The sequence below is a fragment of the Leopardus geoffroyi genome, chromosome D3 (genome assembly GCF_018350155.1).
Source record: "Leopardus geoffroyi isolate Oge1 chromosome D3, O.geoffroyi_Oge1_pat1.0, whole genome shotgun sequence".
NCBI lineage: Eukaryota > Metazoa > Chordata > Mammalia > Carnivora > Felidae > Leopardus > Leopardus geoffroyi.
In genome coordinates this window covers 41,160,622-41,304,800 of record NC_059339.1, presented here as the reverse complement: position 1 = coordinate 41,304,800, position 144,179 = coordinate 41,160,622, and the positions used below count along the sequence as shown (strand labels likewise).

At 36.9% G+C, this 144,179-nt stretch overlaps 2 protein-coding genes across 4 annotated transcripts; one reads left to right on the top strand and one right to left on the bottom strand.

Annotated features, from left to right (window-relative positions):
* Window positions 1–29,224: 29,224 nt before the first annotated feature.
* On the bottom strand, window positions 29,225–81,429 carry METTL4 (methyltransferase 4, N6-adenosine). 2 transcript variants are annotated; one of them, XM_045459744.1, is made up of 9 exons: window positions 81,345–81,429; window positions 79,169–79,926; window positions 77,289–77,351; window positions 57,863–58,232; window positions 55,357–55,426; window positions 39,748–39,922; window positions 36,881–36,987; window positions 36,396–36,487; window positions 29,225–30,817 (listed from the first exon to the last, which is right to left on the bottom strand). In XM_045459744.1, the coding sequence occupies exons 2-9, from the start codon at window positions 79,505–79,507 to the stop codon at window positions 30,672–30,674; spliced, it is 1,362 nt and encodes a 453-aa protein (XP_045315700.1). In that variant the 5' UTR covers window positions 79,508–79,926; window positions 81,345–81,429; the 3' UTR covers window positions 29,225–30,671. The 2 variants fall into 2 exon arrangements, with proteins under 2 accessions (XP_045315700.1, XP_045315701.1); XM_045459745.1 differs by having other exon boundaries at window positions 81,066–81,420.
* A 20-nt stretch (window positions 81,430–81,449) lies between these two features.
* NDC80 (NDC80 kinetochore complex component) lies at window positions 81,450–143,643 on the top strand. Of its 2 annotated transcripts, XM_045459742.1 has the most exons (17): window positions 81,450–81,603; window positions 83,136–83,245; window positions 84,424–84,501; window positions 86,640–86,763; window positions 86,842–87,014; window positions 87,704–87,806; window positions 97,218–97,307; window positions 100,344–100,437; window positions 101,652–101,758; window positions 102,510–102,654; window positions 105,261–105,466; window positions 111,134–111,286; window positions 113,598–113,687; window positions 127,323–127,415; window positions 128,651–128,781; window positions 131,041–131,143; window positions 143,210–143,643. In XM_045459742.1, exons 2-17 carry the CDS (start codon window positions 83,145–83,147, stop codon window positions 143,345–143,347), a joined length of 1,929 nt encoding a protein of 642 aa, XP_045315698.1. In that variant the 5' UTR covers window positions 81,450–81,603; window positions 83,136–83,144; the 3' UTR covers window positions 143,348–143,643. The 2 variants fall into 2 exon arrangements, with proteins under 2 accessions (XP_045315698.1, XP_045315699.1); XM_045459743.1 differs by lacking the exon at window positions 87,704–87,806 and having other exon boundaries at window positions 81,476–81,603; window positions 86,842–87,018.
* The last annotated feature ends 536 nt before the right edge of the window (window positions 143,644–144,179 follow it).

Below are 144,179 nucleotides of genomic sequence, written 5' to 3'. Positions count from 1 at the left end.
TGGATGGGGCACCTGGGTGGCTCAGTTGGTTAAGCGTCCGACTTAGGCTCGGGTCATGATCTCACAGTTCGTGAGTTCGAGCCCACATCAGGTTCTGTGGTGACAGCTTGGAGCCTGGAGCCTGCTTCAGATTCTGTGTCTCCCTCTCTCTCTGCCCCTCCCCCACTCATGTTCTCTCTTTCTCTCTCTCTCTCTCTCAAAAATAAATAAACATTTAAAAAAATTTTTTTAAAGTCTGGTGCTGGATGATTAGTGAATAAATATACTAAAGTCAGTACTCCAGACAAAGGTAGAACAAAAACAGTGCTCAGGATGATGAGCCATGTGATATTTCTAATCAACATACAGGCAAGGCAAGTTAGTCAATAACCCCAACTAGAAGGGTGTAAGGGGTAGTGTAACCAGTTGGCATAAGCCCCAAGGAGGTACAACATGAAAAGAGGAACACAAATTTTGAAGTGGACAAAATGGATGCTGATCTCCCCTCACCTCTATCCAGATCTGTGGTTTGGAATACCAAGGAGGAGCACAATGACTTGGCCAGGATGCTAAGGGGGTGGGGACTTTAGAGGGAAACCAGGTCTATAGTGCAGATTTCTTTCTTTTTGGCCCTCCAGTATCCGAATCTTAGGACAGAGGCAGTGCCCTGGCCCCTGCAAAGAGGGCACTCCCACGTAGCCTAGGTTCAGCTAACTCCATGTCCCATGTTCCACCTTAAGGCAGTCATGTAAGGCATGTAAACGGGCAGCCAACTTGAGAAATTCCTCATGGCACAAGCAGCAGCTTTAATGACAAGCAGGATATGAGGCATATTGTAAACATTAAATACTCCAACATATGATATCCCCCAAGCAACAACAGGGTAGGAAAAGACTCCCAATACTCACTTTATCTTTAAAGGCACCATTTTCTGTCATGTCAATGTATTCTTTGGTCTGCTCTAATCTGGCAATTTGGGCAGCATAACAGAGGTAGGGGGGTTGTAGGCCAGGGAGAAATAGACAGGTATGTCAATTTGAAAAACAGCAGCTGGTAATAATTACAAACATAAAACCTCTTGGTATTATTTTAACTCTAAAATATTAATTTCCACATGTACCACATGTATTTTATTATTGAACTAGAGAACATGGGTGGCTGAGAGTCCGTGGTAGCATGATGTAGACTGGAGCCAGTGGCAGCCCCCTAAACAAATTGACCCAATACTGCACTTGGGCTGTGATTCCAGCAGCAGCTGCCCCAGCTTCCCTTGGTTCTTGCCCATTTTCTGAGTCTGGTTCTCAAGCCTTCCAAGTACTGGGCATCTTTGCAATAAATTCCTTTTCTATTTAAGTTAGCCAAGGGTGGTTTCTGTCATTTGCAACCAAGAATTCTTCACAGCTACAAGGGACAAAGGTTTTTATAGGCAAAATGAAGGGTGTCATATGCTAGAGTCCCCAGCTCTGTTAAGACCCCTAAATTGTAGTATTAGGAGTTTCAGAGTTTCTAAACATAAAAGCAAAAGTTCAAAGGAGAAAAGTGATGTGACAAACAAAAATTGAAGTGTTTCTATATCAAAATATACCATAACTAAAATTAAAAGGCAAACCAGAAGAGTATTTAAGAAAATGGCAAGGTATCCTAAGGGCTTTCCAAAATTAGTAATATATCCTATCTCTGGTCCAGACTGTGTGTTGGTTCTTTGGATCCTCCTGAGAAAGAAATTATATAAAAGATAAAACTTGTCAAAAGATTTCACTCTCTTTTTCTTATTAAATGCAGGGCCCAGTAGAACTACCTGTACAACTCCTACCTCTGCCTGAAGGTGAGAGTCTACAACCAAGTAAACCATTCCTGGGTTTGAGAGATGAGACTCACTTGGCAATGAGTGTTTTGGTGACAGAGGGATGGTCCTTGAACTTAACAGAGTTAAGCCTCCATGGGTGTAACAACAGTCTTATCAAGGCAGGGCAGAGAGTAGACGCAGGGTCGGAAGAGAGTATTGTTCCCATCACATTGTTTCTCACTCAAGCAGGAAGTTATGATTCGAACTACATTGCGAGTTATAATTTTCCTTTACCTTACATGGGCTACCTATGGAAACATGTAAGGCAAACAACCATGATTGCTAAATGAAAGGGTTTCTAGCAGGTAAGTAGACCTTCCACGTTTTCTTGTATTGATTACATAGCCCATGTCTGGGAAAGGCACTGTCAAAGAAACAACACAAAACAATTCAACTGAGTAAATCTGAAGATCTAATTGGCTTTATCAACAGTTCATGAATAGGTAATATCTCACCTACCAAACAGAAGGGAGCTCTGAGGCATTGTACAAAATGGAAGGCTTTTATAAGCAGAAGGAAGGTGGGACATGGAAGGTAAATGAGTAGATTATGCTGATCGGGAAACTCCAGGCTGATTGATTTAAAAATCTGCTCCTGGGACAGGCTGATACTGCCTTTAGGTTAGGTATTAAGTCTTGGTGGGGCTTGGCAAAGTGACTCCATTTGGGGCCTATTGTTTCTTTATAACAGCACGAAGACTGGTTGCCTCACTTACACAAAGCAGCTCATGGTCACAGTCCAGGCATCCCATGTGCTTCCCATAAAAGGAAAAGATAACTTCCTAAGAGTCAAGTCTCATGGAGGAGACTGTCCCAACGTTCTCCCTATCTATATAAAATCACTTTTTTCTCAGCATCTTGGACTCAGCTTCAGCCCCACAGCATTAAACTTACATATGACTGATTATGCAAATTAATGAATTGAACTCCATTGAGCTCCGTTTGTAATTGTGAAACCCTTTGCAATTATGAGCAGCCCTGTTAGTCTGGAGAATTCCAACATACAGGAGGTCCAAAAGGCACAGTGGAAAAAACTGACAGAGGGCAGTGTGGGGGATGGTTTGAAAGGAAGAGGTTGCAGCACGGAACCAGGCTAGAATAGCCATATTGGAAACGACAAGCCTGAATGGGCTGACATTTCAGGGATAGGGAAGATGATACAGCTAGAGGCAAAGTGAGGTTAGCTAGGCATAGTTCTGACTGGAATGCATCACAGGTTACTGTGCTGAGACAGAGTAAAGAATTGAGTGTTGTCTTGTTACTGCAGGACAGGCAGAAATCTCTACAGAGAACTGACCTGCTCTGGGCTCTGAACTGAACACTGGCTGGGGAAAAAAAAAAAAGGTTTATGCCTTGCAAATACAGGCACCAGGGCACTGAGTTGTCAGATGAGGGTGAGGCCCATGTCAGAATGGAAGTAACCAAAATTTTGGCAACCTTTTAAAGAAGCAAAGCAAAATGACAGTAAGGAGATCTCCTCTGTCCTCATACTCAAACTCACAGGATTCCTGTTTGACTTTTACCTTAACACGTAACTTTCCAATCAGTATGCTTCCATTCTATACTCTGTAAATTCTAAGCCCAGGAGGCCAAGAACGGTGTCTGTCTTGTTCCACACCACATCCCTAGCATGTAGCACAGTGCCTGATAAATAGGCGTATCATAAATATTTGTTGAATTAATGCATGCATTAGATTTTTGACCCAAGTGCCACATAATACTCTATCATCATATCTCCCACTTTATCACAATACACTGAAAAATTTAAGAGGAAACTTCTAAAATATTCTTATGTCATTTTTCAGGCCCTTTTTCTTGGGTAGGTACAAAACTATTATGTCATAGATTACGAACTTAGAGCAAACTCTAACAATTGAAATAATAAGTAAGATACTAAGGATATAATGAAAGTAAAAATTGAAAGGAACAATCCAAATGACAGCCCTACCTTAGTTTAAAGCTAGGTTCTCTTTTCTGCTTATTAGGGATCTTTGATAAGAAATACAATTGCTGAGAAGTCTGTTTTGCTTGCTGTTTGCTATGAGCATTGTGAGACCTTTCCTGAATGTAACCTGCTGTGTAGTAGAATGGGTTGTAAACCTTCCTAAATGTAGTCTGATATGTAATGGAATGAGTGATTGTACATAAACTAACCGGCATTTCTCGCTTCTGTAAACCTGCTTGCTTAACACATTCCTCCCCTTCCCCCTTCCCCCTTCCCCTTTTTCTCTCCCGCCACAAGTAAGGGACAAAGCCTTCCCGCCAAAGGACAGACAAAGGATGCCCAATCAGAAAACAACAAATGTCCTTACTTTAAAATCGACTAATCAGGGCCCTCATAATTTGAAACCTCCCCTGTGCTATTTGTCTCTGTCTATAAAAACGCTGTACCAACCCTGATCGAGGCCTCTTGCGTCACCGGCGACGAGTGCGCAGAGGACCAGGTTCGAACCTGCAATAAACGACCCTTGCCGCTTGGCTTTGACTTACGACTCTGGTGGACTTTTGTGGGAGGTTTCGGAACTTCGGGCATTACAAAATAACGTATATCAACACATGAAATCTTCAACATTTCACTGAGGTGGGGATAAGCTCTTGATATTCATTCCATCCCTATGCACATTACATTTCTATCAGGTGAGTGCACATGTTGCTATATTTGGACAGGGGGGTGGTGATTGGGAGGCAGTGGTATATGACTATCAGAACAAGAGCAGCTGTATAACTTTTATTTTTTTTTTTTTAACTTTTTTTATTTTTTTAAAGTAGGCTTCACACCCAGCACAGAGCCCAAGCAGGGCTTGACCACTTAACCAACTAAGCCACCCAGGCACCCACAGCTGTATAACTTTAAGCAGAAATGTCTTGACATTCATAGAATAAAGTTTTCTAAAATATTAATTTCCACAGATATTTCAGCAATAAACTGTGGAACACTGGAAAAAAATTACATAAAAAAACATGAGTGGCGACATAAGAAATTCAGAAACATCCTAACTAAAGTACATTTTGCTTAATAACAATCTTACCTGTATTTGTCTTTTAGTAAATGCTTGTTACTACCTCAGAGAAATGTGGCACAGATTTGTAGCCCTTAAAGATTTCAAAAAATAATTAATTCTAAATGAAAAAAAAAAAAAGACTAATATTCCCCAGGTATTACAAGTTTTACGACTTTAGCAACTTTAAATTTTTCGGGGTGTGCCTGGGTGGCTCAGTCAGTTAAGTGTCCAACTTTAGCTCAGGTCAGGATCTTATATCTCGTGGGTTCAAGCCCCGCATTGGGCTCTGAGCTGACAGCTCAGAGGCTACAGCTTGCTTCGGATTCTGTGTCTCCCTCTCTCTCTCTGCCCCTCCCCACTCGCACTCCATCTCTCTCTCTCTCACTCTCTCTTAAAAATAAATAAACATTAAAAAATAATTAAAAAATTATAAATTATTTGGAAACTATGCATTTATAGTTGAGCTAATATTACAGAACAGTGTGGAGTTATTCAAATCATTAACTTTCTCCAGTCATAAATATGGAAGACAGTGTGGAGTTATTCAAATCATTAACTTTCTCCAGTCATAAATATGGAAGAAAACTATTTTGCTTAGAAAAGATTTTTCCCACATGAAGAAAATATGAGTATCTACTCTCAGTAATCTGCCCACCTATACCTGTCTTACAATCTTTCTGCTCCACTGAATGGCTTTTTTTTTCTTTCAAGAAAGCCATGAATGTTATTGCAAAATTACATCTTCCTCAATATTTGTGTAGCTCTAAATCTTTGGTTAATCCTCTCCTTCTGGAAAACTCTCTCTTCCATTTGATATAAGACAGTAAACAATCACTTAACTTCCCTGGGCCACATAAGTAAAAGAGAAATAATATCTACCCTACACGGTTATTGTGAGGAAAAATTAGACACTGTAGCAATCCTTTGTAAACTGAAAAGTTTTGTAGACCTATTAGTGTCTCTCAATATTTGGCAACTAAAATTTTGGCTCATTCCATCAAAGATCTGTCATCCCTACAAACATCTTCAACTTTAATGCTAATAATCCAATCAAATTCCAAAAAAAATCTATGTTTAATATATTAAACACCTATTCAATGAGTTTTCCCATATTAATTGTGCTAGGAACTAAAGTTCCAAAAAAGGAATAGTCAAGGAGGAAGGAGAAAATCATATGGGCTCAGCTGCCCCAATGTATTTAACAGAAGAGAACAACCTTGAGCCTTGTTGTATACAAGCATAATCAAAATGCTTGACTTTTTTTAACTTAAGGTTTTTTTTTTTCTCATTTTTCTCCCTTTATGTTTGTTCACTTGCTAAATTTCAAGAATGCCTAGAGAGGAAACCTAAATGTTATTTAATTAAAAGCTTTCAGAGCATCGAAGTTGCTATAGAACACTGTGCTCTCAGAGACAACCATCCTTCCCATCAATATGTTTAAAATCATAGTGCAATTAATATCAAACACATTTCTTAGTCTTAACACATGGAAAGGCTGACAGAATCTCTCAAGTCCTGATTCCTTTATTAACTGCCTAACTTCATCAGAAATCATTAACAGCATGTTTCTGGTCCTAAGCCCTAAGGCCTCTCTTATTTGGGTGAGCTTGGACAGATCATGTACAAATACAAAAACTAGTTTGTCAGCCAAGGTTATAGTCAGACTCTCCACGTTTCCTCTATGCCCTACCCTAGTGCCTGCTAGCACTAGACTTCCCAAGAGTGAAAGTGAAAGGGAAGTAGCCCTAAGCCCTTTTTATCAGTTATTCTGGACAGAAGAGAGAACAGTAGAAAGGAAGGGAAAAGGAAGACATCCAAAATACATTACCACTTCCAAAAAAATATCATGTGAAAAAAGTACATTTAACCTCTTTGTACCTCCCTGTCAAACTTTCCCCATTATGCCACATTCAACCCCACACTCCAGCTGTATACACCTGAGGACTCTATTCCAGATCTGAGTTGCTTTCCCCTAGCAGGGAGAGAGGGGCAAGCATGAGTTCCTTAAGCCCACATCGAGACCACAATCAGCCACTATAATACCAATTTAACCACTTCAATCATGTTTTCTTTTATGAAACTCAGTCCTTAATTTACCAAAATGATAAATCCATTCACAAAGGAGGAAATTTAAAAGGTTATTTTTTAAAATTTGCGAGCAAGTGCTATTTGGACCCACCCCTATCTGCTATATCCATTAAGCTCTTGTTTTTAGTTTCACTTTTGGTGAGCTAAGAGAACAGAGACCTCTCCCTATTGAATGCCCTGAGTACCTCTCAAACTCAACTTTAATAAGGTGAGTTGGGTCAAAATACATATAAAGACTGGCTTTTGAAGAATTATTACTTCTGAGATGATATCAATGAAAAGAAAACTTTATTCCACCTTATAGAAACCATACTTTATCAGAGCTAGAAGGAACTCTGGACTCCATCCACTCCAAAGCTTTGCACATTGGGCTCTCTACCATAGTAGAGAAGCTTGGGAGTTACTGAAAGATAAAGGGATGGCTTAATGAATAGGACTTTGCTGCCCAAAACCATCCCACCCCTGTCACCTCTGTCTTATCTGAGGTTTCTGCTCAGTTTGTTTGGCTGTTCCTAAGAAAAAAAATCCCAATGTTAAATATAAATTCAAAAACCAAATGACTCCTTGTTTTCCAGGCAAGGAAATTATCTCCAGAGAGATAATATGCCCAAACTGCTAAATATAAATTCAAAAACCAAATGACTCCTTGTTTTCCAGGCAAGGAAATTATCTCCAGAGAGATAATATGCCCAAACTGTTAAATTATGGCATAGCCAGATGAGGATGCAAGCCTTCCCACTCCATAATATATACTGCCTCCTCTCCAAAAACATCCTAACAGGGTCAATTACACAGGGACAGAGAGAACCTGTGCAAACTTAACATGTTTTTTTCTAACTCAAATTACTTTTTTTTTGCAATTGGAATAAGAAATCAAATTGAAAGTCTAACAAATTAGCCACTAGACCACATGACTTAAATTTTAATTAATTAAAATGAAACAAGATGAAACATTCAGTTACTCAGTCACACTAGCCATATTTCAAGCATTCAAGAGCAATTGTGACTATATTCAATAGCTACAGTGACTACTGTTTGACATCACAGATACAGAACAGTTACATCACTACAGAAAGTACTATTGGAAAGTGATGGTATAGACAGTATCCCAGCACTGTCTAAACAAAACAGCATTTGATTCACATGTCACAATGCCACCAACAGATACTAATCACCTCAATTCAACATTATAGTCCCTTTCAAAGAATAGGGCAAGATACACATTTTACTCCCCACTTTCTTCTATTTAGTTGAAAGCACAAATATGTCACACAGAAACTTTGGAATTTTTCCTGTCACACTTTTTAATACAGCTAAATCATGTTCAAGGAGAAGTACAGAAAAAAAGTATTTTTCAACTGTAACTGTTAATATTTTCCTTCATATAATCTTATGTGAAGCAAATACAAATGGAAATAGCATTGCCAAGATTTTTTTAATAGGGTTAGGTGGGGAATCTAGGAACTCTATATTGATACTTTAAGTTCCTTATTACATTCTCTACAAGAATCAATCCAAGTAAAGTTGATCCAATTTTTCATAATTTAAAAGGAAATTCCTACAGTAAGATACATTTGAAGATTACATACTTTTATGATGATACTCTAAAGGACCATAAAGCATGTGAGAAAATAGTATTATCATTAAAAAGATTTCAGTTTGATGTTGAACCTGGCCCCAAGGTGAGTCAAACTGCTTCAGAAATTCTTTGGCAATGTAGTAAAAGATAAATTAGCTTTTTAGAGTCAAAAGCATTTCAAAATGGAATTCAATGAAAAAGAACTACTCTAAGATAAAAATTATATTAGAGACAGAAAGAAAGGAACCTGGAAAATTTTACAGCAAGCCCTCGTTTCCTGACATTAATCAGTTTTACATAAAGGTGAATTTAAGTTTAGTGCCTTTACTACTCTTGCCAGAACTCTTAACAAAAATCAGACACTTACCAGTCTAACAAAACAAGGAAATAACTATAATTTAACACTTTCTTAAAAACACAGTCAGATTTATGATCTGGTATTACCATATGGAAATGCTCATTGTAGGTAATCCCCTTATTAAAGTGTGTAGGGCAGGGGCACCTAAGTGGCTCAATTGGTTAAGCATCAGACTCTTGGTTTCAGCTTAGGTCATGATCTCATGGTTTCATGAGTTTGAGCTCCTCGTTGGGCTCTGCTCTGACAGTGCAGAGCCTACTTGGGCTTCCCTCTCTCTCCCTCTCTCTCTCTCTCTCTGCCCCTACCCTGCTCACACTGTCTCTGTCTCTCTCAAAATAAATAAATAAACATAAAAATAAAATTTAAAGTGTGTAGGGCATATTTCTATACACTGATTATAAAATCCCTTTATTTACACTATTTCGTTGTTTTATTCATTCAGCAAGCATTTATAATGTACATATTATGTGTGAGGCACTGCAGCTAAGTGTTAGAATATAAAGACACAGCTGTTACAGTTCTTGCTCTCAAGGAGTTATAATTTGGAGAGAGAAATTTGCAAATAAACGGTAATAATAAAAACAAAGCAGTGAGCAATTATTATGTATCAACTCACACTATCTTAAGTGCTATGATAAAAGTATATAAAGGATATACAAGAGAGGGTTCCTAATCCAGACCACAGAGAGACTGGCCTTTAGGAAAAGGGAAGAGGCGAGAGAACTTGGCAGGTTCAAGGGCAAAGGAAAGGTCTTGGAAAGAGACAAGCAGATGCTTATCACTTGGAAAGGACAGGTACCCAGAGGAAGGCTAACAGTCATGGAAGGTATATTGTGATAGTCTGGAGTCCAGTTGCTTTCGTTTGGGACAAACTACAACCCTGGATGGTGTCAAAGGCTTTGTGATGCTTCAAACTGGCAGCCTGGTCTTTGGGCTTGGAGGCTAGCCCACAACCAAGGCCCTAAGTGGAAAGGCAGTCTAAGGACAACAGCAGTTGGCCAATCAGCAGTTTATTATAAATGCTCTAGACCCACAGGTGCTAAACCTCAGGTATGGCTGGAGCTTTCTTGACAGTGGAAGCCAGCCCTCTGTTCTGTAGCAGGCAACAGCTAGGCTGAGATTCATTCCCCAGGTAGGTCCCAAGTATGGTCTTCAGGCGCGGTCAATCTGTTTCTTCCAGCTGTAGATGGCTTGCACTAGTTCTTAACTGTTGTATTTTCAGGAATTTTGCAAGTTCTTAGGGTGGCCAACTATCCTCATTGGCCTAAAACTGTCTCAGTTTTACTCCTATGTCCAGAGAAACTCCTCAGTCTCAGGTACAGCTGGCTGCCATCAGACTGGCAACCTAAAATCAGTCATGGTGGGAATATATCTGTCATGAAAACTGGCAAACATAATAAATCAGTCCCAGGCCTTCCCCTCTCCTCATCCCCACAGGTGGTTTTTAAATATTTCCTAGCATGCCACTAGATTCCTCTCTCTGCTGTAATCATTTATTTATTTTTAAAAAGTATCAAAAAAGGAATTGCTGGGGTGCCTGGGTGGCTCAGTCAGTTAAGCATCCGACTTTGGCTCAGGTCATGATCTCATAGTTCATGGGTTCAAACCCCCCATCAGGCTCCGTGCTGACAGCTCAGAGTCTGGAGATTGCTTTGGATTCTGTGTGTGTCTCTTTCTCTGCCTCTCCCCTGCTCAAGCTCTGTCTTTCTCTCTCTCTCTCTCTCAAAAATTAATAAACATTAAAAAACAATAAAAAAAAAAGAAATTGCCAGGGTGCTTTCTGATATCAGATTATATTGCTATATTTGCTATGTCCACTGACAATGGAAGAGGACAGCACGCTAAGACTAGAAAGGGCCTCTGTCTGCCCCAATGAGGGGTTGCTGAGCAGGCTCTCAGACCTCTCTACTCCCAGCAACAAAGGTTATCTGCTTCAGCAGGAAGACTGAAGGCTTTGACTCCACTTCCTTCCTGCTCATTCGCTACTTCTACCAACTCATTACTTAGTCACCTCACTCACATGTTGAACTGTTAAATCACTTATTTAACTTTATCTCTCAATTCTTTTATTTAATCTACCATGTGCCTCAGTTTCAGCTTTTTATCTAACTTTACCTTTAACTCAGTTTTATTTTTACTTTTGTCCTTATTTCATTTTCTTCACTTTTTTTTATTATTGAAATGCAATTGACATACAATGTTGTATTAGCTTCAGGAGTACAACATTGATTCAACAATTCTAAACATGACTCAATGCTCAACACGATAAGTCTAGTCACCATCTGTCACCATACAACATTATTACAACTTTATTGACTATATTCCCTTTGCTGTGCCTTTCATCTTTGTGACTTATTTATTTTATAACTGGAAGTACAAACTTCTAGCTGTCCTTATTTCATGTTAAAATCATTAATGTTACTGCTGGAGTTTTAACTTGTCTTATCCTAATTCTTTTCTCTTTCCCTTTGCAGTTTTTAGCTTCTTACGCATTTCTTTTATTTCCTTTCTACTATCTTAACCCTTTCCTATTTCTTTATGATGTAGTCTTAACTTATTCCCATGTTTAAATCATCTTTCATTGGCTTATCTATATAGGAAGGAATGTGAACAAGATAATCTGGAGAGCATCCACATTAGATTCCTGGAAGTTTGGAAGCTTTCTTCTCCCTGCCCACATCACCCCTCTACTCACATCTCTCAATTCCTTCAATAACTTTATCTCTGCTCTCAGAAACCCATTCCCTAGCCCAGTACAAGATGGTTCTACAAAGCACCTAAGTCCATTCCCTAACGATGCTAACCACATAGTCGACTTGTTATAAACGTTTCCAGTCAATCCCATTTACAACTACCAAAAACCATAAAATATCTAAGAATAAACTTAACCAAAATGTGAAAGACCTGTACTCTGAAAACTGACAAAAGAAATTCAAGACGATGAAAAGAAATGAAAAGACATTCCATGTTCATGGGTTAGAAGAACAAGTATTGTTAAAATGTCTATAATACACATCTACAGATTTAATGCAGTCACTATCAAAATACCAACAGTATTTTTCACAGAACTAGAACAAACAATCCTAAATTTGTATGGAACAACAGAAGATCTCAAGTAGGCAAGGCAATCTTTAAAAAGAAAAACAAAACTGGAGGTATAACAATGCCAGATTTCAAGTCATATGACAAAGCAGTAATAATTGAGAGAGTATGGTACTGGGATAAAAACAGACAAATAGACCAATGGATTAGAATAGAAAACCCAGAAATAAATCCACAATTATATGGACAATTAAACTTTGACAAAGGAAAGAATATCCAATGGGGAAAAGACAGTCTCTCCAACAAATAGCGTTGGGGAAACTGGACAGTCACATGTAAAAGAATGAAACTAGACCACTTTCTTTCACCATACACAAAAATAAAATTAAAATGGATTAGACTTAAACGTGAGAGGTGAAACCATAAGAATCCTTGAAGAAAGCATAGGCAATAATCTCTCTGACATCAGCTATAGCAACATTTTTCTAGATATTTCTCCTTGAAACAAGACGCACAAAGGCAAAAATAAACTACTGGAACTACATCAAAATAAAAAGCATCTGCACAGCAAAGGAAACAGTAAACAAAACTGAAAGGTGACCTACAGAATGGGATATAAGAAACAAGGGGGTAGTATCCAAAATATATAAAGAAATGATATAACTCAATACCCAAAAAAACAAATAATCCAGTAAAAAATGGGCAGAACATATGAACAGACATTTCTCTAAAGAAGGCATTCAAACAGCCAACAGACACAAGAAAAGATGCTCAACATCATTCATCATCAGGGAAATGTAAAGAAAAACCACAGTGACACATTGTTTCACACATGTCAAAATGGGTAAAATCAAAAACACAAGAAACAAGTGTTGGTAAGGATGTGGAGAAAAAAATGGGAATGCAAACTGATGCAGCCGTTGCGGAAAACTGTATGGAGGTTCCTTAAAAACACTATATGTAGATTCCTTAAAGAATTAAAAATAGAACTGCCCTACAATCCAGCAATCACACTACTAGGTATTTACCCAAAAAATACAAATACATTGACTCAAAGGGATACATACACCCCTATGTTTATAGCAGCATTATTTACAATGACCAAATGATGGAAACAGCCCAAGTGTCCATCAATAGATGAATGGATAAATATGTGGTATATATACAATGGAATATTATTCAGCCATAAAAAAGAATGAAATCTTGCCATTTGCAACAACATGGATGAGTTAATAAGTCAGTAAGAGAAAGACAAACATCATATGATTTCACTCATATGTGTAATTTAAGAAACAAAACAAACAAGCAAATGAAAGAAAAAAAGAGAGAGACAAACCTAGAAACAGACTCTTAACTATAAAGAACAAACGAACGGTTACCAGAGGGGAGGTAGGTGGGGAGATGGGGGAAATAAGAGATGGGGGTTAAAGAGTACACTATCATGATGAAAAAAAAGAAAATGATTTTTAAAAAAGGAAAAAAGTGTTGCCTGTCAAGATTTCAAACTGTCACACTCATCAGTTTCCAAATAAACAATAGATCTGGAGCAAACCAAGATAATCACAGGTCATGAGCCAAGAGAAGATCTCGATAGGAAGGGACTGCTTACTCTTTCCATCCTAATTCTTACCAAGATGTCACATTCTTCTTGGAGGAATTTTTTTTTTTTTTTGAGAGAGAGAGAGAGAATGCACGCAAGCAGGGGAGAGGGGCAGAGGGAGAGAGAGAGATTGCGTGCAAGCAGGGAGAGAGGGGCAGAAGGAGAGAGAGAGAAAGAGCGAGGGAGGGAGAAAGACAGAGAGACAGAGAGAGAGAGAGAAAATCCCAAGCAGGCTCTATGATCAGTGTGAAGCCAGACTGAGGGCTCAATCTCACAACCATGAGATCATGACCTGACACTTAATTGACTGAGACACCCAGGTACCCCTTGGAGGAATTTGTTTTATTTTTTATTTATTTATTTTATTTTTATTTTTTATTTTTTTAAATTTACATCCAAATTAGTTAGCATATAGTACAACAATGATTTCAGGAGTAGATTCCTTAGTGCCCCTTACCCATTTAGCCCATCCCCCCTCCCACAACCCCTCCATTAACCCTCAGTTTGTTCTCCATATTTATGAGCCTCTTCTGTTTTGTCCCCCTCCCTGTTTTTATATTATTTTTGTTTCCCTTCCCTTATGTTCATCTGTTCTGACTCTTAAAGTCTTCATATGAGTGAAGTCATATGATTTTTGTCTTTCTCTGACTAATTTCACTTAGCATAATACCCTCCAGTTCCATCCACATAGTTGCAAATGGCAGGATTTCATTCTTTTTGAGTGCTGAGTAATACTCCATTGTGTGTGTGTGTGTGTGTGTGTGTGTGTGTGTGTGTGTATGTATATATATATATATGTATGTGTGTGTATATATATATATATACACATATATATGTATGTGTGTGTGTATATATATATATACATACACACACACATATATATATATGTGTATATATATATACACACACACATTTTCTTTATCCATTCATCCATCAACGGACATTTGGGCTCTTTCCATATGTTGGCTATTGTTGATAGTGCTGCTATATACATAAGGGTGCATGTGTCCCTTCAAAACAGCACACCTGTATCCCGTGGATAAATGCCTAGTAGTGCAATTGCTGGGTCATAGGGTAGTTCTATTTTTAGTTTTTTGAGGAACCTCCATACTGTTTTCCAGAGAGGCTGCACCAGCTTGCATTCCCATGGAGGAATTTGTTTTAAAAAACTCTTGAGGTCAGGCTCTTCCCCAGCTCTTTTCATCTTGGAGGGATAAAAAGCAATCTATATCAAGGGCTACTCCACAAAGAACATAATTTAAAGCAGCATTTGTGTTTTGCCCCACTGGATGGTTCTTAACCTGAGGCATGGATTCCTGTGCTTAGATGCTCAGGCCCCCCAGGAGAGGTGTCTTTGGAAATGACAGAGTAGCTCCTCTCACTTTCCTGTTCAGGATTCAGTGGATGTGAGGTTCATGACTGGAGTACAGAGGCCAAGAGGCTGTATTACTTTGATATCCTATTAGATAAGGGGAAATTAAATATTGCCTTGGGTACCTCCAATTTAAGGTTTCTCTTTTTCCACATATTGAGAAATTGAAGATAACCTTAAATCAGAATTACAAAATATAATCAAAAATATAAATCTGCCCTTCCTAATACCTGTTTTTCAAGACTTTCAGGTAGCTAAAATAATTCTGTGTTCTCACAATAATAAAAAATAAAAAATACAACTAACAAGCATTATGAAGTATTTCCCTAGGCATTTCTCCTTCAGACCCCCCAATAACACTATAAAGTTGGTTTTTTCTACAAACGAGGTATTCTTACAGGTAGAATTGAGATTTGTATGCCAACCTCCTAACTGCAAGATCCCATGCCACTTTCACTGTGCCACGTGAGGGCCCACTCTCTTTGAAAAATGAAAGACTAACTTGCATCTATTTGCCATCCAGAAACCTATTCATTTTAGCTTCAGGAATAAAGAAGAGCTGAAAACAGAATTTTTAAATGCCAATAAGTATATACTTATCAATAATTACTTTAAGTGTAAATATCCTAAATGCTCCAATCAAAAGACAAAGAGTGACAGAATAAACTAAAACGCATCTGTATGCTGCCTATAAGAATAAAACAAAACTCACCTGTATGCTGCCTATAAGAGACTCACCTCAAACCTAAAGATGCATACAGACTGAAAGTGAAGGGATAGAAAAACATTCACCATGCAAATGCAAGTGAAAAAAAAAAAAGCTGGGGTCACAATACTTATATCTTACAAAACAGACTTTAACACAAAGACCATAACAAGAGACAAAAGCATTACATAGTGATAAGGGAGTCAATCTAACATGAGGATATAACAATTATAAATATCTATAGACCCAACACTGCAGCACCTAAATACATAAGGCAAACATTAATGGACATAAAGGAAGAAACTGATGGTGATACAATAATAGTAGGGGACTTTAACACTCCATGTGCATCAATGGATATATCATCCAGACAGAAAATCAATAAGGAAACAACATCTTTGAATGACGCATTAAACCAGATGATCAAAACATAACAGAACATTTTATCCAAAACAACAGAATAAACATTCTTTTCAAGTGCACATGGAACATTCTCCAAAACAGATCACTTGTTAGGCAAGAAAATGAGCCTCAATAAATTTAAGAAGACTGAAATCATACCATGTATTTTTCCAAAAAAGACATACATGGCCAACAGACACATGAAAAGATGCTCAACATCACTCATCATCAGAGAAATGCAAATCAAAACCACAATGAAATACACACACACACACACACACACACACACACACACACACACACACACACCGTTAGAAAGCTAAAATCAAGAAGACAAGAAACAAGTGTTGGCAAGATGTGGAGAAAAAGGAACCCTTGTACACTGATGGTGGGAATGTAAATTGGTACAGCCACTTTAGAAAATAGTATGGATATTCCTCAAAAAATTAAAAATAGAACTACCATATGATCCAATAATTCCTCTAGTGGGTACAGTAAAACCTTGTTCTGTGAGCGTTCCACAAACAAGGAAACATAAATTTTAACTTGATAAAACAAGCAATGTCTTGCAATACAAGCAGTACGTGACGCCAAACATCACATGATCACAACTGAGGCAATGGTTCTTTCTCTTTGCGAGATTGTGGGTGATCATCTTTCATGCTCAGACGCTCAGTCGCAGGCCGTGGTGTTTGGCAGAAATCAGTGATTTTTCAGAACTTTGGAAGTTGCCCACAACTGGCACTACTGTATTTTTTGTCACTTCAAAGAACTTATGGAAAGTCCTTTGTTTTACCATACAAGAGTAAGGTTAAGAATGCTTTGCTTCATTCTAGGTCAGGCTTCCTACCGATATAGACCCTTTCCTCTGCTGCCTTATTGCCAGTTACATTAAATACAGTATATGACAAGAGTTTATTAATACTCTACTGTAGCCAACATATATTAGTGATAGTGAGTCATCCTACACAATAACCCTCCTCTCTCTGCACCAGCCATGAAGATTTTCAAAAGTGACTGAAGGTTAATTTGTTTATTTTTGTTTATATTCTGTATTTTATTATTTTGTATTATATTACAGTATTTTAATCATTTTTGTATGAATATTTTTGGGTTGTGGAACAAATCATCTGAGTTTCCATTATTTCTTATGGGGAAATTCACTTTGATATACAAGTGCTTTAGATTACAAGCATGTTTCGGGAATAAATTACACTCTCAAACCAAGGTTTTACTGCATTTACCCAGGGAAAATGAAAACACCATTAGAAAAGATATATGCATCTCCATATATTTAATGCAGCATTTTTTGCAACAGCCAAGACGGAAGCAACTAAGTGTGCATCAGTAGATGAATGGATAAGGAAAATGTGATGTATATACACAATGGAATATTACACAACCAAAAAAGGATGAGATCGTGGCACTTGAGACAATTTGGATATTATCTAGAGGGTATTATACTAGGTAAAATAAGTCAGACTGAGAAAGACAAATAGCATATGATTCTACTCATAAATGGAATCTAAAAAAACAAAAACAATGAATAAACAAAGTCAGAATCAGAACTGTAAATACAGAGAACTGATGGTTGCCAGAGGGGAGGGTGTGGGAGGCTAGCAAAACAGGTGAAGGGGAGTAGGAGATACAGGAGGAATATGTTCTAATACACACACAAATGCGCACACACACACACACACACAACACACAATACTACTACTACTGCTACTACTATTACTACTACTACTAATAATAATAATAAAAAAAAGAGGGTAGGAGGAAACTTTGGGAGGTGATGGATATGTTTATGGCCTTGATAGTGATGATGGTTTCACAGATGTATACTTTACCCCCATACTCCTATGTTGTACGCATTAAAGATGAATCAGTTTTTACATGTCAATCACACTTCAATAAATCGTTTAAAAATAAACAAATAAAAGTGTGGGTTTTGGAGTGAAACAGACTGGGGTTCAGGTCCCAGTTTTGCCACTTATTAGCAGTGTGACTTTGACTAAATCATTTGAATTCTCTGAATCTCACTTTACTCATCTGTAGAATTAGGACACCATGGATAGAATAATATGATGTCTGGGATTGTCTTTTTAATAGTCCAGGTGGGAGGAGTGGGCAGGGGTATAAAGTAATCAAAACTGGTCACAGGTTGATAATTGTTGAATTTGAATGATGGGTATATAAAGGTTCATTATATCATTCTCTTATTTTGTGTATGTTCTAAATTTCTATATTATAAAGCTTAGAAAAATTAATTTGAAAATATGAATGCCTCACCAGAAGTCATGGGTAATCAAAAGGAACTGTTGATAATTCATGAAAGAAATACAAATGGCCTAGTATTTTTAAATGTTTTATTTTACTAATAATTTTTTTAAGTTTATTTATTTATTTTGAGAGACAGAGAGAGAGGGGGAGAATCCCAAGCAGGCTCAGCACTATCAGCACAGAGCCCAATGCAGAGCTCAAATTCATGAACCACGAGATTATGACCTGAGCTGAAATCAAAACGCAGATGCTTAACTGACTGAGCCATCCAGGTGACCCTTACTAATAATTTTTTTAAATGCAAATTTTACAAATAAAAAATAGTACCTCTTAAGTGATGCCCCAAACCAACAACAACAACAAAGTTTGTGGACTGATCATATCTGATTTCAAGATGTTTTATAAACTATAGTAATCAAGATAGTGTGGAAGTGGCATAAATAAAGGCATAGCTTAATGGAACAAAACTGGAGTGCCTGAATGGCTCAGTCAGTTCAGCATCAGACTCAATTTCAGCTCAGGTCTCAATTTCAGCTCAGGTCATAACCCCAAGGTCCTGAGATCGAGCCCTAAATGGGGCTCTGCACTGAATGTGGAGCCTGCTTAAGATTCTTTCTCTCTCTCTCTCTGCCCATCCCCTCAAAAATGAAAATAAAAATAAAAACAAAACAAAATGAAACAAAACTAAGAATCTCACAATAGACACATATATCTCTGTCAATTGTTTTGACAGATGCCAAGGCAATTCAGTAGCAGAAAAGAAAGATTTATCAACAATTAGTGCCGTATGAACTGGTTATACATTTGGAAAAAAATAAATGTTGACATTTACCTCACACTATACATAAAAATAACTGTAAACAGATCACAAACCAAATTGTATAAAACTTCTAGAAGAAAAAATAATAGAAAATGTTAATGATCTTGGGTTTAGTTAAGATTTTTTTAAATAGGACACAAAAATCACAAACTAAAAAAAGGGAAAAAAAACACAAACAGAACTTTGTCAATATTTTCTCTTTAAAAGACACTGTTAGGGGCGCCTGGGTGGCGCAGTCGGTTAAGCGTCCGACTTCAGCCAGGTCACGATCTCGCGGTCCGTGAGTTCGAGCCCCGCGTCGGGCTCTGGGCTGATGGCTCAGAGCCTGGAGCCTGTTTCCGATTCTGTGTCTCCCTCTCTCTCTCTGCCCCTCCCCCGTTCTTGCTCTGTCTCTCTCTGTCCCAAAAATAAATAAATGTTGAAAAAAATAAATAAAAAATAAAAGACACTGTTATACAACTTACAAGATATAGATCAATTCCTCAAAAACCACAAATTATCAAAAAACTACCAACACGAAATAGATAATGTGAATAATCCCATAACTATTAGATGAATTTATAATTAAAAGCTCCCTAGGGGCGACTGAGTGGCTTAGTTGATTAAGCGTCCAACTTTGGCTCAGGTCATGATCTCACGGTCTGTGAGTTCAAGCTCCACATTGCACTCTGTGCCGACAGCTCAGAGCCTGGAGCCTGCTTCAGATTCCGTGTCTCCCTCTCTCTCTGCCTCTCCCCTGCTCACACTCTGTCTGTGTCTCTCTCCCAAAAATAAATAAACATTAAAAAAAATATTTAGAAAGAAAATGGAAGGGAAAGAGGGGAGAGGAAAGGAGGGGAGGGAAAGGGAGGAAAAGGAAAGGCAAGGGAAGGCAAGGAAAGGCAAGGGAAGAAAATGGGGAGGGAGAGAGAGACAGAGAGAGAAAGAACTGTCTAGAGGAATTCACACACAAAAAAATTCTACAACTAATAAATGGTCACAGGATACAAAATCAACACACGAAAATTAATCACATTTTATTTAGTAACAAAAACATGCAGAAACTAAAATTTAAAACACAATACCATTTACAATTGTGCCAAAGAAAATGAAACGCTTAGGTGTAAATTTGACCACAGCATGTACAGTGGGGTGGCAGTGTGGTATGGGATTGAGGAAGACAGGTTAGCAGTGATAAACATAAGTAGAACTAAAAGTGAAAAAAAAAAATAAATAAACATGCAAGGATCTGTATGCTGAAAATTACAAAATACTGTTTAAAAAATTCAAAGAAGACCCAAATAAACAGAGAGCTATAGCAGGGTTTTAAAGATTCAATATAGTAAATCCATCAATTTTTCCTAAATTGATATATAGATTTAATTTATCCCTATGAAAATTCCAACAATATTTTGTAACCAGCAACAGGCAGGATAATAGCACCCCAAAGATATACATGTCCTAATTCCTGGATGTAAGAGTTGTGTATCTTGACAATGGTGATAATTACACAAATCTGCATGTGTGATGAAACTGCACAGCCCTATACACACACTGGTCCATGTAAAACTGGTGAAGTTTAAATAAGCTCTGTGGATAGTTCCCATGTCAATTTCCTGACTTTGATATTGTACAACAGTTATTCAAGATGCAAGATGTTACCATTGGGGGAAACTAGATAAAGGGTACACAGGACCTCCCTACATATATTTCTGCAACTTCCTGTGAACCTATAATTAAAAAAAAAAAAAAAAAAAAAAACTTTAAAACAAACAAAAGACGTTGCTGTGAAAATTAAAAGGCAAATCTCAGACTAGGAAAAAACATCTTAAAAACCTATTAAACAGAGAACTTGTATCAAGTATATATAAAGAACACTTACAACTCAATAATATAAAAACAAACAACCAAATAAAAAACAGGCAATGATTTGAACAGATTCTTCACTGGAGATATACAGATAGCAAATAAGTACATGGATAGAGGCTAAAAATCATTTGTCACTAGGAAAATACAAATTAAAGCCACAATGAGCTATTACTTCATGTAATAGCTAAAATCTAAATGACCATAACAAGCATTGACAAGGATGTAAACAGGAATTCTCATTTGCTGCTTGTAGAGAATATAAAATAATACAATCACTTTGGAATACACTATTTCTTAAAAAGTTAAACTTATACCTACCATATGACCCAGACATTCCACCCTGAGGTATATATCCAAAAGAGATGAACACATAGATCTATACCAAAATTCACATACAAATGCTCACAGAGACTTTATTTATAATTTCCCCACACTAAAAACACCACAAAGGCCTACCAAAAAAATTAATGTAGGAAAATTTTAAGAATTTTCTTAATTGAGCCCCAGTAACCCAGTAGAATCCCCTCTTCTTGGACTGTGAGTGGAACCTGTGAATAGGAAATATCACTCCCATGATTATGCTATATAATAAGGGATATTATCCAGCTGGACCAACCTAATCACATAAGTCCTGTAAAAGCAGAGCCTTTTCTCCGGCTGATAGCAGCGATCAGAAGCACAAGAAGGATTTGACACACTGCTGCTGGTTCTGAAAGTGGATGGGAGTGCAGCTTCCGCAAGCTGAGAGCAACCACTGCTATGGCCCAGCAAGGAAACAAGTGACCTGTCCTACAACCACGTGGAACTGAATTCTTCCAACCATCTGAATGAAGTTGGAAGCAGATTCTTCCTGAGAGCCTCCAGATAAGAGTCCAGCTTGACCAACCCCTTGCTTTTAGCCTTGAGACCATAGGCCAAGAATCCAGTCTAGCCCACCTAGAATTCTTACCTACAGATTTGTGAGATTAAAAAAAAAAAAAAAAAAAAAAAAAGATGGTTTTAAATCCCTATGTCTGTGGTAATTTGTTACACGATAACTAAAACAAAAAACAAAAAACAACAAAAAAAAAAAAAACAGTGACACACACTCTGGTACCTAGATATGGGATGCTGTGGTAATACCTAAAATGTGACTTTGAAACTGGGCAGGGGGCATAGACTGGAAGAATTTGGAGGAGCATGACTGAAGTCCTGAACAAACTATGAGTAGAAATGTGGCAGTTAAAGATGATGCTGGTGAGAGCTCAGAAGAAGTAAGGAACATGTCACTGGAAACTAGGGGAGGGAAATCCTTGTTATATAAAGGCATAATATGTAGCCAAATCATATCCTGCAGTTATGTGGAAAGCAGAATTCAAAAGTCATAAACTTGAATATTTAGCTAAGATGTCCAAGCAAAGCGTTGAAGGTGCTTCCTAGTTTCTTCTTGCTGCTTATAGTAAAATTCAAGAGGAGATAAACTGAGGGGAAGCGTCTTAAGGAATCAAGATGCTGATTTAGGAAATTCTTGGCCTTTCCAGGTGGCAAAATATGCTAAAAGTAAGAGAGTGCTTCTGAAATCATGGCATAAAGAAATGGCTGGGTGGGTGACTGTCCAACCCTTTGATGAAACCTTGGAAAGATTAAAAGGCCAGAGTATTCAGGCATACAAAAAATCCTTCAGAGAGATGAAGGGTATTCCTAATAGATCTTCTCAACCAACCAAGAGGACTCAAGGAAGTTTAAGAGGATTGGCCCTCAGTCGTTTCAGGAAAAGGCAAAAAAAGAGAAGGGATTATCTTTTCAAAATCTGTGGATCTGGCTCTTGTCTGATGAGTGAATCCCCTTGAATTCGAAACAAGGTCCACAAGGTTCTTGAGAATTTTAGAGCAGCAGAAATTATACCAGCTTAGGCTGAAAGGGAGAGAGTATAAAATTAAAAGAAAGCTGTCAATTATACTCCAATTATACTGCCAGGAAGCAGGCTGATAAAAGTAGTCAGCTGTAAACACATGCTACCTTTCACAGAAAAGGAAGGATGACACAAAGGATGAAAACCAAAGCCAAGAGAGATGAACCATAGCTCAGAGGGTGGAGCCAAGAGCCCTAAGTGCTGGGAGCCAGGGTTATTGCCAGGCCTTACTAAACTTATATTGAATTCTAATCAAGGAAGTCTGCCTAGAGTTCACCTGGCTAGATTTTCAGACTGATTTGGATTTAAGTAAGGCCATTTTTTTTCCCATATCTTCTTTTTTAACTAGAATAGCTATAACTCTAATGCTTTAACTGTCCCGCTATTGTATGTTGGTTGTGTTAGAAGCAGGTCACTTGTTTCTTGAGTTCCACAGGTCCACAAATGGAGAGGAAATTTTCCCAGAAGCTGTACTTAATGGATTATACCAGAAGCTTCTGTTCTAACCTGATTTAGATTTTTTTAAATGATGAGATTTGGGGCTTTTAAGTTGATGAAATTTAGATGAGATCATGGACTTTGAATTCATGCTATAATGAAATGATACCCTTGCAAACCTTGGGAAGGGCTGAATGTATTTTACATGTGAGACAGACATGGAATTCTGGGGGCCAGAGGCTGGGCCCATGGTAGGCAAAATTCTAAGAAAGACTCCCAAAGAGCTTCACAACTGTAAAGTCTCCTCCCCTTTGAATTTGGTTGGAACCTGTGAATATAATGACTTTAACACTCACAAAAGGGAGATTATTCAAGTGGGTCTAATCTAAGCATAAATGCCCTTTAAAAGCAGAGAATTTTCTCTAGATGACAGCACATGGAGAAGTTAGAGTCGAAGGCTAGTTACTGAAAGTGCTATTGTGACTTTGAAGATAGAGGGAGCCATGGACAAGGACTGAGAGTTGATCCCTAGCTGACAGCTATCAAGGAAACAGAACCGTATTGGGCTATCAACCTGAATGACCTTAAAAATGGATTTTCCCTAAAGCCTCGATAAGAGTTCAGCCCAGCCAACACCTTGTTTTTGGTGTTCTGAGATCCTAGGCAGTGACCCAGGTGAGATTGCCAGAATTCTGACCTACAAAATTGTAAACTAATAATGAGTGTTTTTTTAAGCCATTATGATTGTGTTAATTTGTTAGGGCATCTATGTACAATTCTAGAAAACGCACACAACTCCACGGTACAGAATGCAGATCAGTGATTGCCTAGGGATAAAATGTAGAGGGGTAGTTATGGTAGATGGATTATATAGGACCTTGACAAAATCTTGGGAGATAATGATAACATGTTTATTATCTTGTTTGTGATGGTGGCTTTGCAGGTACACACATAAGTCAAAGCTCATTAAACTATCCATTATAAGTATACACAATTTGTATCAATTATACCTCAATACAGCTATAGAATCATAAAAATAATCCTACAAGAGGCACCTGGGTGGCTCAGTTGGTTGAGCTTCCAACTCTTGATTTCGGCTCAGGTCATAATCTCACAGTTCAGTTCATGAGATAGAGCCCCATGTCAAGCTCTATGCTGACAGTGTGGAGCCTGCTTGGGATTCTCTCTCTCCCTCTCTCTATCCCTCCCACTCATGCTCTCTCTCTCTCTCTCAAAATAAATAAACATTTAAAATATAATCCTGCTAGACAACTCTAGAAAAGATGCCCAAATAACATTCTCATTCAAAAGGTAGAAGATCTAGAGAAGCAGGTAAAAAAGCTTCAGTTAATTTAGCCTCTAGTTCTATTAAATTGATCAAATAAACTGCATGTACTAATATCCTCTGGATTTCTGGAGAAAAAAATTTTAAAGTTTACAATCTAGAAAGAACAGAATGCTTTCTTTGTAACTTCTCTGAACTCACACATTTTAGCTGCCTACTGTCTACTAACATCATCACAGTTACTCCTACAGTTAGAAAATAAACCAAAATTTAATCAAGACTTGTTTCCTATTCTCTGTTTCTCATATTGCTTAGTGATCTCTAAGTGATCTGCTTCTCTAAACTTGTGCATCACTTTCCACCTATTCCATCCTTTAGTCTTTGACTGTATACTGTGGTTTATTATGTTCTAATGGTTTCTTACATGAGTCTTACCTAACTCAAAGATACTTGAGGCCAAGAGTCAGTTTATTCATTCATTAATTATTGGCAGTTCTAGGTATATGCTGGTATGAGAAACATAAATAAAAATTTTTCCTACCTCCCACAATGTATTCAAGAGGATATGAATTCATCTATATGTTTGTTTGTTTGTTTGTTTTCAGTGAGCCACCTAAAGAATAAACCACTTTCTGTTTTCATGATAAATGTGAGAAAAAACCTATCTGGATAATCCATATATGTGGAAAATGACTCTAAGGGCAAGTATAAAAGCCTCCCTTTAGAAAGAAAAAAAAAAGTGGATCATGAAATAAAAGGTGTTGCCAGGAAGGCAGTAAATACAGAGAAATAAGCATATACATTGAATAACTTCTAGGTACCAGGTCCTATGTTAGATACCTTCACATATGTTACTTCACTTCATAATAATCCTACTAGGTCTAGAGATTACCCTTCTTATTCCTCAGAAAACAGGATAGCATAGTTAAATACTTATTCAGACACTCAGAAGATAAATATCAAGACTCAATACATAGATCCAGCTGATCCCACAGCCTAGTCTTTTTTTCTGACTGAGGAAAATCCATGAGCAAAAGTAGAGACTCCTAAATTTAAATAACAACAAACAGTCCAGTTTGACTAATAATCAGGATGTATGAGGGTGATTTTAGGAGAAGAAGCTAAAAATCAAACTGGGTGCCTTATATTTTTTGTTAAAGATAGTGACCAAAAATGATTTTAATACTACAAGTGACCATTCATTTGCCTTAGCTGTCGTCCAAACTTGTCCCATGTTGTGTCACAGTTATCTGATAATCAGGCCAAAGCCTAACTGGAAAAAGTAAATGGTGAATGAAAAAAATTTTTTCCTCATGTTCTCCACCCCTAGAGATAAATTTGTTTTTATACAGTCCCAAGGACTTGGACTGCTACTGAAAAAGTCCAAGAGGTTCTCCTCAAGTTCCCAGAAGCCCCAGAAGATTTAGGTAAACCCCTAGTAATATTTAGAGGGAAAGGTTGATTGTGGAGTTATCATGGTATTCTGACTTGCTTTCAAGCTGGAGGAGACTAGTCAATAGAACCATGAATTTAATTAAAACCATCTACAGAGTTCTGGGTTGGTCCGTACATCCAAACACTGACAACAGGTCACCATGGTACATATAATAATTTGCACCTGTACTTACCTTATTTAATCTCTCCTTTCTAACCACTTGAATAGCTGCCTTCAAATCCAATTCTATATTCTGCAGAAGAGTTTCCTTTAAAATGTGAGCTTAAAATGCCTAACCTGATTGAGGGACACATGAATGCATGGTAAATGTGCTAATGGCTTATGTCAACGGGTTTAACAGCTCGTCTGATTCTGAGTGATTCTGAGTGGAACTCGGGCTATTAGTTCAACCCATGTCACTAAAATCTCTAACAAAAAATACTGTGTTAAAAACTCAAGACTGGTGATATCATATATTGAGAAAGGTTTGTTTGGATCATTATATATAAACCATTCTAAATCGCTTCAGGCCACCCAACAGATCCTCTGATTATTAGCTAATGAGCCTATTATTAAGATCTCAGGTTCATTAGCAAACATGATACAACATAAAGTGCCTTAATTTAGGAATCAGAATTCAAGTCTTAGTTATCGCTTATTAGCCATGTCAGCTAGCCTCTATGAACCTGTTCCTTCATTATAACTACAACTTCATAAAACTGCTTTGAGGGTAAAGTGACATAACTGAAGTACAAGAACTCTGATAACCAGAGAGCTATGCCAACAGCACTGTGGTGCTTCCCAGAGTGTGGTAGGCCAATGGTGCATGATAGGAGTCAAATGAGGTGAACTGGAGAGCATCTTCAGGGAAGGAAAGCCCCTTTAATGTAATTATAATCCTCCTCTGAATCACTATCAAGAAAAAACCAAAAGTCTCACTAAAGCTGAATATATAAAAATTCACTAAAGATATGTCTCTAGGGTACCAAACCTGAAAAGGTATGTTTAGGGTTTCTGATAAAAATGAGTTTGAGTCACAGAATTGGAAGAACTAGAATAGGACAGAGTAAATAGAGCCTATAACAAGGACAGAGCAAAGGGAGCAATTAAAGCCAGGCCCAGACCTAAGTCATGGACTAAACTCTCTGTCCTCTTCCAAGAAAACAACCAGCCCACAGTAATGGTCGCCTCTCGAAAACGTTGACATCCAAGAGAAAAATCCTATTCCCCACTGGTGCCTTTCAGACCATTGGAAGAAAAAGGCCTTATTTACTTGGTCTTTACCTTATCAACTAGAAAATCCCTTTGGTGGCTGTCTCAGTCAGTTCCAGGCTGAATAAACATTTATTCTTCAGGGTTCAGGAGGGTCAAAGCTCAAGATCAGGATGCCAGCATGGTCAGGTTCTTGGTGAGAGCTCTCTTCCTGGTTCTGTCCTCACCTGGCCTCTTCTTGGTGTGTGCATGCAGAGTGAGGTTCCATAAAGCCATTAATCCTATTATGAGGGCCCTACCGTGATGACCTAATCTAACTCTAATTGCTTCCCAAAGGCCACACCCCTAAGTACCATCACTTGAGGGTTAGGGTTTCAGCATATGAATTTTGGAAGGGTACAAACATTCAGTCCACAGCGGTTGCACATAAAAACCAAGTTCCTATAAAGGGTAACAGATCATCTAGCAAAGTGTAAGAGATCTATTTTGAACCAAAATTAACATGACATGAGCCTAAAGTCTCTGAATGTAGAAAAAACATCAGAAAGGCCACCAATTAACCACCTATGGAAGTCATCAAAGAACAATGCAGAGTAACTATGAAGTTCAGAGTCAGCATGGCAGTACACAATCAAGAGCTGAAGCCCAACACTAAATATGGCCTTTGTTTTAATTTGTTTTTAGTTACTTGTTTTTAGGCAGGACCACAATGGGAATGATGGATTTCAAATCTTCCTCATGTAAGAAACCAGGTACAAGCTAGGAAATCTGATCTCAAGAAAAAGATCAAGAAAATATGATGTTCAGACAGAAAAACTCTATGGAGAGTATTCAGGTGAATCTCCTGAATTTGAGTAGAGATTGTGATAGAAAACCTTTTTGACCTGAAACTGAAAAATACGCAAGCAGTTCAAACATTTATTGATCACTTAAAATATTCCAAGTCCAGTTCTAAGTTCCTTACGTGTATCAACTCATTTAATCCTCATAACAACTTAAGAGGTAAGTATTATAGGGGCACCTGGGTGGCTTAGTCGGTTAAGCGTCTGACTTGGCTCAGGTCATGATCTTGAGGTGTGTGAGTTCAAGCCCCACGTCGGGCTCTGTGCTGACAGCTCGGAGCCTGGAGCCTGCTTCGGATTCTGTGTCTCCCTCTCTCTCTGCCCCTCCCCCACTTCTGCTCTGTCTCTCTCTATCAAAAATAAATAAAATTTTTTTAAAGAGAGATAACTATTATTATTGCCCATTTCTATGGATGAAGAGGCTAAGGCATAGAGATTTAACTAACTTTCTCAAAGTCTTAAGCTACTAGCTGAAAAAGTTGGGGTTCAAACCTAAGCAAGTTGGCTTCAGAATGCACTGACTGCTACACTGAACTTATTACCATCTATACAAAAGAGGCCCTTGCCTAAAGTGGCCAAGAAACTGAAAGAAACTAAGTCAAACTTTGACTAGAGGATACAAATAAAGGCTGAGTAATAGGGTCTATCCCTTTGACTGAGCATTTCCAAGCATCCTAAAAGAATTTAAGTCTGTAAAAAAATATGATAGAAAAGAAAATCCTAAGAAGTTTTAAAGGTAATATAAAAATCTCTGAATGAAAATATCTTATTAAATAAATTTGATAATAAAGTTCATTAGGTCAGTTGGCTAAACTCTGGTAATGAAGTCAAAGGTTAATCTTAGTCTGGCTTTTTTGTTCCCACATGGCATGTGACTGTTCCGTTTTCCAGAATCATCCTTTGTTCAAAAAAGAGCCCAACACTTAAACAGGAATTACAAACAAGGCCCAGAGTTTGTACACCTTAGGAGCAGAGGTAAGACAAGAACCACTGTTTCTTAAAAAAACAAAAAAAACAAACTTCTGTGTTTTGAATACCAGACTGAGTGAATAAAAATTCTCTTTTTCTCTCAAGTATCAGGATTTGTGATGCAAAAATAAAAGTCCAAAAACTTGGTGAGGATAAAATGTTTCCACAAACTATATAAAATCTATAAATACTACAAGAAGCTGGAAAGAGTTTCAAATGAGGTTTGGAGAGGTTTGCTTCAAGTTTAATACCTTTTTCCATTTCTGTAACAAGTTAGAGTATCCCTATAAATACAAAGTTAAGCCTATATTACCATATTCACACACTCAAAGAATGAACAAACTTCAAAAATAACACTTCCCTTTGGCAAAATCAGTAAATGAATTAATTTTGTCATATAATCATTTCAATCTAACATTTTACTTAGCAGATAAATATTTATAAAAAAGCTGTAAATTGTATAAATACTTTTGTCAAAATGCTAAGGGAAAGAAGCCAGACACAAAAGATTACATGTTCTATGATTCTGTTTACATGAAATTCTAAAAAAGCAAAACTAATGGTAGAAAACAAATCATTGTTTACCAAGGGCCAGGGGTGGGAGGAAGGGAATGACTGTAATTGGGCACATGAGTTTTGGAGGTGAAGAAAATGTTCTATATTATGACTATGGTGGTAGATAGACAACTGTATATACATTTTCTAAACTCATCGAATGCTATACTAAAAACTGGAGAATTTTATGTGAAATTATATCTCAATTTGAAAAAAGATTATACATAATAAATCAGCATGCCTTTCAAAGAATCATTTCAGTAAAAATATTTTACTTACTAAAGAAATATTTGTGGAAAATCTGTAAATAATATATCTTTTAAATCGTAAGCACTGTTTATTTTCTGACATTTTTATAAGAAATATTTCTTAAATATTCTCCTAGAAAACAAAGCAAAACTAAGAAGCACTTGAAAAGTGACCTTGAATGCAATTTAAAACCCTCTAAAATGTTTCATAAACACAACACAATGATGATTGGTAGGTCTTTCAGTATTTTTTCCAGAACGTAACAGTATACCGAAGGTCATAAGTTTAGGTTGCAAAGGGGCCAAGTAGACAACACAAGTGAGTAGCACGGAGCAAGTGTTAACTATAGTAAACTGCAAAACACAGGTCCCTTCCCAAGTGAGCTGCTACCAGTGGTTCCTACTTGCTGATGCCAGGAAAGAATACAGACCACAGTGCAGCCAGAGCTTCTGATGTTTAAAGAAAAGCAGAAATCTAGACTTTATGTGAAATTCCCTCATTTTTTAGAATGGTGGTTTAAATTTTTTTTACAACACCATAGGGCCAAACAAAACATATCCATGGGCAGAATTATGACCTCTGGTCCACAGTGCATGCTTTCTGAACTTTTTCAATAACAAAGTCTTGTCGTTTTTCTAACTGCTTGCCTTTTTATTTACAGTGAATCTGGAATAATGGGGAATACTAATGCAACTGAAGTAAATTCATCTCAAAATTACATAAAGACTAGTCACTTATGGTCTTTTGCAGAAAAACCAAGTCCTGTTTACATTTCTAAGCATACTGGTTGGTAAGAAAAGGAACAATCAGTTAGAATGAAGGAAGAAGGGGTGGGGAAAAACTGAAGAAAATCACAACTTTAAGACCACAGTCAGCTTCTAGACTCCAGAGCAACAAAATAATCCATGTGTTGAAATTTGAGAACTTCATTGCCCCAACTAGTCCAACCCGGCTGTAAATTTCGAGCAAACAATTCCAAACATTCCCCATCTGGCTTGACATAGTCTTTTAGAACCTCTGTCCAAAAAAGAGAAAAAAAACACAAAAATTATTATTAAGAAAGGAATCAATTTCCTTTTAGCAATTAAAAGCAAAGAAAAGAACAGGGATGTTTCCTTTTAAAAAAGGGGTGGGAGGAGGATAGCTAATTAATTTCAAGGATTTCATCACAGGGCTTTACTATTTATAGTTAGAAATCATTTGAAATGAGCACTCCTGAGATTGGGGATAATACCATCAGAACTTTGAGAAGTCCTAATTTATCAGGTTTCATTTGTAGATGAGAAATAAGGATTTTAACACCCACACAGGTGACTTTTCAATTTTCCAATACTGACACATTTCCTGAGTACTAACTTAATTTTTTAATAAATGTAATCCACACATGAAAAATAAGTGTATAGGAACAATACAAAAACAATTCACTTAAAAAACTGAGATAAAAATATAAGTGTCTGCAAGCATATATACTAGCAAAAGAGCAGTAAATGAAAAATTAGGCATCAATAAAAATATTGAGAACACAAAACTAACAAATATAACAATATCCTCTTAGCTATAACTGGATATAGTACATTCCCTCATTTCCAAATTATAGACCCTTTTTACCTAAAATTTCACCATACTATTTCCACAGATAAGTATTTTTTATTTAATGTATATATGTATTAATAACTACTGAAAACTTTATTTTTGAGAAAAAAAGTACATCATATATATGGTGACTAAATGCTATGATATACAGTGACAGAAAGAATATACCATAGAAGCCTTTTTTTAAAGTACATGTTCATTTGGATGACAATATTTAAATCAATTTAACCTTGATCATGTTCTGGTTAGCTATATTAACATTACAGGAACTGGGTATGAAAATAATAATTGAGGGATGAAAAGTCAACAGAAGAGTATTTTCTAAATATAGTTCTTAACTGCTATACAAGATTGAGCTTAGAAGAAATCTATCAAATTCCCTTTAGGAATGATAAGTATTCCTTAGGAGTACTTGATATAGGTAAAATTTAAAAGAAAATGTATTTAAAGTTACAGAGAGGGAGGGAGGCAAACCATAAGAGACTTAAATAGTGAGAACAAACTGAGAGTTGATGGGGGTGGAGGAGAGGTGAAAGTGGGTGATGGGCATTGAGGAGGGCACTTGGGATGAGCACTGGGTGTTGTATGGAAACCAATTTGACAATAAATTATATTAAAAAATTTTTTAAAGAAAGAAAGAAAGAAAATATATTTAAAAACGTTTCATAATGTTCTCCAGTTGCTCTCACAGCAAAATAACGGTTTATTTGTTTAAAAGCATTGGTCTTATTCACCAAAAATCAAGGAATTTATGAAGTATTAATTGTCTATAACCCAACTGAACTCAAATTTGGGCTTTGATAGTTTTTAGGAGGTGCCAACATGAGACTTCTGGTTCTTTTTTAAGTGTATAATTATAACTAAATGTTATTAAGCCTGAAAGAAAATTTCCCCAGAGTCTTAGAGGACAATAAACCTATATCACATTTCTATTTTTTCCTCATGAATTCAATGCCTTACCAACCTCAATTCACTTTTACTGTCATCTAAGGTTATAGTGAAGGAAAATTTTGTTTGCTTTTCTTATTTGTTCAGTTTTTCAGTTTTTAGGCACAAAGATGTTAGCAACTCTATTTTAGACCCTTAATCTGGAGTCTAAACTGGAGTCAGACAGTCAAAATTGTTTACTATTCTGAGCACTCACTATAATTAGTGCTATGGAATTTAACAAAGGAAACAGTTATCCATGTTTTCTAAGAGTACACAAGCTAGTAGAAAACGATGGCCATGTACTTGGAGTTGACAATACAGTACATAAAACCTAAACCCATTTACTACTTCCTACTTTCCCAAGGTAACACGTTTCTGCATGTGTATTTTTTTTTTCTGGTTGAGAAAACTAGAAAATCAAGGAGCAATGTTTTTAAAATGTTAACCACATTTCAAAACAAAGCAAAAGAAATGAGAGCAAATTAATGAAAATATTTTCTTTTCTAATCTTAAGTATCAATTTAAAAGTAAACTCGAGATCTTAGAAGTTCTAACCACAAGGAAAAATATTTTATAACTATGTGTGGTAATGGATGTTAACTAGACTTGTGATCAGTGACTATTTCTCAATATATACATACACGAGCCCTTGTGTTGTATATCTGAAATTAATATTATATGTCAATTATATCTCTATTTTTAAAAAGTAAATTCCAATGTATAAATTTAAGTATGAATATGATATATACACATACTTAAGATAATTACATCACATCGGACATTAGTAAAACATGCTACTAACCACAGAAGAGGAAATAATCCGTACATAGCCAGTCATTCCTCTTTTGCTCTAGGAGCAAAGGGGCAGGGCCCGGGGGGCGGGGGGGGGGGGCGCGGGGGGAGAAGCAGCTCGAACACCTGTGCACAAAATCTCATCAAACTGTGTTTTACTCTTCAGACAGAAACTGTTAGTGAATAAAGTAGTAAAAGGGAGTAGAGATTCCTCTAAGGTAAAATATGAAAACCAATTTTGATTCAAATACTTTCATAATTTTCCCACCTTAAATCTTTAAATTTAATAAACATTTATAAGGTTATGTGATAAGTTATAGCTATTTATGACTTATATATGTATCTTTTAAATTTTTTTTTATAGTTAGCAGTAGAAATCAATTAAAAATTTTTAAAAATCTTAGTGTTTCTAGAAGTAAAAGAACATTTCACTTTACAAATTTGCACAAAACAGTTTAAGAACCTTTACATGTAAGTTCTAAGCATATATATAGGACATGTAGTATCCCAAATCCCAGAGTTATGATTTCAGAGTAAATTACAGTCAGAAATCTGAAAGTTGTTTTTTGGTGGCTTTAGTTTGTATGGCTCTGTACTTCTGTACATGCACTTGCTAGACATAGTAACATGAATTCAAAAATACAGAATTACAAATACTTCTTGTCTACCACTACCTAACTAAAACATAAGGATTACATATATCAAGTCATGTAGATTTTCCCCCCAAAGAATCTTTCTTTTCAAATGTTCCAAATCCTAAAAATATGTTTGTGCTGCTCTCTACTGGGAATATGGCAGAACTACACTTCATACACAGGCTATAAGACTAATTTTTATTAGCATTAATAAAAGACTAATTTTTACTTACCATTTTAAAACCTTGCTTCTTAAGACTAATATTTAAACATTATTTTATTCTATGTAAAAGGAATTGATGAATATTTTAACTATAATTTTGGAATGAAAGTTTAGGTCTTAGCATTTAGATTTTTAAAAGTAAAAACATAAGCCCTGGGGCGCCTGGCTGGCTCAGTAGGAGGAGCATGCAACTCTTGATCTCAGGGTCATAAGTTCGAGCCCCATTCTGGGTGTAGAGATTACTTAAATAAATAAAAACTAAAAAAAAAAAAAAAAAAAATCCCTAAGAAAAACACTAAATTATTCTTTGATACTTAACTGATAAAATTCAAATGAAAAGAATACAAATTAGATTTCCTCCATCAAATATAACTGGTGCCAACCATTATTTTCTTCTCAAAGAACAGTACACTCTCACTTTTCATTTAAGTCACATATTTAATGCATTAAAGAGTCTACGATAGTACACAGCTTAAAGACAATTACTCATTCAGCATTTCTCTAAGTCAAAGAATGGATCATCAGGTAAACATCTGAATATTTTTCAAATGAAGTAACACTACAACACTACAAGACGCTTCTGTATAAGCAATTTAAGATAAAAGAAATTCTAAGTGTTATCAATATAAATTACCTTGGAAATTTATATTCACTTTCCTATGTATTCTAGCTCTATCCCATATTCTACAAAATAATATGATAGGTTGGGAACCTTATAGTTTTCCTGAGCAGCATCTCGAAAGTTTTTGGTTTTTTAAGTGAGGATCACAAAATCAATACAAAAGATATTCCTAAAGAAAATTTTTAATAGATAACTCATATCAAATTTGGTGTCTCTCATGAACTTACAATTCTATTTTTTTAAACTATCACTTGAAAAATTTAGCACACACTAACCTTCCACTATATGCTACAGAATTTCAAATACATTATAATCAATCCTCACAACTCTGAAAGATTAAATACCATTAGTCTCTCTTTAAATGAGGACTTTCAGGTAGAACATGTTAGAGTAACATATAGTAGCAGAGTCAGGATTCAAACTCATGTTAGTCAATCTCCAAATCCAAACCTTTCCACTATTCCTTGGTGCTTAGTTTCGCTGAATGATGAACATTACACCAATGCATTAAGACTAGTAAGAACCGTAGCCTGCAGCAATTACCTTTCCGGAGGTTCAGAAAAGCAACACTACCTCAACATAAAACTGAGTCTCTACCAAGTATCAAGGGGATTCTAACCATGTCTCTGACTGCTATTCTAAGCACCTGATTTCAGAACAAGCTAGGGACAGAGCCCTCATAGTAAAATAAAGCCACTAGTAGAACTACAGTCCTCATATGCCCCATCAGTCTATCAAGGACAGTGGGGCAGTAACAACCAAGGGGAACCTAAATAAATGGTATTAAGGGGAAAAGCAGAGGTGAAATAAAATGAACCTATGCGGCGCATCAACAGTTCATAATCTTATTCAACAGTCTTTAGATGGAACCAGTCTCTGACCACCTTCTAACTACTTTCCAACCTTCTTACCAGGCACAACCTCTAGGACCAGCCAACACCATTTTTTGTGGTTAGCTCCTTATTGCTGACCAACAATGAGCTCCCAGATTTGTCAGAATTATTCTACTGAGGTGTCAACCACCTGATCAACCTGGATCTGTGGGCCTCCTACACCTACCTCTCAGGGCTTCTATTTTGACTGTGACAATATGACTTTGGAGGGCCTGGGCACTTCTTCCACAAGTTGGCCAAGCATCTCTTGGAAGATGCAAAACCAGTGCAGCAGCTGTGCCATCTGCCAAAGCATGAAGAAACCCTCCCAGGATGAGTGAGGCAAAGCCCTCGTTGCCATGGAAGTTGTCATGGCCCTGAAGAAGAACCTGAACCAGGCCCTTCTAGATATGCATGCTCTGGGCTCTGTGTACACAAATCCCCATCTCTGTAACTTTCCAGAGAGCCACTTCCACATGAGGAGGTAAAATTCATCAAGAAGTTGGGTAACCACCTAACTAACCTCCACAGGCTGGATGGCCGCCAGCTGGGCTGGGCAAGGCCAAGTATCTCTTTGAAAGGCTCACCCTCAAGCACAATTAGGAGCCTCTGGAGCCCAGCAGCCTTTGAGGGACCCCTCCACACCCCCTGATGTCAGAGCTTCTGCCTGCACTTCTCCCTGCAGCCACTAGGCAGCTCTTTAACCATCATGGAGCCCCCTCTCAAGTCATGGACCAAATGAAAACAATAAAGCTTTTGCAGCAAAATAAAAACAAAAAACACTATTCATAAATTCTTCTACAACATTTTAGAGAACTAATAAAAATAAACATCTGATTTAATTTTCAAATGTCTACACCAAATACTAAATTTAATCCTTTTCTCAATTTGACAGAAGTCATAACAATTCTATTTTATAAAGACATACCAGCAAGCGGTGGCTTATGTGAGTGAAGAGTACAGGGCACACTGACAATTAACTTGTGATCTGGAATAGGAAGCACTTTTACATCTGCATTCCTAATTAAAACAAAACAACAATGTAAATTATACTTTAAAGGACAATTTTTCATATATAAGCCACAGTTGCCTTGATTTTTTTTTTACTTTTCAAATACTATCTGAATTTAAAAATAAATTCAAGAATAGAAAAAATAATCAAAATCAACAATTTAAGTATTGAGACATTAGTGATAATTTCCTTTTCTTCAATAATGGCAGTTACACACTATATAAAGCAAAGGATAATATAAAATTTCATGTGCCATACCATTCATACTTTTCTGGTCTGGGCCATTTTCAGATTTTCAAAAATATAAAAATTTAAGGAAAATCAATGATCATTATGCCGTTAATTTTATAAAATGTATAATTGTATACATTTATACAGTTTTGAAAAATCATCTTTCCTACCTTAATGGTACAGCAGTTTTTTCTCGAACTCTCCCCAGTACAAGACCTTCATAAGGCTTTTTGTGTGGAGAATCTAATGGGAACACAAACTCTCCTGAATTGGTGATCTGATAGGAGGAGTCAAAAAAACAAAACAAAATTAAACCATACATCTGTAAATACCCAGGAAAGAGTCTGGCTTTTTATCTATCACTATACAATTTCCACCAAAGAAAAAAAATTATTAAACCTCTAGGCTAGTGTTAATAAAAATATAATGTAAACCACAAATACAAACCGCATTTGTAATTTAAATTTTCTACTAGCAACATTAAAAACGTGAGAAGTTGGGGCGCCTAGGTGGCTCAATCGGTTGTGTCCGGCTTTTGATTTCAGCTCAGGTCATGATCTCATGGTTCATGAGTTCAAGTCCCACTTCAGCTCTGAACTGACAGCGCTGAGCGTGCTTGAGATTCTCTCTCCCTCCCTCTCTCTCTGCCCCTCCCTAGTGCGCACATGCACACACTCTCTCAAAATAAATAAACATTAAAAAAAAAGTTGGAAGCATGTGGTAAAAATAATTTTAATTATATATTTAGCTTAATTTCACATATCCAAAATATTATTTTAATATGTAATCAATTCAAAAAGTTACTGAGGTGTATCACATTTTTTCTTTCATACTGCCTTTGAAATCCAATGTACATTTTACACTTAGCATCAATTCAATTTTGAACAGCCATAATTGACGTGCTGAAGAGCCACATATGGTTAGTGACTATCACATTAGACAGAGCAACTATAAGGGACTAAAATATTTTAAATATCACTTTACACATAAAAATCTACTTTTCATTAAAATTTATTCCTGGAAGCCATGTCATCATTAATTCATTTATTCACTCAAATAACATTTACTGATTACTGATAATATAAATAAGTAGATTACAATAAAGTATATTCCTTCATAGAAAATAGTGTCATAAACATTGTCAGAGCGAGAGTTAGTAATAAAACAACTCAGGGATTGATAAAATAGACAATACTTAGTCTAATCCCTTGGCATTATAAATCCAGAAATTCAATTTTACCATTTCACCTGGAGTTATTATACTCTCAAAGACTCACTTAAGCTAATCAAACTGAAAACACTATTTATAATAACAATATCAATTTATTAACCATTGAAATACATATTTTCACTATCAGAATATTCATATCTATTATCTATGGAACACTTTACTCAACATCAAGATACCTAAAAAGCCAAATCGGTAGTCCTTTTATCACCTCTAGGACCCATAAGAGATAGATCTCTTTCACATAGTGCTGTACAAATACAGACAAGTTCTTATTATTGGATATCTTCTATATTCCATGCAAATTACTCCTTCTGTTATAACAGTACATATAGTTACCTAATAGTGTTTCATATCACTTACTGCATTTTTGTCTTAAATTCTAGGCTTATCATATCATCTCTCAGAGCTGATTACTACTACAAATAAATAATCTTAGCTTTTATGTGCTAACATTTTATTGGTTTTGATTTCAGAAGGTACCTTTTCCCTGACTTTGGCCCCAGTTTCTGACAATAAAAAACCTGTAATAATGTACAAGGTAGAATGGGTTTTATATTCCTGTCAATGTCCACATCAACCAAATCAACCAAAGCTTAGCCCAGGGTACAACATGAAAGCACAGATACAACTATTAATGTTTGTTTTCCAAGTCCATTAAAATAGGTGCAAATAAACAATATACACAGCTTTTAGAAGATATACCAGAAGAGCCTTTAGTGGCTCAGTTGGTCAAGGGTCCCAGCTCTTGATCTTAGCTCAGGTCATGATCTCATGGTTCGTGGGATCAAGCCCCGTGTCAGGCTCTGCACTGATAGCACAGAGCCTGCTTGGGATTCTCTTTCTCCCTCTCTGCCCCTCTCCTACTCATGCTCTCTCTCTCTCTCAAAATAAATAAATAAACTTTAAAAAATAAAAGATATACCAGTAGACTACAAAATACATAGGAAGAACATAAACATAGAACTCTCCTGTCTAAAATGAATATATCAGCTATATAAATACTAAACATTCAATTGACAAGTTGGCTTATCTTTTTAAAATATAGGAGTGCTTTTGCAGGATTCATCTAAGTAGACAATAATCTTTAAAAAGATGTCCAACGGACTCTGAACTGATGCCTTATTTTTCTGTATTTTTTTATTTTTATAGCAAGCAGAGATATTAAAGACCAGTCAACCAATCCAAGAGTTAGAATCATTTCTTTCAAAAATAGGCATAGCAGCACATAGGCACTGAGGACCTATGATAAAATTCAAAGTATGTAAGGTTCTTGGTTCTTTCCACCTCTTCCATACTGAGTTACTTGGGTATTCTCTCTCCCATCCCCAGCAACATAAGAAAAAAGAAAAAGAAAAAAAAAAGAAGGAAAGAAGTTGCAAACGGTGACTGAAATTGTGGATGTGAAAAGAGGAAGAAAATGAAGGGTAAGATTATTTCTATGTTTAGTGCTAAACAGATTTTCCAAAGTTTTTGTTTGTTGTTTTTAAACTACAGACATCAGAGCTTTTTAAAATGTCATCCTGATATCTCCCTGAGTGACTTCCTAAGGCCAGCACGTTGGGACTCTACTATAAAAAGACACAGAACAAATAAGCAAAAAGCCTCCGAGAATAAGAAAATAAAAGTATTTAGTAAAAAAAAAAAAAAAAAAAAAAAGTATCAAAGTAAAAGTTTTAATTAGACCGTGTTAAAGGAGTAGAGCAGTAACATGCTAAGCATTAAAAATTACATGCTACATTTATGTGTAAGTTATGTGACTTACATGGCACGCTACATAATAACAAATAAGTTAATTTCTGAACTTACTTTTACCCAGTGCCATTCAGCGACTACCTCAACAGACCAAGAAGGATAAAGTTCTTCCTTTACAAAACGCAGGTGCTTCTGTCTATTGGTCACCCAAGTAATAACAAGGCAGTTTGGAGCAGCCAGTTTAGGGATAAGTATCTCCTTTATTTGCAGTGGTGATAAATAACTGTACCTACAAATAAACAGAAAAAAAATATTAGCAAAGTTCACTGCAAAAAGGAAAAATAAGCAGAGAAAAGACCCATATAATACTGACTCCACAAACACAGAGCTCTTATAGCAGTTTATTTATATAACTAAATATGAGGCCACAGTGACACCTAGTGGACATACTATTACATGCAAATTGGAATTAACCCATTTTCATTTTTAACAGTGAAAAATTGCCAGGCTATATTTATCATTTTTAACTGTATTACATTTCAGTAATTTCACTAATATGCTTTTCTCCCATTCAAAATTAAACAAACATTATTGCTTGTTTTTCCTAATCCTACAATATACAGGGACCCTATCACAGTGAGTCTTGAAACCACCAACCCTCAATGTATCATCCTGCTTCTTTTTTATTCCCAATCAATTCTACTGGGCTCTCTGAAACCTTCATACTTTCATCTTTTAAATATTCTGTATAGTCTTGCACCTCTGAATCATTAACAGTACAAACTTTGATTTCTCTTGCTAAAACTACTTGCTCTATAATATCCAATTTAAAGAATGTGGCCCTTTCTCTAACACTCAATACACACCAGAAAGAGAGAAGGGTCAATATTCTCCTAGCTCTCTTATTGCTGCTTCTAGGCTATACTCCTCCATCTGCATAAAATCCACTTCTCCTTGAGGGACATGCCATCCCAGCTATGCTAGACTATAATGTTCTATCAAACCCATTTCTTCCACACTCCCCATAATCGATGAAGCCTTAAGCTCTAAGAACCTTCTCCCTTACCAACACAAATCTTGCCATTATCCTGGGCAATTTCAAGACACAATTTATATAATGTGCACACCTTGCCTAATCTTCCCGTAAACAAATACAATTACATTCATCTCAATATTCCATTCCCAGTGACCCCAACCTGGACCTTGGCATCACTCATACTTAATTCCATCTCAAACTAAACATCAATCTCTGGCAGTAAATACCTATCTCTTACCTATTCTTTAACCTTACCAAAGCATCCCATGACCCATCCCTCTACTTTTACTGAGTCTATCATTTCTTCCTGACCACATGCTCCTCTTCTCCACAGACTAGCAATCATCAATCATTTCACTGTCCTCTCATTAGCACCCTAAATTCCCATCCCCTCTTTATCCTTCACCCCACAGCTCCTTCAAACCTCCAATCTTCAAATCAACTTCCACACAATTCACTTCTACTTCTTCATATGGGGAAAATCTGATGGTGAAAAACGCAGAAGTGAAGAATTGGCTCAATTAAACCCATTCTGAGGCTCTCAAAACTACTAAAACTACTCATCAATTCTTTTATTTATTCTTGGTCAACTACAAACCCTCATCTCTTTTCAAATCTCTTGCCCAAATTCACTATTAGCAGATGAAGTTAACTCATATTATCAGTAAAAATAAAAGCCAACAGACTCCTTCAATTTCCTAACCCTCTCTTCTTATATACCTTCACTTATTTCTATACATTTCCTCTTAAATGAAATGGTATGGCTTCACCTATTTAAAGCTTATCAGTCCAGCTGTGTTCTCTTATTCCCATTTTGTACTATCTTATAATGCTAATTATTCTTCTCCTTTGTATTTCAACCTCACTAGTAGTTCCTTACCATCAGCCTCAATATTAAAGAAGAAAAGAAGAGAGAAAGAGGGGAAGGAGGTAGTAGAAGAGAAAAAAGACAAGAAATTCCCTCAATTCAGTCTTCTAATGTCTACAGCTAACCTAAGGACTGGTATGCATTTAGTCTTTCTACTTTCTTTTATGTTATTCCTCAATGGACTATAATAGGCTTCTACTATTATACCTGTTCTAGAAAAAGTAAATGACATCCTAAAGGCCAAATGCAATAAATATTGGAATCCAACTCTCATACACAGCAACTGTATGATATAAGGAAGTGATCAATAAGTATTTTCTTAAACAAATAAGTAAAATAATTCCGATCTCCTGCACCCAAGTTTTCTGCCATCCAGACCAGTGCTCTTCCAGTAGGCTAGCATTTCATATAATCAAAGTGATAATTTAAAAACAACTAAGGGCAGCCTGGGTGGCCCAGTCATTAAGCATCTGACTTTGGCTCAGATCATGATCTCACACACAGTTTGTGAGCTCGAGCCCCGCTTTGGGTGAGCCCCACTTCTCCCTCTCTCTCTCTCTCCCTCTCTCTCTCTCTCTCACTCTCCCTCTACCCCTCCTGGAATTCTTTCTCTCTGCCCCTTGCTCTTTCAAAAAAATTTTTTTAATTAATTTAAAAAATTAAAAGCTTGGGGCTCTTGGGTGGCTCAGTCAGTTGAGCATCCGACTTCGGCTCAGGTCATGGTCTCACAGTTCGTGAGTTCAGGCCCTGCATAGGGCTCTGTGCTAACAAACAGCTCAGAGCCTGAAGCCTCCTTCGGATTCTGTGTGTGTGTGTGTGTCTCTCTCTCCCCCTCCCCTGCTCATGCTCTGCCGCTATATCTCAAAAATAAATAAATGTTAAAAAAAAAATTTTTTTTAATTAAAAACTAAGTTTGCCACAGTGTGAAAAACATCAAGTCAAAAATTTGAAGTCTGATGTTCCCAATAACTACAGATTCTTTGACTGTCTTAATTTTATTTAATTGGGTTTATTTGCCAGGGGTAGTGGAGAATGAAATATTCCATTTATTAGTGTTATTCTCCTAGAAGTTATTCAACAAATTCTAAAATATGCATCTTTATCACCAAGGTAGTATTCTAGGCAAAAAATGTTTAACCTGAATCTAATCATGAAAAAATAATCAGACAAATCCAAATGGTAGGAAATCTACAGAAAAGTGGCATGGGATCTTAAAAAAGAGTCAATAACCTGAAAAAAAAAAAAAAAAAAAAAACGCCAGGAGATGGTTGTGCAGTAAAGGAATAAAACAAAAATAAAGAACAAACATAATGTATGATCCTCGATTAGAGCTTAAATCTGAAAACCAAAAAGAAAAATATAGCCATAAATAATAGTTTGAGAAGAGGTTAAAAAAAAAATATATATATATATATATTAGTATTTAATGTATATTTGATACTACTATATTTGACAATATTAAACTTTATTGGGAGTAATACTGGTATTATAGTTATGTAGGAGAATATACTTGTTTTTAGGAGACACATGCAAAGAATTTGTGGGTGAAAGCATGATGTCTACAACATCAGATAAAAAAGCAGACAGATGGAGAGAGAGAAAATACACACAAATGTGGTACAATATTAATAACTGATGAATCTAGAAGAAAGGTAATTTGACATTCATGTACTATTCTTTCAAATTTTCTCAAAATTTGGAATTTCTAAAATCAAAGTTAAGAGAAAGAAGCAATACAATAAACACTACAAAAAGATCATAAAGACACACCTATAAGCTAAATGGGAGGAAAAAAACAAAAAAATGTCAAAATATGCTGTGTAAAACTATTACAAAATATTATAAAAGGAATAAGTCTATTTTTCTGATTTATAAAAGCTGCCCCCAAAAATGCAGGACTTGTTTACTTTTTTAAAGTTTACTTTTTTAAAGTTTTACTTTTTTAAAACTTCTAAAAAGGATAAGAATAACCTAAAAAACTATCAATTTTCATTAAAGTAAAAAGCAAATGAAATTTAAACTGAATATTTTTTTTTAAATGTTAACATTTATTTATTTTTGAATGAGACAGAGACAGAGTGCAAGCTGAGGAGGGGCAGAGAGAGAGGGAGACACAGAAATTGAAGCAGGCTCCAGATGTGGGACTAGACTCACAGACTGCGAGATCATGACCTGAGCCGAAGTCAGCCGCTTAACCAACTGTGCGACCCAGATGTCCCTAAACTGAATATTTTAAAAAGTAATTCTTAGAGCATCTGACTTCAGCTCAGGTCATGATCTCACAGTTTGTAGGGTCAGCCCCGTGTCGGGCTCTGTGCTGATAGCTCAGAGCCTGGAGTCTGCTTTGGATTCTGTGTCTCCCTCTCTCTCTGCCCCTCCCCTGCTCGCACTCTGTCCCTCTCTGTCTCTCAAAAATGAATAAACATTTTTAAAAAAATTTTTTTTAAGTAATTCTTAGAGAAAACTGGAATACATTACCAAAGAATATTATAAAATTGGACTCTTTGATTCTTTTCAATTTAACACTTAACTGTAATAATGAGAAGCAATTGGGAACAGTCTTTTCAACAAATGATGCTGGGACAACTGGATATCCAAATGCAAAAGAATAAAATTGTGATTTTATCTGATTTCATATATAAAATTAAACTCAAAATGGGTCAAAGCCCTAAATATGAGAGCTGAAACTCTTAGAAAACAGGTGTACATCACTGTGACCGTGATTAAGGCAATGGTTTCTTTTTTTTTTTTTTTTTTTTTGAGAGAGAGAGCAGAGCAGGCACAAGTGAGCGAGGGGCAGAGAAAGAAATAGAGAAGTGGGGCTCACCCAGAGCTCGTGTTTTACCCAAAGCAGGGCTCGTGCTCTCACCAAGCAGGGCACAAGCTCACCTGAAGCAGGGCTCGATGTGGGACTCAAACTCATGAACTATGAGTCAAATGCTTAACGACTGAGCCACCCAGGTGCCCTAAAGGCAATGGTTTCTTAAACACAATACCAAATGCACAAGCAACAAAGGTTAAGTTTGACTTCCACAAAATGTAAAACTTTGTGCTTTGAAAACAGTAGAAATTAAGTGAAAAGGCAACATGGCAAATAGGAGAAAATACTTACCAATCATACAAGGTAAGGGCCTAGAATCCAGAATATATAAAGAACTCTTAGAAATCAACAAAAGACAAATAACGTTAAAATGTGCAAAGGATCTGAACAGTCAATTCTCCAAAGAATATATACAGATGATCAATAAGGACATGAAAAGATGCTCAATATCATCAGTCATTAGTGAAATGCAAATCAAAACCACAAGACATCACTTTATGCCCATCAGGATGGCTATAATTTAAAACAAACATCAACAATAAAAACAGAAAATAAGGGTCACTAAGAATGTAGAGAAACTGGAACCCTTATACATTGCTGGTAGGAATGGAAAATGGAAAATGACACATACAATGTGAAAAAGAGTTCAGGGGCGCCTGGATGGCTCAGTCGGTTGAGTGTCTGACTTTGGCTCAGGTGATGATCTCACAGCTCATGAGTTCAAGCCCTGCATTGGGCTCTGTGCTGACAACTCAGAGCTGGAGCCTGCTTCTGATTCTGTGTCTCCCTCTCTCTCTGCCCCTAACCCACTCACATTCTGTCTCTGTCTCTCTCAAAAATCAATAAACATTAAAAAAAAAGAAAAGAAAAGAAAAATAGTTCAGTGGTTCCTCACGAGCTAAAGGTAGAATCACCATATGATGCAGCAACTCTATTCCTAGGTAAATACCCAAGATAATTGAAAACATGTTGCCTGGAATTAGTCAACTACAATGCCTGAAGGAACAGGCCTTAAGACTGCCTCTCTTCTACAACTAACTAGTTTGGGCAGTTTCTAAAACCACTCTGAAGTTCAATAATTTGTCAAAATGACTCATAGAACTTACTGAAAGCTATTATAATCATGATTACAATTTGTTATAGAAAACGATTTACTACAGTTTATCATATAAAGGTTATTATGCTTTATTACAGATTAAAATCAGGCAAAGGAAGAAATTCAGAGCAGAGCGGGGTTGGGGGGGTGGGGGGGGCGGCGCTTCCAAACACAAAGCCTCCAATGGTCCTTTCCCATGAAGTCAGAATGCATTACCCTCCAGAATGCATCAATGTGTGATAATGCACACAGAGTATTAATAACCAGGGAAGTTCACCCCAGCTTCAGTGTCCAGAGTTTTAACTGGAGATGCATTACATACGCATGACAGAGTGACTAATTGCCCAGGTGGTTGAACTCAGTCTCCAGGTCAACTAATACCATTGGGACTCAAAGCTCCTACCTTAAATGACACCAGACTGTCTCTAGTGTAGACAGTTCCTACTCTAAAACTGTTTATGTAACCAGTCTCCCAACTTCCCCACCCCCCAACTCAAGCACACTAAAATAAAAATAATCCTATCAGGTATAATATAGATTACCTCCCAGAAGCTGAAGACAAAGGTCAAACTTCTGTTTGGGCAAGGCCAAATTCTTTAATACATGTGTTCATGGAAAAGCTTATATACAAATGCTTATAGCACCATTACAGCCAAAAGCTGGAAATCATGCAAACATCACCAACTGCTGAACCTATAATATATTAAGGTGTGTGTGTATATATACATATATGTATATATATATATATACATATATGTATATATATATATATATATATATCTACTTCGATATATATGGATATATATGGATGTATAGATATATCCATTCAATGGAATATTGTGCAGCCATTAAAAAGAATGAAATACTGATATATGCTAAAACATGGATGAAACATGAAAACAAATATCAAATGAAGCAAGCCAGACACAAAGGCCACATGTTATATGATTTCATTTACATGTAATGTCCCAAAAGGTAGGTTCATAGAGACAGAAGGAAGATTAATGGCTGCCAGTGTATGGGCAAAGAGGGGAACTGAGAAGAACAAGGATTCTTTTGGGAGTGATGGAAATATTCCAGAATAATATAAGGTAATAGTTGGACAACATTGTAAATGAATTAAACCACTAAACTGTACACTTTAAAGTGGAGAAAATGGTTAATTTTATCTCAGTTTTTAAAAACCTATATTAGCACCCTTCTCTCAAAGAGCACACAATCTAATGTTTATAATATAATAACAAAAGAAAAAAGAGATCACTCACCCTTGTAACTAAAATACAGAACAGACTGAAAGCATTAAAATTTGCTAAGAGGGTCCAACATGGCAACATAAGACTCTGAACTCACCTCCTCCCACATGCTAAATCTAGGCCTATATAGAGACAATTCCTCTGGAAGAAGACAGGGCTGATTACACAGCTTCTACACAACAAATGGTAAAGGGACCAATAGGAAAAAGTAGGAGAAATATGGATAAAACAGGAACCCCACTCCTGACTAGGTGACCTAGAGGAGAGAAGGGTATTGATGAGAGGCCAGCACACTGACTCACCTGCTCTCAGGCATAGCAGTTTAAAAGGCAAATAGACTGTAAATGAAGGAAATACATTTACTCACACTAGAGCACTGAATAAATAGGTATAAAACCACTGGAACTCTCACTGGGGTTAAGAGGCATTTTTACATTCTACATCCACCTTCATACCATAAACAAGACCAGGGTCCAGGTCCTCTACCAACTTGCTAGGGCCACCCCAGCACACTCTAGACCTCTGGCCCACACCAGCTCCAGCTATCCCTCAAAGACAGCCTCCACACAGTACACAGGTCCCTAGCTATGTCAGCCCTAGCTCCAGCCATCCTGCCAAGTCAGCCCTGACATAACACCCTCCAGAACCCAATGGGCCTATGCCAAATCCAGTCATTCCACAAAGGCATCCCAGCATAGCACATCCACATAGGACATACCCAGCCTACACCCACTCCAGCTCCACCATTTCCACAGAGGTAGCCACAGCACATGTCCCAGGACCTCCAAGCCAGGCCCACTCCAGCTCTAGCCAGCCTGCCAAAGTCATCAGGCACACTGCCTACACAGCAGGCAGTCCTACACAAGGCCACTCCTTCAATACCAAGAAAGTTAGCTCTTTTAGCTAATTCATACAAACACACACAGAAAGTCAAACAAAATGAGACAGAGAAATACATTCCAAACACCAGAAAGAAAGAAAAACCTAAAGAAAAGAAGATAAGTAATTTACCTGATAAAGAGTTCAAAGTAATGGTCATAAAGATGCTCACCAAATACAGGAGAAAAATGGAAGAACACAGTGAGAACTTCAACAATGAGAAAGAAAATATTAAAAAAGAACCAATCAGAGCTGAGGAATAACTGAAATGAAAAATACACTAAAAAGAACCAAAAGCAAATTACATAAGAGAGAAGGATGAATCAGCAATCTGGAAGAGAGAACAGTTGAAATTATACAATGAGAACGGCAAAGAAGATTTTTTTAAGGAGGATAGTTTTAAGGGCCCTTTGGAACAACAAGCATATAACATTCTCATTATATGGGTCCCAGAAGGAAAAGAGAGAGGAAAACTGCCAGAAAATTTGAAGAAATAATGCCTGAAAACTTCCCTAACTTGGGAAAGGAAACACATACCAAATGCAGAAGGCATAAACAGCCCCTAATAAAATGGGCCCAAAGAGCTCCAACAAGACATATTATAAATAATAAAATAGCAGAAGTTAATGAGAGAATGTTGAAAGCAGCAATAAAAAAAACAATAGTAATAAATGAGGAAAACTACATAAGATGATCAGCTCATTTTATTTTTACTTTAGAGAGAGAGAGAGAGAGCACACACACAAGCTGGGGAGAGGGACTGAGAGAAAGAGAGAATCTCGAGCAGGCTCCATGCTCTGTACAGAGCCTGATGCAGGGCTAGATCCCATGCCCCTGGGATCACGACCTGAGCAAAAATCAAGAATCAGACACTACACTAAACCAAATGAACCACCCAGGCACCCTGATCAGCTCATTTTTCAGCAAAAACTCTGCAAGCCAGAGGGAGTACCAGGATATATTTAAAGTGCTGAAAAGGTAAAACTTACAACCAAAAATACCCAGCAAGGCTGTCATTCAGAATTGAGAGATAAAGGGTTTCCCAGACAAGCAAAAACTAAAGGAATTCATCCTAAACCAGCCTTACAAGAAATGTTAAAAGATCTTCTTCAAGCAGAAAATAAAGTACTATGACTAAAAATAGGGAAATATATGAGAGAAAAAAATCTCACTCATAAAGGCAAAAACTATAGTAAAGGCAGCAGTAGATGAACCAATTAAAAAGCTAGTATTAGGATAAAGACAAAAAAAGTAAACTTGGGCACCTGGGTGGCTCAGTCAATTAAGTATCCGATTAAGCATCCGATTTTGGCTCAGGTCATGATCTCACAGTTCGTGAATTTGAGCCCTGCATAGGGCTCTCTGCTGTCAGTGCAAACCCTGGTTCAGATCCTCTTTCTCCCTCTCTCTCTGCCCCTCCCCAACTTGCACAGGCGCATGTATGCACACATACTCTCCTTCTCTCAAAAATAAACATTTTTTAAAAACTTAAACTCAACTATAGCTACAATAAGTAGTTAAGGGATACAAAATTTAAAAAGATGTAAAATACGATGTCAAAAACAGAAACAACAGATATACAAAACATAAAGACAAAAGAACCCAAACATAACTCTAAAGAAAACCATAAAATCACAAGGGAAGAGACCAAAGGAAGGACAAAGAAACACAGAAGAACTACAAAAACAACCAAAAAACAATTAAGATGTCAGTAAGTACATACCAATCAATAATTACTTTAAATAAAATGGACTAAAATGTTCCAGTCAAAAGACATAGGGAAGCTTAATGGCTAAAAAAATAAGATCCATCTATATGCTGTCTGGAAGAAACTCACTTCACATCTAAAGTCACATATAGACTAAAAACATAAAGTGATGGAAAAAGGTACTCCATGCAAATAAAAACAAAATGAAGGCTGAAGTACCTACCAATACTCATATCAGACAAAATAAACTTTACAACAAAAGATAAAGAAGAGCATTACATAATGATAAAGGAGCCAATCCAAGAAGATGATACAACAGTTACAAATATTTATGAACCCAACATAGTAGCATCTAAATATTTAAAGCAAGTATTAAAAGACCTAAAGGAAGAAATTGACATTAATACAATAATAGGGGACTTCAATACCCCACTTACATCAATGGATACATCATCCAGATAGAAAATCAATAAGGAAATATTGCCCTTAAACAACACACTACACCAGATGGATGTAATAAATATATACAGCACAATTCACCCCAAAACTGCAGAATGCACATTTTTTTTTTAATGGCACATGGAACATTCTTTAGGACAGATCATGTGGTAGGCCACAAAACAAGTCTCAATAAGTTTAAAAAGACATGGAGCATCTTTTCCAACCACAATAGTATGAAACTAGAAATCATTTACAAGAAGAAAACTAAAAAAAAAACATAAACATGTGGAGACTAAAAACTGTTACTGAACAACCAATGAGTAAACAAAGAAATCAAAGAGGAAATCAAAAAATACTTTGAGACAAATGAAAATAGAAACACACAGGGTGCCTGAGTGGCTTAGTTAAGTGTCCAACTCTTGATTTCAGCTCAGGTCATGATCTCAGGGTCATGGAATTGAGCCCGTCTACTTAAGATTCTCTTTCTCTCCCTCTGCCCCCTCCCCCACTTGCATTCTCTCTCCAAAATTAAAAGAAAGAAAAAGAAATAGAAAAGAAAAGAAGGAAAGGAAAGGAAAGGAAAATGGAAACACTTTTCCGTCTTTTTGCAACTTTCCAAAATTGTAGCAAAAGCAGTTCTAAGAGAGACGTTCATAGTGATACAAACCTACCTAAGGAAACAAGAAAAATCCCTGAGGTTTGGCTGTAGGGTACTTGGGTGTTTGGGAAGGAAGAATTTTTAAGTTTACAGGTCTAATAATTAGGAAACCAAATTACTATACTTATTGATAACTGAGAATTCTGTAATTTGGAGTAAACATGTACTAAAATGAAAAGGGGCTTTCAGTTGAGGCTAGGGAGAATAAACTGTTTTCCCAAAAGGACACTGTGACAGCTGTGTGTCAGACCTCTTGAAGCTGGCATGTGGGGGCATAAATGAGGGTTCTTGCTTTCCAGAAAGGAAGGGAAGTTGTGGATAGTCTGTATGGTTGGCCTGCTGGGTAGTGACACTCAGGCTGGTCCCAGGCCACGAGCAACAGCTGACATGAGATGTAGAAAGAAGGAGCAATAAAGCAGCTTGTAGCAGAAAAAAGAAAAAGAAGAAAGAAGAAAAATCCCAAATAAACAATATAACCTAAACTAGAAAAATAAGAACAAAGCCTAAAGTTAGTAGAAAAAAGGAAATAACAAAGTTTAGAGTGGAAATTAAAAAAAAAAAAAAAAAGATTATAGTGGCATAACTGAAATAGAAACTAAAAAAGAAGAAGAAGCAGAAGCAGAAGAAGAAGAAGAAGAAGAAGAAGAAGAAGAAGAAGAGGAGCAGGAGGAGGAGGAGGAGGAAGAAATCAATGAAATTAAAATCTGATTCTTTAAAAAGTTAAAATTGAAAAACCTTAGTCAGACTCATCAAGAAAAAAGAAAGGGCTCACATGAATAAAATCAAAAATGAAAGAGAAGTTACAACTGAAACCACAGAAATACGTAGGAGACTATGTATCACAGAAGAGTACTAAAAAGAATTATGTGCCAACAAAATGGAAAACATTGAAGAAATGGATAAGTTCCTGGAAACACACAACCTTACAAGACTGAATCACAGAGAAATAGAACATCCGAATATACCAATTACAAGTAATGAAATTGGATCAGTAATTTAAAAATTCCCAGAAAACAAAAGTCCAAGACCAGATTGCTTCATATATGATATCTACTAAACATTTAAAGAAGAGTTAGTAACTATTCTTCTCAAATTATTCCAAAAAATTGAAGAGGAAGAAATTCTTCTAAACTCATTTTACAAGGCCAGCAGAACCCCAATACCAGAATCAGACAAAGATACCACTAAAAAAGAAAATTACAGGCCAATATCCCCAATAAACACAGATGCAAAAATCCTCTTCAAAATATTAGTAAATCAAAATCAACATGTTAAAAGGATCATACACAATGACCCAGTGGAATTTACCAATATAATGTACCACATTAACAAAATTAAAGATAAAATATGATCACCTAAATAGATGCAAAAAAAGCATTGACATATACAACATCCATTTATGATAAAAACCCTAAAAAAGTGGATACAGAAAGAACACACCAAGTATAATAAAGGCCATATGTGATAAACTCTCAGCTAAAATCATACTGAGTGGTGAAAAGCTAAAAGCATTTCCTCCAAGATTAGGAGCAAGACAAGGATACCCATTCTCACCACTTATTCAGCATAGTATTGGAAATCCTAGCCACATCAATTAGGTAAGAAAAAAAAATTAAAGGCATCCAAATTGAAAAAGAATAAGTAGAACTATCACTACTTGCAGATGACATAATAATCATCTATAGAAAACCATAAGGCTCCACTGAAAAACTATTAAAACTAATAAAATAATTCAGGAAAATCACACAATACCAAATGAACATACAGAAATCTAACCCATTGCATTTATGTACACTAATAATGAGCTATCAGAAAGAGAAGTTAAGAAAACAATCCCATTTACAATTGCACCAAAAAGAATAAAATACCTAGGAAAAAATTTAACCAAAGAAGTGAAAGACCTGTACTCTTGAAAAGTGTAAGACACAGATGAAAAAAACTGAAGACAAGACAAATAAATGGAAATATACACTGTGCTCATGGACTCGAAGAATTAGTATCGTGAGAATGTCCATACTACACAAAGCAATCTACAGATTTAACGCAACCCCTATCAAAATACCAATGGCATTTTTAACAACTAGAACAAAGAATCCTAAAATTTGTATGGAACTACAAAAACCCTAAATAGCAAAAGCGGTCTTAAGAACAAAGCAGGAAGATCATGCTGATTTCAAAGTATATTAAATGTACGATAATGGTACAAAGAAACACACATACATCAATAAAACAGAATAGAGAGCCCAAAAATGAGCCCACACATGTACAATCACCATTTAGCAACTACCTTAAAAATAAGTGATTTGGGCAAGACTCATCAATGGATGCTGTATTACTTTTTTATTGCTACTTTCAAAAATGTCAATTGCCAGGATGCATGGATAGCTCACTTGGGTTAAGCATCAAACTTCAGCTCAGGTCATGGTCTCACGGTTCATGAGCTCCAGACTCAAATCAGGCTCTGTGCTGACAGCTCAGAGCCTGGAGCCTGCTTCAGATTCTGTGTCTCCCTCTCTTTCTGCCTCTCCCCTGCTCATGCTCTGTCTCTCTCTCAAAAATAAACATAAAAAATAAAAAAATTTTAAAATGTCAATTTCCTGAAACACCGGAGAAAAGTTCCTGAGAAAAGACTCAGGAACTTCCAAATTAAAGGATACTAAAGAGACATGACAACTGAATATAAGGCATGATCCAGGATTTTATTTTGCTAAAAATTTCCGGGATAACTGATAACCTGAATAAGGTCTATATATGAGATACTAGTGCTATATCAATAACAGTACTATATCAATGTTAATTACCTATTTTGACAATTGCATTATGATTACATGTGAGAATTTCTTTGTTTTTAGGAAATATAGAATGAAATATTTGAGTAACTTACTTTTTCTCACAAATAATTTATTTTCAAATGGCTTAGAAAAATGGCTTAGAAAAAATTATGTATAGATACCTACATACAAACACACACATAGAGGATACAAGAATACTCTGTATGATTCTTGCAACTTTAAAAGAAAAATATCCCAGCTCATAAACAAAAAACGACAAGAAAACTGGAGATAATTGTGGAGATAAAGAAATTTCACATGAAGTTGAAGTCAAGGTAATAGGAAGTGTTCAAGTCTAGACCTGAACATTCAGAGGAAATATAACTGAAGATATTCACTAGTATAAGAGAGGAAAACTTAAAGTTTTAAAAAAAAAGCTATTAAAAGGAAATGTCCTCGAGGTGCCTGGGTGGCTTAGTCCATTAAGCAGACTCTTCCATTTGGCTCAGGTGGTACCTTACAGTTTGTGAGATGGAGCCCTACACTGGGCTCTGTGCTGACAGCATGGAGCCTGCTCCGGATTCTCTCCCTTTGTCTCTCTCTCTCTCTCTCTCTCTGCTCCTCCCCCCGCTCAAATAAAAAAAAGAAAAAGGAGAGGCGCTTGGCTGGCTCAGTCGGTTACACGTTCAACTGTGGCTCAGGTCATGATCTCGTGGTCTGTGAGTTCAAGCCCTTCATGGGGACCTGTGCTGACCACTCAGAGCTTGGAGCCTGCTTCAGATTCTGTCTCCCTCTCTCTCTGCCCCTCCCCCCATCTCTGCCCCTCCCCCTCCCTCTCTCAAAAATAAACATTAAAAAAAAAAAAGGAAATGTCCTCTTAGTAATTAAACTGATTACTCTAAGAGATGACATACAAAAAAGCTGACAAAGTAAAAAAGTTAAAGATAGGGTAGACAAATTCATTCATAGCAGCTACTGAGGAAAACTATACAAGCATACCTCAGAGATACTGCAGGTTCAGTTCCAGACCACCACAACAAAGCTAATATCACTTTAAAAAAGTGAGTCAAATTAATTTTGGGTTATGCTTATACTACACTCATCAACTAAGTATGCAACAGCAATATTTCTTAAAAAACAACATACATATTTCATTGCTAAAAAATATAACCATCATCTGAGTTTTCAGTGAGTTAAGCACTGATCACAGATCACCATAACAAATATAATGAAGAAGTCTGAGATATGGCAAAATGTGACAGAGAGACACAAAATGAGCAAATACTATTGGAAAAATGATGCCAAAGACTTGCTGAATGCAGGGTTGCCAAAAACCTTCAATTTAAAAAAAAAAAAAAAGGCAATAACTGCAAAGCACAACAAAGTGAAGCACAATAAAACAAGGTATGCCCATATTTTGGTACATATTTCCAAAGTTAAAAATTTGATATCAAAGAAGGCAAAAATGTTGCCATTTGGTGTTACAGAAATATCCCTGAACTGGTTCAGTCAGTAACCTCAGTCATTAATAAGTATATCACATGTGACACTTTTATTTTACCTATACGTAGTTCTAATCCAAGAGAATTACCTATTTAGGGAAATTAAAAATTTAAGTGAAAAGGGGCACTTGGGTGGCTCAGTTGGTTAAGCATCTGACTCTTGATTTTGGCTCAAGCCCTGAGTTGAGCCACCACACTGGGCTTGGAGCCTGCATAAGATTCTCTCTCTCCCTCTCCCTCTGTTCCTCCCAGGCTCACGTGTGCTTTCTAAATAAATACATACAAACATATGTACATAGGGGCGCCTGGGTGGCGCAGTCGGTTAAGCGTCCGACTTCAGCCAGGTCACGATCTCGCGGTCCGTGAGTTCGAGCCCCGCGTCGGGCTCTGGGCTGATGGCTCAGAGCCTGGAACCTGTTTCTGATTCTGTGTCTCCCTCTCTCTCTGCCCCTCCCCCGTTCATGCTCTGTCTCTCTCTGTCCCAAAAATAAATAAACGTTGAAAAAAAAAAAAAAACAAACATGTACATAGACACATAAATATTTTTAAAAATAAAATTTAAATGAAAATATTTTAGTAGTTTCAGACAAACTTTATCTCAAAATAATACTTTTGGCATATGTAACTAGAACTTACAAAGGACAATATCTTTTAGAAACCATATCTGATAGGTAATTTATTTATTCTTACCTGTTACTCCTTTTAACTGATTTGTTCTGCCATGGTGGATCTATCACAATTACATCATATGTTTTCCTACCTGAAAACAAACACACAAGGTATTTCAGAAAATACCTTCCATAGATGATCACTTTAAAAACTAAGGTGCAATGGGGCACCTGGGTGGCTCAGTCAGTTAAGTGTCTGACTTCAGCTCAGGTCATGATCTCACGTTCCGTGAGTTCGAGCCACCCCGCGTCAGGCTCTGTGCTGACAGTTTGGAGCCTGGAACGTGCTTCAGATCCTGTGTCTCCCTCTCTCTCTGCCCCTCCCCCACTCACACTCTGTGTGTGTCTCTCCCTCTCAAAAATAAACATTAAAAAATAAATAAATAAAAATTAAAAGTGCATTTACTACAGATACAAATAGAATGCAACAAAAGGATTTGTAGCATTTATTCAAATAGAATAATTTAACCTAGAAAAATTAAATTTCCCTTATAATTTAGTACAACTAGAATTTTAACATAATTTCACCTATTACTATTTATTCAAAGACTACCTGAAAATAACTACAGCTCACTTAGCTAGATACCAATCATCTGTAAATGCCCTATAAATCTTTGTAGCCATGTTAATATGGTCCTTTCAAATGTAGGAGGGGTTAGTTTTTTGGGGTTTTTTGAGTTTTTTGCTTTATTTTTTAAACTTTCTTTTGAAATAATTTATCTTAAACCTGATATGCCCACCATAATATAACTTCCCCAATTGTCTACAATTGCCTTTTTCTGGCCCAGGATCCAAACCAGGATCACACATTGCATCTAGTTGCCATGTGTCCTCAATCTCTTCCACTCAGGAAAAGTTCCTGTCTTTTTTTGTCATTTATTACTGACACTTTGAAGGCTACTGGCCAGTTATCTTATAGAATGTCTCCTAATTTGGGTTTGGTACTTCCTCATGATTAAATTTAGTTATTAATTTTTGGCAAGAGTATTACCAAAGTAATCAGGAAATAAGAGATGTCAAAATGTCTCATTATTGGTGATACTAACTTTAATCACTTGGTTAAAGTGCTGTCTACCAAGTTTCTCCAGTTTTCCCTTTGTAATTAATAAATATCATGTAAGGAGATATTTTCAGACCATGCAAATATCCCATGTCTCATCTTTTCACCTACCACTTTGACATCCAATTACTATGGTGTTTGCCAGATAGAAACTTTCTAGTTCTATCAGTCTACCCACATATATTAATTGGAATTTTACTGTAAGGAAGAGCTGTCCTTTTATAAACATAGCTTTTATAAACATAGCTATATTTTGGTAAATCTAGAATTTCATACATAATCAAAACAGTGCAAATTAAAATAAGGAAGTAACAGTTTTCAAACTATTAGAGTGACAAATATCAAAAAGAATGGAAAACAGCATTCAAACATAGCATAATTTCCCATTAATTTATTATCCTGTCATCTACCCTGAAGAATCTGACATGAATAACCACTCATATGTAACATGGCTTGATAGCAATTAAAAGAAGCTTTTCCTTAATGAACTATGTCAATTAATACCTTAAAATGTTGCTATTAAATGTCCAAATAACAATAAATAGCAAATTTAAATATTTCTTTCCTACCTCATCTCTTAGATTATAATAGTAACAATTTATTAAATACATATAAGTCCCTGACATAAGCAATTGATGCAGATTAATTCACTTAATCCTCAAAATGACTTTCAGAAGTAGGTTATTATCATACCCATTTTATAAACTAGGAAACCAAGGCTCTTTTTATTAGCCCAAAGACTAACAGTTAAGCTTCAGAATCTAAATCCAAATTCAGCTGTGGACTTCAATCTTTAAATTGTGTTAACATTATACAGGAAAATATTTCAAGAAATTTTAGACAATAAATGTGAACATTAGCTTAATATGTAACCTAAAAGGTTAGGGTGTAAATATTCATATCTGAAGTGTTTCTAATTTGCTATAAAGAAAAGTTAAATAAAATTGTTTAGGGGTGCCTAGGTGGCTCAGTTGGTTAAGCATCTGACTTCAGCTCTGGTCATGATCTCATGGTTTGTAGGTTCAAGCCCACGTTGGTCTCTGTGCTGACAGCTCAGAGCCTGGAGCCTGCTTTGGATTCTGTGTCTCCCTCTCTCTGTGACCCTCTCCTACCCACACTCTCTCTCCAAAAAAATTTTTTTAATTTTTTTTTTTTAAATTTTAAATAAAATTGTTTGGCAAAACCAAATGTATCCTGAATTCCAAAGTACAGAGCAGCAACTGTGTTTGCTCTCATGGGGACTAATTACTTTTTGATGCTTTGCTCATAATTCTTATTTTTTAATTTTTTTTTTAATTTTTTAAATCCAAACTCAGCACTTTTAAAATTTTTAAACAAAAATTACACAGAGAAAATGAAGTGTTTACCCTATCCTCATAAAATGTTGACCCTCATTCAGCATTCAGACTAGCTCTTGACTTTTAATGCCACAGAAAAATTGTATTTTTCTAATAGCATAATTACTTACAGTTCAGAAGTGGATGCATGCAAGAAATGTCAGACAAAAGAAAACTGCTTTTTGGTGGCACCAGGTATTTCTGTCCCATTAATGTAATAATTTTTGTAAAGCTAGAGTTGTTTTCAACAATCCGTGAAAATAAATCCTGTTCAGTAACAGACATATCCTCTTCCGTCAATTGTAATGCCTGCAGTTCCATTTCATTCAGAGAAGGCAAATGCTTTGCCATTGCACATAATTCTGACAAATTGCAGGTATCAAGCGGTAAAGTAATGGGCTCACTACACTTGTTCCATTTTTCAGAAAGTGGATGAAGAAAGCCACTTTTGAGACCTTCTTGGATTAACTCCGAAGAGCCATCCAAAATCAGTCCCCTGATCTGTAAGAAAAATTTGTTACAGTATATTAAAAAGTCATTAACATTAAAACAATTACCTAAATAATGAAATTCCTACTATGTTTTGAGTATTTGAACTTATAGATGAAATCAATATTTTTAAAGCTTACACTAAAATAATTTTAACATACAATGTAAAAATAAAACTATGTGAGTACACCTTTGAAGTACTGTTTCTTAAATGTGGAATGAAACAAACCTCATAAATTCACTTACAGTTAAATAACTAAATAATGCACATAAAAAAAACACATTCTTAAAAATGTATTAAAACAAAGGGTGCCTGGGTGGCTCAGTCAAGCATCCAACTCTTGATTTCAGCTAAGGTCATGACCCTCAGGGTCATGGGATTGAGCCCCAGGTTGGGCTCTGGCTGAGCATGGAGCCGATCAAAATTATCTCTATTCCTCCGCCCTTCCCTACTCACCCACTCTCTCTCTCTCTCTCTCTCTCTCTCTCTAAAAAAAAAAAAAAGGTATTAAGATGAATTTGAAAAAAAAAAAACAAGGGTGAATTTGATAACATGCATGTTTCCAAAAGAAAGCAGAATTTCTAATCTGTAAAGCAAACTAAGTTTAAATCACATATAATACTGTTTCTTTAGTGATCCACTTTTAAAATAAACATACCTTTTAACTCTAATATAGTACTTAAATTGTAAAGAAAAAAGCAATTGTTGGGGCACCTGGGTGGCTCAGTCGGTTCAGTGTCCGACTTCAGCTCAGGTCATGATCTCGCAGTTTCTGAGTTCAAGACCCGCATTGAGCTCTGTGCTGACAGCTTGGAGCCTGGAGCCTGCTTTGGATTCTGTGTCTCCTTCTCTCTCTGCCCCTCCCCCCACTCACACTCTGTCTCTCTCTCAAGAAATAAACATTAAAAAAAAATTTTTTGGGGGCGCCTGGGTGGCTCAGTCGGTTAAGCGTCCGACTTCGGCTCAGGTCATGATCTCGCGGTCCGTGAGTTCGAGCCCCACGTCGGGCTCTGTGCTGCCAGCTCAGAGCCTGGAGCCTGTTTCAGATTCTGTGTCTCCCTCTCTCTGACCCTCCGCCATTCATGCTCTGTCTCTCTCTGTCTCAAAAATAAATAAACATTAAAAAAAAAATTTTTTTTAATAAAAAAAAAAAGAAACTGTTAAATGAACATAAAAACACAGTTCTGTGAAAATATAACTACAATAATTATAAAATTGAAATCTAAGTTCCACTTCTGGACAAGATGGAGTACCAGAAGTCAGATTTCACTTTTCATCTGAAATTACTTTTTACAAATGTATAAAATGTGTAATTTATTAAAAAGGCTTTCAGACCTTAGATGGATGTCAAGTAATGAAGAACAGTGGTCCCTAAAAAAAAGGAGAAACAAAATGATTTCTCCAGCTTACTACCTTGAGAGTTTCCAGGCAGCAGCACAGAGAAGGAGACCCATTCAGAGTCCATGAGTTGACCTGGGAAGATGGGGCTGGAAAGGTCTGGAAAGGTCAAAGCAGCTAGAATTTGCCAGGCAGGATACCAAAGAGGAGACTACACAGAGAGTTCTTATAAGCTGCAGAAGGGTCCACTTAAGTCTACCCAAGGCCAGGGAAAGAAATAGATGTGAAATGATCATAGGAAACAATACACAGAGCTCATAGAGAGCTGGGAACAATGCTCCCAACAGCCAGAATGGAAAATCTCCTAATTTACAAAGCAACAGGTAGACTACTCAAAAGGGTATTGCCTCAATGTTGGGGAGAAAAATAGCTCTAAAATAAAGGCTGCTCTGGTTCTAACTAAAAAAGCTTAGAGCAAGCTTCAAAACCTTTGTTTAAGAAAATCACAGGATGCCAAGATGGCGGAACAGCCTGGAAGTTTTTTTGGGGCCTCTCGTCCCTGAAATGCAGCCAGATCAACACTAAACCATACTGTACACCTAGAAAACTGATGTGAGGGTTAACACAACAATCTGAACAACCTGAACCACAGAACTCGGCAGGTACATAGCATGGAGAGGTGAACCGGGGGAGAGAGAAACAGCGGAGGGTAGGGAGCTGTTTTTGCTTGTGGAGAGAGGATAGAGACAGGGGGAGAGCACAGGAAAGCATCCACCAACCCCCAAAAGCAGCTGGAGAGAAAAGAAAGAGTATGCAAGAGACTGAAAAAAAAAGTGGGGGAAAGGAGGAGAGGGTTTAAATTCCACTAAGACTATAAACAGAGGGAGCACAGAGTCTGAAACTCCACAGCTCGATACCCAGAGCTGCTGTGATGGGAACAGCGAATCCCCAGGAACAGAGAACGAGATCCAAGGGGTCCTCAGGCCACACAGGGAGAGGCGGTTCCCCTGCTATGAGGACATTTGGTGGAGGATGTGTGGTCACCCCAGAGGCAAAGATCCCAGTGGACCTGAGAATGACCACATTGGCTGGTGCCAGAACAAGAACGTTAAGGGGGAAGCCTGGTGCCAGATGTGTGTTGTAATTTACCATAATCCCTGAAATGCTGCTGCTATACAATCACATGAACTTTTTCTGGGGCGGGCTGGCACCCAGCCACAGTCTTTGGGAATCAGCAGCAGCAGGGTCCCACGAATGTTCCTGGGGGCAGCCGAGCACCTGGCCATTGCTCAGTGAGATGCTCCGCCAGAGGGTCAGAATGGGTCAAAGTCACAGTCCCTGAGAAGTGAGGAGTTGGGAAATACAGCCACACCTGGGAAAAACTCAGGAGGGAGGTGCCACCTGGCAACCTAATGGCTTGGTCATGGAATGAAAAACTGGGGAGTGGATAGAACCAGAGACAAAGGAGGGGTGCTCGATTGCCAGTCAGGGAGAGCACAGAGTTCTGATACTAGAGTCTGGGTAGCTGGGTGACACCATACTCAGCCCTCACACACATGCGCATACACACCTACATGCACCACAACAATCCACCCCAGTGAGCTAAGCAGCGACATCTAATGGAGAATGGAGCCGATACACTAAACACCGCCCAACTTGGCCAACCTCGTGCTACAGGAACACAAGTCTCTCCACCTGCTTAGTTACAGACTATAAAGTGCTTCATAGCTTGACTTCTAGGGGAAACCGATGTAATTTCAATTATCTTCAGCCTGTTCCCTGGTCCATCTATTCAATTTTTTTCTTTTTCTTTTCTTATTCTTGAATACAGAAACAGAAGAAGTTTATTTTTATTTTCCATTTTTATTAAAAATATTTTTTTTAATTTTTTACAATATTTTTCACTTTTCTGTAAATTTTTTACATTCTATTTTACTTCCATTATTTCATTTTATTATATTTTAGTGTATTCACTTTTTCAAATTTTCAAACATTTTATTTTTCTGTTTTTCTTTTCTTTTTTTTTTCTTTTTTTTCTTTTCATATCTTTCCCTTTTTTCTCTACTATACCAAGCTCCTTTCAACAAACGGACCAAAACACACCTAGGATCTAGCATCACTTATTCGATTTTTTTTGTGTTGATTTAATTTTTTAATTTTATTTTTTTTACCATATTAATTTATTTTCTTCCTTCAAAATGATGAAACAAAGGAATTCACCCCAAAAGAAAGAATAGGAAGAAATGACAGCCAGGGACTTAATCAACACAGTACAAGCAAGATGTGTGAACCAGAATTTAGAATCACAATAATAAGAGTACTAGCTGGGTTGAAAATAGATTAGAATCCCTTTCTGCAGAGATAAAAGAAGTAAAAAATAGAATGAAATTAAAAATGCTATAACTGAGCTGCAATCACAGATGGATGCTGTGGCGGCAAGGATGGATGAGGCAGAACAGAGAATCAGCGAGGACAAACGTACAGAGAATAATGAGGCAGGAAAAAAAAGGGAGATTAAGGCAAAAGACCACGATTTAAGAATTAGAGAAATTAGTCACTCATTAAAACAGGAACAACATCAGAATCATAGGGGTCACAGAAGAGGAAGAGAGAGAAATAGGGGTAGAAGGGTTATATGAGCAAATCATAGCAGAAAACTTTCCTAACCTGGGGAAAGACACAGACATCAAAATCCAGGAAGCACAGAGGACCCCCATTAGATTCAACAAAAACTGACCATCAACAAGGCATATCATAGTCAAACTGACAAAATACTCAGGCAAGGAGGAAATCATGAGAGCAGCAAGGGAAAAAAGTCCTAAACCTACATGGGAAGACAGATGAGGTTTGCAGCAGACCTATCCACAGAAATTTGGCAGGCCAGAAAGGAGTGGCAGGATATATTCAATGTGCTGAATCAGAAAAATATGCAGCCAAGAATTCTTTATCCAGCAAGGATGTCATTCAAAACAGAAGGAGAGATAAAAAGTTTCCCAGACAAACAAAAATTAAAGGAGTTCGTGACCACTAAACCAGCCCTGCAAGAAATTTTAAGGGGGACTCTCTGAGGGGAGAAAAGACCAAAAAAACAAAACAAAAACAAAACAAAACAAAACAAAAGCAGCAGTGACTAGAAAGAACCAGAGAACACTATCAGAAACTCCAACTCTACAGGCAACATAATGGCAATAAATTCATATCTTTCAGTACTCACTCTAAGCGCTCCCATCAAAAGACATAGGGTAATAGAATAAGATCCATCTATATGCTGTTTACAAGAGACGCACTGTAGACCTAAAGACACCTTCAGATCGAAAGTAAGGGGATGGAGAACCATCTATCATGCTAATGGTCAAAAAAGAAAGCCAGAGTAGCCATACTTATATCCGACAATCTAGACATTAAAATAAAGACTGTATCAAGAGATGCAGAAGGGCATTATATCACAATTAAGGGGTCTATCCACCAAGAAGATCTAACAATTGTAAACATTTAAGCTCCAAATGTGGTGGCACCCAAATATATAAATCAATTAATCAGAAACATAAAGAAACTCATTGATAGTAATACCATAATACTAGGTGACTTCAACACCCCATTCACCGCAATGGACACATAACCTAAACAGAAAATCAACAAGGAAACAATGGCTTTGAATGAAATACTAGACCAGATGGACTTAAAAGATATATTCAGAACATTCATCCTAAAGCAGCAGAATATACGTTGTTCTCCAGTGCACATGGAACATTCTCCAGAATACATCACATACTGGGACACATATCAGCCCTAAGTAAGTACAAAAAGATGGAGATCATACCATGCATATTTTCAGACCACAACGCTATTAAACTCTAAATCAACCACAAGAAAAAATTTGGAAAGGTAACAAACATGTGGAGACTCAAGAACATCCTACTAAAGAATGAATGGGCTAACCAAGAAGTTAAAGAGGAAATTAAAAAGTACATGGAAGCTAATGAAAATTATAATACCACAGCCAAAAACCTCTGGAATGCAGCAAAGGTGGTCATAAGAAGGAAGTATACAGCAATCCAGGCCTTCCTAAAGAAGGAAGGTCTCAGATACACAACCTAACCTTACACCTTAGGGAGCTGGAAAAGAACAGCAAATAAAACCCAAAACCAGCAGAAGACAGGAAATAATAAATATTAAAGCAGAAATCAATGCTATCAAAACACACACACACACACACACACACACACACACACACAAAAAAAAAAAAAAAAAAAAAACAGTAGAACAGATCAATGAAACCAGAAGCTGGTTCTGTGAAAGAATTAACAAAATTCATAAACCCCTATCCAGTTTGATCAAAAAGAAAAAGGATATGGCCCAAAAAAATAAAATCAAGAATGAAAGAGGAGAGATCAAAATCAACACAGAAGAAATACAAATAATAACAAGGGAATATTATGAGCACTTATATGCCAACAAAATGGGCAATCTGGAATAGACAAATTCCTAGAAATATATAAACTATCAAAGCTGAAATAGGAAGAAATAGAAAATTTGAACAGACCCATAACCAGTAAAGAAATCGAATTAGCAATCAAAAATCTCCCAAAAAACAAGAGTCCAGGCCCAGATGGCTTTCCATGGGAATTCTACCCAACATTTAAAGAAGAGTTAACACCTATTCTCTTGAAGCTGTTCCAAAAAACAGAAATGGAAGAAAAACTTCCAAACTCTTTCTATGAAGCCAGCATTACCTTGATTCCAAAACCAGACAAAGACTCCACTAAAAAGGAGAACTACAGACCACTTTCCCACATGAACATGGATGCAAAAATACTTAACAAGATACTAGCCAACCGGATACAACAATACATTAAAAGAATTATCCACCATGACCAAGTGGGATTTATACCTGGGATACAGGACTGGTTCAATATCCACAAAGCCATCAATGTGGTACATTACATCAATAAAAGAAAAGAACCACACGATCATCTCAATAGATGCAGAGAGAGCATTTGACAAAATCCAGTATCCTTTGTTGATTAAAAACCCTCAAGAAAGTAGGCATAGAAGGATCAAACCTTAAGATCATAAAAGCCATATATGAAAGACCCACTGCTAATATCATCCTCAATGGGGAAAAACTGAGAGCTTAGCCCCTAAGGTCAGGAATAACACAGGGATGTCCACTCTCACCACTGTTATTTCAACATAGTATTGGAAGTCTTAGCCTCTGCAATCAGACAACACAAAGAAATAAAAGGCATCCAAATTGGCCAGGAAGAGGTCAAACTTTCATTCTTCAAACATAACATGATCCTAAACCCAAAATATTCCATCAAAAACTGCTAGAACTGATTCATGAATACAGCAAAGTTGCAGGATATAACATCAATGCACAGAAATCAGTTGCATTCCTATACACCAATAATGAAGCAACAGAAAGAGAAATCAAGGAATCGATCCCATTTACAATTGCACCAAAAACCATAAAATACCTAGGAATAAATGTAACCAAAGAGGGAAAAATCTATACACTGAAAACTATACAAAGCTTATGAAAGAAATTGAAGAAGACACAAAAAAATGGAAAAAGATTCCATGCTCCTGGATAGGAAGAACAAATATTGTTAAAATGTCAATACTACCCAAAGCAATCTACATATTCAATGCAATCCCTGTCAAAATAACACCAGCATTCCTTAAAGAGCTAGAATAAACAATCCTAAAATTTGTATGTAACCAGAAAAGACCCTGAATAGCCAAAGCAATCCTGAAAAAGAAAACCAAAGCTGGAGGCATCACAATCCTGGACTTCAAGATGTATTACAAAGCTGTAATCATCAAGACAGTATGGTACTGGCACAAAAACAGACACTCAAATCAATGCAATGGAATAGAGAACCCAGAAATGGACCCACAAACATATGGCCAACTAATCTTTGACAAAGCAGGAAAGAATATCCAACAGAATAAAGACACTCTCTTCAGCAAATGGTGCTGGGAAAACTGGAGAGCAACATGCAGAAAAATGAACCTGGACCATTTTCTTACACCACACACAAAAACAAACTCAAAATGGATTAAAGACCTAAATGTAAGACAGGAAGCCATCAAAATCCTAGAGGAAAAAGCAGGCAAAAACCTCTTTGACCTTGGCCACAGCAACTTCTTACTCAACACGTCTCCAGAAGCAAGGGAAACAAAAGCAAAAATGAACTATTGGGACCTCATCAAAATAAAAAGCTTCTGCACAGCAAGGAAACAATTAACAAAACTGTAAGGCAGCCGATGGAATGGGAGAACATATTTGCAAATGACATATCAGATAAAGGGTTAGGATCCAAAATCTATAAAGAACTCATCAAACTCAACACCCAAGAAACAAATAATCCAGTGAAGAAACGGGCAAAAGACATGAATGGGCAAAAGACTTCTCCAAAGAAGACATCCAGATGGCCAACCGACACATGAAAAAAAATGCTCAACATCACTCGTCATCAGGGAAATACAAATCAAAACCACAATGAGATACCAACTCACACCTGTCAGAATGGCTAACATTAACAACTCAGGCAACAACAGATGTTAGCAAGGATGTGGAGAAAGACGGTCTTTTTGCACAGCTGGTGGGAATGCAAACTGGTGCAGCCACTCTGGAAAACCGTATGGAGGTTCCTCAAAAAATTATAAATATAACTACCCTATAACCCAGCAATTGCACTACTAGGTATCTATCCAAGGGATACACATGTGCTGTTTTGAAGGAGCACATGCACCCCAATGTTTATAGCAGCACTATCAACAATAGCCAAAGAATGGAAAGAGCCCAAATGTCCATCAATGGATGAATAGATAAAGATGATGTGGTATATATATACAATGGAGTATTACTCAGCAATCCAAAAGAATGAAGTCTTGCCATTTGTAACTACGTGGATGAAACTGAGGATATTATGCTAAGTGAAATTAGTCACTCATAGAAAGACAAGTATCATATGACTTTACTCCTATGAAGAATCTAAGATACAAACCAGATGACCATATGGGAAGCAAAACGAAAAAGAATATAAAAACAAGGAGGGGGACAAGACATAAGAGACTCTTAAATATGGAGAACAAACAGAGGGTTGCTACAGGGGTTGTGGGAGGGGGCATGGGCTAAATGGGTAATGGGCATTAAGGAATCTGCTCCTGAAATTATTGTATTGTTGCACTATATGCTAACTAACTTGGGTGTAAATTAAAAAATAAATAATTTCTTTAAAAAGAGAAAAAAAAAAAAAAAGAAAAAGGAAAATCACAAAAGGATCAGCGAGTTTCAAAGTAACTTTGTCCAAGACAAAGTTCAGGAATATTTATAGGAATATGATGGGGTGCCTAAGTGGCTCAGTCGTTAAGCATCTGACTTCAGCTCAGGTCATGATCTCACAGTTCAAGAGTTTGAGCCCCACACTGGGCTCTCTGCTTCAGCACAGAGCCTGCTTCAGATCCTCTGTCTCCCTCTCTCTCTACCCCTACCCTGCTCATGAGCTCTCTTTCTCTCTCTCAATAATAAACATTTTGAAATTTTTTTAAATGATTATTTATAGGAAAATGAAAATATTTAGTACCCAATAAGCTACAATTGAAACATCTTACAATAAAATTTAAAATTACCAAGTATAGGGGTACCTGGGTGGCTCAGTCAGTTTAGCATCTGACTCTTGTTTTCAGCTCAGGTTATGATCTCACAACTTGTAAGTTGGGAGTTCCACGTCAGGCTCTGTGCTGGTAGTGGGGAGCCTGCTTGGGATTCTCCGTCTCTTTCTCTTTGCCCCTCCCCCACTCTGTCTCTCTCCAAAAACACAAATAAAAAAAAAAAACTTAAAAAAATTATCAGGTATATAAAGAAGGAAAACACAACATAATGTTGGAATAATCACACATAGGAATAATACAGATGATACAAATAGTAGAAATGTATGAATAGATTTACTTGTAGCCCATTTAAAAGATTGAGAACAAGAGCAAAAAAAAAGGATAATAAGGCACTTATCATAACCATATTCATATGTCCTAAAATGTAAAGCAAAAAATGAGAATGTTCAGAGACATAAAAACTACTAAAAAAAAAATTGAGCTTCCAGAGAAGAAAACTACAGCATACCACAGAAATATTGTGGGTTGGGTTCTAGACCACCAGAATAAAGCAAGTTATCTTTATAATAAAGGGAATTATTTGAAGGCAAGGGCTGTAAGCTATATTTTGTAAACTGGACATAGTCTATTAAGTGCTCAAGAGCATTATGTCTTTAAAAATAATGTACATATCTTAATTAAAAAACACCTTATTGCTAAAACATGCTAACTGTTATCTCAACTTTCAGCAAGTCATATTCTTTTTGCAGACAAAGGGTCTGGCCTCTATGTTGATGGGTGTTGACCCATAAGGGTGGTGGTTGCTAAAGGTTGAAGCAGCTATGGCAATTTCTTAAAATAAGACAACAATGAAGTTTGCCACATCAATGGATTCTTCCTTTCATGGACATCAATTTCTCTGTAGCATGAATGCTGTTTGATAGAATTTTACCCACAGTAGAACTTCTTTCCAAATTGGAGTCAATCCTCTCAAACTCTGCTGCTGCTTTACCAAGTTTATGGAATATTCTAGGGTCTTTGTTGTCACTTCAACAATTCACAGCGTCTTCACCAAGAGTAGCTTCCACCTGAAGGAACTACTTTCTTTGCTCATCCTTCAGAAGCACCCCTCATTCATCATAAGCAAACCCTCACCCTTTAAAGTTCTGTTATGAGATTGCAACAACTGGGTCACATCTTCAGGATCCACTTTTAGTTCTCTTGCTATTTCCATCACATCTGTAGTTACTTCCTCCACTGAAGTCTGGAACCCCTCGAAGTCATCTTTTAGAGTTGGAATCAACTTCTTCCAAACTCCCAGTAATGTTGACATGTTGACCTCTTTCCAGGAATCACAAATGTTCTTAGAGACATCTAGAATAGTCAATCTTTTCCAGAAGATTTTCCATTGACTTTGTGCCCAGATCCATCAGAGGCATCACTGTCTATGGAAGCTATAACCCTATGAAATGTATTTCTTCAATAGTAAGACTTGAAAGTCAAAATTACTCCTTGATCCATAGGCTGCCAAATGGATTTTGTGTTAGCAGGCATGAAAACAACATTCATCTGACTGTACATCTCCATCAGAGCTCTTGGGCAACCAGGTACATTACTTATACATTATTTGGAAAGGAATCTTTTCTTCCGGTGAATAAATCTCAAGAGTGGATTGAAGAGATTCAGTAAGCCATGTTGTAAACAGATGTGCTGTCATCCAGACTTTGTTGCTCCACTTAGAGAGTACATGCAGAGTAAATTTAGCATAATTCTTAAGGGCCCTAGTATTTTCAGAAGGGTAAATGAGCACTGGCTTCAACTTAAAGTCACCAGCTACAGTAGTCCCTAAAAAGAGAGTCAGCCTGTCTTTTGCACTGAAAGTCCTAGATGACATCTTCTTCCAATAGAAGGCTGTTTCATCTACATTGAAAATTTGTTTAGTGTAGCCACCTTCAGTAATGACCTTAGCTAGATCTTCTGGATACAGCTTCTACTTCATCACTTGTTGTTTCACCATGCACTTTGATGTTACGGAGATGGCTTCTTAAACCTCATGAACCAACTTTTGCTGGCTTCAAACTTTTCTTCTACAGTTTCCTCACCTCTCGGCCTTCATAGAATTGAAGAGAGTTAGGGCCTTGCTCTGGACTAGGATTTGACTTAAGGGAATGTTGTGGCTGGTTTGATCGCCTATCCGTACCACTCAAACTTCCTCTATATCACCAATAAGGCTGAATGTATCATTCCTATGTTCATTGGGTTAACACTTTAAATTTCCTTCAAGAACTTTTGCTTTGCATTCACAACTTGGCTACCAGTTTGGTGCAAGAGGCCAACATTTCAGCATACCTCAGCTTTTGACATGCCTTCCTCACTGAACTTAATCATTTCCAGTTTTTGATTTAATGTATGAGACATGCAACTCTTTTTTTCAGTAGAGCACTTAGAGAAAATTGCAGGGCTATCAATTAACCTAATTTCAAAGCCGTTGTGTCTCAGGGAATAAGGAGACCCAAAGAGAGAGAGACAAACGGGAGCAGCTGATGGCTGGAGGAGTCAGAGTACATAATATTTATCAATTAAGTTTGCTATCTTGTATGTGCACAGTTTGTGGTGCCCCAAAACAATTGCAATAGTAACATCAAAAATCACTCATCACAGGGGCGCCTGGGTGGCGCAGTCGGTTAAGCGTCCGACTTCAGCCAGGTCACGATCTCGCGATCCGTGAGTTCGAGCCCCGCGTCAGGCTCTGGGCTGATGGCTCAGAGCCTGGAGCCTGTTTCCGATTCTGTGTCTCCCTCTCTCTGCCCCTCCCCCGTTCATGCTCTGTCTCTCTCCCTCTCTCTGCCCCTCCCCCGTTCATGCTCTGTCTCTCTCTGTCCCAAAAATAAATAAACGTTGAAAAAAAAAAAAAAATCACTCATCACAGATGACCATAACAGATATAACAAACATAATAACAAAATTTGAATTACCTAAATGTGACACAAAGTGAGCAAATGCTGTTGGAAAAAAATGGCGCTGACAGACTCGTTTGATGCAGGGATCCCACAAACTTGCAAAGTGTATAATAAAACAAAGCACAATAAACAAGGTATGATGAAATATACACTAGGTTGTACTAATAGCAGGCACTGAAGAAGAAAAGATTAGTGCACTTGAAAACAACACACTACACAAGTGTCTAAATGAAAAGACAGAAAAAATATCTGAAGAGGTAATGGCCAAAAATTTCCAAATTTGCTAAAGACTATTATTCACAGATTCAAGCTTAACAAACAAAGGAGGGGAAAACTGCCTAAAGGAAGATCATAATCAAATTGCTAAAACTCAATGATAAAGAAAAAATGTTCAAAACAGCCAAAGACTTCTACTTTCAACCAAGATCGAGTAACAGGAACAATAACTTTCAAGATACAGAACATCAAAAGGACAGTGAAAGAAATCATAGGTAAGGCCTACTGACTGCCCCAGCTAAGACAACAAGAAGGAAGAATCTGGACAGAGGCTGGGAGAAATCCAGAGCTGAGCAGACAAAGCAGAGAATATGGGGAGATCATGACAAGATTTCACAGGACAGAGTACCAGAGAGGAAAGAGCCACCCAAAGGGAGAACTCTGTAGATGTATAGGTAGTCACCCTGGAAAAATTCCCCTAAGTACTCATGTGCTTAAGTGTGTGACAGAACTATCCAAGGCCAAGAAAAGAACCACCCAAAGGACAGAAGAAAAAGTGCCAGTTCCCACAGAGCCAACAATATTGCCTGTTTACAATATTCGGACTGAAAAACCTCATGATTCACAGGACAAATGGGAGACAATTCACCATGAGTCTCTGTGAGAGGAGAGGCACTGACAGTTATCGTTCCAGAATAAATCCTCAAGGTTATGTGTACAGCATGGAAGATAGATACTGCATCTCCCTCCAAGGTAGAGGGCAGATTTATTTCCTGTCCAAGTTAATAAAAAGGCTCTTTAGGCTAAACAGTTAGACAGATGTGCTTGCAACCCATTTAAAAGACTAGGGTTTCCATTCTATTGAGGATAGAAAGCAAATGGAATTCTCATGCATTGCTGGTGTGAAATGCAAAACAGTACAGTCACTGTGGAAAACAACTTGGCATTTTTTTAATAGAGCTTAATAAACATTTACCATCAATCCAACAATACTACCCCAACATGGAAACTTAAAAATTTACTAACAACTCTTTAAAAAATAATAATAAAATAATATAAATAAATAAAATAAAAATTTACTCTTAGGCAAATCTCTAGAAAACCATAATATTTAAATGAAACTTTGTATCACAGTGCTTAAAATACAACATATCATAATATGAGATGTTTCAGTGCCCAGAGAAAAATTTGTAACGCTGAATACTCCCATAAACAAAAAAGAAGTAAAAATGTGAATTAAGAAAACTCAAAAAGTCAGGAAAAAATTAACGGAAGGATTAAATAAATATAGATTAAAGCATAAGTTAGAAAATAAAAATGATAAAGTTAAGAAACAACTAATAAATTAGGTAAGCCATTCACTAATCAAGAAAGAGAATAAACATACAATATGAATAATGAAGGTGAAATAACTATAGACACAGACTATGCATAAATTTTAAAAACTTAATGAAACAAATAATGTTCTAAGATAACATACTTTACAAGACTGACTACAAAAGAAATTTTTTTAATCTAAAACTTATTTCCAAAGAAGAAAAAGGTTAAATTGTCAAAGGAAGTATGTCTAGAAAAGATAACATGCTGAAATAGTTGCAAAGAAGAGCTCTACCAAACTTAAAAAAAAAATTTTTTTTTCATATTTATTTATTTTTGAGAGAGAGAATCAGCACAGGCAGGGAAGGGGCAGACAGAGAGGGAGACACAGAATCCAAAGCAGGTTCCAGGCTCTGAGCTGTTAGCACAGAGCCTGACGCGGGGCTTGAACCCACAAACCGTGAGATCATGAGCTGAGCCAAAGTCGGATGCTTAAACGACTGAGCCACCCAGGTGCCCCTCTACCAAACTTTAAAAAAAAAGATTACACCAAAGACTTGGGGAGGGGGACAAAAAGAAAAATTTCCAACTTCCAATATTGATGTATACAAATATGTGTATATAATTATGCATAAACAAGAAATATATATCAGATTAATCTCACTTATCATTATCTCAAATAAAATGTTAACAAATAAAATTTAGCAGAACATTTGGAAAATAATACATCATGGTCATTTGGAATACATACTTCAAATACAAGGATGGTTGCACATGAGGAAAAAAGTCAAAGGCAAATATTAGGGGAAAAATCAGCTATTCAATCTCCACAGATGCCTAAAAAAACATTTCATAAAATTCAATAAGCATGTTTGATAATAACAATAAATAAGAAGAGATGAAAATTTCTTTAACATGCTATTTGCAGCTCAGCCCAAAAGCCAGTATTATGCTTAGTGAGGCAATCATGCCTACAGATTCAGGAACAAGACAATGATAAATACTCTATTAAATATGATTTAACATTGTATTTTATTTTCCACCCTGTAGAATTACAGAACACAAATTAACTAGAGATACAATAATTGGAAAGCTGTAACTAAAAGTATTACTATTTTCAGGAGTTTTAAGTATTACTTAGAAAACACAAGAGATTAAAAGAAAAAAAAACTATAGCAACTTAAGAAATTGACAAGACTTTTATAAAGAAAATCTTATAAAAAGACAACAGAAACTGAAACAAATGGAAAGACATATTCATGTTTGGGGGCAGAATCATCAATATCTTAAAGACCTCAGTAAGCCTAATTTAAAATTTTAAGTTTAACTTTATGCAATAAGAATTCCAATTGCTTCTTTTTTCTAACCAAGTTAAAATTGATCCTAAAATTGATACAGAGGGACACCTGGGTGGCTCAGTCGGTTGAGCCTCCAACTTTGGGTCAGGTCATGATCTCGCAGTCTTGTGAGTTCAAGCCCCACATCCAGCTTTGTGCTGTCAGCTCAAAGCTTGGAGCCTGCTTTGGATTCTGTGTCTCCCTCTTTCTCTGCCCCTCCCCTGTTCACACTCTCTCCCTCTCTCTCAAAAATAAACATTAAAAAAAAAAGAAGGAAATGCTCTAAAATTCATATGGAAAAATAAACAAAATAGAAAAACCGTGTAGAACAAGAGCAATAACGATGGGGGGGAGGTGAGCACATCAAATAGTAAATAAAACATATCATAAAACCTGAAAAGAGGGGCGCCTGGGTGGCGCAGTCGGTTAAGCATCCGACTTCAGCCAGGTCACGATCTCGCGGTCCGGGAGTTCGAGCCCCGCGTCAGGCTCTGGGCTGATGGCTCAGAGCCTGGAGCCTGTTTCCGATTCTGTGTCTCCCTCTCTCTCTGCCCCTCCCCCGTTCATGCTCTGTCTCTCTCTGTCCCAAAAATAAATAAACGTTGAAAAAAAAAAAAAAAAACCTGAAAAGAGACTTGAAAATAAATAAATTAAATAAAAACATAAAGTACAGAAATAAACTCAAATACATATGTGAATTTAGTATATCTAGCATCTCAAAACAGCAGAGAAAAAACTCAACAGATGATGGCTGGACAAATGGGCAGTCATCCGGAAAAAACAAAATTAGACCCTTAACTCTTACTTTACACCACAATGAAATCTAAATGAATCAAAGATACAAATGTGAAATGAAATCATAAATATTCTAGAAGAAAACATGGGGAAATTCTTTTAAAGTCTTGAAGAAGAAATACCTTTTCAACTATGACTTCAAAAATCCGGAACTCATAAAAGAAAAAATAATAATAAATTCAACTAAATAAAAATACAATACTTATGAGGTAAAAAAAAAAATCATAACTAAAATTAAAATGACAAACTGGTAAAAATATATTTGCAATTTATATCATAGACAAAGAACTAATTTCCCTAACATATAGAGAGAGCCTATAAATTAAGGACACAATTTTTTTAACATACAAAAGAAACAGTTCACATAAAAAAAATACAAATGGTTTTTAAACGAATGTGAAAATACTTAACTACACTCCTAATAAGAGAATGCAAATTAAAATCACACTGAAATATTATTTTTTACCTATCAGATTGGAAAAGATCAAAAACAATACATCACATACTGTAATGGTAAGGATGTGGGAAAATATGCAGAATTACACATTTCTGGTTTGCTAATAAGAGGATAAAACCTCTACAGTAGCAATTTGACAGTATCTACCAAAAAGTTCAAACCTCTGACCCAGAAACTTAATTTCTTGAACTGTATCCTGCAAGATATACATGTGGAAAATGGCATGTGTATAATATACCTAAATGTTAGCAGCTAAAGACTAATTAAAGTATGAAAAATAATGAGACATAAAGCAATTTGTAAAGTATGTTCAACTGAGGGGAAAAAAGCAAGGTGAAAAACTGGGTCAAGTATGCTACCATCTAAATAAAAAAGAAGGGGAATATATGTATTTATCATCTTTCACATATGAACACCACCACTCTATGAATGCACTGGGAGGAGGAAGCGGGTGACTGAAGGATGGGGATTAAAGAAAGACTTTTTACTGCATACTCTTTGTACATTCTGAAGTTTACCAAATGAAAGCATTATCATCCAAAAATAAATAAATATTAAATAAATAAAATAAAATGCAAGTCTGGTCATGTCATCTGCTTTCAACAGCTTCCCACCACCCTTAATATTAAGTCTAAATGTCTTAAGATGGGCTTGTAAAACCTTACATGATCTGCAACCTATCTCCCCAGTTTCACCTCTAACCATTCTCTCTACATTCCACAGCCCAACCACACTGAACCTTTTACAGTTCCTTAAATAAACTTTATTCCATCTTGCTTCTGAACTTTAGCAAATCCTATTCTTCTCAAAGACTAGAATACTCTTCATCACCCTCTTCATATGACTAATGCCTACTGCAAAGACTCAAATAAAATCACTGCTTCCATAAAGCTTTTCTTGATACCCCGTCCTCAAGTCTCAGTTGGACACCCACCCTCTGTGCCCTCCTAGCATCCTAGAATTCTATGATAGTGCTTTTTAATATATATAACAGTTTAGTTTAATTGTGTCCCTCAAGCACATTAGTTCTGGGACAGAAACATTATATCTATCTCTACTTCTACTGAAGTCCCAGGGCTAACAATGTCTGGTATACAGTTGGCATTTAATGAATATAAGTAAACTGAATTAATTTAATTAGTGAATAAATGTATAAATAAGTAAATGAATTAGACAGGAAGGAAGGGAGGGGCACAGATAGATTCAGTAAAGAAAATAATAAGACAAGCTCTACTACAGGCTTTTCCTTAATATATGTTCCTTAAAGTCATCTACATATCTTGTCTATTAACAGTCCTCGTACCAACCTTGAAAATTCTATTATAGCCAATAGATTTTAATTTCTATAAAATCGTTAATTGATAACAAAATGGCCATATATTATCTTTATTCAAATTTACTACTGAAACTAAGAGTTGTAAATTAGATTTTGTAAATATTCTGTTCTATGACTTAAGAGTTTGATTGCACTCTGTAGCACATAAATGTTTCACAATTTATAGTTATCATTAACAGTCACAAGTATTTAGCAATCCGAATGCACATGAATTTAAGAAATTCTATTCTCTAATTTCATTTAACATCTTAAAATTATTAATCTTTCTTATATCAGACCCTGGATTTTTGCATACTTCTGCAGTTTAATCTTGCAAGTAGCATTTCCAGGCAATAGAAAGAGTTCTAAAATTAACAAACTAGAGAAGACTTTTGGTATTGAAAGATTTAGCATTTGTATATTCAACTATCTTCAATACATGTAAAATCCAATGTATTAGTGGAAACCACAATGAGATACCACTCCATTCTTACTAGGATGGCTTTTATGAAAGAAAGAAAGAAAGAATTACAAGTATTAGTGAGAGTGTGAAGAAACTAGAATACTTGTGCCCTGCTGGTGATAATGTAAAAGGGTGCAGCTGCTGTGAAAAAGTCTGACAGTTCCTCAAAAAGTTAAACATAAAGTTACTATATGATCCAGCAATTCACATTTGGGTACATACCAAAAAAGAATTGAAAGGAGAGACTGAAACAGATACTTATACACCAAATATTCATAGCAGCATTATTTGCAATAGCCAAAAGGTAGAAAGAACCTAAATGTCCATCAACAAATGATTGCATCAAAGAAAATGAAGTATAGACATACAATGAAATACTACTCAAACTTAAAAAGGAATGAAATTCTGACACAGAAATGGATCTTGAGGACATTATGTTAAGTGAAATAAATCAGATACAAAAGGATAAATATATGATTCCACTTATATACCTATAATAGGCAAATTCAAAATACAGAAGGTAGAATAGACGTTACCAGGGGCTATGGGAAAAGGAAAATGAGGAGTTACTTAACCAGTGTAGACTCTATTTGGGATGATGAAAAAGTTCTGGAGATGGATGGTGGTGATTAGGGCACAATATTGTGAGTGTACTTAATGCCATTGAATTATACACCTAAGATATAGTTAAAATGGCAAATTTTGTTACGTACATTCTCCCACAAAAAAGATAAAAAAAATCTTTTACGTCCTATCATATTAATACGTGTCCAAGACTGTACTTATTATCATCCCTCCTAAGCCAAATTCCAAACCCAATTTTTCCATTTCAGTCAAAGGGTTCCTTAGGGAGTTAAAGCTTAAAATACTTGCATACCCTCTGTTTCTCCTCATTTCTTTAACTACTAGATCCCTTTATTGCTATGTTCTAAAAATGTATCTTTTACATTGTTCATGCTTTCTTCTGCATCTTAATAAGTTGTTTTAGCTATGGACAACAGACTTTAAAACTTATCAAATTTCTAAACTTAACCAATATAGCATAAGTTCACTTATGTTAAACAGTAAACTAATAGAAGTATATAAAGTTTTAATAAAAACTGGTTTGAACTGTTTATTACTGTTAAAGTAACAATAAATCACTCCACTATTAAATTCTAACCTTGATCAAAATAATTAATCTTTAAGAATATCCATATTTATTTTGTACATTTATACAACTTCACATTAATCTTCCAATGTCATCAATGAATATTTTATACCTTACCTTTGTATGGTATTCCATAGCGTCCAATTCACCTTGATTGAAAACAACACATCTTTTACGCTTCTAAAGAGTAAATTACAGGGAAAAAATTATGTTGCCATCTATCACAATATTGGTAATTTGAAATATATTAGTATTTCTTTTTCATCACTTTTCCATAGCATGTATCTCAGTCTTTAAGAGGTGATAATTGACAACTAAGGTCAAAATCAGTGAAAAGGGCATGGACTAAGGAAGTAAGCTTTCCCAATTAAAAAATTCTATTTTTATTTATTATTATTATTGTTATTATTATTATTATTATCATTATTATTATAAGCTTAATGAGTGATACAAGGTCACCTTAGCTTTATCTGCCATTAATAAGAACTAGTACCAATGATAAAATGTAGCACAGACATCCAGGTAACACAAGAAAGCTGATGCTGTATAAAGTTGCAAGTGTTATCTATCAGTTAATATATATGGTATAGTTACTCCCAACTTCTTCGTTTGTGAGGAGAGGATCTATCCATGTTCTATCTTTAAAAAAAAAAAATCCAATGTACTTTCAATAGCTCTTTATGATTGATTTGAGGGCTAGGTACAAATCAAACATACTAACACAGTTCTATCTGTAACAACTCCATAGAAAAGAACATGTAAGACAGTACAAAATAGAGCAGGAACTTCCTACTTCTTACTGCTGAAACAGCAGTGCTTGCCATAGTCGCAAATTCCTAGTAGGCTAATAATAAATGTTTGCTGGCTGAATAAATAAAAGGTCTTAAGATTAAGCTAATTGTACAATTTGCGTTGGCATATCAGAAATAAGGTAAATTTTGTCAAGATAATTCATTAAATAAGTTTATCTATATTTTTCCATACTGAAGTGAGAAACTTATCCAACATAACAGTATACACATTAAAAGATGTCCATACTTGGTAAACTGCAAATGCTGGTTATTATTTGTCTGAATTAGTAACAGTAATGAGAAATCTATATAGTATTTTACTGAAATCTCAGACATTATCTATATATTTTCCATTCTATGCCTGACACACAGCAAATGGTCAATAAATATTTGTTGAAAGAAAAAAATTATAAGAATATTAAAAGTTCTACTTCGGGAAACTAGAACAGTGTAATAAATTATCCCTATTATTTTCTTTATTCTAATTCTTAACATGCTTTCTCATTTAATATCTTTCTTTATGGACCTCAATTATAAGATCCATGAGGGCAGGACTTGTGTTGGTCTTGTTTCATCCCTGTATGTACAACAGCACACAGAAAGATCCAAAACAAAACAAAACAAAATGAACAAATAAAAAAGATCTCAAACATTTGTGGATGAGTAATAAATGTTATTCCTATCTTAATATAATCTGATATGGACTTTATATAATCACCTCTGAACTTTTCAGAAACATAAGAAGTATTAAAGTATAATTTGATCCTGTATGGTACTCTTGAAACTTCACCAAAAGACTGCACCGGTGTATAAATGGACAGGTCTCTAAAAATCTCCCAAAGTCCATATACTGCTTTAGAATTTTGCAGAGAAAGCAGCATGTTGTTGAAAAAAACAAATGTAAAAAATGCAATTAATACAAATGACTAAGCAGAAAGAGTTTTGTTGTTGTTTAGTTCGGTTGGTTTAATTTACACAGCATTCACTTTTGAGCAAACATTGCTTGCTTTTGAAATATGCAAATTTGGTCTTCTAAGAATGCCAGAACGTTAGTAAAGAGTTCAAAATTACATTGGATACACTAAAGCCTTCCTACACTTTATTGATTATTTAGACATAGTAAATTACAAGATATTTGAGATACTGGAATAACAAACTTCTTTTGTGTGTTCTGTAGAAAAATAAAAATTTATTAAAACTTTCTACCTTTCCAAAAATAGAATTGAAGTTTTCTTCTTTAACACCACTCATTGGATCCTCCTTTTCATTCCTTTGTTGGCATTCTTTGTGAACAGCTGGAGTTATGTAAGGTTTGGTGACATTAAATAGCTCAGATCGAAAAACATATTTCTGTATGAAGACTTCACTATTTCCTCTGTCATCATAATCTGGCTTAGAGGTAGAGTCAAAAGCAATAAACGTAGTAGAGGTTCCAAAAGGGGTCAAACAAGGCTCGTGATGCTGGTGAAGTTGATAGTTTATGTTGTTAATGAAAGAAAGATGATCTAGTAACCATCCTGGTGACAGCTGATGCACCACAGACATTTTCTTCTTAAAAAAGAAAAAAAAAAAAAAAAAAAAACCTCTGGAAATTAAGGTCTAGATATAAAACCCAACTTTCCAGATAAGTTCTTAAATGTCCTGCATTTCCATAAAAATACACTTCATATACACAGGTAGATTTCACATATAAGAATATAAACTTGACATTTAAACAAAAGAGAATTTGACATTCATGATACATTAAGGAAAAATGTAATGTTTTAATATAAACTTTTAATTTCAGGGTTAATTCAAATTTTTCAGCCAATTTAGCAAAAGAGAATTAAAACTTGATCTTATTTCTGGAATCTCAATTGAATCCTCCCATCTTCCTGGGCCCTCCACACAACTTTCTGTTTGGTCCTTGAATCTGGCCACTAGGTCCACATCCTCCAAGTCAGGGAGTCATTCAAGATAGTGTCCTGTCAAAGCAAAGAATACTACGTTACCTATGTGAATCCACCCTTTTTAATGAGATAAACCTAGAGAGGTCACAGAATTTCAAGAGGAGTTATTAGCTGATCAGCCCTTTTTTTTTTCAAAGCACATTTGCTGTAAGTCAGTAATAATACTACCCTGTTTAACCACTGCTACCAACAGAGTGCAAAAAGGGTAAAATGAAAGACTGGTCTAGGCAGAGCACAATTTTAACAGATATCATAAGTATCAAACCCTAGCAAAATTCAAAATTGCAAGGTTATGGTTAAGGTAATTGGTTCTGAGCAGTCCTCCTCCAGCAACTAGGTTTTTCAAAACTTCCTTATCTTTTTATAAAAGATGGTAAAGTTCTCAACATTGCTTACCAAATCCAGTGTAATGGAGAATTTAAGAGAGGGACAGAATAAGATATATATAAGGGGTTAATAGCACAGTTAGTAATACTAGTACTTAGATCCATCCTTCCAACTCCAGGTAGTATTAGCAGTACGGCCATAGGCAAGTTATTTGATCTCACTGAGCCCCAAATTCATTATTTTCTATGACATCTCAGATGGCAGTTTAGAGAATTAAGTGACATAATCTACATGAAGTGCTGTGCAGTACCTGACACATCGCAATTGTTCAAATGCTACTAGTAACGGTAATGCTGGTGCTGGCCCTGCCTTCAGAGTCACCACTAATGTAGTATCTAGGGAGAGCCAAAAATGTAGTCTAGAAGACTGAAACTCAGAAAAGGCGACGTGCCCCAAATTTCAATTCTAGTTAACCGCACAATTGCTCCAACAATCAGGTATCCGGACTTTGGCTCAAAGGTTTCCTTCCACCCCCACCACTCTCCAGGTACTGGGCAGTACTCGTCTCTGACTTCAAACTCAGCGAAGCGGAAAGTCTTATTTTAGCAAAGTAAACTATTGTGCTTAAACTATTTCACCTACCTCTCTGCTTCACACCGAACTCCACCCCCCAGCCCCGTGGGTTCCTCCTAGCTTCACTCGCTGGCCACCGCTAGAGGACCATGAAACCCTAGCGAGCAAATTGCCAACCCGAACCCTAGCGGTGACCACTAGGGTTCGATCCTCGAAGCCAACTACACCCTACCTCAGCATTAACTATCTCCTACCTCACCGCTTCCTCTGTCAGAAAATTGCACGACGCCTCCCAGACTTGCATTATGAAAACAGCACCCTTCCAAAGAGTGGTCATGAAAGACGCCACTTGCACAGCAAAGCAATTTCTCCTTTCCTACGAGCCGACGGGCGCGGCCATGTTGCTGTACGGAAAACGTGTTTCCAGGGCGATTTGGAGCGTTCTGCCCGCTACTTAGCGACGCAGAGCGCCCGCGTCTTCAGCGCTAACTTTAGAAATCGGACCAGACGTTGGAGCGGACGTTTGCACTGACCAGAGACACCAGTACGCTGAGTGAGACGATGGGACGCGCTCAATACGCAGAGTTCCAGAGACGGGGAGCGGCGCGTAAGATTTGCGTAGACGCGCGACGTACGTGATGACGTAAGCGCCGGCGGAGATTTTAAAATTCGAACCGCGCTGGCGGGTGGAAGGAAGAATTGGTGTTTTGGCGGCTGCGGTCCTGTCCCTCAGATAGTTGCACAGGTTACAGAAATTCGGTCCCTGGGTCGTGTCACGAAACTGGAAGAAAGGTAACTTTGGGTTAATTTCGTGCAGGCAGAAGTGTTCTGAAGGGGGAAAGTGTTGGCGCCAACAACTTAGGTTTAGAGGTCCTGAGGGACGTTTTAGTGTCTACTGTTGTGAGAGGCCTCCGGGGCGGAGTCTGTGCGAGGCGCGTTTCCCGGAGTCTATCAATAAATTTCTACTGACAGTGATTTACCGAAGGAGAAGAGGAGGGACTAGGAGCACAGTGGTGGGAAGAAGACAGGCTGGAGGAAAGGGGAAGAATTGATACGCGCAGGGAGTGGAAGGACAAGATGAACTGTTTCAGATGTTGCGTTTGAGATACTCCTAGTGGGTGTGTAAGGAAGTCTTAATCTTAAATTACGTTTTAAGTAGAGATTTGGAGTGCACATATAGGTGAGTGGGAAAGTTGAATGGATAGTAGAAATGTATAAAGGAGAAGAAATTGGTGGCCTATCGAAGATGGAAAGTGTAATCAGTTTGAAAAAAATGTTTTTAATGTCTGTTTATTTTTGAGAGAGAGAGGGAGCGAGCGAGCGAGTAGGGGAGGAGCAGAGAGAGAGAGAGAGAGGGAGACACAAAATCCGAAGCAGGTTCCAGGCTCCAAGCTGTCAGCACAGAGCCCAATGCGGGGCTTGAACTCACAAATTGTGAGATCATGACTTACCTGAGCCCAAGTCGGTCGCTTAACGGACTGACTGAGCCACCCAGGTGCCCCGGAAAATGTAATCAGTTCAAAAGACAAATGACAGCCCAGAAAAGAGAAGGGACAACAGCAAATGTCCACTTCCCAGGAAGCCAGGCCAGGACCTGAGAAATCTTAAGTGTATAGTGTCGAATGCCACACAGAGGTGAGAAAGGATGGAAAGTTTTGTCAGTCATGAGTATCCTAGGAGGCAACAGTTTCAGTAGATATGCAGGAAATGAAGTGTTAATTTTCTCAGAAATGAGAATCAGTAGACCATTTTGTGGACAGATAATTAATCTTTGTTAGAAGAGGGATTGAAGTAAGTGGGGCAGTGATTGAATATAAATGGGAAACAGTGGGTTAAGGACAGAACAAGAGAGATGGAGGTTAGGAAAAGAGAATAACTGTATTCTCTAAGACCAAAGAAAAGGAAACATGTTGAGGTAGTTCTTGTCAGGTCGTCTCTGACTTTTTCCCGGTGAAGTCAGTACAGCCAACAGCAGTAATGTGGTCTAGGTGAGGATTCAAGGCTTTAACTACCATAGATACCCTTGCAAAGCCAGGAATTATACCTTATTTATCAGTGTATCGTTTCAGTTGCCTTGCACACTCCCAGTGTACACGGTAGGCAGTAAGTAAATATTCGTGTGTGTTGAATAGTTTTAAATGAAGTTAGATGATTTCCCTGCAAATGAGGGCTTCACCTACATGAACATGAGGGCCCAGGAAAACATTATCTTGAAGAAACAACGGAACTTGGCTGCTTTCTGTTTGAGGATGAAGATAACAGTTGGTGCTTAATGCACCATCTATATCTGAAAAGATTTTTTAATACTGAATTCGTGAATGCAGGTAATAAGCATGAAGCGCAGTTCAGTTTCCACCGGTGGTGCTGGCCGCCTCTCTATGCAGGATTTAAGGTCTCAGGATTTCAATAAACAAAGCCTTCATACCCCTCAAACGTAAGTACCTCACACCTTACTATCTTGGACAAAGAAATCTGTAAAGACGGTTAATACAAAAATGTACTATGAGTGATGTTCTGATGAATCTTGTTTGTTCACAGTGGTACCCAATTTGGGGTCAGTGAAGGGTAAAAACTGGCATGTTATTACGTGTGTTTTATCTAATTTGTTCCTTAAATTTCCAAAGCTACACCCTTTGCCAGGCAACCTCTAAATAAGACTGAATTCCCTGCCAGCACTCTTTTCCTTATTTTCCTCCTTTTTTCTAGACCTGCTTATGTGAGTGGGCTCATTGCTACAACTTTGAATTTACTAAAGTATATCCAACCAGCAAAATTCTTAATCAGAGTTGTTCAATGGTAAGCTGGTTTAGAATAACCTACAGAACCACTTCTTCAAACTGTTTTCTCATTATTCACTGGAAAAAGGGGTGTATAATTTACTATCATAAACTAGTTTTTCTCTGTGAGTTTCTTCTAATTAAGAGAAGACTATTTGTGAGCCACTGTAGAGCTATATCAATCCTTCCCTAATACCAAGGTACAAGGTACTTGCTAACTGTACTTAGGCTACTTATGTTTATGTAGTATAAGCCCCTGCTACTTTTAGAAATTTGAAATATTTGTATCTTTTCCTTCTGAATCAGATAAATTTGTTGTACTATTACACATTACGTACACTGAAAGATTAAATTTATGCCTCAAATTGTATTGGAAGCCAGAAGGCTGCTATTGTCAATGTTTTGATTCTGTTGTTTAAATAATATGTGTTTTTAAGTGTAGCTGCAATCCGACAGAGTAGGCCTTAAAAGAAAAATGTTAAATGTAGCTATCATCCTCTGACTGGAGATACTTACTTTTAAGTCTTTTTCCTGTTACCCATAAATGTACATACTTTAAGATAATTGAAATCAGAATGTAGATATGTTTTTTTTTTCTGCTTTCTTCTTAACACTTTAGTATTCCTGCTTATACATGTTGTTAGGTTAGCCTATCCCATTTATAACAGCTATGATTGCTACTAAAAATTTTCATGATTCTGAGTTATTTTTATAGGTAATGGGGAAAAGGTTTTAGTTCCAATGTTTTTCTAAAAATTTCTTAAACTAATATTTTTTGTATTTATTTTTTAAAGTTTTTGTTTGTTTGTTTGTTTGTTTTTCCATTTTGTTAAAGCAAAGAGAAACCAGGCTTTGGAAAGTTGAGTATAAACAAACCCACATCTGAAAGAAAAGTCTCTGTATTTGGTAAAAGGTAATGATGTTTTTTATTAGTTCTAATGAAGATGTTCTCAAAAAATTAGATGGCATGGTCCCTTACAAGAGAAAGTTATAAACTAGCTTTCTTCTGTTTTAAATAGTTATATGGTTATATCTGCTTTAGATAGAGCTAAGAAATATATCAGCACTTCAGACCACTGTTTCATATTATAAGTGAATAGTTGATTGAAAATCCTGTATCTAGCTTTCAAATAGTATGGAATCATAGCATTTTAAAATTAAAAGGAACCATCATCTAGTTCGACATTTTAGTCCCCAACTTTTTTTATACTCTTAAATATTAAGGCTCTTTAGAGATGAAATGTTTGTTACCTTATGAAAAGTTTTTGCCTTGAAATCAAGTTAAGGTATTTCTAGTAGTCATTCCAGTTGATGAAAGATCGTAAGTCTTTTTTTTTTTTTTTTTTTTTTTTAATTTATTTTAAGAGAGAGGGAGAAAGTGTGCACCCACCGGCAGGAGGAGGAGCAGAGAGAAAGGGAGAGAGAGAGAATCCCAAGCAAGCTTATGCTGTTAGTGCAGAGCCTGAGGCACGACTCAAACTAACCAACCATGAGATCATGACCTGAGCTGAAATTAAGACGCTTAACGGACTTAGCTACCCAGGTGCCCCTTAAGGCATTTTGTAATGTAACTTTTCTCTTGGTGGTGAACTTAAAAGATAATGATGATTATTATAAAATTTAACATTTACTGAACATTTTTATAAGCCAGATGTTGTTTTAAATGCTTTATCTATGTTAACTCTTTTAATCCTCAGGAGCACCCTATGAATAGATATTGTCATTGTATCCATTTTATAGATGAGGAACTTGAAGCACAGAGAGCTTATTTACTCAAGGTCATAGAACTAGCAACAGAGACAGAATTTGAAACCACAGACTCTGGTTCTAGACACTATCTTCTTGAGCTATAAATTGAATGATACAGTATTTGGATTGGTTGAGGAATTCTCTTAAAATTTAAAAAGATATCTAAGGGTGCTGTTTTGTGTAGAATACAAGCTATGTCTGGGGGTACCTGGGTGGCTCAGTCTGTTAAGCATCCAACTCTTGATCTCATCTCAGGTCTTGATCTCAGGGTCATGAGTTCAAGCCCTGTATTGGGCTTCACACTGGGCATGGAACCTACTTAAAAAAAAAAAAAAAAGAAAGGAAAAGAGCCAAGTCTATACACATATTCCTTTTATGGTAAAAAATAAATAAATAAATAAATAAATAAATAAATAAATAAATAAATAAATAAATAAATAAAGATTAAGTAATAGCAGTATGTAGAAAAGTGGTTTTCAAATTAGCAAATTGTCAGGAGAAAAATAGCTAATTAATCCAGGCCCAAGCTAAAGAACTTTTAGAGCCTTGGCAGGAGAGAACTTGCAAGCAACAAGCAAACTTGCAGGGCGAAATAAAGCTCTGATGAACGGAGTTCAGGTGTTACAGCAATGTTCATTGCAACTTAGTTTTGTGGCACTTGTTCTATAAGGAAAATTATTATTCTCAGGATACTTAATAAACTACAGTTGTTAGCTAAATTGGGCCCCAAAGTTAGGCAAAAGGAACCATTATAAAGATATAAACAAAGTTTTGTTTGGGGGGGAAAGGGCTTAAAATGGAGCATATACGTTGTATCCATTAATAACTAAAAAGTAGAACCCTGTATATTTATGGTAAATAAAAATCAGATAAATAATATTGCATGACACAAAATATTCATGAAAAAAAAGCATGCACAACCTATTTTAACATCTAAAAAGCAATTTTCCCACAAGAAATGATGGCAAATGAAGGGGTTGAGAGTGAAGAAGCGATGATGAAAAGCTAAAGAGGATGGTGAAAGGATTTAGATTATTGAATAGACTTGGAGAATGGTTGATACAGAAGATCTAGTAGACTCAAAGTTTAGATGATAGTATAAGTGTTAATAATGCAAAGCACCACAAGTGCATTTTTCTTTCCACCTCACTTTATACTTCTCATTGTTTGCTCTTTTTCTTTGCTTTGAATAAGAGAAAAGAATTGAACTTTAATGTTTGATGCTATTAAAATATAAAATCACCTTGAAATAATTTACACTTGACCACAGAAGGAAATAGTGTTGACTATTTATGTTTCCAGAACGAGTGGACATGGATCCCGGAATAGTCAATTTGGTATATTTTCCAGTTCTGAAAAAATCAAGGACCCAAGGCCACTTAATGACAAAGCATTCATTCAGCAGTGTATTCGACAACTCTGTGAGGTATTTAATGTTCTCTTAAGTATTTTCCACTAGTTTTTCTATTATCAAATGTTTGATGTTTCATAAAAATTATTGTAGTTTCTTACAGAAAATGGGTATGCGTATAGCGTATCCATGAAATCTCTACAAGCTCCTTCTGTTAAAGACTTCCTAAAGATCTTCACTTTTCTTTATGGTTTCCTGTGCCCATCATATGAACTTCCTGACACAAAGTTTGAAGAAGAAGTTCCAAGAATCTTTAAAGATCTTGGGTTTGTATGTTATATTTCTTATTAGCCTAAAGAGATTGTTGGAACACAGAGAAGAATCAAACTCAATTGATTTGTGAAGATTTTGAGTCAGAGAAATCATATCTTTTAAGTTGGTCACTGTAGGCAGCATATGTTAGGATAAATTTAAAAGGAGAGAAAGACCACTGTTTGGAGGTTATTCCTGGACTATTGAAGATGATAGATCATAAGGCCTTCCAACTACTGACGTGAAAAATAAATAGGATGGGCTGGATTCGACAGATTCTATAGAGGCAAAAAAGACGGGATTGAAGTGCTGGAGAAAATGGGATGGGATGAAGTCAAGAAGGGCTGTGTAGAATAAACACAAAGAGGATGGATTTGAGGATGAGGAGTACACTCATTGGAATACATTGAATTTGAGGGAACAAACAATCTTTTACAAGTCCAATATACTGGTTGTAAATCAAGCTCTGCAGCTTTAGGGATATATGTACAAAGTAATCTGCAGAGAAGAAACCAAAAAATACAGAAAATCATTTGAGAATAAGATAACCAAGGACAGAATCTTGAGAAATATGTTACTTTTAAACAAGTCAAGACTGTTGATATATATGTGGAATTTTTCTAATGTAACTTCTTGCTTAATTTAGCCCTTATTTTCACAAAATGAACATTTTTAGCTTATTTTTTTTCCCAATTTTTCATAGGTATCCTTTTGCATTATCCAAAAGCTCCATGTATACAGTGGGGGCCCCTCATACATGGCCGCACATTGTGGCAGCTTTGGTTTGGCTAATAGACTGCATCAAGGTATTTGATTTTTCATTTTAAAATGTATATGTAGAAAAGATTTTTTTTTCCCCCTCAAGGTAGTGTTATTTCTCTTTCAGTCTTTCTTTTGCTAGTTATGTCACAGTCTGCATCAGTTTTAATTTTTCAAAGCACATTTGATTTTAAGTTCTTCAAACTGTTAATAAATTGCTTCCAGAGGTGAGAGGAAGGAGGTAACACATTGGCAAGAAGATCATTTTCACAAGGTTTTAAAGCTTTTTAAAAAAAGTTAGTAGGAAATTATTTCTTCCATTATATACATAATTTACTTTTCTCTTTTTTTAATTGAAATCCATATTCGTTGCAAAAAATTTTGGAAAATACAGAAAAGCATACACAGAAAGTAATGTACCCATAATCCCCACAACTCAGAGACAACAATTTAAAAATTTTGTCGGATTGTAGTTTTAAAGATGGATTTTTGCTGCACAATTTAATGTGTGTTTTTTTTTTTAACTTTGGGTATATACTGACAAATTCCCCTTCAGAAAACTTGCACCAGTTAAAAGCTCCTCAACAATGTGTGAGCATATGCATTTTCCCACTCTGTACACATCATTATTTTAAAATCTTTACCATTTGAGAGGTGAAAAAAAAAAGCTTGTTTAATATATATATTATTAAAGCAATTATGTTTTTGTATGGTTTGTCATTGATATTTTGTGTGTGTGCTTTTTTGGCCTATTTTATATTTCATTTCTTTGCTTCTGCTATTAATTTGAACCTTTATATATTAAATGCTTTATATGTTAGCTTATCAGTATTTTTAATGAATACATGACAAGCAAAAACATCATCTTTTCGTATTTGCAATTTTTTTCAACTCGAACATTTTTCACATTTATTACAACTGCCTGTCTTTTGCCATTTTTCTATTTTCTTACTGATTTGTAGGAGCACCATTTTGTACATCAAAAACAATCAAATTGGGGAAATTAACTCTTATGGATATGGTGCAATTATTTTTTTCCTTTTTTTTCTTTTGATTTATTTACTGTATTTTGACTGTTAAGAAATACAAAATTTTATCTAGTCTAATTCAGTCTCTTCTTTTATAGTTTCCGAGTTTCCTGTCCTTCTTAGTGCTTGGAATCCTTAAAACTAATACTGTCCCCCTGGCATTCTCTTGGCTATTGGCAATCCCTTAACAAAATACAGGCAGGCACTACGTGGATGGATTTTGACCCGGAAGACATCTCAGTACTTGCAGCACCACCATTGTCAAGATAGGAGTAGAAATCCAATACTATAGCCCATTAATACAACTCACATTTTACTGAACTTTATATATAACATTTGTGCATTCAGTTTGTCTCTTCTCAATGATATCCATGGGCAGTGGATAGCTACCTCTCTGTTCCCACCACCAAATCCTTGTATTGTTAGAAGAACACTTTACCCTTGTTTGACTAAGCAGCTTATGTCATTCTTATGTGATGGGGAGATAGCATTTCCACAGTGATGCAGGAGCTCATGGAGTACCTGTATTGGCTTCTGTTGGAGAGAGACCCCTCGAGATGCCTCCAAGTGTGTTATATAGGTTGAAATCCCCTCCTTCCTATCTTGGTTTGCTTGAGGTGGTAGAATTGAACACTATAACAATGTTAGAATCAATGAGAAATCATAGGCCTCTTGTTCTAATTATCTTTCCCAGTTAAGAATCCTAGAAATTTAGCCAGACTTAGGATGGCTCCTTTAGTCTCTGATTTGAAAAAAAAAAAAAAAAATTCTTTTTTCTCTACTGTGTTTTTAATTTCATTGTATTGTAAATATCTTTATAAGATAGCTTGAAATTGAAAGAGTATAATGTCTCCCACATTGTTCTTTCTCAGGATTGCTCTGGGTATTTGTGGTCTTCTGTGCTTCTATATAAATTTTAGAATTATTTCTCTACCCCAGTAAAAAAAAAAAAAAAAAAAAATGTCATCGGAATTTTGAAAGGGATTGCGTTGGTCTGTAGATAATAGATGGCTTTGGGTAGTATGGACATTTTAACAATATTAATTTTTCCAGTCCATGAACACAGGATTATCTTTCCATTTATTTGTGTCTTCAATTTCTTTCATCAATGTCCTATAGTTTTCAACATAGAGATCTTTCACGTTGTTATTTAAATTCAGTCCTAATTATTTCATTGTTCTGATGGTATTGTCAATGGTGTAGTTTTCTTTCTTTTTCAGATAATTTGCCATTAGTATTTGGAACTGCTACTGAGTTTTATATTTTAATACTATGTCCTGCAACACTACTGAATTCATTGATTAGGTCTAACAGTTCTTTATGGAGGCTTTAGGATTTTCTATATATAAAATCATGTCATCTATAAATAGTGATAATTTTACTTATTCCTTTTCACTTCTAATGCCTTTTAGTTCTTGTTTTATTTTCTTGGCTAGAACTTCCAGTACTAAGTTGAATAGGCGTGGTTGAGAGTGGGCACCTTTGTCTTGTTTCTGACCTTAGAGGAAAAACTTTCAACCTTTTACCATTGAGTATGATGTTAGCTGTGGGCTTTTCATATATGCCCTTTATTATGTTGAGGTACAATTCTTCTATAACTAATTTGCTGAGTTTTTATCATGAACAGATGTTAAATTTTGTCAAATGCTGCCTCTCCATTTGCTGAAACTATGATTTTTTCATTCATTCTATTAATGAGTTATATCACATTTATTGATTCATGCGTGTTGAACCATCCTTGCATGCTGCAATAAATCATACTTGATCATGGTGAGATCCTTTTAATGTACTGCCAAATTTGGTTCTTTAATGTTTTATTGAGAATTTTGCATCTATATTCAGCAGGGATATTGGCCTGTTTTCTTATAGTGTCCTCATCTGTCTTTGGTATCAGGGTTATGCTGACCTTAAAGAATAAGTTTGGGATTATTCCCTATCATTCGAAGGATTCTAAGGATTTGCATTAATTCTTTAAATGCTTGGTAAATTTCACCAGTGAATTCATCTGGACTTGGACTTTTCTTCACTGGGAGATTTTAGATTCCTGATTCAATCTAATAATTGATCTGTTTTCCTGTTCAGATATTCTCCTTCCTGATTCAGTCTTGGTAGGTTGTAAGATTCCGAGAATTTATCTGTCTTCTATGTTGTTAATTTTTTTGCCATACATTGTTCACAGTAGCCTATTATGATCCATTGTATTTCTCTGGTACCAGTATTAGTGTCTCCTCTTTTATTTATAATTTTGTTGGTTTAGGTATTCATCTCTTTTTTCTTTGGTTAGTCTAGCTTAAAGGTTTGTTGATTTTGTTTATTTTTTCAAAGAACCAACTCAGTATTAGTAATCTTTTCTATTGTTTTCTTGTTCTCAATTTTCTTTGTTTCTACTCTATTGATTCTTTTCTTCTAACTTTGAATTTATTTTGTTCTGCTCTTTCTACTTCCTTCAGGTGTATAAAGTTAGGTTCTTTATTTGCAATCTTTCTGTTTTCTTGATATATGCTTACATAGCTGTAAACTTCCCTCTAAAAATTGCTTTTGCTACATCCCATAAGTTTGGTATGCTGTGTTTCCATTTTCATTTGTCTCAGGATACTTTTTCATTTCCCCTTTAATTTCTTCTTTGATAGATTGGTTGTTCAGGAGAGTGACGTTTAACTTCCACGTATTCATGACTTTTCCAGTTTTCCTCCTGTTGTTGAATTCTAGGTTCATATTTAGAGAAGATACTTGATATGATACTTGATCATACTAAGACTTGTTTTGTAACGTAACATATTCTCTCCTAGAAAATTTTCCTTGTACTCATGAGAAGAATGTATATTTTGCTATTGTTGGATAGAATGTTCTGTAAGTGTCTGTTGAGTCCCATTTGGTCTGTAGGGTTTTCAAACTGCTATTTATTTATTCTGTCTGGATTATCTCTCCATTGTTAAGAGTGTAGTATTAAAGTCTCCAACTACTGTGTTGCTGTTATTTCTCCTTTTAGTTCTGATAGAATTTGCTTTATATATTTAGGTGCTCCAATGTTGTTTGCATAAATATTTACAAATGTTTTATCTTTTTTAAAATGTTTATTTATTTATTTTGAGAGAGACAGAGAGGGAGTGCACCAGTTGGGGTGGGGGCAGAGAGGGAGGAAGGGAGAGAATCCCAAGCAGGTTCCACACTGTCAGCACAGAGCCTACCAGGGGCCAATGTTTTATCTCCTTATCTTTCACTGTCTCTTCTTACCATTTTTACTTTCAAGTCTATTTTGTCTGGTATATCTTTTTTCATCCCTTCACTCTCAGTCTGTGTCTTTAAAACTAAATTGAGTCTCTTGTAGGCAGCATATTTTTGAATCTTATTTTTTGTCCATTTAGTCATTCTGTGTATTTTGGTTGGAAAGTTTAATCCATTTACATTTAAAGTGATTATTGGCAGAGGGTGCCTGGGTGGCTTACTCAGTTGAGAGTCCAACTTCGGCTCAGGTCATGATCTCATGGTTCGTGAGTTCAAGCCCCACGTCAGGCTCTGTGCTGACAGCTCAGAGCTTAAAGCCTGCGTCAAATTCTGTGTCTCCTCTTTGACCCTCCCCTGCTCACACTATCTCTCTCTCTCTCTCTCTCTCTCTCTCAAAAATATTAAAAATGAAATAAAATAAAATAAACAAATATTAACGTAATTATTGGTGGGTAAGGACCTATTCCCATTTTTTTTAATTGTTTTCTGACTGTTTTGTAGGTCTGTTGTTCTGCTTGGTCTTTATTCTGCTATCTTCTTTTGCAGTTTGATGATCTTTGGTATCAGCGTGCTTTGACTTTATCATTTTTTATGTATCTACTTTGTGTTTCCTTGTGGTTATCATAAGGCTTACATAAAACATCTTTAAAACTATACCATTCTATTTTAAAGTGATAATTTCAATAACTTCATAAACTTTACACTTTCACTTCTCTTTTTACATTTTAGGTTATTGATGTTACAGTTTACATACTTTTTATATTGTGTTTCCGATAACAGATTATTTTAGTTATGGTTCTTTTTAACACATTTGTTTTTTAACTATTAAACTAGAGTTGTCAATTAATTACTCAGTACCATATTAGAAAACCAGACTTTGTATGTTTATCATTACCAGTGAGTTTTACACTACCTTCATATGTTTTTACAATGTTGATTAGCATTTTGTTGCTTCCACTCGAAGAACTCCCTTTAGCATTTCTTGTAAGGCAGATCTTGTGGTGGTGAACTCCCTTAGCTTTTGTTTTGGAAAGCCTATATCTCTCCTTCATTTCTGAAGGACAGTTTTGCCAGATAATGAATTTGGGGTTAACCTTTTTTTTCCTTTCAATATATGTTTCAACATAGCCCAGTTTGGGTTCAACCTATTTGGGGTCTTTTGAACTTCATGGATCTGGTTGTCCATTTCTCTTCCCAGGTTTGGAAAGTTTTCACCTCTTATTGCTTTAAATATACTTTTTGATGGGGCATCTGGGTGGCTCAGTTAGTTAAGCATCTGACTTTTGATTTCGTCCTTGGTCATGAGCTCACAGTTCTTGAGTTCAAGCCCCACATTGGGCTCTGTGCTGACAGTGCAGAGCCTGCTTGAGATTCTCTCTCTTTCTCCCTCTGTCTCTCTGCCCTTCTCCCACTCACATTGTCTCCACCTCTCTGAAAATAAAGTTTAAAAAAATGTTTTTTAATAAAAATAAATATACTTTCTGTCCCTTTCTCTTTCTCTTCTCCTTTTGAGATTCCCATAATGCAGATACTGTATCATTTGATGATGACCCATAAGTCCCATAGTCTTTCTTCACTGTTTTTTCATTCTTTTTCCTATCTGCTTCTCTTACTGGATAATTTCAAATATCCTGTCTTCTAGCCCACTGATTCTTCTGCATGGTCAACTCTGATTTTGAAACTCTATTTAATTCTTTAGATAAGTTGGTTTTTTTTTTCAGCTATCATTTGTTTAATTTTTTTTTATAGTTTTTGTTTGTTGAATTTTTTGTTTTGTTCTTGAATGTTTTTCTTTTATTTATTTATTTTTTTAATGTTTGTTTATCCTTGAGACAGGGCACGAGCAGGGTAGGGACAGAGAGAGAGAGAGAGGGAGACACAGAATCTGAAGCAGGCTCCAAGCTCTGAGCTGTCAGCACAGGGCCTCATGCAGGGCTCGAACTCAGGGACTGTGAGATCATGACCTGAGCTGAAGTCGCATGCTGAACCGACTGAGCCACCCAGGCGCCCCACATGTTTTTCGTTAAAAAAAAAAAAAAAAAAAAATGTTTATTTATTTTGAGAGAGAGTGCAGGGGAGGGACAGAAAGAAGGAGAGAGAGAATCCCAATCAGGCTCCATGCTGTCAATGCAGAGCCCAACACGGAGTTCAAACCCATGAACCACAAGATCATGACCCAAGGCAAAATCAAGGTTTGGACACTTAACTGAGTCACTCAGGTGCCCCTCTTGTATCATTTTTCTAATTTTGTTTAGTTGGCTCTGTGTTCTTATAGTTTACTAATCCACTTTGAGAGGATTATTCTGAATTAGTTCATAGATCTCCATTTCTTTAGGGTCAGTTATTGGAGTTTTATTCATTTCCTTTGGTAGTGCTATGTTTACCTTATTTTTCATGATCCTTGATTCCTTGTGATGGTACTTGCACATTTGAGTAAGTGGTCTCTTCCACACTTGAGAGGATCTCTTTGGCAGAGACAATTCTTTACCAGTCAGCTCAGATTGGGTTTTTAGATGTGTCCTTATAAACGTGGGGTTTATATCAAGGTCTGTTTTTGGGAAAGGCCACTGTCCATGCTCTGAGGATAGGGGAGAGAGGGAAGTGCTGCTGTCTGAGAACAGTTAGAGAGGACTGCTGGCTTGGTTCCCTGTCCAAGTGAAGCTATAGGGTAGGCTCCATAATTTCCTGGTCAGGCTTCCTAGATAGTTGGGACCAGCTACTGTACTCAGCTGTAGGCAGTGCTAAAAATTAGCTTCCCTGCTTTGGTGTGGCAGGAGAATAGCCCCAAAGCCTCCATGGCTTGTTTGGGATCTGAAACCAATGGTATAAGTATGTGCTGAAATCCCTGGTCAGAAGAGGCTACCACTGACTTTTGTCTACATACAAGGAAGGCCATGAGCTATGCTCTCTCTTTAAGTGTCACTGTCAGTAGGGCTGTAGGATGGGCTACACAGCCTCACATATCCTCTTATTAGGTTCCCTGGTCAGGTGGGCTGAAGAGTGTAAAGAGCATTGGACAAGACAGCAACTTAGATTCCGTGCCTAGGAAGGGGGGGAGGGGGGCATATACATGCCCCAGGATTGGAAAGACTCTTGTTTGGGGATCAAACTAGGCAGGACTATGCTCTAAGTTCCCTGGCCTAACAGGCCACCATCCCAGCCCTGCAGATGGTAGGGCAACCAGTCACATTCTCTACTCCAGTGCCACTGTAATCAGAGTTACAGGGTGAGCTAAATATACTCCTAGGTGCTCTGGTTAGGTTTTCTGGTTAGGTGGGACCAGAGGCTGTATTTGGCTTTGTGGGCTACTGAGATTTCCATGAGCTCTGGTTAGGAGGGTTGGAGGCTATAGTCATCAGTGGGCAGGGCTGTGGATTAGATTCCCTACCAGAGTAGAAGAAGGAGGCAGAACAGACCCCAAGACTAGCAGGATTCTTCTTGGGTAGCTAATCAGGCAAACCTTTGGCCAGACTAGGTTTGCTGGCTTGGCTCTGCAAATGAACAAAGCCCCAGCCAAGCTCTCTTCACATGCTCCTGAGCTAGGCAGTTATTATCTAGGTGCTCCAGCTAGGCTTTCAGGTTCGCCAGGGCCAGAAGCTACACTAGCAACAGGTGGGATCGTGAATAAGTTCCCCTGCCTGAGCAGAGCAGAAGAACAGACCCCAAAGGCTCTTTGTGGTCTTCACTTAAGCCAACCCATGCCCCAAGTTTTCTGTCCAAATGAGGTCACCAGCTTTCTCTGTGGATGATCAGTTCTGACTTCCAGGCTCTTAATTCTAAGTGTTTCTGAGCCAAACAGCTTTTCAGGTGTCCCAGCTAGGCTTTCTGGTCAGATGGGGCTAGGAGCTACAACCGAGCAGTGATTAACTCCCCTGCCTGGGCAGAGTCGTTTGTCCCTGTATAAGGGTCTTTTTGAACTTTGCAGAGTATCAACAATATTCACGTGGACTTTTGACATGACAGCACTTTCTTTATCTACCCCAATGACAAGGTAGAAGATTCTGTTCTTAATCTTGGGCTCTGCTATACATGTCTTTCAGATTTAGTTAAATCTGATTGTCACTTGAGACCTTGTCAAAGGAAGAAGTAAAGGATGAGTTGATAGAGCTCACCTACATCCACCTTAGATATACAAAAAAGTCTTATGAGTGCCTTTGGAATAGGAGAGGTGTAGATATGGCAAGCAGCTCTGGGCTAAGAACAATATTCTCGCTCAGGGATCTGGTGTGTAAGTCCTAGGATAAGAAAAGTTAATGAAATATTTTTAGCAGAAACCACATTCTTTTACATTCCTAATGAATAGTCCTTTTCTTAGAAGCTTAGTGTGCATTATACTAGATACACATTTATATCTTTATATTTTATAGCAAATTCACTTATGTTTTCTAGAGTATTTTTCATGTTTGGAAGGTTATATTTTTAAAACAACTTATAGGGGAACCTGGATATCTCAGTTGGTTAAGCATCTGACTCTATTTTAGCTCAGGTAATGATCTCAGGGTCGTGGTATCCAGCCCCACAATTGGCTGTGCACTGGGCGTGGAGCCTGCTTAAGATTCTCTCTCTCCCTCTGCCATTTCCCACTCATTTGCTCTCTCTTTCTCTCTCTCTCAGAAAACAAAAAATATAAAAACACATGTTCCAAAATGGAATTTCTTTGCCTTAAAAACTTTTAGCCATTTTCTTTTTAGCTTATCAATTATAAATATCTGAATATTTTTGCTATAATGTATTCTCTATTTTTCATTTTCAAGCTTAAACAATTGTGTTTCTAAAGATTTTCTATTATAATCAATCTGAAGTTCATATTTATACATACCAAAGGAGTCTGTTGTTGATATGTAAGCACCAAACTTGAATTCATAATCTTTCTGGTTCACCTGTGGCAAGTTTTTTTTAGATTCTCAGAGTTGCATTAAAATGTGTATATATGCTTTCAATGGATTAATAGCAGCATAAAGATCAGCATATTTTATAGAACTAAATATGGAATCCATCCCTTTTTAATCCTAATGGATTTAGTTACTAAAATATCAAAAGGATTATATTTTAAGGCTCAATAAAATAATGTCTCAAGAGACTTTCATTCATGCAGTAATTTAAATCCATCTAAAAATGACACTAAAACAAATTTGTCAAAACATGAAAACTATGTTTTTCTCCTAACCTTTATCAACTTAAATATGTTGCTTGTGTACTTATCAGTTACATACTGCCATGAAAGAAAGCTCACCATTATTTGATGATGGACAGCCTTGGGGAGAAGAAACTGAAGATGGAATTATGCATAATAAGGTACCACAAACATGAGAGTTATCTTGGTATTATTAACTGTGTCACTATTGAAATTAGTCTTTTGTATAAGTTGTCTTTTTGCTTCCTGAAAAACTTCTAAAACTGATTTTTTTTTTTTTTTTTTTTTTTGATGTTAATAGAGGGGTGCCTGGGTGGCTCAGTCGGTTAAGCATTCAGCTTAGGCTTAGGTTATGATATCATGGTTCATGAGTTTGAGCCCCACATTGGATCTCCACAGAACCCACTTTGGATCCTGTCTCCCTCTCCCTCTCTCTGCCCCTCATTTTCTTATGTGCTCTCTCTCTCTCTCAAAAATAAACAAACATTTATAAATAAATAATAAGCAAACAAATATTAATAGATTTACTCTTGGAATCACATTGTAATTTCTTAAAACTAAGTAGGCATAGAAATTTCAAATGTTGGGGCTCTTGGGTGGCTGAGTTAGTAAAGCATCAGACTTCGGCTCAGGTCATGATCTCATGGTTCGTGAGTTCAAGCACTGCATCGGGGCTTCAGCACAGAGCCTGCTTCAGATCCTCTGTCTCCCTCTCTTTGCCTCTTCCCGGCTCCTGCTCAAGTGCACACTCACTCTCTTTCTCTCTCTCTCTCTCTCAAAAATAAATATTAAAAAAAAAAAAAGGAAATTGAAATGTTAACTAAGTTAAAAATGCAATGAAATTAGAAGTAAATCATAACATTATTTTATGTGTAGATGTAATATTTCTTTATGTTTTAGAATGAAGATATCAATACTGACAACATAAGTCTAATATAATTCTTTGCCAATACAAAGCATAATCTTTGAGTCTTAAAATATTACATTGTAGGTTTTTTTGTTTTGTTTTGGCCTTTTTAGTTAAGCTTATTGCCACTTAGATCTGAGTTATCACTTCAGAAAGGGGTTGAGATAAAAGTAAACAGGTGGTCAAAATTGGTTCCCAAACCATACTTTATTGGAACCAAAACTATGTAACTAACCCCACCCTGTTTCCTAAAATAAGCAAATTTACGTATGTAAATGGAGCAAATACCAACTCCAAGGAATAGTTTATAATATTGAAATTAAACATTAATGTGCCCTAGTACATGTAAAAGATCACCATGCAGGTCCCTAAGAAGAAAAACTATTTTCTGTTTCTAATTCTAACCTACGCTCTTTGAGCATTTGACTTGAACGTTGGAAGAACTTCAGTTTCATCTTTTATTTCTACCTTGGAAATAGTTCAAAGAGGTATCTGAGTTTTTTTGTTTTGGGGTTTTTTTAAACAGAGAGTAACCCTACCTTTTACTGCTTCAGCAATGACCCCTGCTGGTGAAATAGTTAGAAAGCCTTTGATCCTACTTGAGAGAATTTTCCTCCCATGTTGCAATATGTGTACTGGACTAGATTTAGTTGTACCTCAGTTTTCAAGCCAAATATAATTGCAGCATTTATTAAATATTAATTTTTTTATATTTATCCTAAAGGTTAAACCAGTAAAAGGTATTTTCACTCTTTTAGCTATTATTTCAGATGACAATATACAAAGCAGCACTTTGGAAATTATAAAGTGCTATTTTTTGATTAAAGAGGGTTATCAAAATATCCAGTTTCACCAGATTCTTTGCCTCAGCTTTGTAGATCCAGAAACTCAGTTTGTTACTGGCAGAGCATTTGACTGCAGAAATTCAATTTGTTTTTTTAATCTGCAAAATCAAAATTGACCAAGCTTAAAGAAACTGATTCATTGTCACCAAATTCATAAGAGACTGATCTGAAAGAGAATGAAAATGTATTAATTTATCATTAGTGGTATACCTTTCCAGTTAGAAGAATGCTATTCAGGGTATCCTTTCCATATCAACCAAATAATATGAAGGTTGCTTAATTAGAGAATCCGCGCAAAGGGAATTGGTTTGTCTTGAGGGATATTTCTTTCATCTAGGCTTTGGAAAATTCTGATCAGCCATCCTCACCTCCTAACAAAGTATGCATCTTCAAAGTGACCAAAGCACCACATAACTACAAACTGTAGTGTTACTTTCTTTTGGATAAATATTAAGGATTCTAGTACTCTACTGTTTAGATCTCTACTAACCATGCCACTTTTGAGACTGAAGTAACAATGTATTTATAGACTTCATTCTGATTTTCACAGCTAGACATTGTCAGTGTGATTGTACCTAGGTGATCATCAATTCATTTACCTTTTTCATAAGGTTCATTCATAGGGATGATCTATCCCTAAAGGTAAATGTGCATTTTATGTTGAATTTGTTTATTTTTTTTTTAATGTTTATTTTTTTTTTGAGAGAGAAAGACAGAGCAAGAGGGGGGGAAGGGACAGAGAGAGAGGGAGGAACAGAATCCAAAGCAGTCTCCATTCCAGGCTCTGAGCTGTCATCACAGAACCTGACGTGGACCTCTAACCCACAAACCATGAGATCATGACCTGAGCCGAACTCGGAGGCTTATCCAACTGAGTCACCCAGGCACCCCTGAATTACGTTTATTAATAAGCTTCCTTATTTGACCTCAAAATTCTGAAGGTGTGGTTTCTTTACTAAAAATCACCATTATCCAAATTTAAGTGTTCTTTTCATTCTCATTCACATTAAAAACAGCAGACTGGGGCGCCTGGGTGGCGCAGTCGGTTAAGCGTCCGACTTCAGCCAGGTCACGATCTCGCGGTCCGTGAGTTTGAGCCCCGCGTCGGGCTCTGGGCTGATGGCTCGGAACCTGGAGCCTGTTTCTGATTCTGTGTCTCCCTCTCTCTCTGCCCCTCCCCCGTTCATGCTCTGTCTCTCTCTGTCCCAAAAATAAATAAACGTTGAAAAAAAAAAATTAAAAAAAAAAAAAAAAAAGCAGACTAAGCAAGTCTGTGTAACATAATTATATATCCTAGGTTTGTGTCTCATTTATAGGAGTTCATATAACTACTTAGTAGTCTTGACCTTTCTTTTTTTAATTCAAATTTAAATTCCCACTTAGAAAAATGGAACACACTAAATAGAGAATAATGGCTTTTTCTAAAATCTGCTTAACCCAATCAGTTGTTTTTGGACTACACCATAAAATGCTATGAGAGTTTCATGACTGGTGCTGACAGCTTTGAAGAGATGAACACAGAGTTGCAGTCAAAGCTGAGTAAGTGTTCTCATTCCTAGTGTGCATGCTTTTAGTCATGTATTAAACTCTATTCATGGAGCTATAGCTTATTTAACCACACCCAGTGTTTAGATGAGCTATTCTAAATTTGTTTGGATGCCTACTGATTTTTGTCTTCATTGTTTCTTTGATGGAGAAAAGTTAGTTAAGCTGAAAGAATGCTGATGTTAGAGTCATACCTGAGGCAAAACCCCTTCCTGCCTATGTGACCTTAACAAATTAATTAACCTCTCTAACAAAGTTTTGCAAGATTAGGTAGCTGTGTACATAAAGTATCAAACACACTACCAGGAACACAGAAGATAATCACCAAATGTTATTCCTGTGATATCCCTATAATATTCTTGCTTTACAGTTTGAGTAATTAAAATTAATGGGCCATTATATTTCCAAAGAAAAAAATTCTTTATTTTTCCACTCAGTGATAATCTAGTGACATTCAGTATATACTAGCTAACTCTAAAATGTTCCAGAGGTATTCTTTTACATTTCTTTCCTTTTATTGACATAGTCTTGTATATAAAATAGTAGAACTGTGGGTAAAATAGATAAATTTAATGGAATCAGTGGAATCCAATGGAATCAATCCAAACAGGAGAATATCACCTTGCCACTACTGGCAGAAAAGTTGAAAGTATTTCCCTTATGTTGCCATGGGATGTATCTTGCTGAAGTAACAGGACAACTTCAACTTGTCCAACATAAGAAAGGGACCAAGGTAAATGATGTTTCATTTTAAAAGAGGAAAATTCACAGTGATCTAATGTAAAAAGCATCTAGTGAAGTTTTTGGTTTTTTTTTTTATAATTAGTTAAGCCAATTAATAGTATTCATTTATTCAAACAGTGTTTATTATATGCCTACATTGGGCAAGCCACCATTTAGGCACTGAGAATACAGTCATGAATAAGAGATAGAAAATCCCTGCTCTATGAGGCTACCTCTAACAGAGATGATAATCAAATAACTGTAAAACAAAGGGTGGTAAGTACTATGAAGAAAAATAAAGCAAGGTAAGGGAATAGACAGTGTAGTAAAGGGAAAGGTTTGCTATTTTAGAGGGTAGTATATCCTTCACGTAGTATTTTGACCAGTCTAGAAGGAAGTGAGGGAGAAACCAGTGGTGAAAACCTGGGGGAAAATGTTTCTAGACAGAATTGAGATCTCACTAAGTTTTGGGGTTTTCTCTCCAGAGGATTTATTTAATGTAGATGCTTCCAAGCTGGAATCATTAGCAGCAAAAAACAAAGCATTGAATGAACAGATTGCAAGATTGGAACAAGAAAGAGAGAAAGAACCGGTTAGTAAACATGTTTATTATCAGTAGGCTTATATACTTAGCTCTTTTGGATTTTTGGATTTCCTTAGAGAACACCAGCTATTTCTTTCCCTAAGATATAAATAAATAGCAAAATAAGCTTCTTAAAAGTTAATTTTTTTTTACATTGGACAGAACTCCCCATGAAAACATGTTTGGTGTCTCTAGAGCTTTGTTTTCCCTTGTGATTGATCAGTCTTGTGCTAATGGTGTTCACAATATGATGAAAGACTCTAACCTACTTACATAAGACCAAAAAGATCTTTTGAACAAGGTCCCCATGTTACACACCTCTAGGGAACACGATTTACAAGAAGCCCTGAGTTATGTAGTTAATGAAAAGGGAATGGTGTTAAGTGGGTTTATATAATATATTATATTCTTAGGGTTTTCTAAAAGCTAAATGATAATATCCAGATATCTAATTTTATTTTGTGTATTGTATTATTGAACTATCTAGACTGTTCTGTAAAATATCAGATTTTAAATGTTTGTGCTCCTTCATCCTGGCCCTTGACTTTTTGTATCCCAAACTGACTTCCTGAAAAGTACATCTTAATTAGGTAGTAATGCCAAAGTTTCCTTTTAGTTCTTTTGACTTCCTCCAAAAGTGAAAGGAAAATGTAATATACTTTTCTCTAAGATGAATTTAAATAATAAATAATATCGTGTCACTTTTAAGTAAAGTATGGAATGGTTATCAATAAGGATAATATGTTCTTTTCTTTTAAAGAATCGTCTAGAGTCATTGAGAAAACTGAAAACTTCCTTACAAGCAGATGTTCAAAAATATCAGGCATACATGAGCAATTTGGAGTCTCATTCAGCCATTCTTGACCAGAAATTGAATGGTCTTGATGAAGAAATTTCTAGAGTAGGTAAGTACAACCAATGAATGCTAAAAGAAGACATTCAGACTGGAATGTGGACTTCCTGGGGTTTATCACATGCAGAGAGAGCTTTGTCATCCATATCTTTTTTCCTTTAATGGTGAGTGGCTATAGCAGGCTACCAAGTTTTCAGTGCCTTCTACATGTATTAGTTTTCTGAGGCTGCTATAAAAAAAAAAAAAAAAACCACAAATTTGGTGGACTAGAACAATAGAAATTTTTTGGCTCACAGTTCTAAAGGCTAGAAGTCCAAAATTTAGCATGGCTAAGCTTCCTCCAAGGACTCTAGGGGAGAATTCATTCCTCATCTCTTCCAGCTTCTGTTGTTCTTGGCATTCCTGAACTTTTGGCCATGTCACTCCAGTCTCTTCTTCATCCTCACATTGCCTCTTCTATGTATCTGTCTCTCCTCTTTATGTTAATTTCTCTCAGCCTCTATCTTTTAAGGACATTTGTGATGGCATTTAGGACCCACTAGATAATCCAGGGTAATCTCATCTCAAAATACTTAATGTAATTATACCTGCAAAACCCCTTTTCCAAATAAGGAAATGTTTATAAATTCCAGGGATTTGGACTACATAACTTTGGGTGGCCATTAATTAGTCAACCTACTATACCTTCTAATGTGTTTTCAGGTGTCTGATTTTTTCGAAGCAAAGAGGGACCTAACTTAAGAACATATACTACCTGATATAAATATTTATTCTATTCCACCTTGTAATTAGTAAACCAGATTCTTTAATCTTTGCTGGCTTCAGTCTACTACAATTATCTTATGATCCATCACTGCCTCCTAAGCTACTTGGCAGCTTAAGCTGATTGGAAAGTAAGATGAAAAGATGGAACTACTATAATTCTCTGTAAGGAAGAGCCCAACTAAAGAACGTTTGTTTATATCCTTGTGTGTTCCTAACTTTGTTTTCATAAGCACATATCAGTCATAAAACTCTAATAATACTGTGACACATGAATTAATTGATAGTTCTGTAGTACCAGAAGGAGAGCAAAGAAAGGTATCCATAAAAGGCAGAGCCATTGGATGGCACTTTACCAAATGAATAACTCTGTGGACCTACTGTGCTATTTTTTCCAGGTGTTTGCCTGCTTCAGTTTTATTCTTGTAGGATTTTACAGGCTGTGTCTTTCCCACATAGGATTTGTGTAGATAGTCCTTAGGATATTTGATTTATTTCTTAGTCTATGGAATATTGACCATCTGTCAAGTCAAGGATAATATTTATCTGGGGTATTTGTTTAATCAGTTTATTTTTTCCAAACTCTAATTACATATATTAGATTTACTCTAAACCAACTCTAAATAATTTACACTTGGTCCCTAATGTTTGTTCTCCGTGATGACAAGAAGCCATAGACTAATTTTTTATTACAGCAGTATTTGTGATTAAATCAATAATTTATAATATTAATACTCTGTCTTCCTCATTGGTATTTAATTAAGACAATTTTCATACTTTCTACTTGTGAGAATTTTTTTCCAATAATTACAAGCTGAAGAGGTGAGAGAGATACTTTAGCAACATTTACCATTCCAGATTGACTTAGTTTGAGATAATTCGATAACTTAATCTAAAATGTTTTTATTCTGAGTATTTTAACTTTAGTGATTATTTAAAGTCATTTGTGGCCAAGAATGAAAGAGACCTATTTAAACTGTATGGATAATGTACATTGTGGATTTTTTGTGCAGATTCCTGTGATAAATATAAAAAATTTTACTTAAACCAACTATTAATTTATTTTGAGCTCAGATTGGAGCTTTCCAAGTATAATGCTACAACTGAGTTATAACAAAGCCAAGATCTTGATCCTGTCAGCCTTTGGGGTGATTCTCGTGGCCCCTTTGGTCATGAACTTCCTCATCCACCTATCCCAGACTGCTTAAAAGTACTATCATATTCTTTATAAGCTATGAATAACAAAAGGTTAGAAAACACTATTCTGTATAACCCCAAATATTTTAAGTTTGAAAACTTCTTTCTCTTTGCATGATCATTTCCTGTTTGTAAGTACCATTTTGTCTTAGTACAATATAGTCATTTTTTGTTACAAATTTTGGCAAATAGACAAAGCAAGAATTTAACCATTATAGTTACTTAATATCTGGTAAAACTACTGAAAATGTCAGTGAAACAAGAATAAAGTGATGTATTTAAATACAAATTTTTTTGTGTGTGTGAAAAACTTGTGGGTTTTCTGACTTACTGAAGAGAATCATACTGGAGTATTAAAAGCATTTGAATTGAATACCAGCAGAATATCCCTCTTAAGTGTAGTAATTCTCAATCCTAATCATTATGTGTGGGGCCATATTTTTTTCATATAGCACTTTCTGAAAATCATAGCAAGCCATTAGGGAAATATGTTCCTAACATAAAACTTTAATTGTACCATCTTTCAGGAATGTTATTAACAAAGTGAGATCAAATAGAATTATCTCCCCCCCAAAAAAGAAGAGAAAAAATATATATACATAACTTGGAAATTTAGAAATCTTAATCAACTCTATTAAATAATGGCATCAATTTCTTTGTATGAATTGAAAGAACTTAACAAATTTTTTTTCAATGCAGAACTAGAATATGAGACAATGAAACAGGAGAATACTCGCCTACAGAATATTGTTGATAACCAGAAGTACTCAGTTGCAGACATTGAGAGAATAAATCATGAAAGGAATGAACTGCAGCAGACTATTAATAAATTAACCAAAGACCTGGAGGCTGAACAACAGCAATTGTGGAATGAAGAGCTAAAATATGCCAGAGGCAAAGAGGCGGTATGTCATACCATTTTCAGAGTGGCAACTCAGAGCTGACAGTTTGTAAAGACCTATCCCTGTTAAGAAAAACTGAGTGGGTAAAATAGATTGGCTAAAAAGGTAAAACTTTTTGCATTGACATTTTACTAAAATCCACTCATCCTTTTATGTCAAATCAGTAACACCCCAATTTCTTTCAATCAGATTTAAGTTAACTATGTTTTTTAGCAGTGAACCAAGAAATAAAAAAGTCTCTAAAGCCATGAAAATAATTTTCATAAACCTTGTGCCTTTCATTCAATGTGAGTCCATTCTTCCTTTACTTATTTACTATTCAAACATTTATTTAACGCCTGTTGTGTGCCACTTAGAAGAAGCCAGACTCCACTCTCCCCTTGAGAAACTTCCAATCTAGTCAATATTTTTCTACCATGAGATCAGACCCCATTTGCATGGGGTACTGAGGAAGCATATAGTATACCTAACCCAGATTTAGTGTGTGTGGTATGGGGAGATGTATGAGGTGATTTTTAGAAAGGCTTCCTTGAGGGTGCCTGAGTGGCTCTTTCAGTTAAGTATCTGACTTTAACTCAGGTCATGATCTCACAGTTCATGAGTTCAAGCCCATGTTGGGCTCTCTGCTGGAGATAACACCTGAACTGAATTGGGAAGTATAAGGAAGAGTTATCTTGGCAAGGTTAGGGGAGTCAGCAAACAGCATGATGCCCTCTGGCATCAGAATCTTTTCATATGGCTGCAGGTTAATAGCAAGGGATAGGGACACATAGCAACAGATAAAGACTCAAGAGAAAAAGTATAGACTAGGTGATAAAGATTCTTTTCTTATTTAAAAGTTTGGACTATATCCTAGAAGTTCCAAAAAGCCCTTAAGATTTTTAAACAGATAACTATATTTCAGAAAGATCTTGTTTTTGGTCATGTGAAAAATGTATTGGAAGGGAGCAAAACAGATAAGGATCTTTGGCAGCAATGTGGTAAGAAGTTATGAGCTGAATTTAGAGTCTATTAGTGGAAATTCAAAGAAGTAGGTGAATTCTGACTACTTAGGTAGAGTAAATAAGACTTGATGAAAGAAAAGGGATACATTCACAGTGTCTGGCTTGAGCAATGGGACAAGCAATAGTAAAACTCACTCTGAAATAGAAGTTGCCAGTCAGGAATGGAAATGGTATGCTGACCTGTTGTGTCCATGGGGTGTGCAAGTGAAAATATCTACTAATCTATTATGTATCTGAACCTCAGGATAAAATAATGTAGGTTTGCAATGTAGATTAAGTAAAACTCAGTATGTATTGTGATTGAAGCCATAAGGGTAGATGAATTCACCAAGGAAAAATACATAGGAGGAAGGGAGCACCAGCATCTTGAAGGACGAAGGTCCCTTAAGAGAAGCCTAAAAGAGACTGAGCACTAGCCAGAGAGGTCAAGAAGATAGAAGCTGAGAAAGGAAGAGTCAGGAAGGAATTAACAGTGTCAAACGCAATAACAGGATTTAAACATTTCCGTCAGATTCAGTAACGGCAGTCACTCTCGAACTTTACCACAACCAAATTATTTGACTTTATTTCAATTTTGTAAGTAGTACATTATCCTTTTAGCCAACATTGTTGAAAAAGTGGGCTCATTGACCATATGAATTTCTAGATAATTAAAGTCTGTCCTTGTTTTTGTTGGCAGTCCCTTATAAATGTTCCATACTTCTGCCTTGCTTAGAGCTATGCACTATTTTTCTTACTTTTTTTTAATGTTTTTTTATTATTGAGAGTACGAGAGATAGAATGTAAGGAGGGGAGGGGCAGAGAGAGAGGGAGACCCAGAATCTGAAGCAGGCTCCAGGCTCTGAGCTATCAGCACAGAGCCCAATGCGAGGCTTGAACCCATGGACTCCGAGATCATGACCTGAGCTGAAGTCGGGTGCTTAACCGACTGAGCCACCCAGGTGCCCCTCTCACTTTTTAATGTAGCTCTCAATAGACGTGAACTTTTTCTTAATGGTTCAGCATAATTTATGGACATGACACCAATGTATTCTGTTTTTTTGTTGTTGTTGTTTTTTTTTTTTTTTCAACGTTTATTTACTTTTGGGACAGAGAGAGACAGAGCATGAACGGGGGAGGGACAGAGAGAGAGGGAGACACAGAATCGGAAACAGGCTCCAGGCTCTGAGCCATCAGCCCAGAGCCTGACGCGGGGCTCGAACTCCCGGACCACGAGATCGTGACCTGGCTGAAGTCAGACGCTTAACCGACTGTGCCACCCAGGCGCCCCGACACCAATGTATTCTAAAACAATAAGTTAAGTTAACAAGTTGTCTAGGGACCAAATGTTTTCCTATCAAATAGTTCCAAAGTGATCTTTTTCGCTATATACACTATTACATTCCTAAGAAAAAAATATGTAAGGTAAGACTCTGTTTTAAGAAAAGGTAGTAAAACATGTCTTTCTAAGGGCTCGCTCTCTCTCTCTCTCTCTCTCTCTCTCTCTCTCTCTCTAAGTTTATTTATTTTGGGAGAGAGAAAGCACGAGCCAGGGAGGAGCACAGAGAGAGGGAGATTGAGAATCCTAAGCAGGCTCTGCACTGTCAGCACAGAGCCCAACACAGGGCTCAAACTCATGAACCTCGAGATCATGACCTGAGCCAGAATGAAGAGTCAGACACTTAACTGACCTAGCCACCCAGGCGCCCCCCTCTCTCTCTCTCTCTCTTTTTCTTTTTTAATGGAAAAAAACAGACTACAGAGTTTCAAAATTAAATTTTGGTTTGAAGTTGTCTACCCTAATATTTGTTTATCTATGCAGTAGGTATAGTACTAAAATTTATATTTCACTGAGAAAAATTTAATCTCTGTTTTGTTCCAAAAGTAATGAGGTTTTCTCTTCTACTACTTCAAACACTTTCCTTAGTACATTATTTCTTACATATATTTACCGCTATTGTTAAAATAAAAAAAAGTAGTTCAAAGAATGCAGCTGTTTTTGCCCAACAAGACAATACTGGTTTTTAATCCTGGTCACCTTATAAAGTATGTTATCATTAGAGGCATAATACAATAGTTTCTTTGTCAGGTTTTAACTATTTTACGTTTTTAAAAATCTTCATTTTACACACCTACATATGTAATTTTTAATGTGGAATGGACAGTTCAACATGAGCAGTAAACATTGTCTCCTTTTTTAGCCCTATTTCACCATATTTTTGCTTTGCCTTGCCTATCTGTACTCTCTCATCCTCCTTATCCTCTACAGAATCTCTGTCCTGTGTATCAAGGAGAAACATAGACATTTATAAGAAGTAGACTATAGTGGTGATCCCAGAAGTCTTTGAACCTAGAATTTGGTAAACCTATATTTTAACCCTGGATTTGCCATTGCATACCTGTGTGACCTCAACCTGTTATCTAACCTCTCATAGCCTCAGTTTCCTTATTAATAAAGTGAGGTGTTGTTGGACTACATCAGTGAATCTGAAATGAGTTCCTTCAACATACATTAACGAATATATTTTTTCTCTCAAGCACTATGTGGGAAAGGGGAGGCTATGAATCTCTGGACCAGGTGAACTCTTAAGTTTAGCTAGCTAAAATTAGCTGTATAAATACTGTTTATTTGGAAGATCAGGATAAAAGAATTTTTTTTTTTTAAAGAAGAATATTATTTAGGAAATAGGTAAGCAGTGATCTAATGAGGGCCAGAGTAGGCCATAGACCAGAAAACCTTAGGGTACTAAGAGAGAGATTAAAGAATGATAGCAGAATGTAACAGCTCAATGTAAACATTTATCCATCATCTTTTTTTTCTGAACTTATTTTTATTCCGCATGCCACCTCTGGCTGGTAGTAGTCTTCTGGATCTATGTTGAGATAGACACTGAGCCTGCATCTGCTCATCAGGAAAAGGTGTGATCAGTTTTCACTCTTAATTGGCTGTAGAAAGAATAAATGTGCCACACATTTACTCTCCCTGCAATAAGACGTGATGAAGTGCATGGGCTTGTGAAAGCTGTTTTCATTTAGATAAATAAAATGTTAGTGAAGAACAGAAGCAACTACCTCTAAAACCATTTAGTATTAAGACAAATAGAGCTACATATCTTAGTACTCCCTAGAGAGCTACCGTATTACAAATTGGAGTAGTTGAAATTATTTCCTGATTCATTAGTAAGAAATCTTAAATGTAATATATATCTACTAAATGCCAAGTACTCTTCTAGGTCCTGAGGGGATGCAGCTGCTTTCATTGAGCTTACAATGAAAGTGAATAAATATGTCAGGTAGTAATAAGTGCTATGAATAGGGGCGCCTGGGTGGCTCAGTCAGTTAAGCATCTGACTTTGGCTCACAGTCCGTGAGTTCAAGCCCCACATCGAGCCCTGTGCTGACAGCTCAGAGCCTGGAGCCTGCTTCAGATTCTGTGTGTCTCTCTCTGCCCTTGCCCCACTCATGCTCTGTCTCTGTCTCTCTCTCTGTCAAAAATAACAAACAAATATTAAAAAATAAAAATAAGTGCTATGAATAAAAATAAAGTAAGAGGATTAAGAAATTTGGGGGGCTACATTTGAGCAAAAGCCTTTCTGATAATGTAATTTGAACAGAGCCCTGAAGGAAGGGATAGAGACCAGGTAATATGGAATTGTTTTACTAAAATATTTTTGTTAAGGGGTGCGAGCCTGCTTGGGATTCTCTCTCTCCCTCTCTCTTTGCCCCTACCCCTCTCATTCTCTCTCTCTCTCTCTTTCAAATAAACATTTTTTTTTAAAATAAAATATTTCTGTTAAAATAACATTTGAGACTTAAATGATTACATTTCACTTATTTTAGATAAATGAAATGTTTTATTTTTTAGGGGCTCCTGGATGGCTCAGTCAGTGGGTTAATCATCCGACTTTGGCTCGGGCCATCTCATGGTTCATGGGTTCAAGCCCCACGTCAGGCTCTGTGCTGACAGCTCAGAGCCTGGAGCCTGCTTCGCATCCTGTTTTTCCCTCTCTCTCTACCCCTCCCCGGCTTGTGCCCTCTCTCTGTCTCTCAAAAATAAATTAAAAAAAAAAAAAAGAAGAAATGTTTTACTTTTTAAATTGATAAATCCAGGGGCGCCTGGGTGGCTTAGTCAGTTGAGCATCCGACTTTGGCTCAGGTCATGATCTCACGGTTTGTGAGTTCAAGCCCCACGTCAGGCTCTGTGCTGACAGCTCAGAGCCTGGAGCCTGCTTCAGATTCTGTGTCTCCTTCTGTCTCTGCCCATCCCCCGCTTGTGCTCTGTCTCTGTCTCTCAAAAATAAATAAATAAATGTAAAAAAAATTTTTTTTGAAAGATAAATCTAAAGTTTGTGTTGTTTTCATGATTTCTCTGCCTGGCACTTTAAAAAGTAAATTTTAGTTTATACCTAGGTATGGATTCTTGTTCCGAGCTATTTGGAAATGAGAAGAACATTAGGAAGAACAGTAAGATAAGAACAGATAAGAAAGAACAGTAGGATATTGCTTACTAATTATAGTTTTTAAATTGCCCTACAGATTGTGAATAATATCTTTCATTCTTATATACCAAATTACAAAACTAAAAAAAATACGTATAATTTTTGTGTAAAATTGCAGATGCCAGTTGAAAACCATATGGAATAGGGCTATTTGGTTTACTTTAACATTTATTTTGGTGTTTTTACAGATTGAAACACAATTATCTGAGTATCACAAGTTGGCCAGAAAATTAAAACTTATTCCTAAGGGTGCTGAAAATTCCAAAGGTTATGACTTTGAGATTAAGTTTAATCCTGAAGCTGGTGCCAACTGCCTTGTCAAATACAGAGCTCAAGTTTATGTAAGTAATCATGAAATTAATTAATTAATCTTCAAAAGATTTTTAAATGATATGATTGATGTTTATTTATTTATAACTAATAGTTTAAACATCAGCCTGTTCATGACTGAGGTCAGAGCATGGAAATAAAATACTAAAACCTTTTATCTTCCATCTTTTTGATAGTTAGAAATCTATTATATTTTTCTCTTTGAATTTCAAAGCCTTTTCTTCCTCTCTACCTACTTTATCAACTCAACTATCCAATAGAAACTTTGATTACATTTAAAATACACACCAGGATTATAAAGAGAAAAATTACCTGACTCTTAATCTTAAATTGCTACTTGTCCCAATAGAGACAGATATAAATAAATAATTGCTACATATGTACTTTATTAGAAATGTTTACAAGATATGGTATTGATCAGTTCTTGCCAGAATTAAAGAGAAAGAAAAGTTTCTACAGAAATGGTGAACCTGGAATGAAGTCTTAAAAGATGAGATATTTATTGGGATGGTCTGTGGGAAAGAGTTTCAGGTACAAGGACACACATGAAGGCATGAAATATAACAGGACATTAAGTAACACCAGTAGTCAATAATGAAAAGTGTGCACCTAATTTTTAAATATGTCCAAGGATGTAATTTGGAGAAGAAAATTTTTAAATCGTTCTATTGCAACTTCTTAGTTATTCACAGATATTAGTATTTTAGTAGCCCCCACAGAAATGTCAACTTTCAAAATACTTAGTTTTTGAATAAAGAATATCAGAGTATAAAGCTATGCATTTTTCCCTTGAGAATCATTCATTCAATACATTATTTATTGAGTACATATTAAGTTCCATACCAGCTAGGTGCTAGAGATGAAACACCCAGAAAGATACAGTTCCTACTTTCCCAATGATCACAGTTTATTTGGTGAACAGACTGTGATTAAATAAAGTCAGACTCATTTTCAATAGAAAAAATCCACCCAGTAAACATTTAATCTTTTACTGAATTGTTTCTCAAGCAATAGCTGGGTAGGCAGGTAGACAGACACTAGTGCAAGAAAATAAAACCTGCATCAAATCAGTATAAGAAGGATTACCCAATACAAAAAGAATGCATATTCTTGGAAAAAGGGAAAGTTTTTCTGTGATCTTTGGACATAGTTTTACATAATAATAGAACAATAGAAATAGAAGTAGCATCCAGAAGGTGCAACCCAACCATCACAAATAATATTTGGAGAGAAGTTCTTAGATTAAAAAGGCATTGCATCTTTCAAAGAAAAAGCAGCCAAAATTAAAACTCCACAATTAATAACTTCAAAAGACCTACTAAAAACATAGTAACACAAAATTTTCTTTTGGTGATGAAGATGATTTGGAACAAGAGGTGGTGTGGTTACACAACATTGTACTAAATGCTACTAAACTATACACTTTAAAAGAAGTAGTTTTATATTAAATTCATTTTAACTTAATGATTTCAGTTTAACCATTTTAAAGTGAGTTTGACCTCAATTAAAAAATAGCGATGGGAAACTATTAGAATAGAGGACAAACATAAGGAATGCAAGCAGATTATGAGCTTCAAGACTGGTGAACATGTGGAGAAGTAGGGAGAGTGGCACACCCAGAGGGCATGGAAGCTCTGCATCCCTTTCCAAGTACCTTACGCTCTGCATCTCTCCCATCTGGCTGTTCCTGACTTTTATCATTACTTAAATAAACTGGTAAACATCTGCTTATTCTGGACACCCATCTTGCTTTTTTTCACGGAACAACCTCCCCTGGTTATCTCTCTGCAGTTGTATTTCAAGATCTTCCCAGTTCTTTTTGCAGCCTCAGACTCCTCCATGTGTAATTTATTCAGTCATTCCCTGCTGGTGAATATTTGCTGTGTTTGAAGTCTTTTCTATTATAGTGGAGTTCCAATGAATAGCAAAAAGAAGAAATACAAGCAGATAATTGTGAAACTAAGCAGTCGAAAAGGATTAAGAGAAAAATACAAATTGTTTTCAAGAAAGATACTGCATTAAAATAAGTATACTTATAAAATGTTTAAATAATAGCAGTGAATCTCCAGAATGGATAAAGCAAATCTAAAATTTTCCAGGTATTGAGAAGCAAAAGCAAGTTGCATTCTACAGTTAGAAAAATTACATTGGAAATTAGTTTTATTGTCTTATTTCTGATGTATTAATTTAGTTTAAAAATATCATAGCTTCACTTTTTTTCCCTCCAAAATTGGCTCCTTCTATTGCAATATATAGATGCCTCATGAGAAATTTTGTGATTTCATATATCATATGGATCTCCTAATCCTATGTCTTTTGTAGGTGCCACTTAAGGAACTGTTGAACCAAACTGAAGAAGAAATTAATAAAGCTCTAAATAAAAAAATGAGCTTAGAGGATACTTTAGAACAAGTAAGTAACAAAACAGTTATTAAAAGCAAAAGTAAGGGGCGCCTGGGTGGCTCAGTCGGTTAAGCAATGACTTCAGCTCAGGACATGATCTCGCAGTCTGTGGGTTCAAGCCCCACGTTGGGTTTTGTGCTGACAGCTCAGAGCCTGGAGCCTGCTTCGGATTCTGCGTCTTCCTCTCTCTGTTCCTCCCCTGCTCATTCTCTGTCTCTCTCTGTCTCTCAAAAATAAATGTTAAAAAAAATTTTTTTTAAGTAAAAAAAATAAAAGCAAGAGTAAGATATTTAACACTTAAATGTGATTTGTAATTTTTAACTGTTAAGGAATGAACTTTTAATAAGATATTATGGAAAATGAGAGTTGGGTATACCCTTGACTTGGAAACATTTGAAGTAATTTTTTAAATAACTTAAACATTCTAGGCTTTACATATCATTGATGAAGTGATAAGAAACTGAATAAATTTCCCTTGACTTTAAATGGAGAATTTCCTCCTTCAACTTGAAATAATTTAATATCCTTTTTTTTTTAAGTTTTATTTTTATTTAAGTAATCTCATACCCAGTGTAGAGCTCAAACTCACAACCCCAAGATCAAGAGTCAGTCGCATGCTCTTCCAACTAAGCCGGACGGGCACCCCTTAATATCCCTTTTTGTGCTTAAAGGAATTTGACATGGCTCCCTTAAAAGTAGATATATATCATTTGGGGCTAGAGGCTAAGTAGCTATGATAAATTAAGAGATTTTTATTTATCAAATTTTTCACTCCGCACCATGAAATTCAGGGGAACTCAAATGCCTATAAAAGTCTATTTCCAAAAGTAAGTTTCAGAAAGTTCCTGCTTCTAAGATACTTGAAACATGATATGACCAATATCTCTCAGAGAGAACAGTACTATTGATTTGATAATCTTTAAATATTGTTATACTTGATTAAGAAAAGTTAAGAAGCTACTTCTCAACTGCAAACAAAAGGTATTGTTTATGTGACACCAAATAATTGAAGGAAAACCCCAGTTAATTCGTATCTTCAAGAACTATTGTGGCATTTCAAGATACAAAATCCTATCTTTACCTGGAATAGAAATTTTTTTTCTCATCTGGAAATAAAACCTATGCATTAAACGAATAATTATGCAAGTAACCCACGTTTTTTACATGTTAACAAATTGTATCAAGATTTACTTTGTATTAGAAAGAATTTCCAATCAAAAAAGTAGTAAACTTTGTAATATTAGATAAGTGGGCAGTTTCATGATACTATTGTTATTATAATTTGGGGTTTCTGTAACATCACACATTGGAAAGAAGGAATTGGGACTGCTTTAACAGGTACTCCACAGATGTGACTGTTATTCAAGATGAAGTCTTCCCTTAGCTTCCTTCAGTTTGATTTCTCTCTTCTGTTGGAATGGGCACTAAACCTATAGATTTTCAAACTGAATTGAAACTTTTTAAAACTTTTTTTAATGTTTATTTATTTTGAGAGAGAGAGATAGAACAGGGGAGGTGCAAAGAGAGAGCATTCCAAGCAGGCTGTCAGCACAGAGCCCAGCACAGAACTCGAACCCACAAACCACAAGATCATGACCCAAGCTGAACCAAGAGTTGGACGCTCAACTGACTGAGCCACCTAGGCACCCCAGACTTGAAACTTTTTAAGGGCTATAAGCAGGAAATTTAGGGGGGTGAACAAAATGGGGATTTTAAGATGCGTACTATAGGCTAGGCCCAATATTAATATTCCAAAGGTAAATATAACAAGTTTATATGAAATATAAACTACCATTTGGAGAAAAAGACTGACTTGCGGTTATACTAATCAGATTTGCATTTTTGCAAAACCCCTTTGGGCATAGAAAAAAATGACTTGTGGGGAAGCAACTAAAATTGTTAAGAGGTTAAACCAAAGTACAAATAGAAGGAAGTGGACAGGTTTAGGAAATGTTGAGGTAGAACCCAAGCATTTTTTATGGACTTTTAAAGCTAAGAGGGAAAGAAGCACTGACAGTGACTTCCATTTTCCCGGTGCAGGTAACCCTGCAGAGAAAAAAAATGAGTGCATGTGACCAGGAGAGTACTAGAGATGTTGAGCTTACTGTTTACAGAACGTAGACCTCCAAAAGGAAGCTGAAACAATAGATTCAGAACATAGGGGAGAGATCAAGTCTAAAAATATACATTTCAGGGTCTTTACCATATACATGATACTTTGAAGCCAGATGTGAGTGATATTTCTTAGAATATGTAGAGGAAAGTGGCAGAGGATTAAATCTTGAGAAATAGCACCACTTAAGCAATTCAAGGAAGGAGATTATGGGGAAATTATGGGGAAAACTCTTAGAAGTGGACAAAATAGTTGGAGATCACTGGAAGAGAAAATGCTATAAAAGCCAAAAGCCAAAATAGGGAAGACTTTCAAGAAAGTCCTGATTTTAACTCAACTACTTATTGTAGTGTTAGTTCTCTCTCTCTCTCTCTCTCTCTCTCTCTCTCTCTCCCTCCCTCCCTCCCTCCCCCCCTCTCCCCCTCCCCCCTCCCTCCTCCCTTCCCCCCCCTTATATCATATACACCTTACACCTATACAGTGGTATATATACATTATATCAAAACTAGGGGAAAAAAGAAATGATTAGTAATATCATTTGCTTCAGAGACTGAAGATTAAACTATTTCTTAAATTTGACAATTTAACCAAATTAAGATGGCATAAGATAAAATAGCTATTTGACATAGTAATGACTAAACGTAAATTAATGAATTAAAATAATTAAACAAATGCTAAAATTTCAACTGGGTAAATTTGAAGATCTAATTGACTTTACTCAGCAATTCATGAATTGGGCAGTATTCCATTTAACAATTAGAAACTCTAAAGGACTACAGAAAGGAAAACAATTTTTAATACAGGACAAGGAAGTCACACACATACACACAAAAGGATCATTTCAGGCAAGATTTCACCTCCCTTTGAAAGACAAAAGGGTCTTATGAGGTGGATTACCTCAGTGGTGCTAACCAGAAACTCCAGACTGACCTGTTAAGATTATATTCCTGGGGAAGGTTGAAATTGCAGTTAGGTTGAATATTAAGCTCTGGTTTGGTGACATGGGCCCAGCACAAGTAACTCCATTTTGAACTGGTAGTTTCCTTTAGTTTTCCCCTTTTGATCACGCTATCACCTTGATTGAGAGATACGATCGCAATTTAAGGCATCAGCACCACTTGCAGCTTTTGTTGTTCCTTTGTGTGATATCCATGACCTAAGTCATGACATTTGTGCTTAATCTCTGTGACAGTCACAGGTCTCAGTTCTAGGTTCATATTCCTTAAGTCTGTCATCCTTTTCACTTTTCTGATGTTCTAGTCCTAGGGAGATCATTTGCTGGATAGTTCAAGGCTGCAAACATACACTTAAAGTTTTTGAGAGAATACAACATAGTAGGAGATTTTTATGATTATAACAAATAAGTCCAATGTTTGGACTGTACTTTCCAACCATGGTCCCCAAGACCCAAACCAATCAAAATCAAGTAAGTCAAAGAAAGACCCCACTAAAGGAGTCATCTTTTTAAACCAAGTGGCTTACTCAGTGATCTTATATAACTGAGTTTCAGTTTCCCCAGAAATGTTAGTCCAGGTGCAACAGGTAGTGTTGGCCATAGCACAAACACCTCCCTGGTCACTTAAAAGATAATCAAGGGCTGTCCTGTTACCAAGAACAACTTTGGCCAGAGTCAAAGGAAGCTAATTTTGAGTCATGAATGCCTCCTACGAAATCCCTCTGACTTGACAGTTTAAATTTAGGGAGTTGACCAGTGAGGTATCTCAGTATGGGCAGTTAGAGGCACAGTTAAATAACCTAAGAGGCCTTATCCAATTATATGTTAGCCATTTAAGCCTTCATAGTCCCAGGAGGGATGATAACCACCACAGACAAAGAAAAACCCTGTTGGGGCACAAATCATTCCCATTAAGGAAGTCCTGTTAATGGATTAAATCACAAGGATTGCTGCATTTACCTATACACACCAAGGGTCAGTTAGGTTTTGTCCTAGCCTGAAATAAAAAGTTGTTCCAAATACCCCCTTAGCAATGGCCTGGGAGATACAGATGATGGCTTTATCTTTCCAGACCAGTGCCAAAGTAAAGGAAGAGAATAGAAGATGTTATGTTTAGTTAAAGTACGAAGTCTTGAGAAGAAGCAGTCTACCTTGCTGTCAGCTATTTCTCTTCTTGGTCAATTTGACTGGGAAGTCTCCATCATTTGCACAGGACTAGATGTCAGGCAGAGCCTTCTTCAGCTGTGAAATATGTATTTAGGGTTCAAGTCCCTGAAATCTTGCTGCCATCTGGGTAGTAAGGAAGTAGTAATAGTCCCTTTCAAGGAGATTCAAGGCAGTCTTGGTTCTTAATGTTCCAAATCAGAAGTCAGGGGAGAAAAATGGAAACATTAATTTGGACAGTTATAGCCAGATATTTGAAGAAATTAGAAGAATCCAGGACCTAGTCCAATCTATAGGTATGTAACGGAACCTCAGAGACAACAGGATTAGAATTTAATATCTACACAGGTTCAAACATAATTTTTCTCTCTACAATTACCCCCATTTTACCAAAGATAACCACAATAAAACTAATTTATATGCATTAGACTTGGCCTGATTAATTACATAAGAATAGCAAGAAAAGTGATTGACCATATAAGCTCTTTTTAAAATTACTTTGCTGGAAACTTGTAAGCAAGGTGTACCAGATTGATTTTTGCAAGGGACTTTATTGACTCCCTTAAAGTCCACCTTAGTTCCTTAAGAGTGTCCAGTCATATATGAGTCTATGCAAACCTCTCTCAAATATGAAAATCCAATCAAAGCCTTGATAATATACCCAATATTTCCAATTGTGTGTCTTATTACAAGGAGACAGATTGTTAATGAACTTATACAAATAACTAACTGTATTATCATGAAAAGAATACTCAAAAGAGTTTCCAAAATCTGGACCAGGTAGAAAAAGTAAATGTTTCATCATTGCTTATAAAGATATACTTTAGGAGTGTCGGGGTGGCTCAGTCTTGGTTAAACATCTGACTCTTGATCTTGGCTCAAGTCATGATCTCATGGTTTGTGGGATGGAGCCCTGCATTGGGCTCTGTGCTGACAAGCGCAGAGCCTACTTGGGATTCTCTCTCCCTCTCTCTCTCTGCCTCTCCCCCACCCAGATACATAAACTTTAAACATATATATATATACACACACACATATAACCAATTTGTTGTAAATCCTACATATCTTAAGACAAAGGTGTCCTTAAATCTGGAAAAGCAAAACATTAGACAACAGCATTTCAAACAACAAATCATAAAAAGTTATCATCCTCCTCAGTTCATTCAGTTCCATGTTACTAATTCTTATTATACTTGAATACAGTTCACTGTTAGTTTTGGAAATTCTTACCCAGTTCAGTTTTATGATCATAAAGTTATCAGAAATCTGTACTTGTCAAAAGCCCTTTCCTTACATCTCCTTGAAGATGAAGTATTTTTGCAGGAAACTATTGCAGAGTATCAGGGTAAAACAATAACAGTCTGTGAATGACAAAAGACTTGTAAAAATGTCCATTGTTGAAATCTAATTAAAGTTCACTATAATGGAATTGACAAGGAAAGTTGGTTATTTCAGTAACATGGAATATTTTAAGATAATAAGTGAAATTATGACTGATAACACTGTACCAAGATATATTAGACTTTGGGAATTTAGTACAATTTCTAGAAAACATATATTTACATAAATACAATAGAAAGAAAGCTTAGTCTTCTTACTTGACAATACTTCCCGCATAATTTAACATATCAAATAAGCCTAATTAGTTTAGCATCTCTTCTTTTTCTGGAGCGATAACAAGTCTTTGGGAGGTTCTAGAAGCCCTCCAGAAAATCTCAAAGTTAGTTTGAGGTTGAAAAGTTAGTTCGCTTTGGAGAAGTTTGTAGGAATATCAAGAGGTTTTAAGATACTTTGTCAAATAAGATCATAGGTCACTGTGAAATAATACTTAGTTATCCATTTAACTATGGTGACAAAGACTTCACAGACAAATACAAAAAGTAAAATAGTTATAAGTAAAACTTAGCTCTTCTAGTAGAGAATGCTCAGCTTTCTTAAGTAATCAAAGACCTGATAAAAACAACACAGGAAATTATTTTAAGAAAACAAAATCTTTGCTTTCTAGGCAGATTACTTTAAAAGTTAAGAAAAAAGTTTGCTTAAATTTCTAAATAAGAGTGGACCAGTAATCTAAGAAAACTTTGCTCTATTAACAGAAAGAAAACCACATTCTGTTTGTACTAGCTTATTTTTTATATTAAAACTCTTTTACTTAATTAAATTTATTCTTTTTTTTTTTTAATGTTTATTTGAGAGAGAGAGAACAGGGGAGGGGCAGAGAGGGGGGGAAGAGAATCCCAAGTCCCTGATCCGGGGCTCAGACTCGTAAACCGTGAGATCATGAGCTGAGCCAAAATCAAGATTTGGACACTTAACCGACTGAGCCACACAACAGCCCCTAAATTCATTCTAATCAGCCAACCCTGACCACACATAGAATGTGTTTCCCTTATTATTTCTAGCAATTTCAGTTACACATAATAGAATTTTTAACCCTCGGAAACTTTTAATTTCTAGTGAAATCTAAGTAAGAAATTATAAATTGTCTTTTCCATTACCATTATATGAATTAGTAGACTAATAAATACTTTTTTATGACTTTAAGAAACATGTGCTTTCTCACAGAAGATTTGTCAGAGCAGCATAACACATGTTTACTAGTAGACCCACATAGCTTTATAGTTCCTCTGTAAAAGGAAGTAAAAAGTGGATAAACCGATATTCAGTAATTAATGTTTCAGTATTTTATCTTATTTGGAAATAATATGAATAGTGAATGAATTTAACGCAACTCATCGTTTAACTTAACCTAGCAAAACTTTAAAGTTCCAGGTTAAAAAAAAAGATTTGGGAAAACTATTTAAAAATTCACCTAAAAACTTTTTATCTAATTTACATCCATTTAATATACTTGTTCTTTACTGTGTTTATTTTTTAACATTTTTAAAGTTTACTTACTTATTTGGAGAGAGAGATGCAGAATGCCCAGCAGGCTCTGTGCTGAGGCTCTAACTCACAAACCAAATGATTATGACCTGATTGAGATCAAGAGTCAGATGCTTAACTGACTGAGCCACCCAGGTGCCCCTTTACTATGTTTAGTTTACCCACCAAAAGTTTATTAAACAAAGTCACCCATCAGCCCAAGCTAATTTTTCTTGCTGACAAATTTTGTAACAGATAACATTAACTCATTTGATTGATAAGCCCAGGTGGAATAAGACTTGTATGTAAGTATTTTATTCAATGTTGATAACTCTTAAGGAAGGTTTATTTTAATTAAATCAACAAAGTTAAGCTAACTTAAGCACTTACGTGATATGCATTCAGAAAGCATTTGGGTTAGGGGTGCCTGGGTGGCCCAGTCGGTTAAGCATCTGACTCTTGGGTTTTGCTCAGGTTACAATCTCACAGTTCATGAGTTCCAGCCCTGCATCAGGCTCTGTGCTGACAGTGCGGAGCCTGCCTGGGATTCTTTCTCTCCCTCTCTCTTTGCCCCTCCTCTGCTCTATCAAAATAAAAAACTTAAAAAAAAAAAAAAAGAAAGAAAAAAAGCATTTGGGTTAGTTTCTATTATATTTTAACAATTTTTTATGAATACTTTAAGCACTTATTTAAGTCCAGTTAAATAGAGCTTTTTTACAGACTAATTTTAGTAAGACAGTCCAGAGGCAGAAAATACCACACATCTATAACACACATATAATAGACACACATAAACATATAAACAGAGACCTTATAACTTGTGTTTTTCATTTTTTTTCTTGATAAAAATAACCTTCCTGAAGTTGTACTTTAACATGTACATCTCAAAGGCACCAGGAAAGAATACAAGTTACAAGTCATTTAAGATAAATAGAGGAGGTTTGGGGATTGTTTAAAATAAAAATAGATGAATTTTGTATTGTCTCTAGGGCTGCATTTCTAGTTTTGTAAAGAAGTGAGTAAATTTAAAGATCTAATTGGCTTTGTTCAACAGTTCATGAATCAGGCAGCATCCCATTTAACAAACAGAAAAGAGCTTCAAAGGACTATAGAAAGGAAAGTTTTTAAAGGCAGGACAAGGAAGTCATAAACCAAAAAAGAGGATTATTTCAGGCAAAGTCACCTCCCGTTGAGGAACAAAATGGTCTTATTAGGCAGATTATTACCTCATTGGTGCTAACAGATTCCAGACTTGACCTGTTAAGATTACATCCCTGGGGAAGGTTGAAACTGCAATTAGATCTGGAGAAATAAAAACATAGTTATGAAGGAACTTGTCTATTCTTTTTTTTTTTTTTTCTTTTTTAAGTTTATTTATCTTGAGAGAGGGAGAGCATACAAGCAGGGAGGGACAGACAGAATCCCACTTAGGCTCCGTTCTCACAGCAGGACTCAATCTCATGAACCTTGAGATCATGACCTAAGCCAAAACCAAGAGTTGAACATTTAGCCTACTTAGCCACTCAGGTGCCCTGGAGCTTGCTGTTCTTGATTACTGGTTGCATTCTTATTCTGTAGGCACCAGATACCATTGAAGGTTTTTAAGAGAAAGCAGAACACCTGTGTATTTTTTTTAATGTTTCTTTTATTTTTGAGAGAGAGGGAGGGAGACACAGAATCGGAAGCAGGCTCCAGGTTCTGAGCTGTCAGCACAGAGCCCAATGCGAGGCTCAAATGCATCAACTGTAAGATCATGACCTGAGCCAAAGTCAGACACTTAACCAACTGAGCCACCCAAGTGCCCCAACACCTGTGTATTTTAGTAAGCCCACGATGTTGGCATTTTGAAGACTGAGTTAGAGGTACATGAAACTAGAGACACACAGTTAAGAGACCTAACAGTATCCTGAGTGATAAGTAAAGCCTCAAACCAAGGCTATTGCAGTGACAATGGAAAAAAGAAATATAAAGATTGAGACTATGTAATTTAGTGGTCTATTTGGATGTGAAGGTTAAGGAAGAAAGAAGTTAAGAATGCAGGTGTCCACCTTTGGTATATGCTGTTAAAGGAAAAGAAAAATTAGCCATGACACTTAATGGTGGTAAGGTAGACTTTATTCAAGGGGGAGCTATTACAAAGAAGTTTTATAGTAGGTGAGAAACATTGGGCTTATCTCCAAGTACAACTGAAAGAAAAACTGGGAATTAATAACCAAGGAGTAGTGTGCAGATCAGTGGATAAAAATTTACTGAGGGAAATGCTGGGGGTAAAGGAGGATTCTGTCTAAACCAACCTAATAGGGTTTATACTGAAGGCAGGTCAAGGTGATCAGATATCAACTGGGAGATGTTGGAGAATGAGGAACCTGATTAGATATTGAGGTTAGGGATTCTGATTAAATTGTCTTAGCATGGTTCTTGCTAAATCTGAACAATATAGAGGACAAACACAAGCCAGAAAGAGAGGTCAGGGGCACCTGGGTGGCACAGTCATTTAGGTGTCTGACTTTAGCTCAGGTCATGATCTTGCAGTTTGTGAGTTCAAGCCCCTGTCGAGCTTTGTGCTGACAGCTCAGAACCCGAAGCCTGCTTCAGATTCTGTATCTCCCTCTCTCTCTCTCTGCCCATCCCCACTCATGCTCTGTGTCTCTCAAAAATAAATAAATATTTAAAAAAAGAAAGAAGAGTTCAGGAGAGCATGAATGGTTTGGTCAAGAAGAGGATCTTTCAGTGGTGATATTCTAGAACCTTGATAAAGAATACAAGAGAAGGGTATAGAAGAATTTCAGGCTGGGGTATGCTGAGTTTCAGGTCTCTAGGACATCAAAGTGGAGAATGCCCTGTAGGAAGTTGAAGTTTGGGCATAGTTGTAAATAAGTATCTCTTAGCATGTAGTAATTAAAGCCAGGAGATCTTTCAGGTGTGAAAATGAGAGAGAGACAGAAAGAGAGAGAAAGAGAGCTCTCACAAGTGAATAGATAAGAATACAGCAAAGATCAGAATCTTGGGAGAACATCCACTACCAAAGTACAAGCAGAGAAAGAGAAATCTGTAAGGAAGAATTAGAAGGACCTCTCAAAACTTAAAAGAGAAAACTAGGAGCTTCCATGGTCATAGAAACCAAGGAAGGGAATTTCAGGAGGGAGTGATCAGCAACTACAAATGTTAGATAGATATCTAATAAGATTAAGTCTGAAAGGTGTTCATTGACTTTAGTAATTGAGATGTTACTGGTGATATCTGCAAAAGCAACTTCATGAAGCAGAGGAGCCAGAAAGCATATTATTATAGACTGAAGTTTAATGGTAGTAGAGGAAGATGCTGTAGAATATGAATAGTCTACTCTCTATGAACTACTACAAATTAGACTATCACAAAAGTTTGAGTCTGAGGAAAGAAAATGGAATAATAGGAAGTGGTATATGGAAAAGGTTTTCATTTTTGTGCAGTGGGGTTTTTTGGTGGGGGAGGGAGTTGTTTGGTTTTAAAGATGAGTGCGTTCAGGGGCGCCTGGGTGGCTCAGTCGGTTGGGCATCCAACTTGGGCCCAGGTCATGGTCTTGCAGTTGGCGCGTCAGGCTCTGTGCTGACAACTCAGAGCCTGGAGTCTGTTTCAAATTCTCTGTCTCCTCCTCTCTCTGCCCCTCCCATGCTCATGCTCTGTCTTGCTCTGTCTTTCAATAATAAATAAACGTTTAAAAAATTGTTTTTAAGATGAGTGCATTCAAGGGAAAGATAGTAAAGTTTAAAAAATTATGATCAAAAAGGATTGATGGGTTTGAATATGGTTCATGAAGAAATATGAAGGCTTGGGGTCCAGAAAAGAGCTAAATGTGTTGCTTATCTTCATGAGTAAAATGGGTGTCCTGCACCCTGAAACTGACTGGAAGGAAGAAGGAAAGTTCTCAAACAAATGTTTTGGTTGGGTTGACTGAAGGCAAGAAGTGATGGAATTCTATTCTAGTGGCTTCTGTCTTCTCAATGACAGAAGAAAAAAAAATCATCTAATTAAAGTAACTAATGATATCTTCTTTGCTTATAAACTGCTGGACAGTTGCTTATTGAATGAATGAGTGAATGAATGAATGAATGAATGAAAAAAAATACTAGAAGAAGTATGCCAAATATTAATAGTGGTTCTTTGGGATTGTAGTGTTATTGGTAATTGTTATTTTCTTTAAGCTTTTCCTTATTTGCCACCATGGAAATGTATATTTTTGTAACTGGAGAGGGGAATGTTCAATTGATGAAACTTTAATAAAGCTTACATGGAAGGTAGAAGCTGCTCAGAGATAAGTAAACATGATTTTGACCAAACATGACAGCCTAGTGGAAGTCTGGTTATTTGGGTGTCCATTGGTCTTATTGCAGGTAAACTTAATGCAACAACTTGTTTAATTTAGTAGTTATTTCAGAAATAACATGTCTTTAGACTGGAAGTTGATAGTGTCAAGGCCAAGGGCAAATTGTCCCAAGATGTGCCATTTGGCATGCAGCGTATTTAGAGCTGAAAACATTCAAGACCCAAAAGACTCAGAAACTTTGATCTCCATCCCCTAACTGCCTAAAAGAATTTAAAGGATCTGCTCCCAGAAGACAGCTATCACCACAGATAACTACAGTATAATATAAACTGGGGGTGGTAGACAGGGAGGAACTTAGCAAAGTCCCTTTGTTAAAATTCCTTTCTGTGTCCCATTGTGTCTGTGTGGCCCAGCAAACATTGGTTCAACAAACATTTACTCTTTTCATCTTCCCATGAATTGCTGTCCTTTTCTTGAAGTCCCAGGCCCCTACCCTTATCCTTAGTTCAGGATAACACTCATACTTCATTTTGCCTGTCTTTAGAATCTCATATCTTTGTGGATTCCCCATACATACGAAATTAAATTTGATTCTCTCCTGTTAATCAGTCTCATGTCAGTTTAATTCTTAGATCAGCCAAAAGAATTTTAATGGCAGAGAAAATTTTTTCCTGCCCAACAGTAGCTTCAGTAACTCCATCCTTTAAAATAACTTGAAAGTCAGGTGGTATAGAAAAGTCCTTGGAGGGGCGCCTGGGTGGCGCAGTCGGTTAAGCGTCCGACTTCAGCCAGGTCACGATCTCGTGGTCCGTGAGTTCGAGCCCCGCGTCAGGCTCTGGGCTGATGGCTCAGAGCCTGGAGCCTGTTTCTGATTCTGTGTCTCCCTCTCTCTTTGCCCCTCCCCCATTCATGCTCTGTCTCTCTCTGTCCCAAAAATAAATAAACGTTGAAAAGTCCTTGGAGTTAGTAGAACATGTAGTTTGGAGTTTGGGGCATATGCTGGTTGCATGATCCTAAATGAATAGCATTTATTCTAGCCAACTCTTCTCATTTGTAAAATAGGAAAAGAATATTCCTTACCAACGGACTTTGATAATTGAATGTGAAGTATATGCAAGTTTTTTTAATAAATATGTAGTCATTTTACCATCCTATCTTTTACCAAATAACAATTGCTTCATTAAATTTTTCCCAAATATATATATAAACATAATTTTTTTATAACTTCATATATGTGTTGAATCATTCTTTTAAGGAAGGATCCAGCAGGGCGCCTGGGTGGCGCAGTCAGTTGAGGGTCCGACTCTTGGTTTTGACTCAGGTCATGATCTCATAGTTCATGAGTTCGAGCCTCACGTCAGGCGCTGTGCTGATGGCTTGGAGCCTGCTTTGGATTCTGTCTCTCCTCTCTGCCCCTCCCCAGCTTGTGCTCGCTTGCTGTCTCCCTCTCTCTCAAAAATAAATAAACTTTAAAAAAATATATCCAGCTTATTTATACATTTTGCTATATTCTGTTTCCTGCAAGAAATACCTTCTTGGTCTAGCTGGAAAACGTTCTGTATTAATTACTGGTATCACCTGGTATTAGCACTTGTTGACAGGAATTGAATTTTGGAAACACTTTTTTTTCTTTAGTTTTGGTTTCAACAGATCTTAAAGCTCAAAGTTTAATAAGACTAAATGTGGTTACCTTATTACTTTTTGGAAGGAAGCACTGACTAATAACCAGTTAGCAAACATCCAATGAAATCACTATTCATACTTCTCTTTTCTCCTAGAAAGTAAACAAATGGGAAACTAGATAGCTAACAAAATAGATCAAGTCTAAGTAAAGCTAGACTTCAAAACTAGAGGGCAAAAACAACTTATATGTACTAATAAATTAATATTAAAATGTTAAGAGTATATGTAATATGTATAATATTGTTACAGTATAGAGCTTAAAGACACTCCCACAGCTACTAGTGGAAGAAGCTATTGGTATCATTATTTTACTGAGAATTAAGCTACATTTTTTTATTCCTAACCAACGCCACTCTGCATTTAAGTATTATATGTTAAAAAACATAAGTTGTTTTTTTGTTGTTTGAAATTCCTCTTTGGGGAATAATAAATTTGGGGGTAAATGATAGGTGAGAATAACATGGTTCAGTTAGTAGACTTGATAATATGAAAGTTCTATAACTTATTAAGATGTTTTTGATGTATGGTTGTGATTTCTCAACCAAACTTTTTTTCCCCAAGTTAAATACAATGATAACAGAAAGCAGGAGAGGTGTAAGAACTCTGAAAGAAGAAGTTCAAAAGCTGGATGATCTTTACCAACAAAAAGTTAAGGTAAGAACTTTGTCATAGTCTATATAGGTGAGCCAAACTATGTCATAATATTTGCATGTTCTGACATCTAACTGAATCTCTAAGCCATATCCTATAACTTGTGTTTTAGTCTCATCTTCCAAAGTTTATTTTAAAGAGTTATTTTGTTCTTTTAAAGGATTTTTTTCTGGAATTGTGCTGTTATATCCTAGAACATGTTTACTGCCTAATTAATATTTTAGACTTGCTTATAAGATTCTGCATGCTTGTAAGACCAAAACATGTTTTAAAAATAATCTCTTCTACCTTTTATAGAGATTTAGTGTTAAGTACTCCTAAAGCATAAACCTACAGTAAGGCCTGTGTATATGGGATAGCCTGTAAAGAGTCATTGCAAACTGACTATCTTGACCAAATTTCAAAGACCATTTGTATGAAATCTAGAATGTGGGTTCATTTCCCACCACCTCTAATTCATCCCCTTTCTGGCCAGCATTTTACTTAGGGAAGCACTCATGTGATTGTTCATTACCACCTATCCAATTTAGGTGAAAATTTTAGTCATACCAATATTATTTACTTGGTTACACCAAAAAAGTAGCAGGAATTGAAAACTTATCTCTTGGCCTTGTACTGTATTATGTTTAGGGACTATACATTTTGTTAGGGTAAAATTTTTAGAAAATATGCCACGGTAATGTGATCTACATGTGAAATATGAGGCAATTGGTAATCATTTGTATTTTTTCATATGTTCTCCATGACAGTACCTCAGTGTATTCTCTTAAAGCACTTCAGTGAAAGGCTCTCATATTTCATTTTGAGAAACCTAAGAATTGATGACCCTGAGCTCCTTTGCCTGTGCATAATTAATACACTTGTGAAATAAAAGTAGTATGAAAGTGACCCACATTTTTGCCTATATAAAAGGCCTTTTTGATGATCATAGGAAAAATTCAAATCAGTATCATAAGATTTCCTATAGTACATACTTGAAAATACTGCTGAGTGAATTCTATACAGGCCTGTTGAGAAGGTCACATTTAGATTACATTTAGGTTGACACTATAAAATTCCCAACGGAGTCTTTTAAAGTCTCTTACATGTAAAATAGTACACATTCTGAGAATACAAATGGTGATGCAACCTGATTTTTTTCAATGCTTCACATATATATGGTACATGGAGTATACATAGTATATGGAGTATATAGAACTTGAGTATCACACACCACAAGGGTGGCTTTATCTTGATAGGAAGCTGAAGAAGAGGACAAAAAATGTGCCAATGAGCTGGAGTCCTTGGAGAAGCACAAGCACCTGCTGGAGAGCGCTGTTAACGAGGGCCTCAGTGAAGCTATGAATGAATTAGATGCTATTCAGCGAGAGTAAGTTTGTGTCACCAAGATTTATAATGTGTATTTTCAGGTTAATTATTTAACTTTTTACTAGATCTTCATTTATTTGCTTTGATTTATATTATAGAGCTATTTGGGGGAGAAGGAGTAATGAACAGTACTTACATGAAAGCAGCTTATAACTTGAGATACTGTCCCTAAACAAATATATTCTGCAACTATTATAAAAAATCATTCCTTTTTAAATGTTTTTATTTATTTTGAGAGAACACATGTGTGCAAGCAGGGGAGGGGCAAAGAGAGAGGGGGAGAGAATCCCAAGCAGGCTGCATGCTGTCAGCACAGAGCCGGATGCAGGACTCCATCCCATGAATAGATCACGACCTGAGCCGAAACCAGGAGTCAGATGCATAACAAGACTGAGCCACCCAGGTGCCCCAGGAATCATTTATTTTTAGATCTAATTAATAAATAACTTTTAAACCCTGAAAACAACATAAAATTTTAAATCAATTTAAATACTTTGGCTATTTGTTAGTATTTTTAAGATATGTATACTTTCTAGAGATCACCTGTATTATATAGTAAACTATATACTATAAATCATACAATCGTTCTATAACACAACTTGTGTCCTCATAATAGGCACCACAAAATCATGCAATAAAAAATCAGGACTTATAGGAAAATTGGGATTAGGGCACAACACTCAAAATCTCTGTCAGTGACACACAAACAAAAGATAGGAACCTAACAAAAATGTTAACACAATTGTACACATTGTAAATGGTTAAGAAATACATAAATGCTATGATAAATATGACACTTTATCTTAAAAAGACTTGAAGTTTGCCTATGGAAATGAGCATTCAAAAGGTTGCAACTTGTAAATTATTGAGATGGGGTGGAAGGAGGATTACCTAAAATCAGATGGAAAGTTTTTTTTTAATGTTTTTATTTATTTTTGAGAGAGAGAGAGAGAGAGTGAGTACAAGCTGGGGATGGATAGAGAGGCGGACAGAGGATCCGAAGCAGGCTCTGCACTGACAGACCCAGTGTGGGGCTTGAACTCACAAACCATGACCTGAGCTAAAGTCGGACACTTAACCAACTGATCTACCCAGGTGCCCCTCAGATGGAAAGATTTAACACCAGATGTGGATGCATGTGGCTCATCACACAATGCAATGAACTGACAGAGCTGGTACACACACACATTTGTGGGCTAATGTGTTTTGTGTATTCCTTTGCGTCTGGATTCAGCTGAGTACAGCTTTCTACGTTCACTTAGTGTTTCTCAAGAAGGTAAAGACATATAGGAATGCCTGGCTGCGTCCGTTGGAAGAGCATGCAACTCTTAATCTCAGGACTGTGCGTTTGAGCCCCACGTTGGGTGTAGAGAGTACAAAAATAAATAAATAAACTTAAAAAAAAAAAAGGAAGGAAGGAAATGGCATAAGCAAATACAAATTTTGCATTATGCTCAAATTGCTACATAATATATCAGTCCAGTTGGAACAAATACATATTTCCAAACAAGCAGCATAACTGTATATATTATGTTACATTTCTTAGAAGTTCTTCATTATCAAATTACACACTGTCAAGTTTTCTCTCTTGGTTTCCCTTATTTTAAACCTTACATAGGAAAAGTTTTAGCCACATTGTTTATTAACAGTAACTAAAATAGCAACATCCCTTTTTGAAAGAATATTCTGCCTTTTTGTATATAATTCTCTCATGCAACCTATGTAAAATGAACATACCGAATAGGTAATCCATATGCTCTTTTTTCTAAAGTTTCAATAAAGGGGCCCTCAACTAAAAAAATTTCACTTTTAGGTTAGAAGTACAACCCTTCAGAAAATCATACCTCTTCATTTGCTTATTTGTAGTTTAGGGATAAAAAACTCAGCTGAAGGGTTTTTTGGCTTGCAGTTTTTGTTTTTAATTTGAATTTGCATGCCTAAAGGTAAGACTCCCACTCCCCCATTCAAATGTATTTAATTCCTTGCCCCTGAAAGCATTTAAGTTTACAGTCTTTTTGGAGATTCAATTAAGACCATTTGCTCCCAGGTTTTATATGTTAAAGCATGAGGTTTTGGTGCTGTATTGTTTTGTTGCTTGCAAAGTATCTTTGAAAATGTTTTTTGGTTTCAATGGTTGAGAAGCAAACAGCACATATACAATCACAACGTGGTCTTATTGAATATGAAAAGAAGTGAGCTAACTAGAACTGATACATTAAGTTTTTCCTAAGCAACACAAACAAGACTGTTTATTCTACAGATACCAACTAGTTGTGCAGACCACAACCGAAGAAAGACGAAAAGTGGGAAATAACTTGCAGCGTCTTTTAGAGATGGTTGCTACACATGTAGGGTCTGTAGAGGTAAGTGTATGAAGGTCTCTCCTACATGCTAAGAAAGCTTTTTAAAACGATATTTCCGTTTTGCTTCTACAGATACAAATGATAAATTGCATTTCTATGGAAAATATGTTCTAGTGAAAATTTATCAGAAGAATCTTGTTTAGTGGTATGGTAAGGGGACATCTGTGCATTTCATAAAGTAATCTGTTTTTTTCACATAAACAGCATATAATGATATTTATTATATCATGATGTGCCAAGCCACATTCTGCATACTGAAAACATATCAACACACTTTAGAATCCACTAAAATGAAAGAACATGTGTTATGACAAATATTTTTCCTCTCTGTTAATTTCATGTAGAATACTTATAAAATATTGAATAGAGTACTTAGGAAACATGAAGCATAGCTTGAAAGTTCAACAATAACACTATTCCTCCAATCTGCTGTACGGAGTCCAAAAGCCAAGGCAAATGCTAAACTTTAAAATTCCTGGGTAGTTTTTTAGATGGCAATATTTTTCCAATTGTGAATGGATCAAGAGGAAAAAAAACTCATTATATCACATTGACAGTCTTCCATTTATTGAAAACAGAACATATGGTATTGTTACAGCAAATACGTGACACCCAGAAAGAGACAAGTGACACGCACTCGGAAAATCAGAAAAGACTGTTTATTTTGCACCAGTGCTAGCCCTGCGGAGTCACCTGCAAAGGCTGAGCCCTGAGCCCTGGTGCTGGCCTTCTTTCATGCCTGGTTAGCTTCTAGGCACTTGGAAACATTCTATTGGCTGCACCATGGGGTGGGGTACTATCAGTTGTACTACATGGGCAGCTGGCTGATGCAACTGAGGCAAGCAAGATTACAGAAGCCAAAGCATGCAAGGGGAGTATCCAGCCTCAGACATCTGGCTGGCCCCTTTTTTATCTGCTCTTGCCCGCATTCCTTCTCATTACCCCCTCTTGATTCTCAGGCTTCTGTAGCCTTAGAGAAAATCAGTTTGTGGGGGCCAGGGAACCCCTTGCTGTCACAGGAGGAGGGGCAAAAACCATTCTGGCTTCTTCCTGCTGAACAGGGGCATCAAAGGGAGGGGTGTGATAGGTAGGGTTCTTCATCCAATGGAGAGTAGTGACAGCTATAATGGTCCAACTGGAGCATCATCTGGAGTTTATAGCTTCTAGGCCAGAGGAAACAAACCTGGTTAGCATGTTCAGAGTATAAGGACCAAACAGAAGGGCTATGAAAAGCATTAGGAGAAGACCAGCTAAAGGGAGGATCCAGGATGCCCAGTTCCATATGTTGCTCCAAGAGTTCCATGAGTCTGCTAATTCTTGCCTCCGTTTGATGATCCACTCCCTTAGTTGTTGGGCCATATCTCTAACTATCCCTGATTGGTTAACATAGAAGCAGCATTCCTCATTTAGGAAGAGACACTGTCCTCCTTTTTCAGGAGTTAACAGGTCTAGCCCTCTCCTGTCTTATAAGACGACTGCTGCTAAGGAGTCTACTTGATCCTGTAAAACCACAAGACATTTGGCCACTCATTCTATGTCATCCATTAGGTCCTTGGATAATTTATGATAATAAGTGGTTGAGGAGTTAATAGGGTAACATTTACAGTTGCCTGTGTGATTGGAGTAGCTGCTTAAAGGGGTGGGGGGCCTGTGGAAAGCAGAGCCATCAGGCTCTGGCCAGACTGGGATTGGTATCATTGAGGAGGCGATGAGTTGTACTCAACATCTGGTGCAGACAGGGATCTAAATCAAGTGGTCTGCCCAATTCAAGTCTAGGCAAAGGCTAATAGGTTGGGTTAGCAGTGACCCAACAGGCATGGAGAACATCAGGGCAGGTTGGATCAGGCAGCCCCCAATAGCGTCTTATTTTTATTTTTCCCATCCAGTAAGTTCTCCCATTCCTGTTAAGGTAGTGATCCTCCTGGCATTATAACATCTGTCTGGCATGTGGGGATAAACAATGGCACAGAGGCATGGTATTATCTCATCTTTTATGGCCAGAGGAGCAAGAGAAGGAATGGGAATAGGGAAGGGAATATGAGCAGAGGAAGAGATAGTGGAGTAATAGGGCAACCTGGGCCTATAATATAGGGCTTTCCCTCATGGAGGCAAAAGACAGCAGAAGATCCTTTGACACATCCCTCCAGTCAGGGAGGAAGGTTCCAAGAGTGGCAGTGGTAAGTGGAACAAGTACACGGTTGGTAAGTGGAGAAGATTCCTTTTGAGCATGTTAGGAACAGGTATATGTGCAAGAGGGATAGGAGACAAGGCTGATTCAGCATTGGAGAGAATGATTCCATCTTGAGGTAGGAGACAGTTATAAAGGCAGAGAACAAACATGCAGAGAAAGATATCAATCACAACTCAGATCATATACAGCTAAGGAGAATAAGGCATCCTGACACTAACAAGTAGAGGAAGGCTAACAAGGGTTTGTGACTGAGGTGCCAATCTGCAGGAATAACTTGTGTCGGCCCCTACAGCAAAGAGTATAGCAACAAGTATGGAAAGAGAAATAGGGATGACAATGAAATTTGAGAGAACGAGTTGCTGTAATTCATTTAGGTCACTTCATGATTTCCTTAAGCTTCTGGTTATAGAGTGTTCTCAGGTGTTGGCTGCAGGCTGCTTATCGTCTGCCATATTCTTAAGAGTGATCTGTAGAGGACTTTTCTGGTTAGCAGTTACTTTCCATTCCAAGTGGTTATCAGGTGACAGATGGACTGCCTCTACTCATGAACGGTGGATCCAGGCAGTTAGTCCTGCAATCTTGAGGGCTATGGGCATGGTTAGCACAACTAAATAGGGTCCCTTCCAGGTAGGTTTCATTGGTTTCCTTTGCCGATCTTTTATCCAAACCTATCCCCAGGTTTTTGAGGGTGTACAGTTGTTCCTAGGGAAATGGGTATCTTGTCTGTCACCCATCTATGTATCTCAAATATAGTTTTCCCTAATCCTTTTAGTTGTTTTTGTATTTCCAAATTCCCTAGCTCTGTCAAGTCTCCCCTGAATTTGACTAGTAGGAGGGGTCTTCTGTATAGGATCTCAAATGGGTAGAATCCTATTTTTGTCTGTCGTGTACAGCATATTCAGAGAACTAGGGGTAGTATATCTGGCCAGGGCAAGTTAGTTTCCTGACATAGTTTGGCCATGGCTAATTAAGGGTCTGGTTCACACATTCCACTTTCCCTGAACTCTGGGGCCGGTAGGCTGCATGTAAGTTCCATTGGATACCTAGGGTTTTGGACTTGTTGCAGCACCTCGGGCACAAAGGTTGGGCCATTGTCTGAGCCTATGGTTAACGGCATTCCATGTCTGGGAATGATACCCCTTAGCAGAGCATTAGTTGCTTTTCTTGCTTTTTCGGTGCATGTGGGGTAGGCCTCAACCTAACCTGAAAATGTGCAGATGAATACCAGAAGAAATTTATATCCTCCACTGGGTCTTATTTTGGTAAAGTCCACCTCCAAATCTTCAAAGGATGCTTGACCACAGCATTAGATTTCCATGAGCCCATTAGGGCCTTATTTAGCGTTATTTTGAGCACAGGGGCAGTGTTGAGAGATCGAGGTACAGAGGGATGGGAGTCGAGCAATTACATAGTAACAGCTCAGTAAGATTTCAAGGGCGGTTTTTCCTAGGCGGGTGAGCTCATGCTTTTGGGAGAGCCACCTGGTGGGCTAGCTGTTCCCATATATATACTCTTTGGTCTAGAAGTACCCACCATCTTTCTTTTGTCTGGCTTCCCTTTCCCTGTTGTGCCCATTTTGTTTCTTGGATTGTGTACCTTGGGGAAGTTGGCAGTTCCAGGACCAGCATGATTTTCGAAGGTGTTGTTTGTTCTCCTGCTGCTTGTTTAGCTGCAACGTCTGCCCATCAGTTACCTTCTGCCACTGAGTCTTTTTCTCTTTCGTGTCCCTTGCAGTGAATGACTGCTACTTCTCTTAGTTCCCAGACTGCACTTAATATTTTCAGGATTTCTTCCCGATTTTTTATTTCTTTTCCTCCTGCAGTCAAAAGTCCTCTCCTTGTAGAGAGCCCCATGTATATGTAAAGTGGCAAAGGCATAGTGCAAGTCAGTGTGTATGTTGACCCATTTGTCTTCACTGAGTTCTAGTGTTCTTATTCGGGCCCACAGCTGCTCTTTGGGCTGACCACCCTTGTGGAAGGGCCTTTGCTTCTATGACCTCAAAATCAGAGATTACTGCATAACCGGCATGTCTTTTGCCTTCATTCATGAAGCTGCTGCCATCGGTGTACAGGATGAGGTCAGGATTTTGTAAGGGCCTGTCTGATAGTTCGGGTCAGCTAGAATATACTTCATCAAGTACCTCTAAACAATCATGCTCTGGGGGCCCCACCACTGCCAGCAGGAAAGTGACAGGGTTTAGAGTTTTTACGGCTTCCAGTCTTATTCATGGGTCTTCCTACAGTAGTCCCTGATATTGTATCATCCCAGCATGAGTTAGCAAGTGTTGCCCTCTGGCATTCATCATGGTAATAACAGAATGGGGAACCTTAATATTTAGGTTTTGTCCCAACATGAGTTTATCTGCTGCCTTGATTAAAAGTGTGGTGGCTGCCAGGGCCCTCAAACAGGGTGGCCATCCTACTGCAACTGAGTCAGTCTGCTCTGAAAGGTATGCCACTGGTCTTTGCCAAGGTCCAACGAAATTCCTGGGTGAGAACCCCCAGGGCTACCCCATTGCTTTCATGTACAAACAGGTTGAAATCTCGTGGTACATCTGGGAGTCCCAAGGCTGGTGCCTCTGTAAGTTTTGTTTTTATGGTCTTGAATACCTCTTCTTGATTAGGGTCCCAAAAAAGGGGTGCCCTTTCTTCCCCCCCTTTAGTGCTTCGTATAGAGGTCTAGCCAACTCCGAGAACCCTGGGATCTATATTCAACAGAATCCTGCTGCTCCCAGGAACTCTCGGATCTGCCCACAGGTAGTGGGAACTGGAATGGCACAGACTGCCTGTTTCCTTTTGGCTCCCACCATCCATTTACCTTGGGTAATTTTGAAGCCCAAATACTTAACTTCCTGTTGACAGATCCGTGCCTTTTTCTTTGATACCCGGTATCCCGCCTCTGATAGTAGCCTGAGTAGGGCCCTGGTTCCTCCCAGCTTTTGGTTTGCATGCAGCTGGCTAGCAGGAGATTGTCCATTTATTTATTGGAGGAGTCCCATCCCGGAAACCTGGCTAAGTCAGATGGCAGCGCCCCACAAGTTTGGTGAATTTTTGAATCCTTGTGGCAGCCTAGTCCAAATGAATTGTTTCTGTGCCCCTGTGGTAGGGTTTTCCCATTCAAAGGCAAATAGGGGTTGACAATTAGGCCTTAGCTAGAGACAGAAGAAGATGTCCTTTAAATCCAGACATGTGAGCCATCCTGCCTCAGAGGGTATGAGTCCTAGTAGAGTGTATGGGTTAGGCAACCCTGAATGCAGTGTGATGACTGCTTCATTAATTGCTCTTAGGTCCTGTACAGGGTGATAATCATTTGTCCCAGGCTTTTTCACAGGCAGCAGGGGAGTATTCCATGGAGACTGACATCATTTTAGAAGTCCCCATTTGAGTAAACTGTCCAAGTGTGTCTTGATCCCCAGGTGTGCCACCCGTGGGACCATATATTGGTGTATTTTGACTGGTTGAGTCCCTGGCTTTAGGTCAGTTAATATTAGGGGGTGGTTTTTTTTTTTGTTTTTTTTTTGCCAGACCAGGGTGGTTTCCTTCTGCTCAAACTGAAGGGAATTCAGCTTCTAGCTTGGGGGCCACAGTTGGCTCACCAGGAGGGGAAGTGTATAATCTCCGTTCCTCTTCTCGTGGAATCATCAGGGACAAAATCATGGGCTGGGTCTTTTCATTTAGGCACAATTGTATCTCTCTATCTAAAGTAAAGGCTATTCCTGCACCCAACTTGTCAAGGAGGTCTCTACATAACAGTGAGACCAGGCAGTCAGGTAGATACAGGAATTCATGAACTGCTTGGTGACCACCCAGCTGGCATTGTTGGGGACCACAAAATGTCCTTTGGGTTTGCATCTCAGTGACTCCTATGATGGTGACTTCTCGACCAGACAGAGGTGACACTTTCTGTGTCACGCAGAGTGTTTATCCCCAGTGTCAACCATGAAGTCTGTTGTCTAGCCTTGGGCTTCATTTTGTCCATGGGCTCATGGGGGTCCAGTTGGATAAAGCCAGTTTTTCCTAATCAGAGTCCACTCCTGCCAGTCCAATCAGGTCAGCCTTGTGTGGTTCTGGTTAGTAGTGGCAGGCTGGAGCAGAAGTTTTTGGTTTTCCCTTTTGGCATTTGGGGCATTCATTTTTCCAGTGTCCAGATTCCTTGCAGTAGGCACATTGATCCTGTTCCCGTGGTGCCCTTCATTTTTGTTCTTGAATCCCTTGTGGTTTCTGTGGGGCCCCTTCTAGAGGGGATGGTCACCCCAAGGCTGTGACCAGCAGAGCTGCCTTTTGTTTCATTCTTTGGTCTGCCTCCTTTCTAGCAACTCAATCCCAATTTACAAAAACCTTGTTGGCAATTTTCAGTAGTTCAGTGGGATTCTTTCCAGAGAATCCTTCCAATTTTTGGAACTTCTGTCTAATGTCACTTTGGGCCTATCCCATGAAGGTAGTATTGACCATGTGCTGGTTTTGGGGGGCTTCTGAGTCGAATGGAGTGTAAAATCTGAAGGCTTCACGTAATCTTTCATAGAAGTCAGCTAGACTCTCTTCTGCTTTTTAGGACCTCAGATACCTTTGCCATGTTGGTGGGCTTTTGGCCCCTGCTTTTACCCCTTGGAGGGAGGCGAGTCAGTATCTTTCTAATCTGGCCCTTCCCACTTCTGTGTTGGGGTCCCAGCAGGGTTCTCTTTGGGCATAGCCTCCCATGCCCAAGCCTCAAAGTCTAGTTGTCCATCTGGTGCCTGAGTCTGGAGCCTTTTTCTGGCTTCGGTGACTATTCATTGGTGCTCTTCTGTGTTGAAAAGTGTGAGCAGAAGCTGCTTATAGTCAACCCAAGCAGGGAAGTGAGACTGAAATATGAATTCTAGGAGATCTATCATCACCTGCGGCTTCTCAGAGTAGGGCAGTATGTGCTGTTTCCAGTTGAGGAGGTCAGTAGTGAAGAATGGTTGGTAGTAGAAAATTGATCCCCCCTCTCATAGGATCCTGTCAGTGGCATCCTAGTCTCCCCTACTCTCCCACAGTGGCATCTGAATTGCCATTAGGGAGCTTGGACCTTGAGCTGTAGACCTAAGGCATCTTCCTACCGGTTCAGGTGTCTCTGGTTGGGGTGGACTGGCTGCTGGCGGAGACGAGACTGACGGGAGTAGACTGTCAGGCAGGTGAGGTTTCCCTCCCTCAATTGATGGGGTGCTGGGGGCATATGGTGGTAGAAATGGAAGAACTTCTGAATTTTCCTGGAAGATGGGGGGCAATTTTTTCTGCTGTGAGGTCTTCTTCTCGCCCCGTGGCACTAAGACCCTTCATTGTCCCTTACTATTAAGGCAGAACCGGACTCAAGGAAGCTTGACTGGGGCTATTTCCAGCCATTGATCGATGTATGGGAATGGGTTCTGGTGGCCCGGGTCTCCAGTAACTACTTTATAAACAGCTCGGACTGTGGGGACATCTAGGGTGCCCTCAGGGGGCCACCATATACTGAACGTAGGCCATTCTAATTCACAGAGGGTGTGTAACTTCCCAGGGGTCAATTTGACCCCATAGTCACCTGAAAATCCCTTTTTAAAATTCTTAATCATATACTCCAAAACCATTGGTTTTGAGGAATTTCCCCCCAATCCTAGTATCCTAGATGGGTCCCTCCCAATGTACGGTGTCACAAGAGAAGAGGTTGTTTTATCTGCCTGGCCACTCCCCTCATGGGGATTAGACATCTCTTAGCATTGGCAGGTCAGTATAAAACCCCTGACTTGGATCCTGCCTTGAGCCATATGAGGTCATCGGAATTTCAGGGTAGGACCCACTCAAGCTCTGTAGCCAAAACCGTGGAGCACAGGCATTCAACACATACATTCAGACAGATTACAGACTTCCACCCAAGACTTCCCTGTTCTGTGTCGTACCTCTGTCGCCTGGGAGGTGATCAAGCTCCCCTTTCACCTCTAGAGTGAGCCTGAACTCACTCTGATGTCCCCGGGACACTTACCGATCTGACATCCTGAAACAGGCCTTTTCTATTCCCCTGGAGTCTGTTCAAGCGCAGTGGTGGCCGGCTGTTGTCAGTCCCAGCAAGGGTCGGGGTCCAGTGAAATCACCGGTGGATACGCCTTCCTTTCCGTCACACGGGCTGGTGATAAGTGGCCTCTCCGCTGGCCTCCAACAGTGGTGGCTCAACAGGCCAGCGTGGCTGTCAACTTCCTGGCCAACGCACCAAAAATGTTAAAGCAAATACTTGGCACCCAGGAAGAGGGAAGCAACATGCACTCAGGGAATCAGAAAAGACAGATTATTTTGTACCAGTGCCAGCCCAGCAGAGTCCTCTCCAAAGGCTAACACCTGAGCCCTGGTGCTGGCCTTCTTTTATGCCTGACTAGCTTCTGGGTACTTGGAAACATCTTATTGGCTGCATGGGGGGTCACTATCGGTTGTGTTATGCAGACAGTTGGCTGATGCAAGAGGCAAGCAAGATTACAGAAGCCAAAAGCATGCAAGGGGAGTGTCTGCCTCAACATCTGGCTGGCCCCTTTTTTATCCTCTCTTGCCGGCTTTCCTTCTCAATATCCTACCTCCCCTCCTTTCTGCTAAAAGACATTGATCTGCATTTTCTTGTTTGCCAGTGCTCTTCACTTTCCTAAGAACTAGGAAAAACATGCTGGATCCTACATCACAAAACCTGGATTCTACCTACTTCTTCCTAATTCAGCCACTTAATGGTTCTATAGCCTTCCATGGATTCTTTTTCAACCAGTTAATTTGTTAAATTTTAACCAGAGACCAGAAAACTCTTTGAGTAATTACTTTCTCATTCTCCAAAGGATGATGTATAATAGATGCCTAAAAGAAAAATTCATTCACAACATATAATGGTTGGCACATAATTGGCAAGTATGGAAGGAGCACATAAGTCTACCAATCATCTTTAAAATCTAATATGGGGAAATTTTACAATTGGTGAAGTTTGAAGAAAACAGGAGTTTGTATCTTAATGGTATCTTTAGATGGAATATTTTTCCTCTGGGGCAAAGCATTTCTTTGAGCAGTTGCTGGTTGGAGCCTCATGTAGGTCCTCATGTGGCTTGGTATTCTAGACTAGGAGACAGCAAACTACATATAGTCCACAAGCCAAATTATTTGGCCCTTTTCGGGAAGAGGTTTCTGACTCCTGTTCTAGACTCCTTCCTTCTTGAGGGGCACAAAGTCTTTTTTGTCTGTTTAGATGCTCAAAAATTGTTGTTAAGCTATAATAACTAATCCATTGTAGTATTGATGCATATAAACCAATCTCTCTGATTCAGAGTACAGAAATAGATGATGAGCAAAGACAAACTGATTTATGAGAGAGGTACTATTGCAAACCAGTGGGGTGAAATGAATTTTTCAATTAATGGAGTTGGGATTCCTACCTTAAACCCTAGAAACAAATCACTTCAAGATGGATTAAGAAATTAACATGAGGCTAAATTTTTAACTTTTAGAAGAATTACGGGCACTATATATACACCTCAGGAGTTGTAAAGAAGTTCTTAAATTAGACACAAGGGGTACAAACCACAAAAGAAATTATTTATAAATTCAGCTTTGTTAAAATTAAGATCTCTATATCAAAACATAAAGAGTGGAAAGGTAAGCCACAAAACAGTAGATGATATTTTTTAAAACAACTTAATAAAGGGAGGCACCTGGGTGGCTCAGTAGGTTGTATCCTGACTCTTGATTTCAGCTCTGGCTCGTGGATTCAAGCCCTGTGTTGGGCTCTGCGCTGACAGTGTGGAGCCTGCTTGGGATCCTCTCTCTGTCTCCCTCTCTTTCTGCCTCTCCCCTGCTCATGCAGTCTTGCTCTTGCTCTCGCTCTCACTGTCAGATAAATAAAGGGAAGGGGCACCTGGGTGGCTCAGTCAGTAGAACGTCTGACTTCAGCTCAGGTCATGATCTCGCTGCTTGTGAGTTCGAGCCCGACATCTGGCTCTGTGCTGACAGCTTGGAGCCTGGAGCCTGCTTCAGGTTCTGTGTCTCCCCCTCTCTCTGCCCCTTCTCTGCTTGTGCGTGCTTTCTCTCTCTCTCTCTCTCTCTCTCTCTCTCTCTCTCTCAAAAATAAACATTAAAAAAAAATTTAATAAATAAAGGGAAAAAAAACAACTAATAAAGAATTAACATCCAGATACATAATGACCTCTGGAAAATAAGTGCAGAAAGTGGCCAAAGGACTTGAATGGGAATTTCACAGAAAGCTAATATGGCCAATAAACATATGAAAAGATACACCACTTCCCACCCTTAAGAAATTGGCAAAAAAAAAAAAAAGTTTGAGAATACTAAATGCCAGCAAGAATATGGAGAATTGCAAGTTTTTATTTATACTGCTCAGGTTTTAAATTGATGTTAACAATTTTAGAAAACAATTTGGCAATAAAATGGTACAGTTCCATTCTAGGTATTTAATTAAATTTTTACACTGTGTGCTGGGGTACTGTACTACGTTGGCTAGTATTCCCCCCAAAATTCATGTCTATCCAGAATCTCATAACATGACCTTATTTGAAAATAAAGTCTTTGTGGATATAGTAGTTAAGACAAGATCATACTAGATTAGAGTAGGCCCTCAATGTAGGACTAATGTCCTTATAATAGTCCATGTGAACATGGAGGCAGAAATTAGAGTGACACACCTGCAAGGTAGGTATTACCCAGAACTGCTAGAAGCTGGTAAGAGGCAAAGGATTCTTCCCTAGAGCCTTGAGATAGAGTGGCCCTGTCAGCATCTTGATTTTGGACTTTAAGCCTCCAAAACTATGAGAGAATAAATTCCTGTTGTTTCAAGCCATCTAGTATATTGTAATTTGTTACAGTATAATTGAAATAGTAAGAAAACAACCCGGTTATTGGCAAGTACACACACCATATCAAAAGCATTAAGCCATCATTCACATGAGAAAACACCCTATATAGTTTCCTGTTGCTGCTATAACAAATTACCCCAATTTAATGGCTTAAAGCAACACAGATTTATTTCCTTATATTTCTGGAAGTCAGGAGTGTAAAATGGGCTTCCCAGGCTACAATCTTTCTAGAGACTCTAGAGGGGGATCTGTTTGTTTTTTTCCATTTTCTAGAGCCAACTACACTCCTTGGCTTGTGCCCTCTTCATCTCCAAAGCCAACAGCACAGCATCTTCTATCCCCTCTGACCTCTCTTCTGTCTTTATATTTTCTCTCTGACTCTCACACTGCTGATTACCTCTTACCAGGACTCTTGTGATTATATTGGACCCACCAGGACAATGCAGAATAGTCTCCTTTTCTTAATATCCTTAACATAATCACATCTGTAAAATTCCTTTGCTGTGTAAAGATAACATATTCACAGGCTCTGGGGATTAGGCCATGGACATCTTTGAATAGGCTGCTATTCAGCCTACCATACCTGGGAACAAATAAAACTTCGTTTGTAGTAAAATGGATAAGTAAATGTTGATATATTCATGAGTAGAAACTATATAGCAGTACATAAATAAACTGAAACTATCTGCATTAACATCAGTGAATCAAAATACTGGGTGGAAAAAAGTCAAAGAATATTATATTTAATATCATTCAGTAAATATGAAGGTTAAAACCAGCTACCACTAAACTAGTATATTGTTTAGAGTTACATACATACATATCTGTGTGAGGTGGAGGGTAAAGTATAAAGAATAGCAAAGCACTGTTCAGGAGAGTGTTTGGCTCTGGGGAAATGATTAGGAAAGGGCATAAAAGGAGATTCAAGAGCATCCCTTTTACTCCTGCCCTTAACAGTTGTTACATGCTTGTTTGTACACTTCACAATTAAATTCTTTGAAAGAAATTAATGTTTTTTATATTAACAATTGTTTATTGTTTCTACTAGAAACATCTTGAAGAGCAGATTGCTAAAGTTGATAGAGAATACGAAGAATACATGTCTGAAGATCTCTTGGAAAATATTAGAGAGATTGGAGACAAGTATAAAAAGAAAGCTGCTCTACTTAAGGCTTCTGATGAATGAAGATAAAATTAAGCAAGAACTTTATTAACAAGTGTAAATTTTTAAATGTCCTTTGTAGGTTCGAAAAATCTCTTAACATATCCTATACCCCTCCTTACAATGAAGTCTCATGACCATATCTTCCCAAGCCTGTGAAATATTTTTATATCTTTTATAAACCTAGTTTATTAATTTAAAGTATGTATAACCTGAAATTATGATAACTTGTTGGATTGTTGTCTTTAGGTGTGAAAGACTAGTTGTATTATGTACCCAGAGTTAATAAAATTACATCAATAAAGTGTGTTTTTCCCTGATTTCTCAACTGAACTTCAGATGGTCAGAAGATAGTTATTCTCATCTAAACCAGGAGTCAACAAACTGGACCACATGCAGTCACACCCATTCATTGACATATCTGTTTTCATACTACAATGGCAATGTTTATTATAGGAGACAGAGACCATATGTCCTGCAGAGCCAAAAATGTGTGCTATCTGGCCCTTTACACAAAGTTTGCCAGTCCCTGGTATAAACTATACAAATGTCAGGACTCTTTAACTAAAAACATGGTCCAACTCACTCCTTATTCAGAGCTAAGAATCTTTCTGGTTTCATGCTACCATTACTCTGAAATAAGCAGAAGAATATGGAATGTGAGAATCAGAAGAAATAAAATAATCTTGTTCAATCCCCTTATTTAGAGATGAGAATTCATTTCTAGAGAAGTTCTCATTTACCTCTGATGACACCTCTTCATAGCAGTAGAAGCCACACAGGAACTTACACATTACACAACTCTGACTACAGCCAGCCACAGGAGCTGTGAAATACGTATGTTTTGGATGGTGAG

What these genes read in the sequence shown, in the direction of transcription:
- NDC80 (XM_045459742.1), top strand. Translation starts at nt 83,145, where the DNA reads ATGAAGCGCAGTTCAGTTTCCACCGGTGGTGCTGGCCGCCTCTCTATG. An exon ending in GTATTCGACAACTCTGTGAG is followed by an intron (nt 86,764 to 86,841) that starts GTATTTAATGTT and finishes AAATTATTGTAG; the next exon opens with TTTCTTACAGAAAATGGGTA. An exon ending in AGAGTTGCAGTCAAAGCTGA is followed by an intron (nt 100,438 to 101,651) that starts GTAAGTGTTCTC and finishes TTTTCTCTCCAG; the next exon opens with AGGATTTATTTAATGTAGAT.
- METTL4 (XM_045459744.1), bottom strand. Translation starts at nt 79,507, where the DNA reads ATGTCTGTGGTGCATCAGCTGTCACCAGGATGGTTACTAGATCATCTT. An exon ending in CTATGGAATACCATACAAAG is followed by an intron (nt 58,233 to 77,288) that starts GTAAGGTATAAA and finishes TTTTTCTTACAG; the next exon opens with ATCAGGGGACTGATTTTGGA. An exon ending in CATGCATCCACTTCTGAACT is followed by an intron (nt 55,427 to 57,862) that starts GTAAGTAATTAT and finishes GTTTGTTTTCAG; the next exon opens with GTAGGAAAACATATGATGTA.